Here is a 144179-nt window from a genome sequence, read left to right as displayed (position 1 = left end):
GGGAGTCAATGCCCACAAAAGTGAGAATGAAGAGGAATGAGCTGGCTCGTCCTAACTTGAGGTTCTCAGACTACCAAGAGTCCCCATCGCTCCTTAAACCCTAGACCAGTGCATCTCAAACATTAGTGTATACACAGATTACCTGGGGATCTTGTTAAAATACAGATTCCGATTCAGTGGACGTGGTGTGGGGCCTGAGATTCTGCGTGTCTAACGAGCTTCCGGGTGAAGCCCGTGCTGCTGGTCCGGGTCCACAAGGCCTTAGACTCCTAGGGAGCTTTCGTATCCATCCCTGAGTCTCTGCCCCTGAGGCAGCAGCTTGGAGCTGGGTAAGTCCCTGCTCGCACTTCACAGTAAATAGAAGCTAGGAGGAAACATGCTGATGCTGCAATATCTGTAGTTAGTAGAGTACTTCCTATCTACCGGGGGCAGAGCCCGAGACGCACATTCCCAAACATTTCTTTAAAGTTAGTAGTATTACCTCGCTCCCACTCTTTACGAAGAAGGAAATTGAAGATTGATGAGGTGAAGCGATCTGTCCCAGGTCACAGAACTAACGAGTGGTCAATATGGCTCTGAACCTGGCTTCCATGACTCCAACGCCTCTCTTCTTAATCAATTTACTACATTCCTTAGGGGTCAATGGAATTTTTTAAATGTATATGTATTTTCTCTTTCTCTTGTAAATTTCAGACCACTGTGAAATTTGGGGGGAAAGCCAGATATCATTGCCTCCATTCTGTATGTAAAAATAATGCTGGCCTGGAGAAAAATAATTATGACATGGTCAAGGTCACACTGTGAATATACGGTAAGCTAGGACTCGAATCCCGCTCACCAGATTTGCAGTCTAGTGCTATAACGGGGCTACTCAGCCTTGGTTTCACTTTAGAATCACTTGGGGAGCCTGTGAAAGCTTCAGTGCTCAGGCCGCTCCCTAAACAAAACAATCCAGAAGCTCTGGAGGTGGAGCCGGGCATCAGCGGTTTTTAAAGCTCCCAGGTGATTCCAAAGTGCCATCAAGACTGAGAATCTATACCATCCATTCTAAAATTGGAATCTGGGAACATTTTTCCAGAAAAACCCAGTCACAGATTTACCAGCACATAAGTTCATATGTCACAGGTACATTATGAGTAATGATAGGCTTGTGTGGGGTAGCCTAGGGATCTAACCACACAAGCCTTCTGAGTTCTAAACAATCATCCTCAAATAATCTTTTGAAATGCATATGTTGTATAAGGTACGACTGCCTGTGCATTGAGCCCATGTGCTCTTTCATGACTGCATGACTTCTAGGTCCTGTGGCCTCAAGCAGCCTTGGCTTCCTGGTGACTTGAGTTGGCCTCGATCATTCTGTATGCTCTACCCAGCCTTAGGATATAAAAGGAATATTCTCCAGGAGAACAACGGCTGTTTAACAGTGCACTCTGTGGGGGTGGGGGCGAATTAGTGAAGTGGAATGTAATCGTCCCAACTGAAGTTTGTCCAAAGCCCTGAGGAACTAGGAGAGGCAACCAGTGACACTCAAAACAACAGCCCATTGAACAAAAGAACAGCCCCTTGTTCTCTGATGCCAAGAGAGATACTCCGATGGGCACGGGCAGAGCTTCAAAATATGGCCTCTGAGATGCCAAGAAAAGGATCTCACATCCATACTGTTCAGCTGAGTGACATCTCAAAGTATACGCAAGTTACAAAAAACGGGTTTTCATTACCAGAAGAATTTCTAAATGGCTTATAACCTGGTTATAATTTGAGTTGAGGCTGATGGTTTATGGGGCCAGTTTCAAGGCAATGGCCTAAAACTAACTGCTTTAAAGAAACCAATTTTCAAAAGAAGAAAGAAAGAAAGAAAGAAAGAAAGAAAGAAAGAAAGAAAGAAAGAAAGAAAGAAAAGGAACCAATTTTCTTCTACAACTTTCTTTGCTTATATAACATATGTCAGGAAAAAAAGTTTCCTCCGATGATTCCATTAGGCTTTAGGATAACTCGTGGGGATTTTCACAGACCAGAGATTTTATACAGGACACCTCCATAGCCACTCCCCCCTCCACACGCAGTCACACACTTCTGTATTACAGAAATAAATTTAGGATGTTGAAAAGGCAGTATTACCGCCAATCTTGTTTACCTGAAACTCATCCTCCCGTCTTGGAAGGAAAAGCTCCTCTGGGCTGTCCTTGCGAAGACTTATTGGTCCAGTGACTCCTTCATCTCCATACACCCAGAGTGTGACATTGGCTTGAGTCCCTCTATTTCCCGTCAGCACTAACACCTTCCATTCATCTTCTGAGAGAAGAGACTTACTGCTTTGGGAAGGTCTGATTTCTTCTATGGGGGGAAGAAAGGCATTAGCGGCAGATCAGATGCAACATCAGGCTGACAGAATCCTTTGTCACCTGAAGCCCAAGGACATCAAAACCAGCGCAGGGGAGGGCAGGGCAGGGAGGCACTGAACTGCCACACCTCCAGGGAGTTGATTTGTGCTGGTCTGCTCACAGCAAGGTTCTGGTCAACTGCAACTGAACTACTGAAGGAGATTGAATTAGAACAATAAACATCAGACACACCCGGCCATTTTTCACCTGTCCTCAACGCTACAACCCGGGCGTGTGCCAGAATTTGCAGTTCTGTCTCCACAGATTTGTCATAAAGCTGCCCGCCTGGCTTACGGACTTTCAGACAGAACTACTACAATGTAAAGAAACCAAAAACAAAAAACAAAACAAAACAAAAAAGTGGAATTAACACCCGTTTTCAAGCCAGGTGTAAAAATGGCAAATGGAGGGGAGAGGAAATTCTTCCGAAATATTTCTAGGGGAAAAAAAAAATGCCCCACTAGAGAAAGCAATGAAAGGATTTAAAGCTAAAGGTGGAACTTGCACACGTGCTCAGCGCAGGTTAGTCTGTGAGGACAGGGACTTGGCAGCCCCCATCAGCCAGCACTTCCCAGACGGCCGCTCCGTGTTGGTAAGAGATGCTTAGGAATGGAGGCCCCAGCCGAAGCCACCGTCTCTTCTGCCTGTCGCCTCATCCAAGGAGATGCCGGGGCACGCAGAGCTGACAGCATCTCCCCGGCCACTCTGCCCTGGTGGCTGGACTGCCCCCAGCAGCACACGAATTCTTGACTGACACGTCCATGTAGAAATATCCCAGACTTAGGTAAGGGGATCAACTTTCTCACGATGAGCGGTTAAAGTTCCTTGAAGCCGTCACTTCCCTGACTCTTCCTCCCTTTAATCCTGTGGTTTGAAGTTACAGAAAACCCTCAGCAGCACCTCGGATCTCATCAACACAGCATCAACAGTGATGACCAAACCCGGCAAATAACGCCAGTAGTCCCCCATTATCTGTAGTTCTGTCCTCCCAGGTGTCAGTTACCTGCGGTCAGTTAAGGTCAGGAAGCAGATGTCTGGTCATGTGGTCAACAGTAGCCTAATGCTAGGTCAGTGTGTCGCGCACCTCACCTCATCACAAGAAGGGCGAGTACGGTACAAGAAGGTATCTTGAGAGAGATGACATTCGCACAACTTTATTCATTATACTAAATTTTCATAATTATTCTGTTTTATAATTATTGTTAATATCTTACCGTACCTCGTTTCTAAATTAAACTTCAGCATCATAGGTATTGTGGATAGAAAAAAATCACATGTATTAGGGTTGAGTACTACCTGGGGTTTCAGGCATTGCCGGGGGTCCTGAAACATATCCCCTGCAGATGACGAGGGGCTAATTATTTCCTTCTGTAACAAACAAATTTTAAAATAAAAACTATACCCCCAAAATTGTACACGCTAAGAAAGAACTGGCCTTCATTTTCTAAAGTTGCCGCCTCTTTACTCTCCTGGGTAATTTCCGTCATTGTAACGGCAGGCATTTCTCCTTCAATCGTAATAATAATTAGCATCTATTAAGCTCCTACAATAAGCTAGGCTCTGTGTTGGATGCTTCATATTCATTTCTCACTCCATGAGGCAAGTCAAATTATGATACTCATTTTAAGATGGGGAAAAGAGGCAGAGGCTTATATGCCCTAATCATACAGTAAGTAAAGGATGGAATGTCTACCTCCAAAGCCTCTGTACTCCAAGCTGGATGGGTGTATCTAAACACATTTCACCAAGACACGTTTTATTCTGTGCTAAGGACGGTCCTAAAAACTTAACGTTTATTACTATGTCAACCTTACTCAAACCTCACACTAGTTCTATGAGGTCCTGTCCCCTATCAAACAAGTGGACAAACTGGGACTCAGAGGTTAAGTATTTGGCCCAGATTGATACAGGCAGTAGCAAAACAGAACTGGCAAACTAGGTTTGAATCCCATGCCAGGCTGGATGCAATGTCAAAGGTAACTGACCCGGAAAAGAGCACAAAACTTGGTCCAACAAAATTTTATGACACAATCTAATTTTCAAAATGTAAATATTGTGTGTGAACACCTAACTGCCTTGCCTGCTGCTTCTGGTCAACCATGATCAGGAACCTCACACACACACTGGAATTTTCTCAGACGCTAGACGAAGGGGCAATCAGATCTCTACTGATGAAAACTCCATAGCACATCTATGAGTGCCAGAGAATAATCAGTGATCTAGGTTAGGAGGATAAACTCTTTAGGATGCTAATCCTTCACTCAGTATTTCATGAATGTCTGAGTCACCTAAAAAGAGCATTTTTACTCAATTCCAGAAAATTTTATTTAGTTCCTATTATTTGCTGGGCACTGTGTCAGATTCATTGCTCTCTAAAAATTAATCGCACAGATGAAGTGTTTGAAAGATAAATGAAATAAATGCGAGTCTCACCTCAAAGATACACACTACCTGGTAGGGAAGACAAACATATAAGTATTTGGATTTCAAACATGTAGACGCATTCTCAGACAACAAAAGAAGTACTACGAAGTTTAGATACAGCAGACTGAGGAGTGCTTAACTGTGGAGGGGTGGGCAGTAAAAGCCTCATGGAGAAAGATACGAGGTGAAGCAGAATTTTGTAGAAAGAGGAAGGGAAGGACTTCCCCAATACGTACATGCCCAATATGTACAAAGGCTTCAAATAGCAGGCATAAAGAAGAGCTGCACACGGTGATAAGTGGTTAAACATGACATCCCATGAGACATTATGGGAGAAAAGGAGAAACAGTGAGATCATGAAAGGCATTGAGCAACTTGGAAGGGAGCTGGCACACCTTTGTGCAGGCAATAGGGAACCGGTCAAGATTCTAAAGTGTGGTGATGATACGATCTGAGTGTTAGAAAGATCAATGTGGGGGCGCCTAGGTGACTCAGTTGGTTAAGCGACTGACCCTTGATTCTGCCTCAGGTCATGATCTCATGGTTCATGAGATCGAGCCCCACCTTGGGCTCTGGGCTGAGGGTGTGGAGCCTGCTTGGGATTCTCTGTCTCACTCTTTCTCTGCCCCCCCCATCTCTCAATTTCTCTCTAAAAATAAAAGAAAGATTAGCGTGAAATGCAGGGAGGCCAGTGAACAAACAATGAACACTGAATAGTGTGTAAACAGAGCCTGGAACAGGGCCAATAGACCACCTTTACTTGGTTTTAGTTTTTTTGGGTATTCATATGCAAGTACATACACATTCATGCCCATGTGTGCATGCTTGTAGTTTGTCTGCTTCCATCTGAAAAAAATTAATGTTCTCTAAAACCTCTTCTTCATTCTCTAACATTTTCACAAACATAACACATTTGCACGAACATGCATATCATTGGCATGCCCTTATGTCATAAAAGCTGATGACTTAATATGGTAGAATCTATCATACAGAATAATGTATCAAAGTTGTGCTATAAATTAAATATGAATTCCATCTAATGCCCTGATCTTCTGGAAATAAACCAAAGTCCATTAGTCTCAGACCATAAACGTATCCATTTGAGAACCATAAAAGCATTTGCTATTGTTGACTAGAGGTTTAAAATATTCTAAGCTGGGAGAATATTTGATGGTGACTCTGAATTAACTGACAGACTCTTTCAGGGCCTCCCTGAATAAAATCTACAGTGCCTAAAATGTACCCAAATGACTAAAAATGTACTTCATAGGGGTGACAGAACACTTTAATTAAGCACCACTCAGGCTGACTCGGCCCAAAGGAAAAACAAACAAACCCTAAGCTACCACTGCTGGTCTCTTAAAGCTCTAGAGAAAAGAAAAAAAAATACAGAAATAAAATAACAAATTAGCTGATTCTAATAGTTCATGGACTGAACAAAGTTAAGGTCCACTTGGAGCACCTGGGTGGCTCAGTCGGTTGAGCATCCGACTTCAGCTCAGGTCATGATCTCACAGTTCGTGGGTTTGAGCCCTGCATCAGATTCTGTGATGACAGCTCAGAGCCTGGTGCCTGCTTTCGATTCTGTGTCTCCATTGCTCTCGGCCCCTCCTGCAATCATGCTCTGTCTCTCAAAAAAATAAAATAAACATTTAAAAAAATTTTGTTTAAAGTTAAGTTTCACTAAAAGCACGAATCACCATCAGAGTGTAGGCATAAAAAAACAAATTGCATAAATTTTTGTGTACTTTTTCAAGACAGTGTTTGAAAAAAGTTGATTTATACTAAAATGTAGGGGTGCCTGGATGGCTGAGTCCTTTAATTGTCCAATTCTTGATTTTGGCTCAGGTCATGATCTCAGAGTTCATGGGATCAAGCCCCACCTTGAGCTCTATGCTGACAGCACAGAGCCTGCTTGGGATTCTTTGTCTCTCTCTCTCTCTGCCCCTCCCTCACATGTGCACACACACTCCCTCCCTTTCTCTCTCAAAATAAGTACATAAACATTGAAAAAATAATTATTTATATACTACAATGTAAAGCCCACTAATGCCCATTAATATCTGATACACAGTATCAGAAAAATGGCTATTTAACTGCAAAATCATCTGGAAAAAAAATAAGGTAAAGTCGTCTCTCCATAGGTATCTTACTATATAAAAATATCTATTTCTACAAACTTAACATGAACCGTATTATTTTATTCACACATTTATCAGTTTCTTGACTTAAGGCATTTATATAAAGCACAGAAAGCATAAAGCTGGTAGGGAGAGCTAACATCAAATAATCAAAACTATCTCAGCATGTTAGAATGTTGGACTGATATCAAAAAAAATAAAAATTAACTGGTATCAAGGTAAAGGTCCACATTTTGGTTCAAAACATCAGTTATATATTTTTCAGTGAAAGGATCTGAATACAATATCCTGAATGATCTTAATGAATACCAAAAGTCCAATAGCAATGCCCTACAACGTGTATTCCAAGCCAAGACCATACTAACAGACGTATGAGGTCCACATTAAAGGAACGCCATTATTCTAACAATTCAGATTATATGAAAAGACAGGCTCCTATATGGAGAAAAACACTTTAAAAGAAATATCCATAAAGGTAAATAATTAGAAACATATATTAGGAGGAACTATTAAAAATATGTATTTCAAATAGAAGAGAATATACTAAAAAGAAGCTAAAAATCCACTTTTTAGTGTGTGTGTGTGTGTGTGTGTGTGTGTATGAAAGATATACTAAGAAGAAATGAGAATATACTAAGTAAAAACATCAAGGTTTATTTTATAGGACAGGATGTTGACTTTTTATATGCCAAAACAATTTATAAGGAGTAGGTTTTCTGTTCAACATGAGAGGTACTTCCAACTGATTAGGATTGCTTAAAACTGTGTGCCTTATTTCTGCATTCTTCATGTGAACTTTTATGTTATTTTTGCCAGGTGAACAGTCCCTTCAAATCCTCATTCTTTTTTTTTTTTTTTAATCTTTATTTTTGAAACAGAGAGACAGAGAAGCAGGCTCCAGGCTCTGAGCTGTCAGCACAGAGCCCGATGTGCTTGAATTCACAAACTGTGAGAGTTGGACACTTAACCAACTGAGCCACCCAGGTTCCCCCTTCATATCTTCATTCTGTGATAAATGAAAACTTACACTACCTCTACACTGTAACTTACTACAATAGCATGAGCACAAAAGAATAAACTTATACTTCAGTCTGGATGTTGCTATTTTTTTAATATTAAAAAAAAAACCTCTAAGATCACAACAGGAAGAACAGTTAATATAAGCTATTACCTTGTCTATTTATGAGAATTATTCTAAAGAAATAACACAAAATACAGAGGAGCATCCGTTGCCAGCTATACTTGAAAAAAATTGAAAAACAATACCCAATAGTAAGGGAGTAGGTAAATATGGTATGGAATCTATACAATGGATTATTTGCAGCTATTAAATTATTTTATAAAATTATTTAATGTTATAAAAATACTCATAATGCTTACTATATTCTATTAGCTGAGAAGCAGATTACAAAACTGTGTACTCAACATAACCTATATATGTGTGCATGCATTTAGGACGGTAATAAGATGATATAATTTTAACTTTTTCCTTTATGCCTTATGTGTTCTACATTTTTTTCAGAATAAACTTAGTTTACTGTGACTGCTTTTAAGGAAGACTTAAGCTTGGTAACAGATTTCGCATTTTCTTTGCCCAAATATTACTTGTTTGTTTTTTAAAGTGTTGGCATCTAAAGAGGTTTAAAGAAAGTATATGCAGGGCGCCTGAGTGGCTCAGTTGGTTAAGCTTCTGACTTTGGCTCAGGTCATGATCTCTCTGCTTGTGAGTCTGAGCCCTGCATCTGGCTGTGCCGACAGCTCAGAGCCCTGGAGCCTGCTTCAGATTCTGTGTCTCCCTCTCTTTCTGCCCCTCCCCCATTCAGGCTCTCTCAAAAATAAATAAATATTAATTTCTTTTTTAATTTTAAAACAAGAAAGTAAATGCTATGGCTGAGACTTTGGCACAGATTAGGCCTTGCTCAGTAACAGCAGTGAGACGCCAGCGGCTGGCTAAGGACTGCTGTGGCTGCACATACTGCAATGCTCAAATTCTCATGGACAGAATGGGTGGGTTGCCCTCAATTTGGAGGGAAGACTTCAACCACATTTATCTTCCTGAGCCTCACTTTTCTCATTCATAAAAATAAGTCACATTGAAGATTTCTAAGGACAATTTCAGTTCAGAACATCCAACTGTAACGCTTCTCTTTTTGGTTCAAATGTTTTTAGATGCAATGTTTCCAAACTTATGTGGAAGCAATTTATACTCCCAAATATTTTAATAACTACTAAAATACAAATTTCCAAAGTGCTTATGGAAGAAATGATATGGTGCCTTAGATTTGCTATAATCCAAGGGGGGCAACATGGGACACAATGTCAAGGATCATAACTAAAACAAGACTGGTCATATGGTGGTAATTGTTGAATCTGGGCAGTGGGTACGTGGGAAGTCATCATTGCATTCTATTTTTGTGTATATTTGAAAGTTACCGTAACTTTTAAATTTCTTTTTAAAAAAAGTAAAATTCCTTCCTCAAAACGTCCCCCTTCCCTAACAAAACTAATATTAAAATTCAACTTAGCCCTAAAGGAAAATCTTGCAAATTTAATGGCCTTACACCTCTATTTACTACAAAAAAAGTACTATCTATTGAATATGTAGTTTTAGAAGTTCTAAATCTCTGTCTCTCTCTGATGTAGATGAGAAAAACATCCATTTTCTTTTTAATAAGCAAGCGTCTTGAATACAGAGGACAGGTTTATTTTATCTATAATACCTAATCCTCAAACTCTTTAAAACTTGCCCTATCCTGGAGTAGACTGACAACCATAATCTCATTCTTCAGGAGCGGATAGTTGCTTTTGATACCTTTAAAACATGAAATAACTTTGCTGAATTATTTTCCAACTAACATATATTTTAATATGAATGGCTAATGTAACCCAAATCCATCTAGCATGACAGCTAAATTGCAAAACCAAAAGGAAGGTATTTCTGGCAAGAAACACCTTTTAAGTACTACGGATGTTTGAGAGGTAGAAAGAAGACAGTTGTGATTTCATTACTCAGTAATGAATGGGAACCTTCTAGGTAATAGTCATACGTGAAGATATTTTTTCCTATTAAAGTCATCGACGTATAAAAGCCATTTCTACTACAATCCGCGAAGGCAGCATTCAAACAAATCACAGGGATTTTGCAAACGGCATTTGCATTAGGAGAGCTTTACTATCTGAATTTCCAGGATTTCATGTCCAGTGTCTGTGCCATGTCAATGACTTAAATAGTGCATTAACAAATGAAGTTCAGTCTCCCTTTTCTCAGTTTTTGGCCCACTCTCCATTTCTCCTATATCACCATTAACAACAAAGGACTTACACCTACCTAACCCATTCCCCCCACCTCCATTCTGGTAACCATAGTTTATTCTCTACAGTTAAGAGTCCTTTTCTTGTTTTCCCTCTCTCTCCTTTTTTCCCCTTTACTCATTTGTTTTGTTTCTAAAATTCCACACATGAGTGAAGTCATATGGTATTTGTCTTTCTCTGTCTTATTTTTCTTAGCATAATAGTCTCTAGCTCCATCCAGGTTGCTGCAAATGTCAAGATTTCATTCTTTTTGATGGCTGAGTAGTATTGTAATATTCCATTGTGTGTATGTGTGGATACACATATGCTCTTTATCCTCCTTTATGCACTCATCAGTTGATGGACAATAGGGCTGTTCCTATAATTTGGTTATTGTAGATAACGCTGCTATAAACATTGGGGTGCATGTATCCCTTTGAATTAGTATTTTTGTATTCTTTGGGTAAATACCTAGTAGTGCAATTGCTTTATCACAGGGTAGTTCTACTTTTAAGTTTTTGAGGAACCTCCATACGCTTTTCCAGAGTGGTCACACCAGTTTGCATTCCCACCAATAGTGCAAGAGGGTTCCCCTCTCTCCTTGCCAATACCTGCTTCTTGTGTTGTTGATTTTAGCCATTCTTTTTTTTTTTTTTTAATTTTTTTTTCAACGTTTTTTATTTATTTTTGGGACAGAGAGAGACAGAGCATGAACGGGGAAGGGGCAGAGAGAGAGGGAGACACAGAATCGGAAACAGGCTCCAGGCTCCGAGCCATCAGCCCAGAGCCTGACGCGGGGTTCAAACTCACGGACCGCGAGATCATGACCTGACTGAAGTCGGACGCTTAACCGACTGCGCCACCCAGGCGCCCCAATTTTAGCCATTCTGACAGGTGTAAGATGATACCTCATTGTAGTTTTGATTTGTATTTCCCTGATGATGAGTTACGTTGAGCATATTTTCGTGTGTGTGTTGGCCATCTGTATGTCTTCTTTGGAAAAACGTTCATGTATTCTGCCCACTCTTTCATTGTATAGTTCATGTTTGGAGTGTTGAGTTCTATAAATTCTTTATATATTTTGGATACTAACCCTTTATCAGAGGAGTGCACTTGTGATGAGTACCAGGTGGGGTATGGACATGTTGAATCAATATACTGTACACCTGAAACTAATATCGTACTGTATGTTAACTAACTGGAATTTAAATAAAAACTTCAAACAAACAAAAAAAGGACTTGCAAGTCTTTTTTTTTATAAATGAATTAATAACTGAAATTTTGTTTTGTGTCTAGCATGCCCTGAATGTTTCCCACATCTCATGTATCAGTTTTTAACTTTATATTTTTGTGTGATTGTTTAATATTTATCTGGCTCGATGAAGTGTAAACTCCAAGAAGTCAGAGACTGAGTCTGTTTTCTCTATCACTGTATTTCCTTACATCTGACATTTGGTAAGCACAAAATTCCCATTTGATAATTCATTACATGAAAGAATGACTTGAAAAAGTTTATATTTATCATGAGGTCTAATTTCATCATTTTTGAAAATTACTCAATCTTTCTAGCTTTATTCTAGAACTTATACCTCCCAATCCTTAAAAATTTAACAATGGTATCAAATAAGGGGTTAATATCCAAAATATACAAAGAACTGATACCACTCAAAAACAGAAAAACAATCTGATTACAAAATGGACAGAAGAATAAACAGACATTTTTCCAAAAAATATTCAAATGGCTAACACGTATATGAAAAGATGGTCAATATCACTAATCATCAGGAAAATTCAAATCAAGACCAATGAGATATCACCTCATACGAGTAAGAATGGCTATCACCAAGAAAACAAGAGATTACGTGTTGATGAGGATATGGAGAAGAGGGAGCCCTTGTGCACCACTGGTGTTTAAGCTGGTAGCACCACAATGGCAAACAGCATGGAGATTCCTCAAAAAATTAAAAATAGAACTACCATATGATCCAGCAACTCCACTTCTGAGTATGTATCCAAAGGAAATAAAAACAGGATACTGAAGAGATATATGCACTTCCATGTTTATTGCAGCATTATTCATAGTACCCAAGATATGGAAACAATCTAAGTGCCCAGCAGCATTTCAACGGGTAAGGAAGATGTGAAAGCCATAAGAAGGAAATCCTTCCGTTTGCAACAACATGGATAGACCTTGAGAAAATTATGCCAAGTGAGATAAGTCAGACAAAGATAAATACTTTCTGAGATCCTGTATATGTGGAAACTAAAAAAAGGCTAAAGTTATAAAAACAGAAAGTAAAATGGTAGTTACCAAGGGCTTGGAGTTCAGGGGTGGGAACAGAAGAGATGTTCAAGGATACAAATTTGCAACTAGTATGTAAATAAGACATGAAGATCTAAGGTATAGTGACTATAGGTGACAATATTGTGTTATAAACACTAAAATTATGAATACACTAGATCTCACTTATTCTCATTACAAAAAAGAAACATACAATTACACAATGTGATGGAGGTGCACTGTTGCATATTGCATGTATTATATATCTATTGCATAGTGCGATATATAAAAATATTAAATCAACATATGGTACACCTTAAATTTAAAAACATTTAACAACGGTAACATTTCAAAGATGTTTCTGCCAGAAGAGACAAATATTCATAAGATATAGAAGTTTTCCTCTTCAGCATTTTGTTACTCATAAAAAAAGTATCTATTTCTAGGGATTTCAGCTAGTATGTTATTTTCAACCAAGTCAAATTTTACTTGAGGTGGCCATCCCAGATTTAGGTGCCATTACTTCCTGACACAAGATTGAGTTTTCCTTCTGTGAAAAATTTTAACTAAGCACATGTTTCTCATGCAGTGTGAGATTTGTCACACTGTTCCAGGGATTCATGATACAACACGGAAATATAAAACTGGGCCTGTTCCAACAGCAAGAATCGAAAGGCTAATTTCTCTTCCCTCTGCTTGATGTGATAGCATCATAAGGTTGTCAGCAAGAGACATCTATTTTCTGTTACTCTCTGAAAGAAAAGAGAGCACACCCAATTACTAATTTTCAAAAAGCGCTTTTTAAAAGGTAACACTGCAATTTATCTGACTCTCAAGATGGGATTAAAAAAAAAAAAAAAAAGGCCAGAGACATCAGTCCAGTATTTCATTTTACCCAAAGATTACTAGCTTCTGATGCACAGAATTTGTCAGATATCATTCATTATACTTCCCAATCAGAGAGAAAGTAATACATTTAAGGGCAAGAAAGAAACTAAAAATTCAAAACTCTGAGACCTACAGTACTTTATTCATGCCTCAGTTTCTTTATCAGTGAAACAGAAGAGATTATTTTTATTGTTACTTAGACTTTGGTGAGCATTTGCCGTTATTCATAAAATATATGCATAAAATATTTGGTATGTGATAGCCCAGTACAATGTCATAATTTAATAATTTCTTCTTACCAAGTCATTGTTATGGATGAATATTAAATTCAAGATAAAGAAATGAACACATTTTCACATGTATGTATTCTTTGCAATATAAAACCAAAACATAAAAAAAGCAAGATAACAGCTCAAAAGCAAGTTCATGTGCAATAATGTAACCTATATTTTAAAAATAACATGATGCTCTTCCTGAGGTGGCCACAAAGAAGCAGTGCAGACAAACAACCCAAAAGAAGGGGGAAAAAGCTGTTGCTTACTTGCAGTTGAAGAAAGTAAGGAACACTTGGCCTCAAATGCTGCTGGTGTTTCTTGCCGATTTTTTGTCTCATGGATCTTTTCCTCCTCTTGGCTGGGTGTTGCTGACATACCCATTGGGTTTTCTCTGCCAACTGAAATTAAGATTTTAAAAGATGCCATCCTCTCAAAATCACTTGTTTTTTCTCAGAAAACTCACCATATGTTCAGCTATGCAAGTTTTAGTTTTGCTATTGTCTCCATTTCAATGCCTAGTCAAATCTTTTCACTCTGCATTACATACTTACCAGAAAATGACTTTTTATTCTTAGCAGCAGGCTGTGCATGAATGGTATTCCTATAAAATTTATTCACTGATTTGTAAATCCAAGCAATAATTTAACACCACAGTATGAATCAAATAACTTATTCAAGATGTTTTTGTTATGGATTCTAAACAGAAACTCCTTTGACAATTTGGTACTTTGCCTTCCTCAGAAGGGGAAACTGACTAAAACAGGATTCAAATAATACTTCCTGTTACCTTACTAAAATATGAAAATCATAGAAATATATCAAATAAATATATATGTATATATGTACATACATATATATAAATATATGCACACACACATATAAATGAAGAAAACATTAGCTATTTTTCTGCCTTTTATTTAGAAGCAAGTGTTCTGGTATTTTGTTCAGGAATAGGTATCTCTAGTCTACCTGAATAATAACTCCAATTTTATAGCATATGTTCCTAAGTGCTATTTGTGTTTAGAATTTCAAAGTTTGAGTTGTTTGTGTTTCATTTTTAGGCATCGGCCATAGATGAGACCTCATCAGCAACAAAAAATTATACAGATGTCTGATTCTACACATTAATAAATAATAGCAGCTACTTCTTAATACCACAATTACAGCCAACAATTTAAGATGACCCGTAAGACATATGCTAGCATGAGAAGGCGCAATGCTCTCATAAGTACGGTTAACAGAAATCAGCAACACTAAAACACATGGAGTCATGGCACTGACTACACAACACTGGTATCTGAAGAACTGCCCATGATTATATTGTCATAAATAACCTTATAATTATTTGATATCATATGATATAATTTCAGGCAATAATCATCTTTTAAACACCAAACTCTGGAAAACATAAGGTTTTCCATATGGTTTATTTACAATGCAATGCTTAGACACTGGAGATTGATGCTAACAAAGGAACTTTGAAATATTAAAAAGAAGATCAGAAATAACTAGAAATATGTCCACTGAGGGTAAATGGACACTTAGAGAAAAGAAATAAAAAAGATTCCTAAATATAATATACATAGCATCCATTTTCTTATGGTCCATTAAGGGACCCATAATTAAGGGACTACATTATTTACAAATAATGTAGAAATCCAAGATTTACAAAGAGAAAATAAACTCTCCCCCAGTCACTGCCATAAGGGTAAGAATAAATCAATGCATAACACGCGGCTTTGACATTGATGAGGTCACAGCCCAGGAGGAGAACACATGAACAATGACCTCTGCTATATATTGCCGAGTGCTGTAATGTACAACACATGCACAGGTGCCTCGCACAGAAAGGGCTGTACAACAGTGAGCCTAAGCAGACTCTGAAACAGGAATAAGCATTTCTTACCTCTATTCTCCCACACTGGCTTTTCAAGATTCTACCTCATCCTCAAAACGAATGTCAAATTTTTATAAACACAACAGTTGTCTTAATAGTAGGAAACCTAGGATCTAGACGACATTTTCCGGATACGTCATCTAGGATGGTCCTGTCCTTCTGTACAGAACACTGCCCATCTTGCCTTGGGGCCACGTGGGTCACAGCTGGAGGTCCAAAACCCAGGTACCAAACAGCCATCCAGCGGATTCACAGCCTACTCTGAATTGCGGTAACTCTTACCGGTGTGCTCTGTCTCACGTTCACAATTTCAACAGGAGTGTGGAAATTTATCAAACATAAAATCAAACCTGTGATAAAGGTGAAAGAAACAGGACTGTCTAGCTGGCAATCGTACCAGAAGGTATGTATTATTGATAGCTGGGATTGACTGATTAATTTGCTCACTTCAGATAGCATCTCAGTATACCCAACAGTTTGGTAGCATCAGGATCAACCAGACAGAAAGGCTCTAACTACAAAAAGTGAACTAGTAAAAACATTTTGGTTCACTGAATACCAGCTATTTAAAAAAGGCAAAATAGGGGTACCTGGGTGGCTCAGCCGGTTAAGTGTCCTACTTCAGCTCAGGTCACAATCTCGCGGTTCATGAGTTCCAGCCCCGCATCGGCCTCTGTGCTGACAGCTCAGAGTCCGGAGCTTGCTTTGGATTCCGTGTCTCCCTCTCTCTCTCTCTCTCTCTCTCTGCCTTTCCCCAGCTCATGGTCTGTCTCTCTCTTTCTCTCTCTCAAAAATAAATAAACCTTAAAATTTGTTTAAATAAATAAATAAAACAAAAAAAGGCAAAATACACTAAAACACAATAGCAATGTGTCATGCTGTTATGGCATATATATTTAAATCTATAAAATATATTTTATTATATGAAATATGTTTTTGCCATATTCTTCTACATAAGATCATAATGTACACATTCAGAATCTGATGATCAGGTATATGACAGTATTCACTTGTATTCTGAAACTTGAATGATCTTAGAAGATTAGTATGAAGTGAAAATGAATTTTCCAAACATACTCTAATAAAAACTTCTACAAGACTTGAAGGAGATTCCTCATATTATAATAAAAAATTAACATCTGAATCATATCTTCAGTCTTGAATTTTTTTTCAAGTTACTGATACCCAAGCCTCATGGTTTGAATACAGAAGGTGGCTAATACCATCAAACCAGACTGGAATTTGAGTAAGAAGTGGCAAACTTTAGGCATAATTTAAGTCTCAGTTATGATACTTATAAAACTGGAATATACCCAGTTCACTGTTACTTAAGTGCTCTAAAAAAGAAACAGTGTATTAAGGTTAATGGAGGGGTGCCTGGGTGCCCCAGTCGGCTGAGTATCTGAGTCTTGATTTCAGCACAGATCATGACCCCTGGGTTGTTGGATCAAGCTGATCCCACGCTGAGCATGGAGCCTGCTTAAGATTCTCTCTCTTTCTCCCTCTGTCCCTCTCCCCCACTGGCATGCTCAAGAAAGAAAGAAAGAAAGAAAGAAAGAAAGAAAGAAAGAAGGAAGGAAGGAAGGAAGGAAGGAAGGAAGGAAGGAAGGAAAGAAAGAAAGAAAGAAAGAAAGAAAGAAAGAAAGAAAGAAAGAAAGAAAGAAAAAGAAAGAAAAGGAAAGAAAATTAGCTAATAGAAAGTCACAAGTTATACTGATCCAACATTCCCTAAGAAACTCCAAGAACACTGTGTTGTTATTATATGGAATTATAAGCGTGGGATTTATTGTCTGGAACAATGGGATTGAACACACTTCCAAATAATCCATTGAGAACCTTCTCCATGGGCTCAGTGTAATAACTATGTAAGCATATGAAATCAAATCTCTTCACACTTTCTCCTATGTATAGAGTTCATAGTACTGTGAATGTAAATTCATGATCAAGAGAATAAATATGTTTTGCTGCACAAGCCAACTATTTCAACTAAATGGTAGTAGGAACAATGACTTTTTATTATAAATCCTCAAGACACCATTAATTAAACCAAATTCTAACCAAATTGTAGACAAAGAAACCAAGTTACAGAGAAGTTATATGATTTGTCCTAAGTGATTACACGAGGGAATGAGAAGATAACTCCCCAAGAATCCATCAACTCTAAGTTATAAAAAATACACCATGATGAATCAGATCAGAAATGATCAATAAAATTAGTAAGTCTCTTGTCAGACTAAGAAAAAAAAAGATGAAAGAACACAAATTACTAACATTAGAAATGAAACAGATGACATCACTACAGATCCTATGGACATTAAAAGGTTATAAAGGAATACTATCAACAATTCTATGATCTCAAGTTTGATAACCTAGATGAAATGGACTAATTCCTGGAAATCTAACAATTTGCCAAAACTCACACAAGAAGAAATAGAAAAAATGGATGGTCTTAAATCTATTAAAGAGACTAAATCAATATTTAATAATCTTCTAAAACAGAAAACATCTGGCTCAAACAAATTCACTAGTGAATTTTACACCAAAAATTTTAAAGGAGAAATTACACCAATTCTCTACAATCTCTTACAGTGGATAGAAAAAAAAGGAAATATTTCCTAACTCATTCTACGAGGTCAGGATTGCCCTAATACCAAAAACCAAACAAAGACATCACAAGACAAAACTACAGACCAATACTTCTGATGAACATAGATGAAAAAATCCTCAACAAAATATTAGCAAATTGAATCCAACAATTTATAAAATAAAGATTAATAGAACAAGTCCAAGTGGGATCTATCCCAGGTATGCAAGACTGGTTCAACATTCAAAAATCAACTAATGTGAAAGACAGATACCATATGTTTTTACTCTTATGTGGATCCTGAGAAACTTAACAGAAGACCATGGGGGAGGGGAAGGGAAAAAAAAGAAGTTAGAGAGGGAGACAGCTAAAGCATAAGAGACTCTTAAAAACTGAGAACAAACTGAGGGTTGATGGGGGGTAGGAGGGAGGTGAGGGTGGATGATGGGTATTAAGGAGGGCATCTTTTGGGATGAGCACTGGGTGTTGTATGGAAACCAATTTGACAATAAATTTCATATTTAAAAAAAAGCTCCATTAATACCTATAAAAGCTGCAACTACATTTTATGGAACTATATAAATAATTGTGGAAACCTTAAAAAAAAGAAACAAAAATCAACTAATGTAAGGATTTGTAAGTCATTGAAAATATTCTTTAGATATTATATTGATGGATATATGTCATTATACATTTGTCCAAACCCAGAGAATGTACAATACCAAGAGGGAACCAAAATGTTAACTATGAACTCTAAGTAATTATGATGTGTTAGTGTGGGTTCATCAATTGTAATAAACATACCATCTGGTGGAGAATGTTGATGGGGGAGGCTATGCACGTGGTAGGCAGGAAGTATATGGAAAATCTCTATACCTTACCCACAATTTTTCTGTAAACCTTAAACCGTTCTTAAAGAAAAACTGTTAAGAGAATATGGCTGAAAACAATTCACCATGAGAAGCTCTTCCTTTCTTTTTTTTTTTTTTAACGTTTATTTATTTTTGAGACAGAGAGAGACAGAGCGTGAACGGGGGAGGGTCAGAGAGAGGGAGACACAGAATCTGAAACAGGCTCCAGGCTCTGAGCGGTCAGCACAGAGCCCGACGCGGGGCTTGAACTCACGGACTGCGAGATCGTGACCTGAGCCGAAGTCGGACGCTTAACCGACTGAGCCACCCAGGCGCCCCACTTCCTTTCTTTATAATCGTAACCACAAGGGGGCCTCGGTGGCTCAGCCGGTTAAGCGCCAACTTCAGCTCAGATCATCATCTCACGGTTCATGGGTTTGAGCCCCACGTCGGGCTCTGTGCTGACAGCTCAGAGCCTAGAGCCTGCTTCGGATCCTGTGTCTCCCTCTTCTCTGTCCCTCCCCTGCGTGTGCTCTCTGTCTCTCTGTCTCTCCTTCAAAAATAAACATGAAAAAAAATAATCATCATCATAACCACAAAACTCGTATAGTGCTTACTGAGTACCAGGCACGATGATAAGCATCCTGCAGATGTTAACTCATGTAATCCACACACCAGCACTGTGAGGCACTCCTCGTCCCTATTTTACAGAGAATGCACGCTTGGTACAAGTGCTATGGGAGCGCACGGCTAGCAAGAGGCCTAACCGGGCTGTGAACAACTGGTAGTGCATCTCAGAGCCTGTGAGCCTCCCTACCCTGCTTTACTTTCAAACTTCTAGCTGTTTGGTAGGTGAACCCAGTCAACAAGAGTGTCATCGTAGGGCAGAGCAATGACCTCCGTGTGATTGTGAGCCCTGCCAGACCAACCAGTATATAAATACACGGGCTTCTAAGGAGGCCAGGGCCCGGCATTCAGGGGTACATGCTCGGGGACAACAGGTACCTTCCCCACGGGAGGGTCTTCACATAAGTCTCCTGAAATGTAACCTTACTATGATCTTCCCAAAATGATCTCTTCCCCTGTACAAGTCCCTGATTGCTAGGAGTACCTGAAAATTTCAACTCTACCTTCTATGAAGAAACGTTAATGTTTTTAAAAAACGGCATGGAGCTGGGCTTCTCTACATCTGTACTGAAATACAAACAAGACTCAACAGTTTTAAGGGGTATTTGTTGTTATGCTTGGTATACAGCAGGCTCAATCTATCATATATGTGATATATGAATCCCAGATTCTGTGAAATATATATATTCTAGTTAGAATATATTACTTTTAAGTGAACATTCTGCTGCTCACCACAAAACTCTAAGGAGCACCTGGGTGTCTCAGTCGGTAAAGCATCCAGACTTCAGGTCATCACCTCATGGTTTGTGAGTTTGAGCCTGGCCTCGGGCTCTGTGCTGATAGCTCAGATAGCTATCAGATCCTGAAGCCTGCTTCAGATTATGTGTCCATCTGTCTCTCTCTCTCTCTCTCTCTCTCTCTCTCTCTCTGCCCCCTCCCCACCCTCGCTTGTTTTCTCTCTCAAAAATAAATATTTAAAAATTTTAAAAAACTCTCTAAGAGAGTTGCTTAACACTTTTTGAGTCATGGTTCCCTCTGAAAACCTAAAGGTCATGAATGAGCTTGTTCCCACCTTAAATGCACACTTATGTGTATTTGTCTACAAATTATTTACTCGAAATATGTTTACTCAATTTCAAAAGGTTCACAGACTCACACTAAAAGTTCTTACTGTAACTCAATGTTTTTATTCTTATTTACATATGACAAAACAGAGGTTAAGCCAGATGAAAAGATATATAGGGCAATGTCTGGGAGGGCCCAGAGTGGAGGAGCTTCTGGCCCCACTGAGTGGGGTGCCTCACCCTCCCAGTACATATATGTGTTCATTAACCTGGAAGCTCCCCAAACCCCATACTATTGGGATTTTAGGGAGGCTTTCTCATATAGGCAGGATCAATTATTAACTCCATTTCTGGCTCCTCTCCTGTCTCTGAAGAATGAGGAAATGAAGTTAAAACCACCAAAGATTCTAATCCTGACAGGCTCTTTCTGGTGACCAGCTCCCACCCAGGAGCCATCCAGGGACCCACCCAGAGCTGCCTCATTAGAACAAAAGACACTGTTAGTGCTCTCAGGACTTCAGAATTTAGAAGGGTTCTAGGAGTTCTGTGCAGGAACCAGAGTTGGGGGAGGGGGGGAATGGCAGAGACCAATATATTTTCTATTATCTCACACTGTTCTCTAAATTTTTTGTTATACCTTTGTTTATCTGTTATGGCAGCAAATTCAGTACCACCCAGAAAAGTAAGGGAAAACGTGGGTAAAAGTAAAGACAAATAGCCCAGAAAACAGATTTTTCAATGGTACATACGAGTATAGCAAACATGAGCCTTTGTACAGCAGCCATTCTTTGTGCTTTCTTTTGTGAAAATGTGCATAGTCTAATGATTAATTAGAGTCCAAATCAATCCTGCAAAGGAACTGTTGCAATGAATTCTGCAGCTACATTTTTCATTATAGTCCTGGGTGGGGAAAATACAAACTTGAGGTGGAAGCCAAAAGGCAAGTGGTACACACATGGATTTCTTCAATGCTGTGGTTCTTGTCTTATGAAAACGAGGAAGTATTACTAGAAAGGCATTTTCAATAAATGTTAGTGCTTCCATACCTTTCCTCAGAATTCCTAGCATTCATGATGCTTCAATAAAATTTCCAAAGCAATATAACCAGCATTAACACAGGAAGTTGCTTCAGTATATTCAGAAATAATATTATGGTCGGCTTCTGGGAAGATGGTGGCGTAGGAAGACTCTGGGCTCACCGCGTCCTGCGGATCACTTAGATTCCACCCACACCTGCCTAAATAACCCAGAAAATCGCCAGGAGACTAGCAGAACGGATTCTCAGGAGCCAAGTGTAGACAAAAGGCCCACGGAAGAGGGGCCCCTCCCGAAGCGGATCTCCGAAGGAAAAGCGAGCTGAGCCTGCCCCTCCCGCCCCTGTGCACCTTGCCGATCCACCCCAGCTAATACACCAGATCCCCAGCACCACAAGCCTGGCAGTGTGCAAGTAGCCCAGACGGGCCACACCACCCCACAGTGAATCCCGCCCCTAGGAGAGGGGAAGGGAAGGTACACACCAGTCTGACTGTGGCCCCAGCGGTGGGGCCGGGGGCAGACATCAGGTCTGACTGCGCCCCGCCCACCAATGCAAGTTTTTCAAGACAGCACAGGGGAAGTGCCCCAGAGTCCCACACCACTCCAGGGACTATCCAAAATGACGAAACGGAAGAATTCCCCTCAAAAGAATCTCTAGGAAATAACTACAGCTAATGAACTGATCAAAAAGGATTTAAACAACATAACAGAAAGTGAATTTGAACAATAGTCATAAAATTAATCGCTGAGCTTGAAAACAGTATAAAGGATAGCAGAGAATCTCTTGCTACAGAGATCAAGAGACTAAGGAACAGCCAGGAGGAGCTAAAAAAAAAGGCTATTAGTGAGCTGCAAAATAAAATGGAGATGACCATGGCTCGGATTGAAGGGGCAGAGGAGAGAATAGGTGAACTAGAAGATAAAATTATGGAAAAAGAAGAAGCTGAGAATAAGAGAGATAAAAAAATCCAGGAGTATGAGGAGAAAATTAGAGAACTAAGTGATGCACTAAAGAGAAATAATCTACACATAATTGGTATTCCAGACGAGGAAGAGAGAGGGAAAGGTGCTGAAGGTGTACTTGAAGAAATAATAGCTGAGAACTTCCCTGATCTGGGGAAGGAAAAAGGCATTGAAATCCAAGAGGCACAGAGAACTCCCTTCAGACATAACTTGAATCGATCTTCTGCACGACATATCATAGTGAAACTGGCAAAATACAAGGATAAAGAGAAAATTCTGAAAGCAGTGAGGGATAAACGTGCTCTAACACATAAAGGGAGACCAATAAGACTAGTGATGGATCTCTCTACTGAAACTTGGCAGGCCAGAAAGGAATGGCAGGAAATCTTCAATGTGATGAATAGAAAAAATACACAGCCGAGAATCCTCTATCCAGCAAATCTGTCATTTAGAATAGAAGGAGAGATAAAGGTCTTCCCAAACAAACAAAAACTGAAGGAATTCATCACCACTAAACCAGCCCTACAAGAGATCCTAAGGGGGATCCTGTGAGACAAAGTACCAGAGACATCGCTACAAGCATGAAACCTACAGACATCACAATGTCTCTAAACCCATATCTTTCTATAATAACACTGAATGTAAATGGACTAAATGCACCAACCAAAAGACATAGGGTATCAGAATGGATAAAAAAACAAGACCCATCTATTTGCTGTCTACAAGAGACTCATTTTAGACCTGAGGACACTTTCAGTTTGAAAGTGAGGGGATAGAGAACTATTTATCATGCCACTGGAAGTCAAAAGAAAGCTGGAGTAGCCATACTTATATCAGACAAACTAGACTTTAAATTAAAGGCTGTAACAAGAGATGAAGAAGGGCATTATATAATAATTACAGGGTCTATCCATCAGGAAGAACTAACAATTATAAATGTCTATGCGCCGAATACGGGAGTCCCCCAAAATATAAAACAATTACTCACAAACATAAGCAACCCTATTGACAAGAATGTGGTAATTGCAGGTGACTTTAATACCCCACTTACAACAATGGATAGATCATCTAGACACATGGTCAATAAAGAAACAAGGGCCCTGAATGATACATTGGATCAGATGGATTTGACAGATATATTTAGAACTCTGCATCCCAAAGCAACAGAATATACTTTCTTCTCGAGTGCACATGGAACATTCTCCAAGATAGATCATATACTGGGTCACAAAACAGCCCTTCATAAGTAAACAAGAATTGAGATCATACCATGCATACTTTCAGACCACAATGCTATGAAGCTTGAAATCAACCACAGGAAAAAGTCTAGAAAACCTCCAAAAGCATGGAGGTTAAAGAACACCCTACCAAAGAATGAATGGGTCAACCAGGCAATTAGAGAAGAAATTTAAAAATATATAGAAACAAACAAAAATGAAAATACAACAATCCAAAAGCTTTGGGATGCAGCGAAGGCAGTCCTGAGAGGAAAATACATTGCAATCCAGGCCTACCTCAAGAAGCAAGAAAATTCCCAAATACAAAATCTAACAGCACACCTAAAGGAAATAGAAGCAGAGCAGAAAAGACACCCCAAACCCAGCAGAAGAGAAATAAGAAAGATCAGAGCAGAAATAAACAATATAGAATCTAAAAAAACTGTAGAGTAGATCAATGAAACCAAGAGTCGATTTTTTGAAAAAACAAACAAAATTGATAAACCTCTAGCCAGACTTCTCAAAAAGAAAAGGGAGATGACCCAAATAGATAAAATCATGAATGAAAATGGAATGATTACAACCAATCCCTCAGAGATACAAGCAACTATCAGGGAATACTATGAAAAATTATATGCCAACAATCTGGACAACCTGGAAGAAATGGACAAATTCCTAAGCACCCACACACTTCCAAAACTCAATAAGGAGGAAATAGAAGGCTTGAACAGACCCATAACCAGTGAAGAAATTGGATCAGTTACCAAAAATCTCCCAAGAAATAAGAGTCCAGGACCAGATGGCTTCCCTGGGGAATTGTACCAGACATTTAAAGAAGAGATAATACCTATCCTTCTCAAGCTATTCCAAAAAATAGAATGGGAAGGAAAACTTCCAGACTCATTCTACGAAGCCAGTATTACTTTGATTCCTAAACCAGAGACCCATTAAAAAAAGAGAACTACAGGCCAATATCCCTGATGAATATGGATGCCAAAATTCTCAATAAGATACTAGCAAATTGAATTCAACAGCTTATAAAAAAAAACTATTCACCATGATCAAGTGGGATTCATTCCTGGGCTGCAGGGCTGGTTCAACATTCGCAAATCAATCAACGTGATACATCACATTAATAAAAGAAAAGATAAGAACCATATGATCCTGTAAATCGATGCAGAAAAAGCATTTGACAAAATTCAGCATCCTTTTTTTTTTTTTTTTTTTTTTTTAAATTTTTTTTTTTCAACGTTTATTTATTTTTGGGACAGAGAGAGACAGAGCATGAACGGGGGAGGGGCAGAGAGAGAGGGAGACACAGAATCGGAAACAGGCTCCAGGCTCCGAGCCATCCGCCCAGAGCCCGACGCGGGGCTCGAACTCCCGGACCGCGAGATCGTGACCTGGCTGAAGTCGGACGCTTATCGACTGCGCCACCCAGGCGCCCCTCAGCATCCTTTCTTAATAAAAACCCTTGAGAAAGTCGGAATAGAAGGAACATACTTAAACATCATAAAAGCCATTTATGAAAAGCCTATAGCTAATATCATCCTCAATGGGGAAAAACTGAGAGCTTTCCCCCTGAGATCAGGAACACGACAGGGATGTCCACTCTCACCGCTGTTGTTTAACATAGTGTTGGAAGTGCTAGCATCTGCAATCAGACAACAAAAGGAAATCAAAGGCATCAAAATTGGCAAAGATGAAGTCAAGCTTTCACTTTTTGCAGATGACATGATATTATACATGGAAAAGCCGATAGACTCCACCAAAAGTCTGCTAGAACTGATACGTGAATTCAGCAAAGTTGCAGGATACAAAATCAACGTACAGAAATCAGTTGCATTCTTATACACTAATAACGAAGCAACAGAAAGACTAATAAAGAAACTAATCCCATTCACAGAAATAATATCATTAGGGTTAGCATTTCTGGGAATAGTCCACTTCTATACAAATGTTGACAATTTATGATACTGGTGATGAGATTCCCTGGATCAATGAGAATTTCTTGGTCAATCTGGGCATCTACAACAGTGGGGAGAGAGAACTACTTAGGCAAACTTTCAGTATCAACTTTTCCCAGATTCTGTGAATACTAACAGGTAACATACAGAATATAGAACACACTACCTCAAGATAATGTGAACCCTGAAGATTTTAGCCAAGGCCACAAAAGGTCAGCTAACTTGTAGTAATGTTCTAAGGATTCCTGCTTGAAGGCCGTATCAACACGCGTCTTCATACATATTAATACCACTTCCTACAAAATGGGTTCTCTGCCTTCAATTCTATAAATTGCTTCTTCCTACTGAATCTCTGAGAGAGAGAATCTTACCCCTCACTTGTCCATGTCTCTATCCTGGCTCTCGAATTCTCATACAATGACAAGATACATAATGTACTGGACTATAACATCACATCAATGCAAAGTGGTATTACAGTCACTTTTACAGGTTGAAAACAATCAGTGAGAAGGTATGAGGCTAAGAATTTTAAGTTTCCGGGGCTCCTGGGTGGCTCAGTCAGTTAAGGTCCGACTTCAGCTCAGGTCATGATCTCACAGTTCGTGGGTTCGAGCCTTGCGTCAGACTCTGTGCTGACAGCTCAGAGCCTGAAGCCTGCTTCCATTCTGTGTCTCCCTCTCTCTCTCTCTTCCCCTCCCCTGCTCACATTCTGTCTCCCTCTCTCTGTCAGAAATAAACATTAAAAAAAATTTAGAAAAAAAAAAGAATTTTAAGTTTCCTTTTAATTTGAAAATCCAGAATCCTTGGAACAAGCCCTTCAGGGGTAGCAATCTTGATAGAGCTGAAGTCGATAACTTTACACTATGTTTGAAAATCCTCCATTCATTGTTTTTAAGTGGAAGAGGTACTTGCAATAAAAGTCCAGCATTCACTTAGAACTTCCGTAATCTAGTCAACAGACAAAATTCCATGATTTTCTCCACGGGTTAATCCAGATAGGAACAGCTTGTTGATCACAGGAATTTGCATCTAGTAAGAATGACTTGTAAGATCTCAGGCTGCTAAGTGACAGCCCAAAGTAGGGCAAGAGGAACCCTTCGGTATAGCCAGGACAGACAGGAGCCCGTAGGCAATACCCCACAGGGTTAATGAGAGCCAAACAGGCTTCTCATTTCTGAGACTGCTAGAGTCACCATGGGGCATTCAGATTTAAAAGAAGTCTATTGTCACTGAAATTGAATGCACAATTCCACTTCTGGTAATTTATGCTAAGAAAAAATTTCAGATCAGTGCAAAAATAGGTATGTACATGAATGATCATCCCAACATTGTTCATAAGAATAAAAAATTAAACCACAAAATATCCAACATTAAAGGACTGGTTAAATAATTTGTAGTAAAGGCATTAATAAAAATCACTTGAAAATATGGTATAAATCTGAGTATTGATGACAACGATATCTTTAAGTAAAAAAGCAGAAAAAATTGTTATATATATATATATATACAGAAGCGTATATATATATAATACATATTATATATATATAATATATATATTGACAGAAGCCCTATATCTTGCTAAAAATATACTTTCAGTATAGAGAAAGTAAATATATCCAACACACACTTTCACAGAAAAAAATCATGAAAAAATATACATAAAAATGTAAATAGTTTTTATCTCAGATAGATTTCTACATGAGTATATTTTCAACATTTTCCACAATTACATGCATTATCCATATAATAAAAATAATAAAGGGGAAAAAGAAATTATATAAACAGATTACCGATGTCTATCAACCAGGTTAATCAGTGTAGCATCAGAAGAATTAGTGTCAGCCCTACTGGCTATAAGCTCTTAAAGTTCATTTACAATCAATGCGTTTTCAAACACATTATCAAATATAAAAGTGAAGTTTCAAAAGACCACAAGAAATAATATATCTATTTTCCAAAGTGAGACTAAACTATATAACCCATGTTTCTCAGTGTGTGGCATAAAATAACCGACTACAAATGTTAGGTACTATTACTGAAACAAGGACTTTGATGTGCATTTACTTGCTTGACCCCACCAGCTTCACTGGGGAGACAGGGAAGGTATCACTGTTGTCCCAGTTACACAGACACAGCTGCCTAAAGTTAGTCGGCTCACCTAAGAGCATACAGCTGGTAAACAGAGAGAAGAAATCATCCGTGCTCTAGTAAGAGAACTACGCTGTAACGCCTGCAAAAAGGAACGACTTCTTTTCTACCGGTACCAATATCTTAGGTTGAGAGACACGGCCTTTAATTCTCTCTCTCATGTGTTGCCACAAATTATTTGTGCTCGTGCTCATCTTTTTTCCAATTATTGCTACCTCTGCCCTCTCATCTCTTCCCCACTGTTCAGCCCTTTCTTCCTGCGCTCTTCCGGCACGGTCGGTGTCCCCTACTGGCTGTTTCACACTACTTTTTCTTCCACTCCAGCCTGTACGCTCCTGCTTTCCCTCAAGTCATCTGTTTCCCTGCAGAGGGCCAGAGACAGATGGCAAACCCATTTTGTTGAGTAGGAGTGCCACTCTGTGCCAGTCTGTGGAAAAACAGAGGGTGGAGGGAGTGGCGATGCGGATGACAGTAAGTTAAGGTGTACTAGTCCAACAATTTGCAAAACTTGAAATATGGCAACGAAAGGCTGAGAAGGAATTGACGCAGACAGCACAAAGAACAGGGCCAGATATATCATCATGTTAAGTCAAGCTCTTACTTAAACTATCTTCAACAGGATATTTTATATATATATATACATATATATATATATATATAAAGAAGATATATATAAAGAATATTATATATATATAATCATAACACATATATGACACATATATGGTAATGTATCTTATAGGGAGATACACATGTAGACTTTGAGAAGCAAAGAGAAGTTAAATAAGAGTCAGACTGACTAAGAAAATCATCTAGATTAAGCCAAAGTCCATGGGACTACATCAGGCAAAAATTAGACAGCAAACTAAATTTGCAGATAATTTAAGAACACAATGGAGTTACCTCACTGGCCTTTGTGTTCCAGCAAATACATTCTAAGCTTAAACTGTTTAAATAAAGTCCTCAGATCCCCACTTCAATTAGCTAGGGAATCTGAACTTAGATAGGAGAGAAACCAGTTTCAAAACATTCACATTTCTGTCCTATCCTTGTACTTTTCCCCCCAAATCCTATTTTTAATTCAAATCCCATTTGTAATGATCTTTTTTTCTATCTCATTTTATACAGTGAGCATTAAAAATTAATAGCAATGAAACTGAGAATATTTCTAACAGATCCATTTCCTCACAGTGCATATGGAGATACCATTAAATAACAAAATACACACACACACACACACACACACACACAAACACACACACGTGCAAATGTACAAACAAATTTTAAAACTACAAAGGAGCTTAATATAGCAAAAACTCTGTATCTAACATTAACTATCTGAAAATTTGGGTTAAGTGATCTTCATAATTTTTTTCACTGCTTCTAGAATAACAGCAACTTACAAAAAGGCTAATTAGCAGAGATCTGCTTAGTAAAAATGTGATGAAATTATCAGACACGAAACTATCACAAAGCAAACCAAAATGGAAACATTTCAAAGTAAACGTACATTTGACGACTTGTGGATAGAAGAAAACATTCCCATTCTTGGTATAAATAGCTGGTTTTGCCTGTCCGTCTGACTCAAGTCCAACAAATAACCCCGGGCTTTTCGTAGATTCCAGGCTTACAGATGCATTTTCCAAGTTCTTCTTAATTTTAAAATGACAGTCAGTATCTCCTGTACCCTGTGATCAATATAACATGATTTCATGAATGTAAGCAAATACCAAAGTGCAGAATTTAAAACCAGTCATTTGACAAGAATATAATTTTGCTTCATTTTCCAACCTCGGGATGAATACAGAACCTTTCGCATATCCTGCGCTACGCACCTCACCTTGTTCCATGGATCCAGAAATGAGACCGTGTGTTTGGCTGAGGCAAGGGCGTATGCCCTAGACAAAAGGCTCCGAGTAACCAAGGAGCTTCAATGAAGGAGAGTGCATTGTATGCTGCGTTTCATTTCAGACTAAACTATTGGTAAACAGAGAATACTAAGATATGAAACTTTCCTTCTGAAAAATACTCTAAGATAATGAAAAAAGGGGCTATTCTCACCGTAAGTCCGTTTACACCTAAACATAAACCAATTTCCCGTGCTATTCCACCTTTTCTGAATTGAGTTTTTACCAGTAAACAGAGTTCACATAAATTACTCAAAGACTGCATAGCAAAACATTCAAGAATTAGGTGCTTAGGCATAATCTACATACCCTTCAGATCATCAAAATCATCTCTCACCTTTTTAAAGGCACGTATCATGTCCTATTAGAAAATATTTCACCTTTTTCACCATTTAGTGCTTTAAAAAGTTTTCTTATAAGATTTAGGAGTTCTAGAAAATAAGTTTTGTGAAAATGAATCAAAACTTGTAATGCAACTATTTTATTTGTAAAAGATAACTGTATTCTGATCTCTGCCTTCAAATGTGAACTTCTTTTAGATGAGAAACAAGTTGCCTGTGGTCTATTTCTCTCTCACAATATAAATATGGCTTAAGCAACTTCTGTCTTCTGTTCTTGTTATGGGTACAATAAAATTCTGGCTTTGATTTGTTCATAGCCAAGTAGAGCACATGACCACACATACAAATAATAATAATAATAATAATAATAATAATAATAATAAATGTGTAAGGGCCAACAGGATAGAGATGGACTCCTTGGGTGTAGGGAGAAGAAAACGAACTAAACTGAGGAGAATCAGGAAGGGATTCCTAGAAAGGTGAAGCCAAGTTAAGTGTCAAATAAGAACTAAGCTAAGTGGAGGAAAGTGAGGGGTGGTAGGTAGTGGATTTCAGGTACAAGGCAACATGAACAAAGCTAAGAGGCCAAAAGCAGTATGGTGTGTAGATGAACAACTTCTTGATGTTCTCGAGCAAGAGAGAGGAAGGTGAATTCAGAAAGGTAGTATCAGTTTGTATGCAACATAGAAAGTCGAGCCTGATCTCAGACTGTGGCAGCCACTGAGGAGTGATACGGGCACATCTCAAATTATCCTCAGGAAATTTCTTTAATGCCCCTTTAATGACTCTCTAATACTCATTATCTACCCAATAAGTTACATCGTGCCCTGCAGTTTTCTAGCAATGATAAACAGAATCTCAATTCTCTCCTGCTCTTCAAGTACACACCCCTGGAGGTCCCTTTTATTATCTTTTAGAATAGCCTTTTTAAAAAATGTTTATCTATTTTGGGGAGAGAGTGAGTGGCGTAGGGGCAGAGAGAGAGAAGGGGACAGAGGATCTGAAGTGGCTCCACACTGAAAGCAGCAAGCCCAAAGCAGGACTTGAACTCATGAACCAAGAGATCATGACCTGAGCCAAGGTCTGATGTTTAACTGACTAAGCCACCCAGGCTCCCCTTTAGAATAGACTTTATATTTTATTTAAATTTTTTTTTCAACGTTTATTTATTTTTGGGACAGAGAGAGACAGAGCATGAACAGGGGAGGGGTAGAGAGAGAGGGAGACACAGAATCGGAAACAGGCTCCAGGCTCCGAGCCATCAGCCCAGAGCCTGATGCGGGGCTCGAACTCACGGACCGTGAGATCGTGACCTGGCTGAAGTCGGACGCTTAACCGACTGCGCCACCCAGGCGCCCCAAGACTTTATATTTTAAAACAGTTTTAGATTTACAGAAAAAATTGAGAGACAGTACAGAGCTCCCCATATATCTAAATCTACTTTTTCCTATTAACATATTGCATTACTAGGACACATTTCTTATAATTAATGAACCAATGCTGATACATTATTAAGTAACACTTCACTGATATTTCCTTAATTTTTAACTAATATCCTTTTTCTGTCCAGAATCCCCACCCAGGATACATTTATATTTGGTCACCATGTCTCTAGACTCCTTTTTTGCTGCGGGAGTTTCTTATATTTTCCTTGTTTTTGATGACTTTGACAGCTTTGAGGAATACTGTTCAGGTATTTTGTAGGATGCCTCACTATTGGAATATGTCTGATGTCTTCCTCATGTTTAGACTAGAGTTTTGAGATACTGGGAAGAAGACCACAGGAAAAGGTGCCATTTTCATCACATCAAATCAAGGGTGCAAATTTCCAACGTGAGTTATCTTCTGTTGAGGTTGACCTTGATCACATGGCTAGGTGTTGGTCAGGTTTTCTACTGCAAAGTCACTGTTTTTACACCTGCTCCCCACCCCCCCACCACCGCCCTTCCCATACTCTATTCTTTGGGAGGAAGTCACTATGTGCAGCCCATACTTAAGGGAAGGAATTGTGCTTCACCTCCTTGCAGGCAGAGTATTTTATGTAACTTATCTGGAATTCTACATAAGAGATTTGTCTCTTTCCCTCATTTATTTATTTATTAAATCATTTATGTATATTACTATGGGCTCATAATATTTATTTTATACTCTAGGATATAATCCCACACTACTTTGTTTCTCAAACTGTTCCAGCTTTGGCCATTGAGATCTTTCAGTTCTTCATAAGTGAAGTGTCTCTGAAAGTGTCTCTGAAAGTGTGTGTGTGTGTGTGTGTATGTACGTGTGTGCTTGTGTGTATGTGTGTTGGCTGATCTCAGGGTTCATGAGTTCGAGCCCCAATTCCAGTAAAAACATGAGCCCCGCTTCAGGTGAGCCCTGATTCTCTTTCCCCCTGCCCCTTGCTCACTTGCATTCTCTCTCCCTCTGTCTCTCACACACAATAAATAAATAAGTAAGTAAATAAATAAATAAATAAATAAATAAATAAATAATTCTGTTTAGACACATGAAAAGATGTTCAACATCACCCATCATCAGAGAAATACAAATCAAAACCACATTGAGATACCACCTCACACCTATCAGAATGGCTAAAATTAACAACTCAGGAAACAAAATACATTGATGAGGATGTGGAAAAAGGGCAAACACTTTTTCACAGTTGGTGGGAATGCAAACTGGTGCAGCCACTCTGGAAAACAGTATGGAGGTTCCTCAAAAAACTAAAAATAGAACTACCCTACGACCCAGCAAGTACACTACTAGGTATTTATTCAAAAGACACAAAAACGCTAATTCACAGGGGCACACAGGCCCCAATGTTTATAGCAGCACTAGTGACAATAGCCAAATTATGGAAAAAGCCCAAATGCCCATCAACTGACGAACAGATAAAGAAGATGTAGTATACGGAGTATTACTTGGAAATCAAAAAGAATGAAACCTTGCCATTTGCAACCATGTATGGAACTAGAGTGTGTTATGCTAAGCGAAATAAGTCAGAGAAAAACAGATATCATATAATTGCGCTCATATGTGGAATTTAAGAAACAAAACAGATGACCATACGAGAAGGGAAGGAAAAATAAGATTAAAAACAGATGGGGAGACAAACCATAAGAGACTCCTAAATACAGAGAACAAACTGAGGGTTGCTGGAGGGGAAGTGGGTGCAGGGGTGGCTAAATGGGTGACGGGCATTAAGAAGGACACTTGTTGCAATGAGCAGGGGGTGTTAAATGTAAGTGATGAATCACTAAATTCTATTCCTGAAAGCATTACTACACTATCTGTTAACTAATTTGGATTTAAATTTTAAAAATAAATAAATAAATAATCTCATTAGAGTGAGCAGGAAAAAAAAAAAAAATCTCTGTTTTATCCCTAACCCAAATACAAACGGATTAATGGAATGCAGATAGGAAATAAAAGAAACTATGTGGGTTCTGGATGCAAAAGGGTCCTGTTGTATTTTGTGTGTCTTCCTACATATCCACAACATATACCAATGGGACAAAGTCTTGTTAGAGTGTTGATGCTCTGACCGCCGCTGCAACAGCATGTGATGTGCCTTTGCCTCTATCTGGTTTCTTTCTAGAAGGACACTTCCTACTCATCACCCCCAAGTGATATTTTAACTTCTTATTCATTACTGAGCACCTACCAAATGTCAAACCTTGTTGAAGAGTTTGGGGTATTTTAATAAATGAAGCAAATAAGAATCTCTTCCTTATGGTGCCCACATTCTACAAATTAATATACATTCTATACATTGTACTATTATTAATGGTTCTCATCAGCTTTCTCTTTTCCAGGATGACTCACTCAACAATTTATTCTTGTCTTAAAGTCTGTTGCTTGTGAGGGGAAGAAAATCTTTGTTGCTGTCCTCAAGCCCCTCTGTGTATTCTTGAAATCTCTTTCATGCTATAAACATCAAAACTAATGCATAGACTATGGTCTATAATAAACAGCAAAATGTAAGATTGTTTTCTGGAAAATTCAAACAAAATAGCTAATCTTACAATTTTAATAAAATTCTTCAAAAATTTTTTGATTAAGTAAAAACATAACTTTAATTCCCAGTTTCCAGTTCTGCATGTAAGAAGCTTAGAAGTTACTACTCTGTCTTAACAAATAAAAAGCTAAACAGATTGAAAAATCACCAACTCCTTTTAGAACCGTCAGAGGAGTGAGGATACAGGTAATTGCTGCCCCCAAGAGTAGAGAGACAGACAGGCAAATAGAGGGAGTCACAGCTTACCAGAGCAAAGACTCAAAAGCAGGAACTAAAAGAGGAAACCATGCCTGGGTAGGAAAACTTGAACTATAATTGACGAATTGCTCAATTGAGCCTCAGTGAGGACAAGTCTCAGAGTTAAAACTCCAAGGAATTCCAGTCAGAAACAGGCCCCTGTACTTTGTGACTTTATCTCCAAGGTCTCAACCAGGGTCCTACAGTGAATATCAACGAATTCCCTTGTGCTTCTGGTAGGGGGAGGGAAAAACGAACCATTTTTAAATACACATACCACTGTGTTCTTCTTAACAAGAACTGCCCACAGGAAAAACCCACTTAATTATAGCCTCAACTTTTGGGGTGTTATCAGACCCTTAATGACCTGGGGAAAGGGAAATATCCAACTTCCGCCCACTCTACCTATCCCAGAACTGAGAAGCACTTGTTAAGTTCATATTCTAGGGGCATAGGCTCACTAAAATCATATGATCTATTATCATCGACATAAAACTAAGTCTTTTACTGAATTTTATACTTTTCAATCCACTGCTCTAGCATTGTATACCCAGCCCAGCCCATTTGTACATCTATACCACTTCTTAAAAATATGAATCATCTTTAACTTTGTAGTTATGTACATCTAAAGGAAAGAGGCAAAATTAAATAAATTTGCCATGAGAGAATCTGTCCCAGTTTCTGCAAACAAAATTCTTGCCCATGAACAAGGATCCTCCTAGTGTGGGTGTATCTATGTGTCTGTGTGTCTTTTGTTTGTATCCTGTTTAGTTTATTTTTCCTCCAACTCTTAACATCTCTTTTTCCTTTACACTGATTCTAGGTGATGAATTCCACCCATGTTTTGAGGCTTGTTTTCTTCTCTGTTTCTTTATTTTTTTTAATATTTACTTTTAAGAGAGAGAGAGACAGAGTGTGAGCGGGGGAGGGGCAGAGAGACAGGGAGACACAGAATTGGAAGCAGGCTCCAGGCTCCGGGCTGTCAGCACAGAGCCCGATGCGGGGCTCGAACTCACAAACCATGAGATCCTGACCTGAGCCGAGATAGGATGCTTAACCGACTGAGCCAGCCAGGCGCCCCTGAGGCATGTTTTCTTCTTTAAATTAATAGCATTACAAATGTCCCTAGTGAAAGGCATGTTTGTTGCTAACTTGAATCTTCACCACATCAGGTGATTTATTCCTACACCATAAAGATTTCATAGTAACAGAAACATTTATTATAGAATCAGCAGCATACTTGATGATAAGTATGTCTGCCTATGAGAAATGTTTTCAGGGGTGCCTGGGTGGCTCAGTCGGTTGAGCTTCCAACTCTGGATTTTGGCTCAGGTCCTGATCCCAGGATCGTGGGATCCACCCTTGTGTTAGGCTCTGCACTGAACATGCAGCCTGCTTAAGATTCTCTCTGACCCTCTATGCCCCCCCCCCACCTCTCTCTCTAAAATAAAAGAAAAAAAAGAAATGTTCTCAAATATACAATGGCAGATACATTGGAAACATTAGTGCTCTTATTCAATTCCATTTATACAATGAACATTTGTTGACTAGCTACTAGGACCGAGGCACTATTAGGGTTTTAAGGTATAATATGAGTATACGTTACCATTTACCTTTGAGTTCATTTTAAGCCCCTTTGGAGGCTGTAAGCATGCCTTACAACAGCCTCTAAATACATGCAAAGGAGAATAATTAAGATGATTATTACCATTCTGTTTTCAAGAGTAATGTCATTGCAGCCTAATGATTTCTGGTCAGATACAGTAAAAGTGAAAAATAATATGCCTGATTCTTATGCATTAATACAGTACCTTATGAGCAAAAAAGCTATCCATTTTGACTAAAAAGATCTATTTACCAAAATTTTAGATGAAGAATTTTAGTCAGACAACCACATCAATGAGTCACTAAATAAGTTACAAAGAGAACACTATGATGGGAACAGCAGAAAGTAAAATACAAATGCTGAAAGTTCTGGGGAGGCTCTTCTCCACAAAAGTTCCAAAGTAAAGTTTAAACATCAATGTTGTTTAAATGGTAAACACATAGGGGCGCCTGGGTGGCTCAGTCGGTTGGGCGTCCGACTTCGGCTCAGGTCACGATCTCGCGGTATGTGAGTTCGAGCCCCGCGTCGGGCTCTGGGCTGACAGCTCAGAGCCTGGAGCCTGTTTCCGATTCTGTGTCTCCCTCTCTCTCTGACCCTCCCCCGTTCATGCTCTGTCTCTCTCTGTCTCAAAAATAAATAAATGTTAAAAAAAATTTTTTTTAAATAAAAAATAAATGGTAAACACCATCACATAGTAACCTGAGTTCTCCAACCTTCAGTTGTTTACATGAGGCTGGTATACACAAAACAAATAGACACATGGGATCCACACAGGAGGAGCCCTCACTAACCTTGATGTCCCCTGACAGTGTTGGTGGGGGGAGACCATAGCCAAGGGGCCAATCCCAATGAAAAGCTAGAATAGGATTGATCTAGACTGTGCCTGATGGATAAAAGACTTAAATTTAGAATAGAAACTCTTCAATCCTGGCCAATCTTTTAGTAACTACCTAAAGGGAGTGATTCATTCATTTACATGGATCAGTTTGGGGTAAGACCTGCTATTGTTGTTTTCTTATCTTATTATTTGTCTTGCTATATGAGTTTAGGGGTAAAAGGATGTCATTACAAATATAAGAGAGTTAGTCCAGCCTCTGCTACACAAGAGGCACTCAAAAATATTAGTCTTTCTCCTTTCTGTTTTCCTTGCTGATCCTGTTACAATTATCAGGAAGTTCACCTCTGGCAAGAATAATGGCACATTTTTCTAGAATTTACATAGCATTCAGGAGCCTGTGGCTTCATGGAAAGTCTCTTTAAAATTTCAAATCTTTTGGGGCACTTGGGTGGCTCAGTCGGTTAAGCATCCAACTTCGGCTCAGGTCACGATCTTGCGGTCTGTGAGTTCAAGCCCTGCATCAGGCTCTGGGCTGACAGCTCGGAGCCTGGAACCTGCTTCAGATTCTGTGTCTCCCTCTCTCTCTGCCCCTCCCTCGCTCGTGCTCTGTCTCTCTTGCTCTCAAAAATAAATAAAACATTAAAAAAAAATTTTTTTAATTTCAAATCTTTTAACAATAACCTTCCAATGCAATAATTTTTCCAAGAATAAGCTTGAAATTTCTAACAGGAACACCAGGAAGGTAAAGACCTCTACCACATGTTTGAGCTTTGATTTTAGGAGGCAAGTGAACAAAAGTAACAGATCTATAAGTTTGTCATAGCTTAGGAAGACTCCAAAATCTTACCTTAACTGGAGATTTTTACCAACGTTTAAAAAAAAGAAAATAGTAACGAGATTTCCTCTGCAGCCTTCAAGGGTTACACACACCCCACCCTCTGTGTGCTAGTAGTGGTGGGGGAGCAGTGTTTGAGATTGAGCTGGTACACACTGGGAGAGCCATGCTCGTTTTTTAAACATTGAAATACTTCCATTTGAGATGGTAACTAGCTGTGGTCTGAGCCCCTAGTTCCTCCTGGTGCGCTGGCTGTTCCAGCAGGAGACAGTCTCTGGAGGTCCTGGCCCACTGCTGGGATTGGGGGCAGGGGGCAGGGACTAAGCCTAGCAGAAGGGACGGCACCCTGAGCAGGGACTAGATCCTAGCAGAAGGGACGGCACCCTGATAACACGGCCAGCAGTGCCTCACCCCCATCGTGGACCCCCAAGGCTGCTTTGCTCCCTGCTCTTCCTTCCAGACCCCCTCCCCCTTACTAGTCTCTTTTCCATCTACCTCCTGCTTCACAGGCATGTGTGGTCTCACAGGAACATGACCTAAGAGGAAGGCCCTTAAACCTCAGGTCAAATGACATGCAATCAAGGTATCATTCCCAAAACGCCTAGAGAATCTCTCTGTTATGCTCTATTATGGGCCAAATTTCTTCTTTTAATGTTCTAAATATCAAATTCCATGTAATCAGACCAATTATGTTCCTTCACCTTTGTCAATATATCTCACTGGGTTCCCCACTTTGGCTCTGTCCAAGCCAAACAAAACAAATGCCTCTGTTTTTTTCAAGTTAGGAAAGATCTTTAAGAAGAAGGGATACTTGGATTTGAAACCCGAACACATGATTGCCTGCCTCAGTTCTAAAGTACATAGGAAATTCTGAACTTAGCTTTTTATCTTGAGAAGTCTATCAGGAAGGGAAAAGAAAGCACAGGCTGAAAGGACACAATTTTAGATTCACTCACTCACCTAAGCTGTCAACAAGATGGGTTCTAGGACAATTGCTAAAGAAGGAAATTTTATTTTTGCATTGGGAACCACCTCCCCTCTTTGTATATGGACCCTGTTCTCCTCATGGGAGTCATTCCAGCTCTCCCATCTTGGTATCATGAATCCTCCCAAAAAAGGGGGAGGCTTAGAAGGTAACCTGACCTAGACTGATTCTTGGCTCTGACACCAGCTGCTGGGCTCTGGGAAAGTTGTGGAGCCAGGCTCACATTCAGCTTCTTCATCGGAAGAATGAGCATGCCAACAGTTTCTCTGTGACAGAATACTTCTACATATTAATCTGTAAGTTTCCGCCCGTCTGCCTGTGCTCACCAAATTCTTTCAACTGAATACCCAGGACGTCTTCCAGTTCCCTCAGCCTCATCACATAGAGATGAGTCACTCAGCACAAACAAGAAGAACAAGAAGAAAACAACAGTAAGTACTTAGTGTAGGGCAGAAAAATTCAAGATTCTGCTACACTCTTGCAGAGGAAATGTGCTCACGTGCAGGGACAAGAGAAGCAGCATACTGGGAAAGAGGGGGAAGAGACAGGGCTCACACAGACTGGAGAGGGAGGAATGGGAGAACCATGAAAAACACCATCCAACTTGAGTATGACACAACAGCTAAATGGAAGGTGACTGACAAATGAGCTATCCCCTCGGTTGATATCTAGAGAAGACACAAATTTCCAATGTTGGTTCATCTACTTTGAAGTGACATTTATCTTTGCCACCACAAACTCTCCCCAGAAATTCAAAAACACACATACCCCAAAATATGTGTCATGCAGTGATACATATCTGTCTCATGGTTCTGAACACTCCCATGAGCCCCCAAAGCAAAGACTCGTACACTTTGTGGACGCTGGTGATACGAAAGGAAAGCTACCTCCTGATGTTCCTCCAGTAGGATGACTGAGCATTAGATGGAATCATACTCTCAGTCTGGCCACAGTAGTAATGTTACCTGTTTCGGTTTCTTTTTTTTAAGTTTATTTATTTATTTTGAGAGAGAAACAGAGAGAGCGCACACATGCACAAGTGGAGGAGGGGCACAGAGAAAAGGAGAGAGAGAATCCCAAGAAGGCTCTGCATTGTCAATACAGAGCCCAACGTAGGGCTCAAACCCACGAACCATGAGGTCATGACCTGAGTCTAAATCAAGAGTCAGACACTCAACCAAATGAGCCACCCAGGTGCCCCAAAAGTAACGTTACCTGTTTTTAATCTTAATTGGTTCACTTACCAGTTTGCCATAGCATGGCACCATGGATTCTTCTGTGAAATTTCACAGTGTTCTTGTGAGTCAATCAAGGACACTAATTAAATATGGGCATGCATGTGCTTTGCTCTTTGCACTCTGAACACCAGTGCAGCTCACCAGACACAGACTTGCCAGTCTGCAGCAGACACAGGGGCCCACACAATGATGAATAGTCTAAGCCTTCCTCCTTTTCACCCCCAGAAGCTCATGCAAACACTACCATATAACTGATGCCATACTGGTAAGGAGAAAAGGGAGAGGAAGCACCCCTGGGTTTATCTTAAAGATACAATTTAAACTAAATTGTTTCAAAAAAGAACAGAGGAACAAAGCATTAGCAGTCAAGTTAAATGTGTAATCTTACATGACCCTCAACCCATAGAAGAATTATGATATATGAAAGGTGTTATGTTAGTTGCCTTCTATGTCCCCTCCTAAATCAGGATGTTAAAAAAGATCCCCTAATATTTAGACTTTAAAATTCCTTCCTTACTCAAAGTGCAGGGTTTCCATTGGTGGAAATTCAGGCACCAAAAGAAGCAGTAGGGAAATATTGTTGAGCTGGGACTTTCTGGAGCCTTGGTTCTCAATGTATGGTTTATAGACCAACATCATCAACAACAGCTGAGAGCTTATTAGAACCAGAGACACACAGGTCCCACCACAGTTGATCTGAATTAGAATGTGCTTTACGATACAATTCCCAGGTGATTTGTGTGCACATTACATTTCAGAAGCAATGTCTAAAGGGTCAGACAGAATCCCTCTCTAATCATATAAAGCATGTGGCTGCCCTCCCAACTTTTCAATAAGTCAAGAGGACCACCATATATAACATCCTATTTCTAAAACGTTTATGGGTTAAAGCTAAAAAAACAAAATACTCAGAAAGAGCCATTCTCATATCTATCATTGGCAAACGTATTAAACATTCGCTGAGAAAAATACAAGCATATGCTTACTGTTCCATCACACTGGCCATCCTTAATCCTCAGATACATCCCTGCATTTTTCACACTTTCAAACATGCAAATACCAGAGCTGATTTTATGCACTTTCCAGTAGGATTTCTCAGACTGGCTTCCCACTCCAGTGCAGCTCCCATCAGGCTGGAGACACAGGGCTTGGCACAGACTCGTAGCAAGTAGGACCACAGCACTGTTCAGGAACACGCCCTTCAGGATGACATACAGAACAGAAGGCAGTAAATAACAAGCTCATGTTTTGCTAAAAGAAGATGGCAAGAGAGCCCATTCTTTTACAGAAGTTATAGTGATCAGAATCTTACCAGAAACTTGTTGGCTAAAAATGAGCAAAATAAGGAATAATTTAACTACTATGCAAAACTATACAAAATTAAGGGAGGTTCTCTGGCTCATTATAATATACAACAATTATTATTCATTGAGAATAAAGGATCAGTATTTAATGCTACAGAGATTTAAAAAAGATAAAAAACCACAAGTACTTCTCTTGAGAAATTTATAATCAATATAAACAAATAATTATAATATTAATACAAAGCAGAATAAAAACAGTGTACTACAAGTGTACCTGAATTATAGGATGCACCTTATTAGGTGCATATTAGGTCAATGTACATATGTAGGAATGAATGAATAAAAAGAGATATCAAATACAACTAAAGTATTTTTAAGTAAATCCTAGGCAACCAATAACTTAAGAAGATGTAAAAAAAATCTTGAAAGTTTATTAGAATACACTAATACTGTGCAGAAATAGATAAAATACATAAACACACAAGTCACTGAGGACAAAATACAAATGGCAAATAAACATTAAAAAAAAAGGCAGTTCACCCTAGCTTATTACTCTAAAAATTGTCAAAAGTTTTTTTAAAGACCATACTCAACACCAAGTTCAACAAGATGGATCCTCTCCTACACTGCAAAAGGAATTGGGTAGTAAAGAAATTAAGGAAAAAAAGAAACAAACAAAAACAGACTCTTAAATACAGAGAACAAACCAGTGGTTGCCAGAGGAGTGGGGGATGGGAGAATGGGTGAAATAGATAAAGGGAATTAAAAGCACACTTTCTCTGATGAGCACTGAGAAATGTATAGAATTGTTGAATCATTATATTGCACACCTGAAACTCATGTAACACTGTATGTTAATTATATTTCAATTAAAAAAGAGAAAGAAATTAACTTTGCTCACACAGGTCTGGCCTTTGCCTTTGGATTCTGAAAGGTAATTTCTAAACCTTTGGATTGCTATGCTTGATAGGAGTTTTTTTGTTTGCTTGATGGTCTTGAACCAGTCACATAGTAAAAATCTGAATTAGGGTGGCAGTTTTGAGTCACAAGATGTCAGCTGACCTCCTCTGAGGCTGGAGACTGAGATCAGCAACATGGACTCTTTGTATGATTGAACCCCAATCAAGACTGCACACCAAGGCTCATGGGAGCTTTCTGAATGGCAATACTCCACGCATATTGTCACATATCAATGCTGAGAAACAAATGCTGTCCTCACTCTATAGGGAGAGGACAACTAGAAGTTGCACCATTTGGTACTTTCTATGTGTCTCTTCCCTTAGATGATTTTAACCTGTATCCTTTTTCTGTAATAAACCATAACCACAAGTATGACAACTTCCAGTAAGTTCTGAGCTATTTTACTAAATTATCAAAACTTGATAGTGGTCTCAAGGACCCTGGAACTCTGAAGTGTGTGTCAGATGTGAGGGTAGTCATATGAGCTGTCCCCTTTTAACTTCACAGTTGGTTTAATGTTCACAGGATTTAAAATTAGTACATTTCTGGAAAGAAAGTTGGCAGTATGTTCCCATAGTCTTAAAGGCTTCATATTCTGACCCTTGAATTCAATTTCAAATCATTTAAGCTAAGCAAATAGCCAAATAGGTCAAAGTATGTCAAAGTATATTTTGCAGTAACATATGCAGAGGTGGTAAAATGGAGAGATTAAGATTAAACACCCAGGGGCATGTGGATGGCTCAGACAGTTAAGTGCCCAACTCTTGGTTTCGGTCAGGTCATGATCTTACCATTCAAGGGTTTGAGCCCCACATCAAACTCTGCACTGAGAGTGGGAGCTGCATGGGATTCTCTCTCTCTCTGCCCTTTTCCTGTTTTCTCACTCTCTCTCTCTCTCTCTCTCTCAAAAATAAATAAACTTAAAAAAATTAAAAATCCAATGATAGAGAGAGATTGATACATAAACAAACATATACATATACCTTATGTTTGGGTATAAAAATCATGTTGTTTTGGGAAAAATAATATTGTCATGAAGTGTTTATTATATAGTAAGCATAAAAAGTTTTGAAGACAAATTGACTTTGATTTGAATCACGATCCACCATTTATCCACTAGTTATGCTACACTAGTCAGATTTTAGCTTCTCGGAAAATCTTTTCTTCTATTTAAAATACAAATAATAGTATCTGTCACTATTTTTAGGATGATTAAATATAAGTTTGTATGTGGTAAAGCTCTCAGTAAAGTGCTTGGCACAAAATAGGCAAAATGGTAGGCATTGTTTTATTATGATAACAATAATATTTTTAAGATAAACTCAGAAGCACATACTATAAAGAAAGAAGCATAAAATGATCACACATATACAACACTCAAAGAGTGTAAATATTCTAATTGTTAGAAAAGTTAAATATATACATTTGATTCCCAAATGTAAGAGTCTCTAAATTTGTACTAAGAATTCCCACATTTATGGTTTTCACCTACAAATTCAATTGAATAAAGGATGTCACTCCTATCAGTTCCAGTGCTGCTAAAGCTATGATCCCTATTGCCTTCCACAGTCTGGGTAAACAGAATGGCAATAGGCATCAATGCCACCTAGTGGGAAAGAGATCTGATTACTCCATTCTGACTCCAGAGCTTTCCTCAATAGAGCGAAATAAAGTAGGTATTTAGCAATATAAACTTTAATGACTTTCCACCATTTTACCTTGACAAAAACCACAAATTCTTTTGAAAGGTCTGCGTAGCCTGCTGATGATTCAGCAGCTATTTTGCCATGACGATCAAAAATAACCGTTTGACCAGGAACCAATGCTGACTCAAGAAGTGCACAACGGTTGGGCTGATAAAGCACTCGCAGCTCAGTGCAGGCTCCACCACTAGCCTAAAAGAAAAAGAAACAAACAAGCAAGCAAACTCTGAATTAGCAATAGAAAATAATTAAATTTGAAATGTTTGCACATTCTATGTATGTACAGGTCTATTCCCCTCTATAGACTCCTCATATTATCTATCACATGCTTTTGTCATTTAATTGTTTTGATTTTCCAGCCTGATTTCCAGGGTCTTATTCCAAGAACTTTCTGTTGATTTCTCAGAACTCATGGAAGAGCACCAGGTAACAACAAAAAAACTTCAGCAGCAGGAGAATTTAATGAGTTACTGTATTCTGTTGTTTATTTTTCATTTCTTCATTTGTGTTCTCCTAACTCAAGACTCTTTTGGACCAAAAGCTGAAATTAACAGGCACGCATTATTAGGTTTTGTTTACAAAAAAATTAAGCAAATCGAGGAGGTTATGCTACAGGGAAACATTCCTGGCTCAAACTACTATTTGAGATTTTACCCCATTTCCCCTCAGTGCCTTGGGGAGGCATTGGGCCTGAAAAGGAAGGACACATGGGTGTCCTTGAAAGGCTTGGCCCATGGCACTCACTAAAGCTACCAAACTCAGCAAAGTGCTCTTGTGTAAGTATGGTAGGTAAGCAACAGGGCTATTCATCTCCAAGAAGCCATGTGATGTTTGATGAGTATATCAGCAGTTACTGGTGTGGACTGAAGCCAAAAGGGCTGTTACTGGATATTCCCAGACCCCCATACCAGGAAAAGTCTTGTGTGTAACAAGATGAGTCTCATCGTAACTAAGATGGAAACTCTCACCAACCTAATGGGTTAGGGGCTTGGAAGTAAATTTAATTTGAGTTTAGAAAAATAAATTTCTCAAACTCTTGATCTAATTAAGTAGATTTCATACTTACTACATTCTTATTTATAAGCACTTACTATGACCAGGATCTGTGCTGAGCAGAACGTGCTACAAAGTACAGCACAGGGTGACGTGCTAAGTCCAGAGCAGAGGAGAAAACACTTTGTAAAGAAAATTTGACGGATTATCATTTAGCCTGAATTTCAAGCCTACAAATTATATACATTTTTTTCAATAATTATGATTTTCCCTTAAGTTAAATAACACGCTACGAGTCAAAAATCATGTAATATTATATAGCATTACATGAAAAGCTGTAGCATGAGTGCTAGAATCAGAATACCAGTGTTCAATTCCTGCTTCCACATTTACTGCCTATGTGACCTTGAGCCACTCACTTCATCCTCCTACACATCAGGTTCCTCTTCTGTTAAACAGGGATAATAACGGATTCTCTCACAGGGCAGATATAAAGATTAAGCGTTATAACACATATTAAACATTTTACAACAGTGCATGACAGCTATCCTATGCGGTCTCATTTTTCAAAATAAATAACATGCATATATTTTTTAAAACAGCTTTATATATTAAAAGCTACTTTTCAAACCTAAACTAAGCAATACAAAGCATCCTTAGGTGACGTTATTAGTATTTCTTCCCTAATAATATGCTCCTTGAAGGGACCTTTGAGAAATCAGATCGTCCCCTTTTGGAGGCTTATTAATACTTTGAATGTTATCAGAAAAGTGGTCTAGTTTTCTTGTCTAAATTTTAATTGCTGAAATTAGGACCATTTATGCAACAGAATATCAAAAGTTAGTTAGACAAAACAGAATAATGAAAAGGGTGAAAGGGAAAGCCAAAGGAAATACAATTTGATAATCTTATAAAAATAAATTATATATGGATACAACACTATTGATAAACAGCAAATAAACAAAATCACTACGCACCATTCCGGTGACAGTGCTGTTGTCAACAGCAAGAGAAAGATGCCTGATTACATGGCTCTGGAAAATGCACATATTTCCTTTGTTGAAAATAACATCAAAGAGACCTGGAAAACATTTTAGGTATTAGCAAGTAGTAATTCATGCTTTTAAAGTATTTTTTCTTGTTCAATTATACACTGAAACCTCCTGATAAGACATTTTATGATACCTCTCAGTTGAATATTTTTAATTAGTCAAAAGACAGAATGCCACTAACCTTTGATTGTCTACAAGTTGCTTGGCAATTTGGTGGAATTTCCATGGAAAATCCCTAATGCCTTTCCATGTTAATCAGTAAGCCCTGATACAACCCCAAAGAATAACACCTGACAGAACTGATTCCAGGAAGATAAATTATCCTGGTGCAAAAAAAAAAATCCATTCCATAAATCTCAGGGACTTGAGGTAAAATAACACATTATAATATAATAATGCATTACAAATACATATGACTTGAGCATTAGTGACTGCTTTGTAGGATTACGATGATTAAGATAATGGCATCATATATCTGGTTATTTTCAGTTTTCAATATACTGTTTTTTTAAGTAGGCTTCACACCCAGTACAGAGCCCAATGTGGGGCTTGAACTCATGACCCCAAGATCAAGACCTGAGCTGAGATCAAGAGTCAGATGCTCAACTGACTGAGCCACCCAGGCACCCCAGGTTCTCAATATACTTTTATATACCTTTTTATCTTAAAATGTATGCTTCTTCAAGGCATGAATTTTTGTCTACTCTGCATACATCCATATAACTGCACTTAGAACAGTGTGTAGAACATAGTAATTTCTCAATAAATATTCTTTAGTCAATTAAATCATATATATATATATACACACACATATGCATATATATGTATGTGTGTGTGTGTGTATAAGTATATATTAACAGATCCAGAGAGAAACTGACAGACTACAATAATGTAAGGAACTTTAACACCTGACTTATAACAACGAATATATCTAAACAAAGAAATCAATAAGGAAACATTGCCTTTAAACAATATGTTAAACTAGATGGACTTAAAAGACATACACAGAACATTCTATTCAAGATCAGCAGAATACATATTCTTCTCAAGTGTACATGAAACATCCTCTAGGGCAGATCATATGTTAGGCCAAAAATAAGTCTCAGTAAATTCAAGAATATCAAAATCATATCAAGAATCTTCTCTGACTACAATGATGTAAAACTAAGAAACCAAGTACAAGAAGAAAACAGAAATCCACAAAAATGTGATGATTAAAGAACATGTGGGTCACCTGGTGGCTCAGTCAGTTAAGCGACTGACTCTTGATTTCAGCTCATGTCATTCATGATCTCATGGTTCTCATGATCTCATACACTGTATGCTAACTAACTGGAATTTAAATAATTTTTTTTAAAAAAGAGGGAAGATCATAGCAGTGCAGGCCTAAATCAAAAAATAAGAAATATCTCCAACAATCTAACTTCATGTTAGAATCTAGATGTAAGACTCTAGTTCTGGTTCTGGCAATAAAGAGTTCAATAATTCATTCAACCACTATTTACTGACCACTTACTATGTGCATGCAATATTTTAAGTTGTAACCTAGATAAAGATTCTCAATGTTCTTACCTGTCCAACATTCTTATCTTTACAAACAAGAGGTGGGGCTCCTGAGTGGCTCAGTCAGTTAAGGAGAGAACTTTTGATTTCAGCCCAGGTCACGCTCTCCACTTCATGAGATTGAGCCCCATAGGGGGCTCCACACTGACAGTGCACAGAGCTTGTTTCTGATTCTCTCTCTCCCTCTCCCCCTGCCCTTCCTCGACTTGCACTTGCTCTCCCTCAAGTAAAGAAACTTTAAAAAATAAAAACAAGAAGTAAGTCTATATAATCTTAAGTTCCTGGCTAATTCTAACATCCACTGGATCTAGTCATACTAATGTCACCAAAACGAACTCTAATTGCCAAAATCCAACAGAAGCGTTTCAGTCCTTATTTGGCTTTGCCTCTCTATTCCATCTGAACCTGCGGGCACCTTTTGAAACTTCACAATCGCCCTCCTCACTAACTTCCTTCTCAATTGCCCTTTTCATGAACAGGGTTCTGTCCTCAGCTGATTAACCTTCTCACTTTTCACTGGCTCCCTGGAAAGTTTCTTTTGATAATCCATAAAGTGATAAATGCCAAGTAAAATCTAAACCACCCCCTCAACATCAGCTCATATATATTACTTCTGTTAAACATAAACAACTGGGTATGTCACAGACACTTCAAACTCAATATATACAAACGAGAGCTCACAATTTCCCCTACATTCCTACTTTCCCAATGTACTCCTCCTAAATCTTCTGTATCTCCACTTTAGTTGGCGATCCCATCAACAATTTAATCACCCAACTCAGAAACCTGAGAGTAACCTTTGCCCTTAATACTCCTTTACCAATAAATGATGAAAGCCTGCCAATCTTATCTCCTAGAAATTATTCAAAGCATCCCCTCTACTCTACCAATATTCCCACTAAAGTATTTTAGGTCCTCATCATCTTCTGCTTGACATGTTACAAGAGGCTTCTAACTGGTCACTCCTTCTCTAATCTCCCTGCACATCCTGAAATCTTACCTCCACTTAGCTATCAAAGTATTTCTATTCTACTTCAAATCCATTAACAGCTATGTCCCACACATAGGAGGGAATAAAAGAAGTTGCCTTCAGACATACACTGGCCCTTCTCTCTCAGATATTTGTATAGGGGCCACAGACTAGTCATGGAAGGGGATGGTTTGACTTACACATTGCAGTAGACACCTTTTGATGACCAGCAGACTACTTTTAACACAATATTCTTGTGGTATTGGAATAAAGGGTTTAAAACATGCTTTACGGTCTCTAGAGTAAAACATCAGATTTAGCACTCTCTATTGCAACACTCAAAAAGATACAGGAGTGACGGGGCGCCTGGGTGGTGCAGTCGGTTAAGCGTCCGACTTCAGCCAGGTCACGATCTCGCGGTCCGTGAGTTCGAGCCCCGCGTCGGGCTCTGGGCTGATGGCTCGGAGCCTGGAGCCTGTTTCCGATTCTGTGTCTCCCTCTCTCTCTGCCCCTCCCCCGTTCATGCTCTGTCTCTCTCTGTCCCAAAAATAAATAAACGTTGAAAAAAAAAAAATTAAAAAAAAAAAAAAAAAAAAGATACAGGAGTGCTGATTCATAGGGGCATGAACCCCAAAGTTTATAGCAGCACTTTCAACAATAGCCAAATTAAGGAAAGAGCCCGAATGTCCATTGACTGATGAATGAATAAAGAAGATTTGGTTTGTATATTCAAAGGAATACTACTTGGCTATGAGAAAGAATGATCCTACCATTTGCAACAACGTGGACGGAACTGGAGGGTATTATGCTAAGTGAAGTAAGTCAGTCAGAGAAAGACAGATACCATATGTTTTCACTCTTATGTGGATCCTGAGAAACTTAACAGAAGACCATGGGGGAAGGGAAGGGAAGAAAATAGTTGCAAACAGAGACGGAGGCAAGCCATAAGATACTCTTAAATACAGAGAACAAACAGAGGGTTGATGGGGGAGAAGGGAAAATGGGTGATGGGCACTGAGGAGGGCACTTGTTGGGATGAGCACTGGGTGTTGTATGTAAGCAATGAATCATGGGAATCTACCCCCAAAACCAAGAACACACTGTATACACTCTATGTTAGCTAACTTGACAATAAATTATATTTTAAAAAATTCATCTTGGATCTACAATTGGATTCTGAGTTAAGAAATTCAGCAATTTACAAAACAAAATAGCCCTGATTTGCTGAAGACTGGTATAAGTGTTAGTCTCACCTCTATGTGTCAACTCAGAGAGAGTTACACGAGGTCAGAGAGCAAAGTGAGCAGCCATATCCAAACCATGAACACGTACTTCTGACATCCAGAGTTCTCTTCTTCCTTTATATCTCCTTTCCCTAATCTTTCTGAATTCAGGGACTTAGGTTCACTTTAAAGGAGACTGAATAAGACAACATCCATCCTAGAGCACATTCTTTTTCAATTTAAAGCCAAGGAAGTCCTTCCAAGTCCTCTCCCTAAAATAGAAGAGCAAAACCAATGGCTTTTTGATCTCAGAGAAATGCACCTAGGATATGGTAAGAGCTGGAGCAGAAGACAAAGTGGCCAACGTGTATCCACTGCTACACTCTTGAAATTATAAGTATTTTTTCATTTGCTTTATTAGTACCTAGTAGCAGACAACCAGACAAACAAAAAAATTACAGCTAATCACTACCTAGTGAATCACCCATTCACTAGAAATAGGGCTTAAAAATGAGTAGATCAACTGCTAACAATAATCTAAGAGAAGAATTCTAGTAGTACCTACACAAAATCCTACCTACACAGACAGAATACGAAAGATAATACAAAGAAGGAGTAAGTTCTAGAAAAGGCTGTATTTTTTGTTATTCAAAAAAAAAGTAGAGAATAAACAGCACAAGAACTTTCGTTTAAGGGGAAGAGGAAAATTAGCCTCCTTGGTATACCATGTAAACTATTTGATAAAGAAACAATGAAAAACTACAGAAAATCTTCTCTTCAAAGTCCTGAGAAGATTCAATCTATCTCTCCTATGAAACAATACTCCTTAAATTCCTACATCCCAATTAATTGTAACTGAAACTGGAAATTATCAAGCATGCATTACAGGTATAGTTACCATACAATTGTCCAACCAGGATACTTTTGAGAGTAAAATGGGATGCCAATCAGACAGAATACAGATTCAAACAAGAACATGCAAACGAGAGTGTGTGGTCCTTTTAACTTATGCAATGCTTTACACAAGAAAAAGACCTTAGCCTTACATTTTAAAATTGGATAATAAGTGTGTGTTTGTAAGTTTCAAGCGTATATTAAAGTTAAAGCATCCATTTTTTATTATTAATTCTGCCTTAATGACAAAGTGTAATGAGTCTAAGACCCTCATGCACCACTAATGAGAGTATATACAACTGATATAACTGATATATTTAAAGGGCTGATATAACTCTTCTGAAAAGAGATGGGGCAATCTATAAAAAGAGGCTTAAAAATCTTGGGTGAAAGGAGAAACCAAAGGAAAATCAAAATAAATCCTGAAACAAATGAACATGGAAACACAGCACACCAAAACTTATGGGACGCAGCAAAAGCTGTTCTAAGAGGGTTAGGTGTAGCAATATGTGCCCACATTTTAGAAAAGAAAGATCTTAGGGCACCTTGATGGCTCAGTTGATTAAGCGACCAACTCTTGATTTTAGCTCTGGTCATGATCTCCAGGTTTGTGAGATAAAGCCTCGAGTCAGACTCTGCACTGACATCATGGAACCTGTCAACCTTCCAGGCTTCTGGAAGCCTAGAGCCAGAAGAAGGTAGATCAAATTAAAGACTGGAGAAGAAATAAATGGTATAGAAACAAACAAACAAACAACAGTATAACACATCAATGAACCTAAGGGTTATTTCTTCAAAATAATTATAAAATTAATAAACTCCTAGCCAGGCTTATCAAAAAGAAAAGAGAAGGAACCCAAATAGATAAAATCATGAATGAAAGGGGAAAGACCACAGCCAATACCACAGAAATACAAACAATTATAAGAAAATATTATGAAAAATTAAATGCCAACAAACTGGGCAACCTGGAAGAAATGGATGAACTCCTAGAAATATACAAACTACCAAAAGTGAAAACAGAAACTTTGAATAGACCCACAATAAGAAAAGAAATTGAAACAGTAATCAAAAATCTCCCAAGAAACAAAATTTGAGGGCCAGAGGCTTCTCAGGGGAATTCTACCAGACATTTAAAAAGTGTTAATACCTATTCTTCTTAATCTGTTCTAAAAAACAGAAACATAAGGAAAACTTTCAAACTCATTTTATGAAGCAAGCATTACCATGTCTCCAAAACCAAAGACCCCACTAAAAAGAAGAATTACAGGGCAATATCCCTGAGGAACATGGAGGCAAAAATTCTCAAAAAGATACTATCAAATCAAATTTGACAGTACATTAAAAGAATTATTCACCATGATCAAGTGGGATTTATTTCTGGGCTGCCAGGCTAGTTCAGTATTTACAAATCAGTGTGATACACCACATTAATAAAAGAAAGGATAAGAACCATATGATCCTCTCAATAGATGCAGAAAAAGCATTTGACAAAATACAGCATCCATTCTTGATAAAAACCCTCCACAAAGTAGGGACAGGGAGAACATACCACAACATCACAAAGGCCATATACGAAAAACAGACAATATCATCCTCAAAAGGGAAAAACTGAGAGCCTTTCCCCTACAGTCAGGAACAAAACAACGATGTCCATTCTCACCATTACTATTTAACATAGTACTGGAAGTCTTAGCTTCAGCAATCAGACAACAAAAAGAAATAAGACACATCCAAATTGGCAAGGAAGAAGTTAAACTTTCACTATTTGCAGACAACATGATACTCTATGTAGGAAACCCAAAAGACCCAAATAATTGATGGAACTAATTTAGCAAAGTTGCAGGATATAAAATCAATGTGCAAAAATCTGTTGCATTTCTATACACCAATAACAAAGCATTAGAAAAAGAAATCAAGCAATCAATCCCATGTGCAACTGCACCAAAACAATTAGATACCCAGGAATGAACCTAACCAAAGAGATAAAGGATCAGTACTCTGAAAACTACGGAAGACTTATGAAAGAAATTGAAAAGAACACAATGAAATGGAAAAGCACTCATGCTCATGGATTAAAAGAACAAACATTGTTAAAATGTCTATACTACTCAAAGCAATCTACACATTTAATGCAATCCTTATCAAAATAACACCAGCATTTTTCACAGAGCTAGAATGAACAATCCTACAATTTGTATGGAACCACAAAAGGTTCCACAAAAGGCTACCTGGGAGTAGCCAAAGCAATCCTGAAAAAGAAAACCACAACTGGAGACATCACAATTCCAGACTTCAAGCTACATTATAAAGCTCTAGTCATCAAGACACCATGGTACTGGCACAAAAACAGACACACAGATCAATGGAACAGAAGAGAAAACACAGAAATGGACCCACAACTATATGGTCAACTAACCTTTGACAAAGCAGGGAAGAATATCCAATGAAAAACGACAGTCTGTTCAACAAATGGTATTAGGAAAACTGGACAGCAATATGCAAAAGAATAAAACTGGACCACTTTATTACACTATACACAAAAATAAATTCAAAATGGATGAGAAACCCAATGTGAGACAGGAAACTATCAAATCCTAGAGAAGAACACAGGCAGCAACCTCTTTGACCTCGGCTGGAGCCACTTCTTACCAGACACATCACCAGAAGCAAGGGAAACAAAAGCAAAAATGAACTAATGGGACTTCATCAAGATAAAAAGCTTCTGCACTGTGGAGGAAACAACAAAACAAAAAGTCAGCCTACAGAATGGGAGAAGATATTTCCAAATAACATATCTGATAAAGGTTTAATACCCAAAATCTATAAAGAACTTATCAAACCCAACACCTGAAAAACAAATTATCCAGTGAAGAAATGGGCAGAAGACATGAATAGACACTTTTCCAAAGAAGACACCCAGGTGGCTAACAGACACATGAAATGACATTCAATATCACTAGTCATCAGGGAAATACAAATCAAAAGCATAATGAGAGGGGCAGCTGGGGGCTCAGTAGGTTAAGTATCTGACTCTTATTTCATCTCAGGTCATAATCTCACAGTCATGAGACTGAGCCCAGCATCAGGCTTTGTGATGTGCATGGAGCCTGCTTGGGATTGTCTCTTTTCTCTTCTCTCTCTCTCTCTCTCTCTCTCTCTCTCTCTCTCTCTCTGTCCTTCCCCTGCTTGCTTTCTCTCTCTCTCTCTCAAAATAAATAAATAATCATTAAAAAAAAAACACCATGAGATACTGCTTCACACCTGTTAGAATGGCTAAAATTAACAACACAGGAAGCAAGATGTGTTGGCAAGGTTGTAGAGAAAGGAGAATCCTCTTGCACTGTTGGTGGGAACGCTGACTGGTGTAGCCACTCTGGAGAACAGTATGGAGGCTCCTCAAAAAGTTAAAAAGAGAACTACCCTATGATCCAGGAATTAACTGCACTACTAGGTATGTACCCAAAGTTACAAAACTACAGTTTCAAAGGGGTATATGCACCCCCAATGTTTACAGCCGCATCAACAACAGCCAAACTATGGAGAGAGACCAAATGTCCACCAACTGATGAATGGATAAAGAACATGAGGTATATGTATACAGTGGAATATTACTCAACCATCAAAAATAATTGCAACAACTAGATGTATTAGGCCAAGTGAAATAAGTCAGTCAGAGAAAGCCAAATACCATATGATTTCACTCATATGGAATTTAAGAAAGCAAGCAGATGAACATATGGGGGTGGGGGTAAAGAAAGAGGGAAACAAACCATGAGGGACTCTGAAAGACAGAACGAACTGAGGGGTGATGGAGGGAGGTGGGTGGGAGATGGGCTAGATGGGTGATGGGTATTAAGGAGGGCACTTGTTATGATGACCACTGGGTGTTGTATGTAAGTAAATAATCACTGAATTCTACTCCTGAAACTAATATTGCACTGTATGTTAACTAACTAGAATTTAAATAACAATTTGAAAAAGAAAGAATAAATGAAATAGGAAACAAAAACAATAGGAAAGATTAAGATCTTGAAATAAGGAGTTGGGTTTTTTGAAAAGATAAACAAATTGTCAAATCTTTGGCTGGATTAACCAAGAAAAAAAAAAAGGAGACTCAAATAGGTAAAATTATAAATGAAAAAGAAGACATTACAACTGAAACCACTGAAATACAAAGTGTCATAAAACAATTTTATACCCACAAATTGGAAAACTTAGAAAAAAATGGATAAGGTCTTAAAAACATACACTCTAAGAATGAGTCATGAAAAAAAAAGAAAATTTGAAGAAACCAATAACAAATAAGGAGTTGAATCAGTAATCAAGAATCTCCCAACAAAGAAATGCCCAGGATCTAATGGTTTCACAGGTAAAATTACCAAATATTTAAAGAACAATTAACACCAATATTTCTCAAACATTTCAAAAAAAAATTTGAAGAAGAGGGAACACTCCCAAACTCATTTTACTAGGCCAGCATTACCCTGTTACCAAGGCCAGATAAGGACACAACAACAACAACAACCACAACAACAACATAAAAGAAAACTACAGGCCAATATTACAGATAAATACAGATGCAAAAATTCTCAACAGAAGAGTAGGAAACTCAATCGGAAGTCACATTAAGAGCATTATACACCATGATCAAGTGGGATTTATCCCTGGGATGCAAACTGTTTCAAAATACTCAAATCAAGAGAGTGACACACTACATTAATTGAATGAAAGACAAAAATCATACAATCATCTATAGACGCAGAAAAAACATTTGAGAAAATTCAGTATCATTTCATGAAAAAAATCTCTCAAAAAGTGGGGATGGGAGAACCTTACCTCTACATAATAAAGACCATGTATGACAAGCCCACAGCTAACATCATAGTCAGTGGTGAAAAACTAAAACAAGTGTAAGATCAGGAAGAAGGCAAGGGTGCCCACTGTCACCAGTACGTATCAGCAGAGTACTGGAAGCCTAGCCTGAGCAAACAGGCAACAAAAAGAAATAAAAAGAATCCAAATTCAGAAGGAAGAAGTAAAATTGTTTCTACTTGCAGGTGATATGAGAGTCTCCACCAAAAATTGTTAGAACTAATAAAACAAATTCAGTAAAGTTGCAGGATACAAAATCAAGGCACAAAAATCAGCTGAGTTTCTATACACTCACAGCAAACTGTCTGAAAAAGAAATGAAGAAAACATTTAAAATAGCATCAAAAACAAGAAAATTCTTAGGAATAAATTTAACTTAGAAAGTGAAAGATCTATACACCAAAACTGTAAGGCAGTGATTAAAAAAATTAAAAAGACATGAATATAAATATATCCCATATTCATGAATCATAAACTGTTAAAATGTCCATACTACCTGAAGCCATTTATTGTTTCAATACAATCCCTATTAAAATTCCAATGGCATTTTCATAGAAATAGAAAAAAGAATCTTAAAATTTATAAGGAACTGCAAAGACTGTAAATAGCCAAAATAATCTTGAGAAAGAACAAAGTAATCTTGAGAAAAAAAAATCATACATCCTAATATTAAACTACATTAGGGCTATAGTAATCAAAGCAGTTTGGTACTGGCATTAAAACAGACACCTAAACCCATGGAACAGAATAGAGAACCAAGAAATAAGCCCACACGTACACCGTCAACTAATACTTGACAAGAGAGTCAAGGAAACTCAATGCAGAAAGGATAGTCTCTTCAATAAGTGGTTCTGGAAAACTGGATGTCCACATACTTTGAAGAACAGTATAAATAGCTCCTTAATGTTGGTCTTGGCAATGATTTTTTGGATATGACAACAAAAGTACAAGCCACAAAATAAAAAGCAACAAGTGGTATTACATCAAACTAAAAGACTTCCACACAGCAAAGGAAACAATCAACAAAATAAAAAGGCAACCTACAGAGAACGGGAGAAAATATTCGCAAACCGTACCTCGGATGAGGGATTTATTTCCAAAATATATAAGGAACTCAACGCAATGGCAAAAAACCCCCAAAAAACAAACAACACACACACACACACACACACACACACACACACGATTAACAACAAAAAACACTTCCATTTAAAAATGGATAGGGGCACCTGGGTGGCTCAGTCGGTTGAGCGGCCGACTTTGGCTCAGGTCATGAGCTCACAGTCCGTGCGTTCGAGCCCCGCGTCGGGCTCTGTGCTGACAGCTCAGAGCCTGGAGCCTGTTTCAGATTCTGTGTCTCCCTCTCTCTCTGACCCTCCCCCGTTCACGCTCTGTCTCTCTCTGTCTCAAAAATAAATAAACGTTAAAAAAAAATTTTAAATGGATAGAACATTGGAACAGATATTCTTCCAAAGAAGACATACAAATGGCAGAAAGTACAAGAAAAGGTACTCAACACCAACCATCTGGGAAATGTAAATCAGAACCACAATGAGATACCACTTTACACCAAATTAGGATGGCTATTATCAGAAGGACAAGAGATAACAAATGCCTGCAAGGACCTGGAGGAAAGGTTGGTAGGAAGGTGAATTGGTGCAGCTACTGTGGCAAACACTATGGAGTTTCCTCAGGATATTAAAAATAGAATTACTATATGATCCAGCAATATACTTTTTTACAATAAACAAGTATTTTGTTGGGGCAGAGGCTGAAAACTCGCAACTCCTACAGGACAGCTCCTGCCTGTGGACATTTTTTTTTTAATGATTTATTGTCAAGTTAGCTAACATACAGTGTAGTCTTGGCTTCAGGAGTAGATTCCCATGATTCATCACTTACATGAGCACCCAGTGCTCATCTCAACAAGTGCCCATCACCCATTTTTCCCACCCCCTCAAACCCCCAGGCCCATCAACCCTCAGTTTGTTCTCTGTATTTAAGAGTCTCTTATGGTTTGCCTCCCTCTCTGTTTATAACTTGTTTTTCCTTCCCTTCCCCTGTGGTCTTATGTTTCTCAAATTCCACATATGCGTGAAAACATATCTGTCTTTCTCTGACTTATTTCACTCAGCACAATACCCTCCAGTTCCATTCACATTGTTGCAAATGGCAACATTTCATTCTTCCTCATTGCCAAATAGTATTACATTGTATATACATACCAAATCTTTATTCATTCATCAGTTGATGGAGATTTGGGTTCTTTCCATAATTTGGCTATTGTTGATAGAACAGCTATAAACATTGGCATATACGTGTGCCTACAAATCAGCACTCCTGTATCCTTTGGATAAACTCCTAGTAGTGCTATTGCTGGGTCATAGGGTAATTCTATTTTTAACTTTTTGAGGAATCTCCACACTGTTTTCCAGAGTGGATGCACCAGTTTGCATTCCCACCAACAGTGCAAGAGGGTTCCCCTTTCTCCACATCCTTGTCAACATCTGTTGTTTCCTGAATTGTTAATTTTAGCCATTCTGACAGATGTGAGGTATGTCATTGTGGTTTTGATTTGTATTTCCCTGATGATGAGCGATGTTGAGCATCTTATCGTGTGTCTGTTGGCCATCTGGAGATCTTCTTTGGGAAAGTGTCTATTCATGTCTTCTGCCAATTTCTTCACTACATTATTTGTTTTTCGGTTGTTGAGTTTGGTTTAGTTCTTTATAGATTTTGGATACTAACCCATTATCTGATATGTCATTTGCAAATATCTTCTCCCATTCTGTCAGTTGCCTTTTACTTTTGTTGATTATTTCCTTTGCTGTGCAGAATCTTTTTATCTTGATGACGTCCCAATATTTCATTTTCCAGCAATATACTTTTGCGTATATATCCAAAGAATATTAAATCATTATCTTAAAGAGGTATCTGTACTCTTATGTTCATTCACAGTAGCCAGGAAATGGAAAAAATCTAAGTGTCATTCAACAGATGAATGGATAAGAAAATATATATAGATGTAGATGAATATTTTTCAGCCACAAAAAAGAATGAAATCCTGACATTTGTAACAACATGGATGGACCTTGAGGGTATTATGCTAAGTAAAGGAAGTCATACAGAGAAAATCAGATACCATATGGTTTCACTTATATTGAGAACCAAATTTTTTTTTTTTTTAAATCTGACACTGAACTGTGGAGAACAAACTGAGGGCTGCTGGAGGGGAGGTGGTTGGGGCATGGATTAAATGGGTGATGGGTATGAAGGAAGGCATTTGTGATGAGCACTGGGTATTGTATGAAAGTGACGAATCACTAAACTGTACACCTGAAACTAATATTACAATGTATGTTAACTGGAATTTAAATAAAGACTTGAAACTACAAAAAAAAAAAAAGCTGAACTGAGAGAAACGGAGAGCAGACTGGAGGTTGCTAGGCCGAGAGGTGGCGGAAATGAGGAGCCAGTGTACAAATTTCCAGTTATAAGATGAATGAGTTCTGAGGGTGTAATATGCAGCATAGTGACTATTACCAACAATACTGTATCAAATACCTGAAAGTTGCTCAGAGATTGGATCTTGACTGTTCTCACAACAACAAAAACAATTGTAATTATAGGCCATTAACACAAATGTGCAAACTAACCCTAGTGCGGTAATCATTTTGCAATACATACATTTATAAAATCATCATGTTGTGTATCTAAACTTACATATTGCTCTACGTAAATTATGTCTCAATAACTCTGAAGAGTAAAAAGAATTAGTAAAATCAAAACTTGAAAAGACCCCTCACTCCTCCCCAAGTAGATACACCAATCTCATTGGAATGTAAACTCTAAGCAGGCACAGGTTTTGTTTGTTTGATTCCTGTAATGTTTCCAACACCCAGACCAGTACTTAAGTGTGTGTCTATGTATGTATATATGTGTTTACATTTAATAAGTCTCTCCTGTGAACAGAATTTATAATTTCTAAAAAAGAAAAAAAAAACTAGAAATCTCACTTAAATTATAGTTAGAGTTATCTGCCATGAGTAAGCAAAGTTTAATATAAGAATAGAAATACTTAGTTTTAAGAAAATATATTTATTCAAGTAACCTTTATTAACTCTAAATCTAATATGAAAAACTGTATCATGAATCCAGAAGACGCCAGAGAAATGTAGTAATATTTAATTTTTAAATCATTTTTAATAGGGTTCTTAGTAAAATTAGAAGTATGTGACTTTTTCTATCACTCTAAAGGACAAGTATTTAAAAATCAATAGCCACATTATACATAAGGGGGAATCTACTTTCCCCATGCTAACTCTCACACTCCCCTACACTCCATACCATGGAATAGAGCGCCTTTGGTGCTTTGAAAGAAGCTAGTATTACAGTCTAGGCCCTTTCTGTTCCCAAAGGAGCCACCCTCAGGGAAGGTCCTTTCTGCTGTGCTCTTTGTCACTTGTAAGGGGCAGCTCTTTGTCACTTGTAAGAGTTAATACCCTCATTTGATTCCATCAGCAGTAAGTAAGGCTGAGATCTCAATTTCCATGTGTCTGCGTTCTGTATCTTATTCTGTAATTGATTCTGTACACAGGAAGGGAAAAAGGTGGTATTATTTATCAACTCCTCTTCAAATACCCAATTCTTAACAAACAATAAAGACATTCCATTAATATTAGTTACAAAATGAGAACGTCAGTATTACCAACATTATTTTGCCTTCTTAAGGATGTTCTTGCCAGCTGAAAAGTGCTTGAAATCAAAACAGATCTAACTATTGGGAAGTAGATAAGTTTATTATATTTGTAGTAACTGAAAAAACTCTTTAAAGTAGTAAAATTCAAAAGAAATACCTGACAAATAGGCACCTATTAAATACTGAATAAAACATAAAAGCTGTAGATTTCTTTATTTTTATGTATATGTTATTTATAATAGAAAGGGGGTTATTTATAATAGAAACCAAAACCTTCATAATAACACTAACAAGGCAATGCAGTAACTACGTGAAGAGAGAAAATAGTTTAAAAATATATATGAAGTTCTGAAAAACTAAGTGTAGGACAAATTCCTAAAGGAAAAGTCTGAACACTGAAGATTTGAATTCCTTCAAGTTAATATATAGTTTTAATGTAATTTTAACAAATCTTCCTTCAGGATTTCTTTTGGAATGATGAAAAAATTTAATGTTAATTTGAAAGAAAAACCATATAGATCAACTCTGATAACTATGATAACTCTGATAACAACTATGCTGTAGTTTGAGTATTTTTTAAGAGCATGTGCAAATCAGGGAGGGGTAGAGAGGTTCCAACGCAGGCTGCATGGTAACAGCAGAGAGCCCCATACAGGGCTCAAACTCATGAGATCACAACCTACCCCTGTAGTTTGAGTATTAAAATGTCAAGTCATGGAGCATCTGGGTGGCTCAGTTGGTTAAGCATCCGACTTAGACTCAGGTCATGATCTCACAATTTGTGGGTTTGAGCCCACATGGGACTCCCTCCTGATAGCTCAGAGCCTGGAGCCTGCTTTGAATTCTGTGTGTGCGTGTCTCTCTCTGCCCCTCCCTCCACTCATGCTTTGCGTCTGTCAAAAATAAACATTAAAAATAAATAAATAAATAAGTAAATAAGTAAATAAATAAATAAATAAATAAAACTCAAGTCTTTGAAATTTCAAAGTACCTCTCGCTTTCAGCTCAGGTGTGGTTGCTAGAAGCTACTCGGAAGGGAAAGGAGCATTACCTGGTTTCTCCCGGTCTCCCTCGTCACCTTCACTCACCAGGTGAAGTTAGTATGTGATTTGTCGCTCATGTGAACTACTGTGGATGCAGAACTGCAGGCCCAGCTTGTTGGTCATTGCCATTTCTCCACCAAACAATGCAGGAATCAAAATAATGACTCTAGTGTCTGTCACGCTAGATTAGCATTCGCGTACCACCATCAACAGCTTCCCGATATTGAAGAATCCTATCAAGGCGAGGCCTTTTTGCACTGGGCAGCCATCTGGGGCAGCTAGATGGCACCTGCTTACGTGTTCTATCTGTGCCTCGTCTAAAATCCCTGGAACCCCAGGAATCCATTCCTCAGATTCAAGAGAGATTAGGGACTGAAGTCAGCCTCTGACCTTCCTATGGTCCTTCCCTATGATCTAGTGCTTCTAGTCCACTCTCTCGCCATCAGACAGACAGCCTGCAGGAAGACACCTGTGTATCACATAGACAAGTAGTCCCTACGCAGCAGGACAGCTGTTAGCCAGCCAGCCACACTTCCATGAATTCAGCCGGTGAGGACACAGCAAGCCTCGCTGAATTTAAGTAGTTTATTGGACCCAGCACAGCAGGCAGCACAAAGTGCAGGTCCATACCGATTCCCCTGACCCCCGAGCCCCATCGGGGCAATGCAGAGTAGGGCGAGGTAACTGCCACTGCACACTGTGACGCGGGATCACACCCGAGGAACTTCAAGCTGGGCAAAGCCCCATGCTTATTAGGAGCTGCTTGCAAACCCTCCCAATCTTTGACCACAGAGAGGGATTATCTTAACTAGAAAACAAATGTTCTCTGAGGAAAGCCGGAAGACCTTACTGTCCCCGAAGGTCTTCAGGAAAGGAGATGTTCTTTGTCTTGCAGTATCTCTTTACACAGATATTCTTAAAGTGGCCACGGATAGCTTTGCACAGGAGACCCAGATCACACAGAAATGTGAGAGACACAGGGAGAAACTGTCCCCTGACAACACGTTGTCTTCATGTACAGACCTCCAAAACTTCCCGGAGAATGCTGGATCTTCCACTCCAGTAGGGAACAGCAAAAAGACCAAGTGCTAGAAGAAGGTGCTAGAGCCACTCCCTCCAACCCACTGCAGTCCTGAGGCCCTTTACAGAAAGCCAGTTCAAGTCATGATATGAAGTGTGCATTCCTGGCTCAGTTTGCCACTCTGCTTCTTCCTGTTATACCTGTTTGTTTGTAATGCGCTCCCATCAACCAGACTGGCAAGTGAAATAATGCCTTTGTGAGAACTGGAGAGAGCTGTCCTTTTACCAAAACACATTATTGCCTTTTTTGTTAGAAATTGTTAATAAACGTACAAATCCGTAACAACTACAAATGTAAATTTTACCTCTGCTCTCGTGCAGTGCACAGGGGCTCATGATGTTATTTTGTCAACCACAGTAAAATAACATAACATAAAACGCACCATTTTAACCATTTTGAAGTGTACAATTCAGTGGTACATTCACAGTGTTGTGCAAATAATCACCCCAAAAGAAACCTGTAGCCATTAAGCTGTCAATCTCTCTTCCCCTCACTTCCAGCAGCCTTTGATCCACTTTTTGTCTCTACAAATTTCCCTATTCTGGTATTTCATATAAATGGAATCATTCAATATTTGATCTTTTATGTCTGGCTTTTCACTCAGCATGTTTTCACAGTCCACTCATGTTGTAGCATAAATCAGTACTTCATTCCTTGTACAGCTGAATAATGTTCCATTGTATGGATATCACACTTGTTCACTCATCAGGTGATGGATATTTGGGTTGTTTCCGTCTTTTGGCTATTGCGAATACTGCTGTAAACATTCGTGTACACATTTTTATTTTCAGTTCTCTTAGAGTGGAAACGCTAGGTCACATGGTAATTCTATGTTTAACTTGCTAATTGCCAAATCATTTTCCAAAGCAGTTGAATCATTCTGCATTCCCACTGGCAACGTATGAAGGTTCGGATTTCTCCATATCCTCACAAGCACTTATGTTCTGTTGTTTGTTTGGAATTTCCAGATGAGAATTTTGTAATTACAACTACAGTTTTTCATTTTTTATTCAAGTATAATTAATATACAGTGTTATATTAGTTTCAGGTGTATACTATTCAACAATCCTATACATTTCTCAGTGTTCAAGGTAAGTGTACTCTTGATCCCCTTTATCTATCACACCATCCCCCATCCACCTCCCCTCTGGCAATCACCGATTTGTTCTCTATATCTAAGACTGTGTGTGTGTGTGTGTGTGTGTGTGTGTGTGTGTGTGTATTACCTCTTCTTTATGCATTCATCATAAATAATGCTGCAATAAATATAGGGGTGAATATACCTTTTCAAATTAGTGTTTTCATTTTCTCTGAGTAAACACCCAGTAGTAAAATTACTTGATTATATGGTAATTCTATTTTTAATTTTTTAAGAAATCTTTTTACTGTTTTCCACAGTGGCTGTCACAATTTGCATTCCCACCAACAGTGCACAAGTGTTCCTTTTTCTCCACATACTCACCAACAGTTGTTATTTCTCATGTTTTTTATTTTTTCCTGTTGACAGGTGTAAACTGACACCTTATTGTGGTTTTAATTTGCATTTCCCTGGTGATTAGTGATGTTGAGCATCTTTTCATATGCATATGAAAAGCCACCTGTATATCTTTCATAGCCATCTGTATATCTTCTGTGGCAAAATATCTATTCAGGTCCTTTGCCCATTTTTAATCAAATTATTTGAGGTTTTGGTTTTGAAGTTGTGTAAGTTCTTTATATATTTTGGATATTAATCCCTTATCAGATATATCATTTGCAAGTATCTTTCCCCATTCAGTAGGCTGCCTTTTTGTTTTGTTGATGGTTTTTTTCTGTGCAAAAGCTTTTTATTTTGGTGTAGTCCCAGTAGTTTAAATTTGCTTTTGTTTCCCTTGCGAAAGGAGACATAACTAGAAAAATGTTTCTATGGCTGATGTCAAAGAAATTACTGCCTATATTTTCTTCTAGCAATTTTGTGGTTTCAAGTCTCATATTTAGCTCTTTTTTTTCTGTTATTTTTATTATAGCCATCCTAGTGGGTATGAAGTACTATCTCACTGTAGTTTTGATTTGCACTTTTCTAATACTAATGACAGTGGACATCTTTTTATGCATTTTTTGGCCATTTGTAGATCTTCTTTGATTAAATGTCTATTCAGTTTCTGTGCTCATTTTTAGTTTTTTTTTTATCATGTTGTTGATTTTTAAGAACTTTTTATATATTCTGGGCACTAGAGCATGATCAGATATATGATTTGCAAATATCTTCCCCCATTTTGGGGGTCACCTTTCCATCTCCTAATAGTATCCTGTGATGCATAAGAGTTTTTAATTTGATGATGTCCAACTTACCTATTTTCTCTTTGTTGCTTGTGCTTCTGATGTCATATCCAAGAAACCACTGACTATTCCAACAATATGCAGACATACACATATATTTCCTTCAAAGAGTTTTATAGTCTTAGATTATGTCTTTGGTCCATTTGACTTAAATTTTGTATATGGTGTGAGGTAAAGGTCCAACTCCATTCTTTTGTATTTGGTTATCCAGTTGTCCCAGCACTATTTGTTGAACAGACTATTATTTCCCCAATTGAAGGTCTTGGCACTCTTGTCAAAAATCAATGACCATACATGTACAGGTTTATTTCTAGGCTCCCAATTCTACTTGCATTGTGTATAATTTAAGTTTTCTGTATATTATGACGGTTTGACATCTTAAAATTTTTTTCTGGCTGGGAGAGACTGCCTCACTCTGGGCTAAATTCTTAGAGATAGTAAAAGACCCAGACTACAGCAGACCTGTACTATTCAAACTAACCAATCCAGAGTCATACTTCCTCTTTCTGGCCCACGTACCCCAGGAGGCAACGTTCCTCTGTCTTAATCATCCCAGAGCCAAGTACCAGGCAAGCAGAGACCACCTCTATAGTCTAAAACTCAGTGAAACTATTCAAATTAGCCAATCCTAAACTGTTTACCCTGCCCTTCCTTGCCTTTCCCGTGGAAATCCGAGTAAAGGTCATGGCCTAAGTGCTCCCTCTCTCCTATCTTCTGTCTTCTGAATTCCCTGGTGTTTTTCTGTGGTCCTGCATGATATATTATGCCTCCTGTCTTTAGGATCTGTTGAGTATAATGAAACTTGTTTTTCTGAGCCTCTCCTGTGTCTTTTGCACCTGACTGATCATCCCATAAAATATACAAAACACCATTCCATTGTTCTATATGTCAATATTTATGCCAGTACCATACCATTTTGATTACTGTAGCTTTATAGTAATTTGTCAGATCAGGAAATGTGAGTCTTCCAATTTTGTTCTTTTTCAGTACTGTTTTGGCTATTCAGGGTTCCTTGAATTCCATATAAATTTTGGATTAGTTTTTCTGTATAAAAGGCATTTTGACAGGGATTGAATCGAATCTGTAGATAATTTGGGGAAGTACGGTCATCTTCACAATATTAAGTCTTCCAATCCATGAACATAGGATATTGTTCTACTTATTTAGGTCTTCCTTAATTTCTTTCAAAAATGTTTTATAGTTTTCAGTATAGAAAAAAACTGAATATACAGGACTTCCTAATCCACCAGTAAAAAATGTAGAAATGAATCAGCAATGCAAGAAAGATGATGAGAATTCAGATTAGAGAGAGGAGAGATGCTGCCATAACTTAGGGTGAGGGGAAGGCGGAATCCATCATAGTGTCCAGGGTGAGAATATACTGACACATCTTTCTTACAGGTGGGTAACTCTGGGTCAGGGTCTCTCATGAGATTACACTCAAGTTGTTGATTGGGGCTGTTGTCATTTGAAGGCTTGACTGGAGCTGGAGGATACTCTCATGAGATGGATCACTCAACATGGCTGTTGGTAAGAAGCTTCTGTTCCTTTCCAAGTTGGAAACCCTCTCCATAGGGTTGCTTGGATGTCCTGAAGACATGGCAGTTGGCTTCCTCCAGAGTGAGTGATCCAAAAAGAATACCAGGAAAATTCTATAATGCCTTTTATGACCTTGCTTCAAAAGTCACACATAATCACTTCTAACATATTTTTTTGGTTTATTTATTTTGAAAGAGAAAGCATGGGAGAGGCAAAGACAGAGGGAGAGAGAGAATCCCAAGCAGGCTCAATGCTGTCAGCACAGAGCCCAACATAAGGCTCGATCCTATGAACCATGAGATCATGACTTGAACTGAAATCAAAAGTTGGACACTCTACTGACTGAGCCGCCCAGGCCATATTCTATTTGTTAGAAGAAAGTCCCTTAGTCCATCCCATATTCAAGGGGCGAAGAGTGGGCCCACATCTTGAAGAAGTCCATGTCAAGTAATTTGTGGACATATTTTTAAAACTCCTACACTGAAGAATGTAGTCACCTCTTCCATATGCACTAGTCTAACACAGAACCAAATAACCACTCCAAAAACAAAAATCAAAAATCCATCATCAAAACCTGGTACAGTAGTTCCTCCTTATCCATAGAGGATACATTGCAAAACCTCCAGTGGATGCCTAAACCTGCAGATGGTACCAAACCCTATATATTCCATGGTTTTTCCTTTGCATAAATGCCTATAATAAAGCTTAATTTATGAATTAGGAACAGTAAGAGATTAACAATAGCTAATAATAAAGTAGGACAATTATAATAATATAATAAAAGTTATTTGAATGTGGTCTCTTTCTCTCTCTCAAAATATCTTGTTGTATTGTACTCGCCTCTCTTCAGGTGATGATGTGAGATGATAAAATGCCTACATGATGAAATGAAGTGTGGTAAATGACGTAGGCATTGTGACATAGTGTCATGCTACTACTGACCTTCTGACGACATGTCAGAAGAAGGATCATCTGCTTTCGCATCACAGTTGACTGCAAGTAACTGAAACTGTGAAAAGCGAAACCAGGGATAAGGGGAGACTACTGAACAACTATTGACCTCGATTCTTAGAGACAATGCAGAAGACAATAATGACAATTAGAAACTTCCAGTGGAACGATATATTTTACATTTTTAAAATTCATGCTTACTCCTGTTAGACTATAAGTCAAATCTCATTTTAGATTATGAATTTTTTTCTTCAAAACTATAAAGTGAGAAAACTATGGAAAGCTGTATTTTATAGTAAATCTTTTGAAATTTGGGGGTAGGGGAAGTTTGTGAAAGTGGCCCTGACATAAAGTAACTATCAAGGGTTTGGAATTAAAAACTGAATTGCTTTGGTTGTCTGGCCCTTCTTTTTGGTTCTAAGACATCACACTAAAGACAAGAAGACTTGTTTATGATTGTCATTCTCAATGTTGGCATAGTATTGTTTTTAATACCTATTTCAAAGATCTTCCCACGCTGTGTCATGCTTTTAGGTCCAGTATTGCCAATAAATGGTTTAGCAGCTCTCAGAGAAATGAGCATCTAACTCTCTGCGTATGGAAGTAGCTAAATTTACAATCAGCTTGATGACTAAACAAAAGTTATTGTTTCATGGTGATAAAAACAACATTGTTTTGTAGAGTGAAAAGTATAAGCAAACTTATCTCAGAGACAAGTTCTTAAAATATTTTCCTGAAAAGATGTCCATGGGTCAGCACTGTTCATCACAACACTTTCCAGGCATGTGCAAACTGATTCATGAGTGTGAATTTATAGGATACTGAGCCTAACATCAGGAAATAGTGCTGCAAGTAATTATCACACATAAAAGACCTCCTGTTGCAAAAATGTCAGTTATGCCAAGGAAAATTACTCATACTATCCTGTACCTCCCATGTTGAGGACTGCTCATTCTACTTTATATATTAAAGGACGAGCATATTAAGATGCTAGAAATGCTTCGGGGTAAAAAGTTTCTCTTTTTCATATCTACCAGTTAGTGTGGTCTACACAGGAACCCACATATTTGACTATCAGGCAAGAACTCAGTTGGAGCTGTTGGAGCATCAATTCTTTCTGTATGGCTGTCTGGGCTTTCTTGTAGCAGGAGGACTGGCTTCCAAGAGGAATTAATCCAAGAGATAAAGGTAGAAGATACAGATTTTGCAAGTTACAGTATTGCCCCATCTGCACTGTATTAGTCAAAATGTGTAGAAAGGCTTGATCCAGTAAAGGGTAAGTAAGGAAATGAATTCCACTTCTTGATGTGGAAGTGGCAAGGTCCCTTTACAGATTAGGTTGTATGATGAGTGTGAGAAGACAATCCTCCCTACATCTGTCGTTCTCCTGCAGAGGCCGGCCCTCTGAATAAAGACACTTACACAATGTTTATATAAGGAAACAATCTGTCATAATAAAGCTTCGAGATCTCTCCCCCTCCACTTCCTTTCCCTTACCTCTCTTCTCCTCTTCTCTCATCTCTCTCCCTCCCTCTCTTCTTTCTCTCTCTCTCTCTCTCTCTCTCTCTCTCTCTCTACCCCAGGTAAAGACCTTTCCTTCCCTTCCCTGGAGAAGATTTGTTTATATTCCAGAATAAAAAAAGGTGTTGTCTGTCTCCTTTCTCTCTGTCTCTCTCTTGCTCTTTTTCTGAAAGGAAGGATGGGCAACCCTATATAAGACCAGAGTTTCCTGACTTGGGGATTTCTCCCCTTTAATGCACCCACCCACATATGCAGGTTCCGTCAAGCCTTCACCTCAAATGCTGTGGGATTCAGACTTGGGGAACCAACCAAGATGTTGCTCTGGCTGCTGCACTTGCTGTGGGAAATGAATGGTCTTGGTCTTTGACTGTGCTCTCATGTTTTCTGAAAATAGGGCAAAACTTAGATCCTTCACAGTTTCTGATTTAACAACAGCAGATACTTTTGCGACCACATTTGGAAATACAATATACTATATTCAATAAGGAAAAACCACCAGCCCCAGGGACCTGGATATAAAGGGCCACTTTGAATGATCTAAGTAGGTAAATCATTCCAAATGGGAACCAACAGGTAGAGAAAATGTCTAAGGGATAGATTAATTTTGGAAAGAGAAGCTACTAGGAAGTATTCTTAGCCTTCCACGTATTTTCATAGAGGAGAAAACTGGATGATTCCTTGGGATCTCTAATATAAGGTAGAGGAGGTTACATTTTGAGGAAAAATCTCCAGCACATCTCAGAGGCTATTAAACAACATGGTTTCTAACAAAGTACAGCAAAGTCGTATTCATAGACGCAGCTGGAAATTTTGCTTAAATACTAAATTTGTTTCAAAAAGAGTTAGAGTTTGGATTTATAGTCAAAGATCTATCATTATCAGTTTGCCCCTTCTTCATTAGTTCTTATGGTCATGGCATCACTAAACGTCAAATCTAGACTTTCTTTGCCTAGTTTTTCCTCTGTATCTTTATGATGGCACTAGCTACCAAGAAAAAAGAAAAACCAAATCATTATTAGAATTGTATGTGTTTGTCCTCGTTTTTAGGTTGTGACCCTCTGGAATTCAGAATACTGTCTTAGTTATTTCTGTGGCCCTCAAATTATTTAACATAGTGTTTTGAACAGAACAATCACTCAATATTTAGTAGAACCAACCTAATTCCTTAATGGCCATACCATTCAAGAGCTTAATTTTGTGAACAATTAATGTTAATTGCCTGCATTTTATCCTTCAATTAATAGCAAATATAAGTTTTTTCATGATGTACTGTTTTGCAAAATGACATCATCTGCCCGGATTTAAAGCGTGTCACTAGTGATTATCTGTATTAGTGTAAGTCGTGAATTGTTTAAATGGCCTAATACTGGTGTAAAGCCATGTAAAAAGAAGCAAAACCATAAATTAAACTGCCTTCCTCTAGTTCCCAAAACTGCCACAGCACCAGCTGCTTTGCCAAATGACTTTACCGCATTTGTCTGTCTTCTCTCCAAGTGCATCAACTGTGCCATCTGGATGCAGACGGACAAACCCTCCAGTGAGCTTGTTGTAGAATTGAAGAGTATTTCCTTTCATAAACTTCCATCTTTCTGCAGCCCACTTAATATGAAAACAAAACAAAACAAAAACACCAACATGAGAAGACAAAGAGAACATTATATACTGTTTTTTTTTAACACATCAAATAGCAATTTGGACACTATTGATACCAAATAATTTAAGGCCAAAAGTAAAATCTTACTGTTTCTTTTCTACTAAGTTCTAACTTCTGCCCTGAAGGTATAAAGGAAAGAGAAAATCATTAATTTCAGCAGAGTCATGCTTTCCTCAATCATCGTAAGAGAACCTTCCCAGAAATGTGCATATAAGACACTCACGCCCAAAAATGATACTGTTATCCCTGGCATACAGTTCTCTGGCAATTTTACCATCATCTTCCCCTTGATCCAGCCATCTATGGAAAGAAAAATAGATCAGGAATATTGTGACTTTACACTTACACTGAGCACTGGCAATTATGGAACCAAGTCAGAAATAACGGGTAACAGGAACCGGAAAAAGTCATAGGTATCTTGTTGGCACATGCAGAGCAGAAAATGGAAAAGGAAATGCATGAAGTGACTAAGAAAGTTCAAGGGAGGGAGGAGAGGCTGCCATCAGATTATGGGAGAGGTACCTGCTTTCCCTAACCCACAGGTCAGTCGGTCAGTTAGCTGGTCAAGGTCACAGATCTTACACCCCCTGCACCAGTTATTAAATTCCTGGTTTTAAGCCATCAACTACATTTCAAACAACAGTCAGTTATTTCATAAACGCCTATTATTGGTTCCATAGGGAAAGAGGCAGGAGAGTGCTGAAAGAAAGAGCAAATCTATCACCACTTTGGAAGAATAACCCAAAAATCAAGGCCTAGTGACAGTAAGTCAGCAAAGCCATCACTGTATAAAAAGCCACGTGCAACATTTATTTTGTACATTTATTATAACCGAGCTTAATTTGTGACCTAGTCCACAGGGGATCAATTTTCTTGCCAGGGACTTTCATTCTCATATGAGAAATCATATTTTTTTAAATCTTTCCAGGTAAACCAAGGAAGATTTAATCATATTTTTTAAATCTACCTTAATTTACGGAGAAAGATTTAAACTTACATCAAGAATGATGATAAACATATTGTATATCTTTATAAATAGAAGCAGATGCCCCTAAAATTAATCTTCAAAAAAGTTACCCAGCAAAGCATTAGTGACCAGGAATAAGTGGATAAGCTATCCATTGCTCCAAAATACATGAACTTGGAACTAATATGAAATGAATCTGATGAATGTAAAAGCAAACCTACACACCTGTGACAGAAGAAGGCATATTCGCGGTCTGTTGTGGGATCCTTGATTACAACATCATCAAGAAACCAGCCATTTCCTAAACACAGATTAAAAGAAAGAAAAGTGTAAATATGTATGGCCTAGGTATTACTTGAAGTTTTGGAAAGATGTCCTGGCTTCCAAATATATGTGAAGGCTTTATGTACTGTAAAGCTTTAATACTTCAAATAAAGCAAAATATAAGAAAAGCTATAAGAAGCATTTAAAAATATGTCTTATACATGTAACAAAAGCACAACATGTTTTTAGGTTTCATGTTTTATGATATCTACCTCAATACTATTTTCCAAGAAGTTTGAAAACAGACCAATTCAACAATTTCTCTTGATTTCATAAACTGTATTTATATCCCTGGACCTAAGATCTTCTAAAAAATATATACCTAATGAGCTAGCAATACTTTGTATTTCTAAAACATACACATAAAGTTAATTAAAGTTCAAATTTGAATCAAGTATATATTTTGCTAATCCAGAAAATGAACTTTTAGATACTCTGTTGAAGCACACAGACTGAGCCGGTATACATGAAGACAGTCATTTCCTTTTAAATATTTGATTTTATATTAATTTGAAAACTGGAGTTAGTTAAGATATAATTTAATTTTACTTATAGATAAAATGGAATATTTTAACCAGTCACACTAGTTTCCTCTATACAAAAGAGTCAGCTCAAAATCTATACTCTTCTAATCAAATATCCTTGAGTTTATGAGTTAATTACTAATAACTAGAGGATGAAACTTTTTTTTAGTGTGTTTATTTTTGAGAAAGACAGAGACAGAGACAGAGCGTGAGCAGGGGAGGGGCAGAGTGAGAGGGAGACACAGAATCCGAAGCAGGCTCCAGGCTCCGAGCTGTCAGCACAGAGCCTGATGTGGGGCTCAAACTCACAGAGTTGTGGGATCACGACTGGAGTCAAAGTCGGATGCCTAACCAAGTTGAGCCACCAGATGCCCCTAGGATGAAACTCTTTTAACAAAGCATTCAAGGGCCTTCATTGCCTGGCTTCTGCTTACTCTTTAACTTCATCCCATAGTATATACTCCCATCATGGAACCATGCCAAATTGCTCATAGTTCCCAGATCAGCATGCATCAAAACCACCAGAAGGGATTAGAAAAGCACAGATTGCTGGGCCTCACACCGAGTTTCTGATGCAGTAGCCCTGCGATTAGCAACCTAAGGGGACTAACTGTCCCAGTCTGCCCTGGAAAGAGGGGTTTCCCAGGATGTTCCTATACTGGGAAAGTGTTTCCACTAAACACTAAACAGTGTTTAGTTTCAGTGCTAAAACCAGGAGAGTCCCAGGCAAACCAGAATTATTGGTCATCACATAAAAGAAACCAAGAATGGAATTTTTAATGAGATCCCAGGCAATGCTGATGATCCAGGAACCACTTTGAAAACCACTGCCATAGATAATGGATATTCATAATTTACACATGGTGCTCCATCACCCATGCCATTGCGTATGCCTAAAATGCCATCCCCAAAATGCTTTATTTCATTTTTTTATTTAAAAAAATAGAATTACTTGTCTCCTTTAAGGAAAATTAAAATGTTACCAGAATTCTGAAATGGGTTTTAAGAGCTACTGAGGAGTCTCTAAAGAAAACTCTTGGAGATGACAAGGTACTGATTTTTAAAATACTTTGTAAGTTAATAGGTTTAATTAATAATCAGTATAAATATATTTTTTAATGTTGGTTTATTTTTGAGAGAATAAGAGAGAGCATGAGTTGAGGACAGACAGAGAGAGAGAGGGAGACACAGAATTGGAAGCAGGCTCCAGGCTCCGAGCTGTCAGCACACAGCCCAACGCAAGGCTTGAACCCACAAACTATGAGATCATGACCTGAGCCAAAGTCAGACACTTAACCGACTAAGCCACCCAGATACCCCAATTAGTAATTAGTTTAAAAGTACCTATATAAAAACATATTATCTCCAAGAACAGTCAAGTGGAGGCAAGATCAGCTGAAAGACAATGTGAACGTGAAATAAATATCACTGTAATTCACTGAAATTTAGGAGTGGTTTTCTATACACCATACACTAGACTTGTGGGTTAATTAAAATTTTACAAAACTAGATAAGAAAAAAGGTTAAACTTCAAATATTATATTTCTTTGTATAACACTAAAGATTTACTTTTTGGCCATTTTTTCCAAGTTCTTTATATGATGAGTGGTTTTTAGTGTATCCTTTTGGAAATAATGTTATGAGACTCCGAGTGCTATTTAATCTTCTTTTTAGCAGGCTGCACCCTCCACCCCCATTGATGTGCAGCATAAGCTATACGTGTGTGCACACATTCAACTTCTGACACAACAGGTCTAAGTGGGCAGTGACTCACTGCAGACACCTAGGTAAACGCTGACTTCCTCCTCCTGCCCGCTGATACCTTCCCCATGAAAGTAAGGCATTTGCTGTGTCACTGACTCTGAGGACAGTAATATCCCTGGTGTGACCCTCTGTTTCCGTAGAGAGGGGACGCATGAGGCTCAGTCACACCCTTTGCTGCTGCAGAGTAAGGACAGAAGCTCGCAAAAAGGAAGGAGAGGCTGAAGAGCACCAACCAGGCCCAACTCCACCACCCTGCTCTGCCTTGTTGGTGTGGACAGGAGTATAAGCTTAGGTCACTGGGCCTCACTGATGACTAGGGCACAGGGGGAGCAGAATGTCATCCACCCCATATTGTCCTACCTCATTCCACCTCCTGATGCTAGGTAGGGGTGGACACTCAGACACGACGAGAATTCACTGACACCAGGGGTGGGAGACAGCGGAGTGCTGACTAGCCCCAGCTTGCACTGCTTTCTCCTATTTGCAAACGACAGGGCTGTCTACGGATAAAATTCCAAACAATCTACAAATAATAATAAATAATAATAATAATGAATGATAATAATAATAATAAATCCCAGAAGTAAAATGTGAGTTGAGTGACATCTTGGATACAAGACAAATCACCACACAAAAATACATCGCATTTCTGTATACTAACAATGAACAAATGGAAACTGAAATTCAGACACGATGCCACTTAAAATCACTGTAGAGATTAAATATTTAGGATAAACTTAACAAAACATGTACAGAATTTGTATGCTGAAAATCTTTAGATGCTGAGGAAAGAAATCAAAGAATGCTTAAACAAATGAAGAGATATGCCCATACTACATTCATGGATTGGAAGTCCCAATATAGTGAAAGCATCAATTCTTGCCAAATTAATTTCTAGGTTTGATATAATTCCCTTCAAAACCCAAGCAAGTTTTCTTGTAGATATGGATAAACTTTTCTAAAACTTATATAGAAAAGGAAAGGTCTTAAAATAGCTAAAACAATCTTTAAAATATTAAAATAGGAGGGGCGCCTGGGTGGCTCAGTCGGTTAAGCGTCCGACTTCAGCTCAGGTCACAATCTCGCAGTCCGTGAGTTCGAGCCCCGCGTCGGGCTCTGGGCTGATGGCTCAGAGCCTGGACCCTGTTTCAGATTCTGTGTCTCCCTCTCTCTGCCCCCCCCCCCCCGCACCCCGTTCATGCTCTGTCTCTCTCTGTCTCAAAAATAAATAAAAAAACGTTAAAAAAATAAAATAAAATAAAATAGGAGAAATTACTGTAACTGATGTTAAGGCCTATTAAATAGCTGTCAAGACAGTATGGTATTGGCAGGACAGACATACATATCAACAGAACAGAGCAGAGAATCCAGAAATAATCCCACATAAACATGCCCAAATGCTTTATGACAAAGGTATAAAAACAATTCAGTGGAGGCAGGATAGGCTTTTAAACAAATTGTGTTGGAGTAACTGGACTTTCATAACTAAAATAAATTAACTTCAACCTACATCTTACACTTTATACAAAATCGCAAAATAAATCATAGAATTAAAAATGAAATGTAAAACTATAAAGCTAGAAATAAATAAGGAAAAAAAAGTTTGTGTATAGGACTATTCAAAGAGTTCTTCCACTTAACCCCCAAATTAGAATCCATAAAAAAAAGAATAAACTGGGCCTTATCAAGACTAAAAATTTGCTCTGCAAATGACCTTATAAGAAGGTGGAGTGACAAGCTACAAACTGAGAAAAAATATTTGCAAACCATAAATCCAAAGGACCAGTATCTACAATATATATACAAAAAAAAAAAAACTTTTAAATTTTAACACTAAAAAAAATCCATTACAAAACAGACAAACAACATAAAGACATTTCACCAAAGAGGATATAAGCACATAAAAATATGCTCAACATTATCTTTATAAAAATACAAATTAAAATGAAACTGGTAAGTCACTACATACCCATCAGAATGGCACAGGGGGAAAAAAAGGCAGCAAAAACACCCAATACCAACACGGATGCTGAGAAAATGGATCACACATATACTGCTGGTGTGAATACAGAATGGTATTGCCACTATGGAAGTTTGCCAATTTATTACTAAACTAAACATGCAATTCCATATGACCCAATCAACTGCATTCTTGGGCACTGATCGCAGAGAAATGAAAAGTCATGTTCACGTAAAAATCTGTACACATACAGTCACGGCAATTTTATTCATCACAGCTCCAAACTGCAAGCAACCTAGATGTTCTTCAATGGGCGAATGGTTAAACTGAGGGAAAGCCGTTCCATGGAACACTACTCAGCAATAAAAAGGAACAAACTGCTGACACATAACATACACCTCGAATGAATCTTTAGGAAACTATACAGAGTAAAAGAGCCAATCCCAACAGAATGCATAACATATGATTTCATTACTATAACTGTCTTGAAATGAGAAATTATAGGTGTGTGGCACAGATTAGTGGTTGCTGAGGGTTAAGAATGGGAAATGTAAGGAAGAAACTGAGGAAGACAAGTGGATGTGGCTACAAAAATGAGACATGACAGGTCATTGTAGTGATAGCACTCTTCTTTGTCTTGACTGTATAAATATCAATATGCTGATAACGATGGTGTAGTATACCTTTGCAAGATGTTACCACTGAGGAGAACCGGGTAAAGGACACAGAGAAGCTCTCTGTATTATTTTGTATAACTACATGTCAATCTATAATTATCTCAAAATAAAAACTTTAAATCATCCCCATCTCTCCCCAACTCTCTTATTTCTTCACTTGTGATGCTCCACTTGGTTTTGGAGTAAACAATGATGTATCCCCTTACACCAGTTAGAATGGTTAAAATCAAAATGACAAGAAAAAACAAGAGTTGCCAAGGATGTGGAGAAAAACGAACCCTCGCGCACTGTTGGTGAGAATGTAAACTGGCGCAGCCACTATGGAAAACAGTGCAGAAGTTCCTCAAAAAGTTAAAAATAGAAATACCATACAATGTAATAATTCCACTACTAGATATTTGCACAAAGAATATTAAAACATCAATTTGAAAAGATATATGCACCCCTATTGTTCACAGCACTACTTGCAATAGCCAAGATATGGAACTAACCTAAGTGTATATCAATAGACAAATAGATAAGGAAAATGTGGTATGTATATGTACACACACACACACACACACACACACACACACACACACAGGAATATTATACAGCCATAAAAAAGGACAAGATTGTGCCATTTGAGACAACATGAATGGACCTAGAGAGTATTATGCTAAGTGAAATAAGTCAGACTGAGAAAGACAAATACTGTATTATTCTATTCATAAGTGGAATTCAAAAAATGAATAAAACAAAAAGCAGAATCAGACCTATACATACAGAAAACAAACTGGTCATTACCAGAAGGAGTGTATTGGGCTAAATGGGTGAAGAAGAGAGGAGGTAACAGGCTTCCAGTTATGGAACGAATATGTCACAGGAATAAAAGACCCAGTATAAGGAATATAGTCAATGATAGTGATATAATGGGATAGATATGGTAGTTTTGCTTGTGGTGAACATAGTATAATCTATAACTTGTCAAATCACCATGTTGTATACCTGAAACTAATATAACATTGTGTCAATTATACTAAAAAAAGTTTTAATTAAAAATGTACTTTATAATTAACCTTTTTAACTTTGTTTTCTGAGTAATAAAAATTTATTTTGAGTCATTTTGAATTGCTTTTTTAATATCCATTGATCAGTTTTCTAGTGACATTCACGAAACTGCCTAGTAACACTCACTGAAGTATATTTAAAAATTATCCTCATGCATTTTAATGTGAGAGTCTTCCTTGTTAATCTATTTCAAAATGCTACAGTCTATTAAATCCTTTAAATTTTTTTGTGGCGCCTGGGTGGCGCAGTCGGTTAAGCGTCCGACTTCAGCCAGGTCACGATCTCGCTGTCTGGGAGTTCGAGCCCCGCGTCGGGCTCTGGGCTGATGGCTCAGAGCCTGGAGCCTGTTTCCGATTCTGTGTCTCCCTCTCTCTCTGCCCCTCCCCCGTTCATGCTCTGTCTCTCTCTGTCCCAAAAATAAATAAACGTTGAAAAAAAATTTTTTTTTTAATTTTTCCAAGTTAGTAACATAGTAATTTTAACAGATTTATTGAGAAATAATTTACATACATAACGTTCACCTGTTTAAATGAGTTCTGAGGTTGTGTGGTTGGTAATATATCTATAGTTGTCATATCATAACCCAAATTCAGTACCATTTCATCAACCCCAAAGGAAAGTCTGTACCTATTCACTACCACTACCAACCATCCATCCCCTCCCCTCTGCTAGACTTAGGCAACCACTAATCTACTTCCTCATTTTGAGAAGATCTGCCCATTGTGGAGATTTCACACAAACGGAATCATGTAATATGTGGCCTTTTGTGACTAGCTTATTTCAGATAGAAATAGAAAAAGGAAGTCAGCTATCTAATGATTTACTTTAGGTTAATTGTACTACCTGAGTCTGTGATGGCTCTTAATCAAAATCAGTAGGTGTATCTGTATTATTATCCCCATCTCTCCCCAACTCACTTATTTCCTCATTTGATTTTGGAGTAAACCATAGTCTTTCTATAAGACACCATTGCAGCAGATTCTCTCCATTGTAGTCTTAGATCTTATGTAAAATGAATCTCACAGCAGATTGTTTTTGCTAACCAAATGGACAGACCTGGTGCACTTTGGCTCATCAAACAAAATTCTCAACTCCTTCTACAGCCAACGCACCAGAGACACAGCTAGGACCTAAACTAAATATATGGAAGCACGAAACCTTCACCTCCCTCACCAAAAAATAAATAAATAAATAAATAAATAAATAAATAAATAAATAAATATAAACTTCTAAAACAAAACAAAAACAAAAACACCCGACACATAATGCTACTGCAGTATCAACACCAAGAAATGGATTACAAAACTAGCTGAGATCAATCACTGGTAACTAATCTGTAAAGAACAAATAGGTTCACTTAATCTGAAACAGGACCTATAAATCACACTTCCTTGGCTAGAACTTCTATTACCTCTCTATATGGTTTTCAGACAAGGCAAGTCTAATAAGTCAGATGGGAATATACTGTTTATTGTTGATGCTAATTATTACATATAAATATTACATATGTATTAAAGATACATTTTTTGCTGCCACTCTAAGATCTTTTATATCTTGTATTTTCTATTTAAGAAAACAAGACTCAAGTTATCATATATTGATTTAATTCCTAGTCACTTTATAAATTCTATTTATTTTTTTTTATTTTCAGTTGATACTCCTCGCATTTTAATGGACATGTCTATCACCTGTAGGCAATAATTTTGCCTTCTCCTTTCTGAAATTATAATTGTTTTAGAAAACATATTATAATGCTTTCCAAGAATGCCTATATTCATAATGAGGACATCTTTGTTGTTCCACTTCATTGAATTCCATTGTTTATTAAGTAATTGTCTTGAGTTACATTATTTTAAAATATTTTTTCTGCTCCAAATTTTCAAAGAACTTTTAATAATAGTATTATTGGGCTGTTAACAATTTTTCTACTTTACCCTTCTGAAGTGATGTTATTTAATAGATTTTCTAATGAACTATCTTTCAAATTTTGGGCATGAACCCTATTTAGTTGTTATGTATTATTCCTTTATTATACTTCTTGATTCATTTTGTACACATTTAACTTAGGATATCCTCACATACATTTATCAGTAAGGCTGAACTACAACTGTTCTTCTGGAGAATAAACACATGAGACACAGGACATGGTGTAACTACGAAAATCCTCAGGAGCAACATGTCACTTTTATTAGAATATGTAGAGGAAAGGGAAATGAGAAATTTCACTGTCTAATTAAAATACTGTCTTAGTCTGCTTGGACTGCTATAGCAAAATACCACAACTTGGCTAGCTTATAAACAACAGAAATTAATTTCTCATAGTTCTGGAGGCTGGGTAGTCCAAGATCAAGGCACCAGCATAGCCACCTGATGAGGGCTCTCTTCGTGGTTTATAGCTAGCGCCTTCTTGCTGTGTCCTCACAAGGTGAAAGGCACTAGGGTTCTCTCTCTAGAGCCACTTTTATAAGAGCATTCCTAAAGGCTCCACCTCCCCCAGGCTCCACCTACTAATATCATTGTGTAAGGCCTTAAGATTTCAACATTTTAACAGGGAGGGGGTCACAAACATTCAAACCACAGCAAATATTTTTAAACAAATGTGGAAAAATTATGAAATAAAAATATTTGCTTACATTTACATTATAAAACATGAATATGGTAAACAAAAAGAGAATTCTTTTAGAATAGATCCTCTGAGGTCTGCAGGCATTCTTGCCCATACTGGGAACGTAACAGAGGATAATGCAAGAAGCATTAAATCATAGTTCTATATTCTGTACATTTTCAGGTTTCAGTATCATTAAGTCTGCGCACAAGTTTCCAATTCCATAATCTGGAACATTTTATATAGCACTGAAAATGTCTGCTTCATGGACATTTCAGAGAAAGTGCTGATAAATCCAAATAGAAACACAGGTGTTAGAAAGAGATTAGCCTTCTAAAAAAATTTATTATTATTGATTACCATTATTTTCTACTTTTTCTTTGGTCAATATTGAGTCAAATCTGCTTCTTGGGTAATTCATAATTTCTTAGGCTATATTTCTTGAGTCAATTTGTCTTAAATAATCATCCAGTTCATGCAGAGCTTCAAATTTATTTATCCAAAACTACATAATAGTCTCAAAACTTTTATCCAATATGTGTTTGTATTGTATTCACTATATCTTATTTTGACATGTATTTTCTTCACATTTTCATTGCACTTCTCAGTGTCATCTTCCTATGTGAGTGCTCATATTTTTTTCCCCATAGAAATCCATTCATATACATGACATCAATTCTGTTTTACTATTTTCAGTCTTTGATTTCTATTTTTGTCTTCATATTTTCTTTCTCTCATTTTTCTCGATTTTTCTTTCTTGCATACCTTATTTTTCCCTGACTTGATTATCGAGATATAATTGACTTGGAATATTGTGCAAATTTAAGGTAAACAGCCTATTGACTTAAAACATATGTGTATATATATATATATGTGTGTGTGTGTGTGTGTGTATTGCTAAATAATTACCAACATAAAGTTGGTTAACACATCCTTCACATCACACACATACATTTTTTGTTATTGTTATGGTGAGAATATTTAAAATCTAGTCTCAGAGAAACTTCCAATTACATAACACAGTATTATTAACTAGAGTTACCATATTAGATCCCCAGGACTTATTCCTCTTATAACTGGAAGTTTGTGCCCTTTGATCAACATCTCTTTTTCCCCACCACCCAGCCCCTAGGAACTACCAATCTACTGTTTCTATGACTTCAGCTTTTTTATATTCCACATATAAGTGAGATCATACAGTATTTGTCTTTCTCTGACATTTTTCACTCAGCATAATGTCCTCAAAGTTTGTTCACATTGTCACAAATGGCAGGATTTTCTTTTTAGGGCAGAATAATATTCACTGTATATATTGACCACAACTCTTTACCTATTTATTCATCTGCTGATGGACACATAGGTGGTATCCATGTATTTATTGGCTATTGTCAATAAAGCCGCAATAAAGATAAGAGTATATCTACGTTTATGAGATCATAAATTCATTTCCTTTGGATATATACTCAGAAGTGGGATTGCTGGATCATATGGTAGTTCTATTTTCATTTTGTGAGGAACTTCTACACTGCTTTCCATAATACCTATACCGATTAACATTTTCGTAACAGTGCATAAAGGTCCCCTATACATCCTTTCCAGCCTTCTAACAGATGTAAGGTAGTATCTCAGCATGGTGTTGATTTGCATTTCCCTGATGATTACTGATGCTGAGCACCTTTTCATGTACTTGTTGCCCATCTGTGTGACTTCTCTGGAAAAGTGGCTTTTCAGATCTTCTGCCCATTCTTTAACTGCATTCTTTGGGTTGGGGGATGGGGTTTTGGATGTTTGTGTTTTTGTTTTCTTGCTATTAAGTTGTACAAGTTCTCTGTATATTTTAGATATTAACCACTTAGCAAATATATGATTTACAAATATTTTCTTCCATTCTGTAGGTTGTCTTTTTTCTTTCTTTTTTTTTTTTTGATGATTTCCGTAACTGTGCAGAAGCTTATTTTGATGTTGTCTACTTGTTTATTTTTGCACTGGATGCCTTTGCTTTTGGTGTCAAATCTAAAAACTCTTTGCCAAGAATGATGTCAAGGAGCTTAAGACCTATATTTTCTTCTAGAAGTTTTATAGTCTCAGGTCTTACATTCAGGTATTTAATCCATTTTGAGTTAATTTTTGGTGGGGGGTGTAACATAGTGCTGCAGTTTTATTCTTCTGCATGTGGCAGTCCGATTTTCCCAAAACCATTTATTGAAGAAACTATCCTTTCCACGTTGTACATTCTTGCCTCCTTTGTTGTAAATTAGTTAAACATATAAGTGTGGGTTTATTGCTGGGCTCTCTATTCTGTTTCATGTATGTCAACACCATAATTTTTTGATTACTAGAGTTTTGTATTATAGTTTAAAATCAGGAAGTGTGATGTTCTTTCTCAGGATTACTTGGTTCTTTATTCTTTCTTAAGATTACTTTGGCTATTCAGAGTCTTTCATGGTTCCAAACAAGCTTTAGGATTCCTAGTTCTACTCTGTAAAGAATGCCATTGTAATTTTCATAGAGATTGCACTGAATCTGCAGACTGTTTTGAATAGTGTGAACATTTTAACATTAACAGTATGGACAATTAATTCTTCCAATCCATGAACATAGACTATCTTTCCATTTATTTGTGTCCTCTTCAATTTCCTTCAATGTCTTATGATTTTCAGCACACAGGTCTTTCACCTCATTGATCAAATTAATTCCTAGATATTTTATTCTTTTTTTTTGATGCAAATGTAAGTGAGATTTTTTTTTTAATTTCCCTTTCTGAAAGCTTCTTTTTTAATGTTTATTTGAGAGAGACAGAATGTGAGCAGGGACGGGGGAGGGGCAGAGAGAGAGGGAGACCTAGAACTCAAAGCGAGCTGCAAGTTCCACACTGTCAGCACACAGCCCGACTGAGGGCTCAAATTCACATACTGTGAGATCATGACCTGAGCCGAAGTCGGACACTTAACCGACTGAGCCACCCAGGTGTGCCAGAAAGTTTCTTATTAGTTGTAGAGAAATGCAACAGAATTTCATATATGGATTTCATATCCTGCAACTTTACTGAATTTATCAGTTAACAAATTTTTGGTGGAGTGTTTTGTGGTTTCTATATATAGCATTATGTTACCTGCAGATAATGACATTTTATTTCTTCCTTTCCAATTTAGATGCCTTTTATTTATTTTCCTGCCTAGTTGATCTGGCTAGGACTTTTAATATTTGTTGAATAAAAGTGGTGAAAGCAGATTTTTTTCAGGTATCTCCATTAATTTAATAAGTATTAATTAGTACATCTCCACATTAACTGCACATAGTTTCTGTGGGTGCCTGAGTGGCTCAGTTAGTTGAATGTCCCACTCTTGATTTCAGCGTGGGTCATGATCCCAGGGTCATGGGATCAAGCCCCACGTCAGGCTACATGCTAAGCATGGAGCCTGCTTAAGGTTCTCTCTTTCTCTGTCTCTCTTCCTCTGCCCCTCTTCCTTGCTCACACTCTCACTCTCTCTAAAATAAAAAATTAAAAATTAATAAAAAATAAAGAAGAAAACACTGTCTATATTAAGCATTATACACATACATCATTTTACCATGCTTCACTTTTTATTATGTTTCACAGATACTACGCTTTTTATAAATTAAAGGTTTGTGGCAACCCCACATTGGGCAAGACTCCTGGCACCATTTTTCCAACAGTTTTTGCACATTTTTTGTCTCTGTGTAACACTTTGATAATTCTCACAATATTTCAAATTTGTATTATTACTGTATTTGTTATGGTGATATCTTATCAGTGATTTTTTACGTTTACTGTAATTATTTTGGAGTACTATTAACCATGCCCATATCACATGACACATTTGATAAAGGTGTGTGTTCTGTTCCACCAACTGACCATTCCTCTATCTCTCTCCCTCTCCTTGGGCAGCCTCCCTATTCCCTGGGATACACAACACTGAAATTAGGCCAATGAATAACTCTACAACAGCCTCTAAGTGTTTGAGTAAAAGGAAAAGTCAGCATCTTTCACTTTAAATCAAAAGCTAGAAATGACTAACCTTAGTGAGGAAGGTATGTCCAAAGCCAAGACAGGCCCAAAGCTAGGCCTCTTGCAGCCAAACAGCCAAGTTGTGAAGGCAAAGGAAAAGTTCTTGAAGGACATTACAAGTGTTACTCCAGTGAACACATAAATGACACATAAGAGAGCAAAGAGCCTTGTGGCTTACATGAAGAAAGTTTTAGTAGTTTAGATAAGAAGATCAAACCAGCTGCAAGATCCCTTAAAGCAGAGCCTAATCCAGAGCAATCCTAATCCTAACTCTCTTCAATTCTGTGAAGCCGAGAGAGGTGAGGAAGCTGCAGAAGCAGAGTCTGAAGCATGAGGTTTAAGGAAAGAAGCTGTCGGCATGACACAGAAGTGCGAGGTGAAGCAGCAAGCAGTAATGCGAAAGCTGCACCAAGTTATACAGAGGACCAGGCTAAGACCATTAACGAAGATGGCTACACCAGAGATTGCGGTGCAGATCAAACAGCCTTATATGGAAAGAAGATGCCATTTAGGACTTTCACAGCTAGAGAGGAGGTGCCAATGCCAGGCTCAGAGCTCCAAAGGGCAGGCTGACTTTCCACTTAGGGGCTAATATGGCTGGTGACTTTAAGCTGAAGCAAATGCTCATTTACTATTCTGAAAATTCTAGCGCCCTTCACAATTGTGTTCAATCTATTCCACCTGTGCTCTAGAAATGGCACAACAAAGCCTGGATGACAGCACATTTGTATGTCACAGGGTTTACGGAATTTTTTTTTAACCCCACTGTTGAGACCTACTGCTCAGAAAAAGATTCCCTCGAAAACATTACTGCCCCTTGGCAATGTCCCTGGTCACCCAAGAGCCCTGATGGAGATGTACAATGAGATTAATGTTGTTTTCGTGCCAGCTAAAACAACATTCATTCTGCAGCCATGAACCAAGGGGCAATTTCAACTTGTAAGTCTTATTACTTTATTTTATTTTTTTTACATGTTTTGCATATATTTTAATCACATTTGCATGTTATTTTAATCAAAATAAGAGTATTTCATTTTACTTACAGTTTTCTAACAATTCTTTTTGTTTCTGAGATGTTGACTTTTATCATTTTTAATGCATTTATTGATATGATCATAACTTTTTTCCTTTAAACACATTTTTTAATTTGAAAAAATTGCTTTACAGTATTAAGGAATTATTCATTTTTATTTTTATTATTTTAAAAATACATGTCATAAGGCTCTAGCTGCCATAGATAGTGATTCCTCTGAAAATCTGGGCAAAGTAAATGGGAAACTTTCTGGAAAGGATTCACCATTCTAGATGCCATTAAGAGCACTTGTAATTCATGGGAAGAGGTCAAAATATCAGCATTAATAGGAGTTTGGAAGAAACTGATTCCAATCCTCGTGGATGACTTTGAAGGAGGGGTTCAAGACTTGGTGGAGGGAGTAAATGCAGATGTGGTGGGAAGAGCAAGAGAACTAGAACTAGAAGTAGAGCCTGAAGGCAAGACTGAACTGTTGCAATATCACGACAAAACTTTTACAGATGAGGAGATGCTTTTTGTGGATGAGCAAAGCAAGTGGTTTCTTGAGATGGAATCTACTCCTGGTGAGGATGCTGTCAAGACTGGTGAAATGACTACACAGGATTTAGAATATTACATAAAGTTAGTTGATAAAGCAGCAACAGGGTTTGAAAGAACTGGCTTCCATTTTGAAAGAAGTTCTACTGGGGGTAAAATGCTATCTCACAGCATTGCATCCTATAGAGAAATCATTTGTATCAGAGTCAACTGATGTGGCAAACTTCCTTGTCTTACTTTTTTTAATTGTCATAGCTGCCCCAGCCTTCAGCAGCCATCAACAGCAGCCTCATCAGCAGCCTGATTAGTCAGCGGCCATCAACACTGAGACAAGACCCTATACCAGCACAAAATATTACAACTCACTGAAAGCTCAGATAACACCAAGCATTTTTTCACAATAAAGTATTGCTTAATTAAGGTACACATATTTTTTAGACATACTGCTGCTGTACACTTAAAAGACCACATACTTTTTATAGGCACTAGGAACCCAAAACATTCGTTTGATTCACGTTACTGTGATAGTCACGTGATTGCAGCAGTCTGAAGATTGCACTGTCTCCAACTCACACCTGTACTTCCTCAAAAAGAATTCGCCGATCCATTTTAGATAATTTATTAAGCAACTTCCTCAAAAACATTGTGTGGCTTCCACTACACAGAGATTAGGAAGTTACAAAAGCAAACCCACGGGGCACCTGGGTGGCTCAGTCAGTTAAGCATCTGACTTCGCCTCAGGTCACGATCTCACAGTTTGTGGGTCCCAGCCCCGCGTCCGGCTCTGTGCTGACAGCTCACAGCCTGGAGTCTGCTTCGGATTCTGTGTCTCCCTCTCTCTCTGCCACCCCCCCCCCACTCGCACTCTGTGTCTCTCTCAAAAACTAAATAATAAACATTAAAAAAAAAAAAACCTACTGCCGCACACCCAAAAGAGCATAATACAATTTCAACACGCTTTGTGATAACTTAAGTCTCACATATAAAGAAGCATAGCAGTTTGTAAACATGCAATACACATATTCATACAGTGTAGTTTACAGTCTTAACAGAAGGAAGAATTATATTCACATAATGTAGGGTACTTAAACAAATATGTCTTTGTTTTGGTGCGTTACCCTTCCAACATTTCTTCCTGTGGTTAAACTTCTCCCTGCTACAAAATGCTACCACATTTTTGAAAAATTTTATCATTTTTAATCAAATAATATCTTTTTATTCTACAGAGGCTCCCTCTGAGATGTTATTCAAAGGACTGGAAGTTAAGAAAATTATGAGACCATTTGATTACTAGTAAATTTTAACCACTGAGATCTTCACCCTTGATTATGACAAGAAACAGTATTTTATCAAGTTACTCAACAAGTGTTGCCAAATTTCACTGCAACATAAGTCTACTAGAATTTATTAAGTAACTTCAGTGTTCTTCACCTCTTAAAAACAAAGGACTCTAGGGGTATCTGGGTGGCTCAGTCAGGTAAGCACCAGACTTTGGCTCAGGTCATGATCTCATGGTTCGTGGGTTTGAGCCCTGCGTCAGGCTCTGTGCTGACGGCTCAGAGCCTAGAGTCTGCTTTGGATTCTGTGTCTCCCTCCCTTTCTGCCCCTCCCCTGCTCACACTCGGTCTCTCCCTCTTAAAAATAAACATTAAAAAAATTTCTTTAAAACAAATCACTCTCTGAAGGAGATTCTAATTAAGACTTTCTGAGAGACAAAATTTGTAATAGCAATAGTGAAATAGTAGTTTGAGACTATTTCAGAAAGTATCCTTAGCATGCTATTACTTCTTGAATTATAAAATGGATGTAAGTTAAAAATAACAGTATTTTTAAGCTGTAGTCAAGACAGTATGGTATTGGCACACAGACACCTAGATCAATGGAACAGAATAAAAAATCCAGAAATGGACCCACAACTATATGGTCTAGTCATCTTCAACAAAGCAGGAAATATCCAATAGAAAAAAGACAGTCTCTTCAACAAACGGTGTTAGTAAAAGTGGATGGTGACAGGCAGAAGAATGAAACTGGACCACTTTCTTACATCAGATACAAAAATATATTCAAAATGGATGAAAGACATAAACTGAAACAGGAAACCATCAAAATCCTAAAGGAGCATCAAAATCCTAGTCCTTGGCACAGAAATTTCTTACTAGACATGTCACAAACGTGATTACTGGGACCTCATTAAGATAAAAATCTTCACGGGGCACCTGGGTGGCGCAGTCGGTTAAGCGTCCGACTTCAGCCAGGTCACGATCTCGCGGTCCGGGAGTTCGAGCCCCGCGTCGGGCTCTGGGCTGATGGCTCAGAGCCTGGAGCCTGTTTCCGATTCTGTGTCTCCCTCTCTCTCTGCCCCTCCCCCGTTCGTGCTCTGTCTCTCTCTGTCCCAAAAATAAATAAACATTGAAAAAAAAATTAAAAATCTTCTGCACAGTGAAGGAAACAATCAACAAAACCAAATGGCAGCCTATGGAATGGGAGAAGATATCTGCAAATGACGTATCTGATCTGATCATACAGATCCAAAATCTATAAAGAATTTATCGACTCAACACCCAAAAAACAAACAACCCAGTTAAGAAATGGGCAGAAGACATGAATAGACACTTTTCTTTTTTTATTAATTTATTTTTTTTCTTTCAATATATGAAATTTATTGTCAAATTGGTTTCCATACAACACCCAGTGCTCATCCCAAAAGGTGCCCTCCTCAATGCCCATCACCCACCCACCCCTCCTTCCCACGCCCCATCAACCAGTTTTTAAGTCTCTTATGCTTTGGCTCTCTCCCACTCTAACCTCTTTTTTTTTTTTCCTTCCCCTCCTCCATGGGTTTCTGTTAAGTTTCTCAGGATCCACATAAGAGTCACTTTTCTTTTTTTAAATATTCATGTTTATTTTTGAGAGAGAGAACATGAGCAGGGGAGGGGCAGAAAGAGGGAGACACAGGATCCAAAGTGGGCTCTGCGCACTGAGTAGCAAGCCCAACGTGGGACTCAAATTCACGAACCGCAAGATCAAGACCTGAGACGAAATCAGGAACTCAACCAACTGAGCTACCCAGGTGCCCCAAAAGACACTTTTCCAAAGAAGACATCCAGATGGCTAACAGACACAGGAAAATATGCTCCACATATTCATATCATCAGGGAAAGACAAACCAAAACCACAATGAGATACCATCTCACACCTGTCAGAATGGCTAAAATTAACAACACAGGAAACAACAGATGTTGGCGAGGAGGCAGAGAAAGGGGAACCTTCCTGCACTGCTGGTGGGAATGTAAACTGATGCAGCCACTCTGGAGAACAGTATGGACGTGTCTCAAAAAACTAAAAATAGGGGAATACCCTACAACCTGACAATTGCACTATTAGGTATTTACCCAAAGGGTACAAAAATATAGATTTGAAGGGGTACATGCATCCCAATGTTTACAGCAGCATTATCAACAATAGCCAAACTATGGAGAGAGCCTAAATGTCCACTCACTAACGAATAGATAAAGAATATGTGGGGTGTGTGTGTGTGCACATATAAATGCAATGGAGTATTACTCATCCATCAAAAAGAATGAAATCTTGCCATTTGTAATGACGTGGATGGAGCCAAAATATTTTATTTAGCATAAATAAATAATAACAGTTAAATCAATCGGAGAAAGATAAATACCATATGACTTCACTCATATGTGGAATTTAAGAAACAAAACAGATGAACATATGGGAAGGGTCGGGGGAAGAGAAGAAAGGGAAACAAACCCTAAGAGACTCTTAACCATAGAGAACACAATGAGGGTCGCTGGAGGGGAGACGCGTGAAGGGATGGGTTAGATGGGCGCTGGGTATTAAGGAGGGCACCTGTGATGAGCACTGGGTGTTGAATCAGTGAATTCCACTCCTGAAACCAATATAGCACTGTACAATAACGAACTAAAATTTAAATAAAAACAAATACAGTAACAACTACACCTTAACCACCTGCGGTCAGGACTTGGTAGATACTGAAGTTCTATTTTCCTACAGAATTAGCACCACACTATCAGCCAAATATCCAAGGTGGTAGAATGGAGATGAACATGTGGAGGAGACACTTTTCCATTCCTAAAACAAGGACAGCAATTTGCATGTACCAAAGACTCGAGAAAGGTTGGCTGAATGAATCCAAGGGAAGTAGCCAAATGTAGTAAAGAGGTAAATGCTGGCTACTTCTAATCCTTTTTAGCCTAGCAATTTCCATCACCACCAACTCCCACAAGTGCTCTTAGATAAATACCGCTGACCGTAAAAATAAAGAGGTGGAGAGGAGTGAAAGGAGCAAGATTATAAGAGGAGTTTTTACAATATACATACAGAAAATGCAGAAATGAAAGAAAATGGACTAATCTTACAAAACAACATACTGAATTGGTATTTAAAATGTGATTCAAATCAAAATATGGGACCAGAAACTACCTCTGTAGACTATCCATCCCAAGATCGGGGTGGTGCTCCTGGGACCTTTAACTTTTAAATCATACAGCTGAAGCATAAAGTTGTTTGTTGTACACAACAAATATTTGGAGTAAGTCTGTCAGTGTTTCTCTACGAAGAAATCTTTGTAAACTTGTTTTGTTATTTAGTGTGGAACCCCTACTTGAACAATTCTGAACTGTACAAACTCATGGAGCTTCTGCTCTTAGTGGGTTTCTTACTTTTGTGTGGAATCTCATATACTGCACTGTCCTGTAAGTAAAGATTAAATCCCACACTTTTCTTTAAAAAATAAAAATAAAATTAAGAAATAAAATGTAATTTAAGAAATTCTAGTGGCTATCTATTGACAATTCACTGTCAAATGTATACTGCTTTGCCATTCATAAACAACCTCACAGAATCCTCACAATAACCATATGAGGTATTCATCTCGTTTTACAGAGGATGAACGGAAACTCAGAGAGGCCAAGTGATTCGCTCAAGATCAAAAAATCAACAAATGACAGGGCCCGAATTCAAATCTACGTTGCTGGCTAACATTCTTATATTCTCTTCATTATGTCACAGCAACGGTATCATCGGTTACTTAGATTCCATTTAGATAAACTAAGAAAATCAGAATTTGGAGGAAAAAAAGACAGGACTTTCAACTAGAATTAGGAAGCAAAGTGTTGTCCCAAACTTGTTAGGATTTAAAATCATCTTGCTAGCTCTTGGCAGACTAAAGAGCAGGCATTCCACGTTGGTCACCCTTGTATTTACTACAGAAAGTATTCAGCACAGTACTCTGCACATAGCAGATCCACCAAAAATGTTTACAAAATTGGATCAGCTGACACGTAAGTGTTAGCTTGGGCACACGAACACGTCCTATTCACGTCGTACTAGAGCACAGTCTAACAAATCGGCCTTAGAGCCATCTGACTCCTGGCAGAAGTGTAATGCTACAACATAGTGTTGACTACGGACTGGGCCCAGATTATAAAATTAGCCATCAACTGAAAGAAAATAAACTGCAAAAGATTTGAGTCTTGTCAAAATATAAACAAATTACATCCAGGAGAGAAGACAACACTACAGGTATGTTTTTACTGTCTGAGAACAGTAGCCGCATTTTTAATTTATCAATCTTATTCACCGTTCTTTTTGTTTTCACAGACTATATGAATGCAACCTCCTTTGAACCAGCTTTTTCACCTTGCTGATTCTCTCACTAATTATTTAAACACACTTTCAGCATATTCGTAAGAAAACTTTGTCTAGACACTTTGAAAATCACGCATTGCTACCTTTTAGTAAAAGAGTTTACCCTCTTATTTGATGCTTTTTAATTTTTGATCCTTTTTGTGGTATGTACACTTTAGTACTCCTATCTTTTGGTAAAGACTCCGTTTGTCTTATGGTTCTCTTTTTTCACAGCAACAGAAAATGTGCTTATTGGGAAGATGTAGGTCATCTCACAGAACTGACGGGAAGATGGAGGAAGAAGCAGCATAAGCAAAGTGGCAGTGGAAAACACAGCTGAGAACCTGCTACCGACACAGCCTCCTTAACATGTGACATGCGCCTGCTGGCACTAATGCTGGCACCCCATGGACCGTCACTGCCGGCAGGCACCGCTGCTCGGCCCACAAGTACCATCCCAGAGCTAGAATGCGGCCACGTGCCACAGTACGTGACTCCCACATTCTGCCAACATTCATGCATCACTCCTTCCAGCATTCTAGGCAGAGCATCCACTTGGACAAGCCTATGGCATTAAAAAAAAAGGCACACCTACTTAAAATTTAAAGAACATTTGGGTTCAATACTTTAATTTCAGATAGCCAATACTTAAAGATGAATTTATTGTAAGTTTCCTACAATTATTATCCAAATTTGCACAGAGTTGTGACTAGAAAGGAATCAAACCTTACATATCTACTAATGTCAGCTCTTACCCGGGCCAAGTCCATCATGGCCTATGACAATCTTATATAGATCCCCAAGGTGCACAGCTTCTAGGGAGAAGGTGTCAGTCTGTAACAAATCAAAAAAGGATAACTATATCTGGACTATGAGTCTGATTTGTTACAAGATTATAAATTAAGATACACTAAAAATTGTGAAAAGAATCAGGTGCAGTTAGTAAACACACAAATCTAATTTAACTATTTAAAGATAAAACAATATTAACTTGTAGAACCTATCCCCCACACGTCTTTTTGTTGCCAATATTTCATTAGGAAAACACAAATTTGGGGACTCTCTACAAATACAGGTTTCAAATAATAATAATATAAAAGTAATAATTATAAAATATACTAAAAGTTGTCATTCCTTTGAATACAACCAACTCTTACCTGTCCCAGGATGGAATTTTTTAAGCAATGTTTATGGACCATTGACAAATATAATGTTTCTACAGTGATTTTAGGATATTGATACAAATATTATTGGAAATCTATAACATGTATCTGAAGTCCCAATGGGCTGCTACAATAAAAATTATTCATGTTTGTGCTCTAAAGGTTTACATATTCAGAACATGGATACAAGTAAGGAGTACAGAGTTCTTTTGATAAAATCTAAGATAATTATATATAGGTTAAAATGCAAGAAAAATATATGATGCAGCATATCAGTTGAAAATAACCCAGAAACAAAAAAATAACGTTTTCATTAGATAGTAAGTTATACATACTGAAATATTTTCACACTAAAATTTTACTTTATCCTTAGAAGTCATTCTCTGAGAAAGTTGTTATCTAACAATAAACCTCATTTAACATCATAAAAGTAGATTTAAAAATCAGACAATAGGAAATGACTTCACCAAGATGAGGGACTAGAGAAAACCAAGCCCTCCCTCCCCAATGGAGATACCATTTTAACAATAACATATGGGCTAGAATACTTCTGTGCAAATTCTGGACACCAGATGGGAAGCTTCAGTACCCACTCCAATGCATAATAAAAAAGGGACTCTATCAAAAGAGGTAGGGAAGTTTGTGACTTCTTGCATGCTCATAGCCTTCCCCTTACTTGGCATAGTGCATTATAACAGGGCAGAAACCTTCATACCCTGTATCCTGTTGGGACAGAAACAAAAGAGTAGACAAAGCATACAAAACCCTGGCTTCCCTGAGGGCTGCCCAAAGAACCGATTCTCTCTCACTTAACTCAAGTACTAATGGCAGCAGACTTTGGAAGTCAATGAAAACAGAGAAGAGTACTGTGGCGTGTCAGAGCTACAAAGGTTGTGAAGTATAGCAGGATGGAGTGCAAGAGAACATGAGCACAGGAGGAGAAAAAGGAGCAAGCAGCCTAGGAAAATTAAGAGTTAAAAACATGTAAACAAGCCCAAAAAAGATACAGCCCCAAAAAGCATGAGAGTCCCTGGAAATTCAGCCAGGCTCATGGGTGAGGGTCTTCCCTTCACAATGCAGTCCATTAAGACTAGGTAAGATAGTTTTTCAAATGCCAAATCTCAAGAAAAGGTCACAGGGCATGTAAAGAGGGAAACATAGCCCAGTCAAAAGAACAAAACAAATTCCAGAAACCAAACAAAGAAATAAAGATCTCTGAAACTTTTTTTATTTCAAGTTTTTATTTAAATTCTAGTTAGTTAACAAATTTTACATACGAGTAAAATCATATGATATTTGTCTTTCTCTGAAAGACTTGTTTCACTTAGCATAATATATTGACAACTCCATCCACGTCATTACAAATGGCAAGATTTCATTCTTTTTGATGGCTGAATAATACTCCATCATATACACATGTCCATCAGTTGATGGATATTTGGTCTCTCTCCATAGTCTGGCTATTGTTGATAATGCTTCCATAGACATTGGGGTGTATATACCCCTTCAGATAAGTACTTTTGTATCCTTTTGGTAAATACCTAATAGTACAATTGCGGAGTCTCAGGGTACTCCCATTTTTAAAATTTTCAGAAACCTCCATACTGTTTTCCAGAGTGGCTGCATCAGGTTGCATTCCTACCAACAGTGCAAGACGGTTCCCCTTTCACCACATTCTTGCCAACATCTGTTGCTTTCTGTGTTGTTAACTGTAGTCACTCTGACAAGTGTGAGGTGGTACCTCATTGTGGTTTTGATTTGTATTTCCCTGATGACGAGCAATGTTGAGCATCTTTGCATGTGTCTATTACCATCTGGATGTCTTCTTTGGAAAAGCATCTGTTTATGTCTTCTGCCTATTTCTTACCTGTATTATTTGTTTTCTGGGTGTCGAGTTTGGTAACTTGTTTACAGATGATGTATACTAACCCTTTATCAGATATGTATTTTGCAAATACCTTCTCCCATTCCGTAGGCTGCCTTTTAGTTTTACTGATTGTTCCCTTCACTGTGTAGAAGCTTTTTACCTTGATGAAGTTCCAATAGTTTGCGTTTGCTTTTGTTTCCCTTGCCTTCGACGGCATGTCTAGTAAGAAGTTGCTCTGGCCGAGGTCAACTGCTGCCTGGATTTTGACAGTTTCCTGTCTCACATTTACATCTTTGATCAATTTTGAATATATTTTTGTGTATGGTGTAAGAAAGTGGTCCAGTTTCATTCTTCTGCATGTTGCTTTCCAGTTCTCCCGACACCATTGGTTGAAGAGACTGTCTTTCTTCCATCGGATATTCCTTTCTGGTTTGTCGAAGATTAGTTGACCATATAGTTGTGGATCCATTTCTGGGATTTCTATTCTTGCTATTTGCAAATCTTGCCATTTGCAGCAACGTGGATGGAGGTACAGTATATTATACCAAGCAAAACGAGTCAGTCAAAGAAAGACAAACATCATATGATCTCACTCATACACAGAATTAAGAAACAAAACAGGTGACTATAGGGGAAGAAAAATGAGAGAGAGGAAGGCAAACCATAAGAGACTCTTAACTATAGAGAACAAACAGTGTTGAGGGGAGATTGGTGGGGGAAATTGGCTAAATGGAGGATGAGAATTAAGGAGGGCACTTGCTGTGATGAGCACCAATGAATCACTACATTCTACTCCTAAAACTAAAAAGAAAAAAAAATTACTTTATGATTCCAATTATTTGAGATATCTATAGTAGTCAAATTTATAGAAACAGAAATTAGAATGGTGGTTTCCAAGGGCTGAGGGGAAGGATAAATATGGAATTGTTTAATGAGTACAGAGTTTCAGTTCTACAGGATGAAAACTTTCTGGAGACCTATTGTGCAACAATGTGAATACATTTACTACTAGTGAACTGTGAACTTAAAAACAGTTAAGATGGTAACTTTTATTTATTTTTTACCACATGTAAAAAAAAATCAAAGGACTTTATCACTTACTTGTCCTCTTAAAAAACTGAAGGAGCTCTTCGATCGAAACAGTTGTCTGGATCCTGAATCTCCCTTTTCCCCATAGACAGAAATGTAGACATTTGCTACCGTTCCAGCGTTCCAAAGCTCACCTGTTGCCACGTGCACTTCGTATACTGTCACTGGCAACAAAAGAAAAATAAACTTTATATGCCAAGAATTATTCATATGATAGAAAACTTGGGGCGCCTGGGTGGCGCAGTCGGTTAAGCGGCCGACTTCAGCCAGGTCACGATCTCGTGGTCCGTGAGTTCGAGCCCCGCGTCCGTCGGGCTCTGGGCTGATGGCTCGGAGCCTGGAGCCTGTTTCCGATTCTGTGTCTCCCTCTCTCTCTGCCCCTCCCCCCGTTCATGCTCTGTCTCTCTCTGTCCCAAAAATAAATAAACGTTGCAAAAAAAAAAATTAAAAAAAAAAAAAAAAAAAAAGAAAACTTACTTCCACCTAATGTAGAGTTCAGTTCCAGTTAAAATGCAGTAACACGCCGTATGCAGTCCTTCCCACTGAAAACAGCTATAAACTCTTGGCAAATGCAAGAAGCAGCCATATGAAGATGCTGAAGAGTAAAACGTAGCAGGAGGATTCAGGAAGAAAACCAGAATTTGATATACCAAGTGGCAGTATGTTTGTCATTTTTTGCCCGCTGGCATCTCCCATCCTGGACTCAGTTCACCAAAAACCTGGAAATAAGCACCAGAGTCCAGACGAAGAAACCCAGGAGAGCCCTCGTGCTCAGGCTTAACACACAGGAAAGAAAGTTCCTAAGACACACAGACAGTAGAGATTTTGCACTATTTGATTTTCTCTTTCTTTTTTTTTAATTTTTTTTTCAACATTTTTTTTATTTATTTTTGGGACAGAGAGAGATAGAGCATGAACAGGGGAGGGGCAGAGAGAGAGGGAGACACAGAATCGGAAACAGGCTCCAGGCTCCGAGCCATCAGCCCAGAGCCTGACGCGGGGCTCGAACTCACGGGCCGCGAGATCGTGACCTGGCTGAAGTCGGACGCTTAACCGACTGCGCCACCCAGGCGCCCCTTGATTTTCTCTTTCATTCCCTCATTCTCTCACATGCACAGCAGCACACAGGAAGCAACACTCTGAGGGAGAACTTTTGCCTGTTCAGAAGATCTGGGCTTCAGCAGAGGGAGGCCAAATTCCACTGCTTTCTTTGCTCTCTGTCCTACCAGTGCATGGCCCTGGACATAGGAAGAGTGCATAAATGCACATCCAAACACGAAAACTAAAATACCAGCTAACCAACCAAAACCAGAAGCCAGGGAACTCGAAAGTACCAAAGAGCGTCATGGAAGAAAAGCAAACCCCGAAAGCTCTTTATTAACTCTCGGGCTCACACCTAAGCTAAAGATGCATGATCCTATCCTCTTCAGCGTCCCAGAGACCTTGAGATCTAAACTAACAGAAAAACCTCCACCTAGGACCCAGATTCACCAGTGAATAGCATACATATAGGGCAGATATGAATAGCACTACAAAGGCTTTTAAAACTAAACTGAAATTGGAACCACAGCCCACAGATGACAGGTGGAAACTAACCAGGGGGTCAACGGCCTGTCAAGGCAAAAATATAAACATTCTCCATAGGATTTAAACGGCACCCAGGAGGGGCCAAGATGGCAGAGCTGCATGGAAGGTGTTTTTGCCTCTCTCGTCCCTGAAACGCAGCTAGATCAACACCAACCAATCTTGCACACCTAGAAAACCGATTTGAGGATTAACACAACAATCAGCACAACTTGAACCACAGAACTCAGCAGGTACGCAGCATGGAGAAGTGAACTGGGGGAGAGAAAAGCCACAGAGGGCAGGGAAGTGTTTTTGCTTGCAGAGAGAGGACGGAGACAGGGGGGAGAGTACAGGAAAAGCATTCCCCCCTTGAAAACAGCTGCAGAGAAAGAGAAAGACTGGAAAGAGCCTCAAGGGACTGAGGAAAAAAGGGAGAAAGGAAAAGGGAGGGGGCTTAAATTCTTAACAGTAAGATGCTACAAACAGGGGAATGCAGAGTCTGAAACTCTGCAGCTCGACACCTGCCAGAGCTCCGGTGGGAAGGGGAAATCCCCAGAGCAGATAGAAAGATCTGAGGGGCCCACAGGCCACATGGGGAGAGGCAGTTCCCCTGCTGGAAGGACATTTGGTAGAGGCCGTGTGGCCTCCCCCCAGGCAAAAGGGCCCAGCAGACCCCAGAGAACAGCCACGTTCACTGGTGCTGGAACAAGGATGTTAAGGGTGAAGCCTGGTGCCAGAAGTGTGTTGTGATTCACCATAACCCCTGGAATGCCGCTGCCATACAACTGCACGAAATTGTTCTGGGGCGGCTGGCACCCGGCCACGATCTCTGGACATCTGCAGCACAGTCACCCAAACATTCCTGGAGGTGGGCCGCACCCAGCCATTGCTCAGCAAGACCCTCCCTCAGGGGGTCTGAGTGGGTCAAAGCTTCAGGGCCCTCAGAAGTGAGGGGTCTGGAAACACAGCCCCACTGAGACATAACTCGGGAGAGAGGTGCCACCTGGCAGGCCGTGTAGATCACAGACTGTGTAGAAGCAGGGAGTGGACCCAAGCTAGAGACAAAGGAGGGATGCTTGACTGCCTGTCGGCAAAAGCACAGAGTTTTGATACTGGAGGCTGGGTAGCTGGGTAATGGCCATTTTCACCCCTTCTACCCATGTGCATACACGCCTACACAAGCCATAACAATCCATCAGGAAACTAAGCAGCACCTTTTAGGGGAGAACGGAGCTATTACACCAAGCCCCGCCCAACAGGGCCAAGCATGTTCTGGAAGAACACCACAAGTTACTCTGCCTGCATAGTTTACAGACTATAAAGAGCTTCATTCTTTGACTTATAAGGGAAGTTTGATGTAATTTCATTCATATTTCATTCTGTTCGCTGGTTCATCTATTCAGTTTTTCTTTTTCATTTGTTTTTTTATTCTTAAATACAGAAAGAAAGAATTTATTTCTATTTTCCGTTTTTACAAAGATTTTCTTTAATTTTTTTTACTACATTTTTTAACTTCTTAATTTTTTATTTATTTATTTTTAACGTTTATTTATGAGATGGGGCGCCTGGGTGGCTCAGTCAGTTAAGCGTCCAACTTCAGCTCAGGTCATGATCTCGCCATCCGTGGGTTTGGGCCCCACGTCGGGCTCTGTGCTGACAGCTCAGAGCCCCGGAGCCTGCTTCGGATTCTGTGTTTCCCTCTCTCTCTGCCCCTCCCCCACTCACACTCTGTCTGTCTCTGAAAAATGAATAAACCTTAAAAAAAAATTATGAGAGACAGAGCACAAGCAGGGAAGGGGCAGAGAGAGGGAGACAAAGAATTTGAAGCAGGCTCCAGGCTCTGAGCTGTCAGCACAGCCCGATGAAGGGCTCAAACTCAGGAACTACGAGATCATGACCTGACCCGAAGTCAGATGCTTAACCAACTGAGTCACCCAGGCGCCCCTTTATTTGTTAAATTTTTCAAATTCTATTTTATTTTTATCATTTCATTTTATTCTATTTTCCTATATTCATTTCTTTAAATTTTCAAACTATTTTTTCTTTTCTTTCCCTTTTCTCTCTATTCTATCAAACTTCTTTCAACAACCAGACCAAAACCCACCTAAGATCTTGCGTCCTTTATTTGATTTTTTGTTTTTAATTTTTTAATTTTTATATTTTTATTGTATTAATTTTCTCTTCCTCCAAACTGATGAAATGAAGGAATTCACCCTAAAAGAAAAAACAGCCAGCGACTTAACACAGATACAAGCAAGATATCTTAACCAGAATTTAGAATCATGATAATAAAAATAATAGCTGGGGCTTGAAAAAAATCATAGAATCCCTTTCTGAGGAGATAAAAGAAGTAAAATCTAGTCAGGATGAAGTTAAAAAGCACTACAAATGAGATGCAATCTCGAATGGCTGCCACGGCAGCAAGGATGGCTGACACAGAGTAGCAAGTCAGCAACATAGAGAACAAATTTATGGAAAATAATGAAGCAGAAAAAAAGAGGGAGACTAAGGCAAAAGAGCATGATATAAGAATTAGAGAACTCAGTGACTCATTAAAAATGAGTAACATCCAAGTCATAGGGTCCCAGAAGATGAAGAGAGAGAAAAGGGAATAGAAGGTTTATGTGAGCAAATCATAGCAGAAAACTTTTCTAACCCGGGGAAAGGCACAGACATCAAAATCCAGGATGCACAGAGAACTCCCATTAGATTCAACAAAAACAACCATCAACAAAGCATATCACAGTCAAATTCATAAAATACCCAGGCAAGGAAAGAATCATGAAAGCAGCAAGGAAAAAACAGTCCTTAACCTACAATGGAAGACAGATAAGGTTTGCAACAGACATATCCATAGAAACTTGGCCAGCCAGAAAGGAGTGGCAGGATATATTCAATGTGCTGAATCGGAAAAATATGCAGCCAAGAATTCTTTATCCAGGAAGGCTGTCATTCAAAATAGAAGGAGAGATTCAAACTTTCCCAGACAAAAACTAAAGGAGTTCATGACCACTTACCAGCCCTGCAAGAAATTTTAAGGGGGACTCTCTGAGGGAAGAAAACACAAAAAAAACCAAAACAAAACAGACCAAAAGCAAGACTAGAAAGGACCAGGGAACACCACAAGAAACCAACCCTACAAGCAATATAATGGTAATAAATTCACATCTTTCAGTACTCACTCTAAATGTCAATGGACTAAACATTCCAATCAAAAGACACAGGGTAACCGAATGGATAAGAAAACAAGATCCATCTATATGCTGTTTATAAGAGACATAAAGACACCTTGAGATTGAAAGTAAGGGGATGGAGAACCATCTATCATGCTAATGGTCGCCAAAAGAAAGCTGGAGTAGCCATACTTATATCAGACAATCTAGATTTTATACTAAAGACAGTAACAGGAGATGAAGAAGGGCATTAGATCATAATTAAGGGGTCTACCCACCAAGAAGATCTAACAATTATTAGTACATTAAAAGAATTATTCACAATGATCAAGTGGGATTTATACCTGGGATGCAGGGCTGGTTCAATATTCACAAAACAATCAATGTAATACATCATATCGATAAAGGAAAGGACAAGAACCATGTGATCCTCTCCATAGACACAGAGAAAGCATTTGACAAAATACAGCATCCTTTCTTAATAAAAACCTTCAAGAAAGTAGGGACAGAAGGATCATACCTCAAGATCATAAAAGCCATATTTGAAAGACCCACCACTAATACCATCCTCAATGGAGAAAAACTGAGAGCTTTCCCACTAAAGTCAGGAACACGACAGGGATGTCCACTTTCACCACTGTTATTCAACATAGTACTGGAAGTCCTAGCCTCAGCAATCAGACAACACAAAGAAATAAAAGGCATCCAAATTGGCAAGGAGGAAGTCAAACTCACTCTTCGTAGATGACATGATACACTCTATGGAAAACCCAAAAGATTCCACCAAAAACTTCCTAGAACAGATCCATGAATTCAGCAAAGTTGCAGGATATAAAATCAATGCACAGAAATCAGTTGCATTCCTATACACCAATAATGAAACAACAGAAAGAGAAATCAAGGAATTGATCCCATTTACAATTACACCAAAAACCATAAAACACCTAGGAATAAACCTAACCAAAGAGGTGAAATACCTATACACTGAAAACTATAGAAAGCTTACAAAAGAAATTGAAGAACACACACACACACACACACACACACACACACGGAAAGGGGTGCTTGGGTGGCTCAGTTGGTTAAGCATCCAACTTCAGCTCAGGTCATGATATCATGGTTTGTGGATTGGAGCCCCCTGTCAGGCTCTGTGTTGACAGCCTGCTTTGTATTCTTTATCTCCCTCTCTCTCTGTCCCTCCCCTGCTCTCACTGTATCTTGCTCTCTCTCAAAAATAAATAAAAATACTTTTTAAAATTTTTAAATAAAATAAAGTAACTATGATTAATATGCTAAAGACTATATGCTTAATGCTAATATGCTTAAAAGATTATATACATAACATGCAAGGACAAATGGGCAGTGCAAGTAGAAAGATAGGATTCCAAAGAATGAACCAGAAAAAAAAAATGCTATCAATAAAAAAAAATTATAACAGAAGCAAAGAATGCCTTTGATGGACATGTTAGTAAATGTTACACTGATGAGGAAAGAAACTCTGAGCTTCAGAGATAAATCAATAGAACCCTCCCAAACTGAAAGGCAGAGGGAACAAGAACTGAAAAACAAGGATTCTGGGACAACTACAAGAGGTAATATATATATATTTATATATACATACCAGTATTATCAGGAGAATATATACATACCAGTAATATATACATACCAGTATTATCAGGAGAAAAAAGAAAGGAACAAAAGAAATATTTGAAATAATAATGACTGAAAATTCCCTCAAATTAGTATCAGATATCAAGCCAAAGATCCAGGAAGCTCAGAGAGCATGAAGTAGGATAAATACCAAAATAAAAATGTTTTTACCTACTTTAGGTATATCACTTTCAAACTACAAAAAAACAAAGATAAAATAAAATATCCTGAAGAAATACAAAGAAAAAAAAACCTTACTTACAAAGGAACAAAGACAAGAATTACATCCGACTTTTCAGCAACCATGCGAGCAAGAGTAGAATGAAATATTAAGGGTTGAAAAAACACCACTAAGTTAGAATTCTGTACCCTGTGAAATTATCTACCAAAATGGAAGAAAAAATACAAACCTCAAAGAAAAATTGAGAAAATCTGTTGCCAGAGACCTGCCTTGCAGGAAATGTTAAAAGAAGTTGTTTTTTTTTTTTTATTAAAAATTTTTTTTTCAACGTTTATTTATTTTTGGGACAGAGAGAGACAGAGCATGAACAGGGGAGGGGCAGAGAGAGAGGGAGACACAGAATCGGAAACAGGCTCCAGGCTCTGAGCCGTCAGCCCAGAGCCTGACGCGGGGCTCGAACTCACGGACCGCGAGATCGTGACCTGGCTGAAGTCGGACGCTTAACCGACTGCGCCACCCAGGCGCCCCAAAAGAAGTTTTTAAAAGAGAAGGAAAACAATATAGCTCGGAAGTTCAGATCTATATAAAGGAAGAGCATCGAAGCAGCAGTAAGTAAAGATAAAACAAAAACTCTTATGTTTCTTAATCATAATTCATTTAACAGGTAAGTTCATTTAAAATAATAATAGCACCAGAGTGCCTGGGTAGCTCAGCCAATTAAGTATCTGACTCTTGATTTCAACTCAGGTCCAGATCTAACAGTCATGAGATCAGGCCCCACATTTGGCTCCACACTGGGCGTGTAGCCTGCTTAAGACTATCTATCTCCCTCATCCCCTGCCCCTCCCCCTCTCAAAAACATAATAATAATGGCATCAATGCATTTAATTATGTATGTTTATGAATGAATAGGTAATATATGCTTCTGAGTGCTTATATATAAAAAATAATACGAGATAGAAGAATTCAATTATTTTGTTATTATAAGGTACACTATCCATGAAGAGGTATTGTGTTATTTGAAAATGGACTTGTATTAGTTTTAAATGTACATTTGAAACTGTAGAGCAACCACTAAATAAAGTTTTTTTTAAAAGTGTAACTGATATGCTGAGAAAGGAGAAAAAATGGAATAATTTTCTCAACCGAGTGTTCCATTAAAATCACAAATGGCAAAATGAGTGAAAGACAAAAACAAGAACAAAGAATAAAAGAAACAAATAGAAAACAGTAGCAAATGTTATATATTAATCCAATTATATCAACAATCTCTTTGAACATCAATGGTCTAAATGAACCAATTAAAAGACATTGTCAGAGTAGGTTAAAAAATAAGACCCAACTATATTTTTTCAATAAGAAACCTACTTTTGATATAAAGATATACATAGATTAAAAGTAAATGGATGGATGGGGTGCCTGGGTGGCTCAGTTGGTTAAGCGTCCAACTTGAGCTCAAGTCATGATCTCACAGTTCGTGAGTTCGAGCCCCGCGTCAGGCTCTGTGCTGACAGCTTGGAGCCTGGAGCCTGCTTCCGATTCTGTGTCTCCCTCTCTCTCTCTGCCCCTCCCCACTCATGCTCTGTCTCTCTGTCTTAAAAATAAATAAAACATTAAAAAAAAAAGTAAGTGGATGGAGGGGGCGGTTAAGATGGTGAAGGAGTAGGGAGACCCTAGCTCGTCTCACCCCTCATACACAGCAAGATAGTTGTCAAATCATTCTGAACACCCAAGAAATCAATCAGAGGTCTAAGAGAACAAAAACTGCAAGTTTACAAGTAAAAAAGTTACAACCTTCTGGTATGTAGGAGATGCCAGCAAAAGCCCAGGAGACCCTCCCCCAGAGGAACAGAGTGGGTCTTCTCCATGGGAGTCCCTAAAATTTAGAGATTTTTTAAAAAAATTTCTTAAATGTGTATCTATTTTTGAGAGACAGAGAGAGAAAAAAAAGCATGAGTGGGAGAGGAGCAGAGAGTGAGGGATGCCAAACTCAGTTGCATGCCTGGGATAAAAAAGCCTGGATACCTGCAGGGTGAATGCAGGGTTCTAACAGAAACTGGGGACACAAGAGGGGTGACTGATTGCTCTTCCATGAGGGTCTGTGAAGACTGGGGGGTGTGATCTTTCAGCAGTGGGGCTGGGGGAGTGTTGCCATATTCATCCAGCCCATCAGCACTGAAAGACTTCAGGGAGCAAAACAGCACCACCTAGTGAAACCCGAACCAATTACTTGTAGCAAGCCCCGCCCTCTACCCCCTGGAGATGCATTTCCACTGAAACAAGTCAGCCTGAGTCAGTGCAGCAAGCCCTTCCCCCAGAAAAGAAGCACAAACCCCTTGCTAGCATCAAGTCTGCTGACCAAAGAGTGCCACAAAATTTCAGCTCTAGGGGAAATAGGATCTAACTTTCTGATTACTTTTATTCTTTATTTTTTTATTATTTGCATTTATTTTCTTATTTTTTTTTTAATTTTTTTTTCAACGTTTATTTATTTTTGGGACAGAGAGAGACAGAGCATGAACGGGGGAGGGGCAGAGAGAGAGGGAGACACAGAATCGGAAACAGGCTCCAGGCTCCGAGCCATCAGCCCAGAGCCTGACACGGGGCTCGAACTCCCGGACCGCGAGATCGTGACCTGGCTGAAGTCGGACGCTTAACCGACTGCGCCACCCAGGCGCCCCGATTTTCTTATTTTTTTAATTCCTTTTTCAGTTACTTTTATTTATACATATATGTTTACATTTTTTGTTTGCTTATTTTATTTTATTTTATTTTATTTTATTTTAGGGTCTAGATTCTTTTAACAAGCAGACCAAAATATACCCAGGATCTAGATTTTTGAGTTTTGTTCTGTTTTGTTCTTTTGGTTTTTGTTGTTTATTGTTTTTTCTTTCTTCTTTTCTTTTCTGGACAAAATTACAAGATGGGGAAATTCACCCCAAAAGAACAGGAGGTAGAACTCACAGCCAGAGATTTAATCAATACAGATATAAGTAAGATGTCTAAGCAAGAACTTAGAACAATGATTACAAGGATACTAGCTGGGCTTGAAAAAAGCATAAAAGATACCAGAGAATCCCACTCTGCAGAGATAAAAGAACTAAAATCTAGTCAGGTAGTCAGATGGAAATGAAAAAATACTACAACCAAGATGCAAACCCCAATAGATGCCATGAAAATGAGGATGGATGAAGCAGAGGAGCAAACTAGTGATATAGAAGATAAAATTACTGAAAATAATGAAGCTGAAAAGAAGAGGGAAATAAAAATCATGGATCGTGAAGACAGATGTTAGGGAATTCAGCGACTTATTAAAATGTAATAACATTTTTATCATAGGAGTCCCAGAAGATAAAAAGAGTGAAAAGGGAGCAGAAAGTTTACTCAAACAATTTATAGCTGAAAACATTCCTAATCTGGGGAAGACACAGACATCAAAAACCAAAAAGCACACAGAACTTCTATTAAAGTCAACCAAAGCTGACCATTGCTAAAGTATATCATAGTCAAATGCACAAAATACATGGACAAGGATAGAATCTTGAAAGCAGCAAGAGAAAAAAAATGTCCTTAAGCTACAAGGGAAAGACAGATGAGGTTCACAGAAGATCTGTCCACAGAAACTTGGGAGGGCAGAAGGAAGCAGCAGGATATATTCAACATGCTGAATGAGGGAAATATGCAGCCAAGAATTCTTTATCCAGCAAGGCTGTCATTCAGAATAGAAAGTAAAGAGTTTCCCAGACAACCAAAAACTAAAGGAGTTTGTGACCACTAAACAAGCCCTGCAAGAAATTTTAAGGGGGACTCCTTAAGTAGAGAGGAGAAAAAAAAAGACTAGAAAGGATCAGAGAGCATCACCAGATACACCAACTCTACAGGCAACACAATAGCACTTAATTCATATCTTACAATAATCACTCTGAATGTAAATGGACTAAATGCTCCAATCAAAAGACACAGACTATCAGAATTGATTAAAACAAAAACAAACAAAAACAAAACAAAACAACAACAACAAAACAAGATCCATCTATATACTGCCTACAAGAGACTCATTTGAGACTGAAAAAAACCTCCAGATGGAAAGTGAGTGGATGGAGAACCATCTATCATGCTACTGGAGGAGCCAGAGTAGCCACACTACTACCAGACAAACTAGATTTTAAACCAAAGACTGTAACAAAAGATAAAGAAAGGAATTATATCCTAACTATGGGCTCTCTCCATCAAGATGACCTAACAATTATAAATATTCATGCCCCCTACTTGGAAGAAACTATATAAATCAATTCATCACAAGCATAAAGAAACTCATTAACAATACAATAATACTAACAGATGATAACACCCTATTTACAGCAATGGACAGATCATCTAAGCAGAAAATCAACAATGAAACGATGCCTTTGAATGACACATTGGACCAGGACTTAACAGATACTTTCAGAACGCCTCATCCTAAAGCAGCAGAATATATATGCTTTTCGAGAACACATGAAACATGCTCCAGAACAGACCACAAACTGGGTCACAAATCAGTCCTCAACAAGTACAAAAAGATGTAAGGTCATACCATGCATGTTTTCAGATCACAAAGCAATGAAACTTGAAGTCAACCACTACAAAAAATTTGGAAAGCCCTCAAATACATGGAAGTTAAAGAATATTCTACTAATGAATGAATGTTAACCAGGCAATTAAAGAAGAAATTTAAAAAATACATGGAAGCAAATGAAAATGAATAAACAACAGTACAAACCCTTTGGGATGCAGCAAAGGCAGTCCTAAAAGGAAAATATATTAAAATTCAGGCCTATCTCAAAAAGCATTTCAGAAAGATCCCAAATACACAACCTAACCTTACACCTAAAGGAGACAAAAAAGGAACTGCAAATAAAACCTAAAGACAGCAGAAGAGAGATAATAAAGATTAAAGGAGAAATAAAAATATAGAAAAAAAACCACAACAGAATAAGATCAATGAAACACTGTTTTAAATTCTTGAAATAATAAATAAAATTAATTGATAAACCCTTAGCCAGACTTATCAAAAAGAAACGAGAAAGGACTCAATTAAATAAAATTATGAATGAAAAAGGAGAGATCATAACCAACACTACAAAAATACAAAAAGTATAACAGAATATTATGAAAAATTATATTCCAACACACTGGGCAATCTGGAAGAAATGGGTAACTTCCTAGAAACATTCAAACTACCAAAACTGAAACAGAAAGAAATAGAAAATTTGAACAACCCATAACCAGCAAAGAAATTGAAACAGTAATCAAAAATCTCCCAACAGGGGCGCCTAGGTAGTTCAATCGGTAAGCGTCAGATTTCAGCTCAGGTCATGATCTCATGGTTCATGAGTTCAAGCCCTGCGTCAGGCTCTGTGCTGACAGCTCAGAGCCTAGAGCCTGCTTTGGATTCTGCATATCTCTCTCTCCCTCTCTCTCTCTCTCTCTCTCTCTCTCTCTCTCTCTCTCTCTCAAAAACAAATAAAACATTAAAAAAAAATTTTTTTTAAATCTCCCAACAAACAAAAGTTGAGAGCCAGATAACTTCCCAGGGGAATTCTATCAAACATTTAAAGAAGAGTTAATACCTATTCTTCTCAAAGTGTCCCAAAAAATAACAATGGAAGGAAAACTTCCAAACTCATTCTATGAGGCTGACATTACCTTGATTCCGAAACCAAAGATCTAATTAAAAGGAGAATTACAGGCCAATATCCCTGATGAACATGGAGGCAAAAATTCTCAATGAAGTACTAGCAAACTGAATTCAATAGTATATTAATAGAATTATTCACCATGATCAAGTGGGATTTATTCCTAGGCTTACCAGGCTGGTTCAATATTTGCTAATCAATCAACATGATACACTACTTTAATAAAAGAAAGGATAAGAACCATAAGTTCTTGTCAATAGATGCAGAAAAAGCATTTAACAAAATACAGCATCCATTCTTCATAAAAATCTTCAACAAAGTAGGAACAGAGAGAACATTCCTCAACATCATAAAGGCCATATACAAAAGACTCACAGCTAGTATCATCCTCAGTGGGGAGTATGAGTCTTTACCCTACAGTTAAGAACGAGACAAGGATGTTGATTCTCACCATTACTACTTAACATAGTACTGTAAGTCTTAGCTCAGCCATCAGACAACAAAAAGAAGTAAGAGACATCCAAATCAGCAAGGAGGGGTCAAACTTTCACTGTTTGCAGACAACATGATACTCTACGTAGAAAACCCGAAAGACTTCACCAAAAAATTGCCAGAAGTAATACATGAATTCAGCAAAGCTGCAAGATATAAAATCAATGTGCAGAAATCCGTTGCATTTCTATACACCAATAATGAAGCAGCAGAAAAAGAAATCAAGCAATCAATCCCATTTGCAATTGCACCAAAATAATTAGACACCCAGGAATGAACCTAACCAAAGAGGTAAAAGTTCTATACTCTGAAAACTACAGAAAACTTATTAAAGAAATAGAAAAGAACACAAAGAAATGGAAAAGCATTCCATGCTCATGGATTAAAAGAACAAACATTGTTAAAGTGTCTATACTACCCAAACAATCGACACATTTAATGCAATCCCTATCAACATAACACCAGCATTTTTCACAGAGCTAGAACAAACAACCCTAAAATCTGTACGGACTCACAAAAGACCCCGAGTAGCCAAAGAAATCCTGAAAAGAAAAACAAAGGCATCACAATTCTGGATTTCAAGCTATATTACAAAACTGTAGTCATCAATACAATATAGTACTGGCACAAAAATAGACACATAGATCAATGGAACAAAATACAAAATCCAGAAATGGACCCACGACTATATGGCCAATTAATTTTCAACAAAGAAGGAAAGAATATCCAATGGAAAAAAAGACAGTCTCTTCAACAAATGGTGCTGGGAAAACTAGATGACAACATGCAGAAGAATGAAACTGGAACCACTCTCTTACATCATACACAAAAATAAATTCAAAATGGATGAAAGATGTAAATGTGACACAGGAAACTATCAAAATCCTAGAGAAGAACACAGGCAGCAATCTCTTTCTCCTTAGCCAGAGCAACTTCTTACTAGACATGGCACTGAAGGCACAGGAAACAAAAGCAAACATGAACTATTAGGACTTCATCAAGATAAAAAGCTTCTACACAGTGAAGGAAACAATCAACAAAACTAAAAGGCAGCCTACATAACGAGAGAACAGACTTGCAAATGACATCTGATCTGATCATACAGATCGAAAATCTATAAAGAACTTAGCAAACTCAACACCCAAAAAACAAACAACCCAATTAAGAAATGGGCAGAAGACATGAATAGACACTTTTCCAAAGAAGACATCCAGATGCCTAATTGACACATGAAAAGATGTTCAACATCACTTGTCATCAGGGAAATATAAATCAAAATCACAAAGAGATAACGACCTCACATTTGTCAGAATGGCTAAAATTAACAACACGGGAAACAACAGATGTTGGCAAGGATGCAGAGAAAGAGGAAACCTCTTGCACCAATGATGGGAATGTAAACTTATGCAGCCACACTGTAAAATAGTATGAATGTGTCTCAAAAAAGCCACAAACAGGAGACTACCCTACAACCCAGCAACTGCACTATTAGGTATTTACCCAAAGGATACAAAAATATAGATTTGAAGGCCACCCCAATGTTTATAGCAGCATTATCAACAACAGCCAAACTATGGAGAGAGCCCAAATGTCCATCAACTGATGAATGGATAAAGAAGATGTGGTGTGTGTGTGTGTGTGTGTGTGTGTGTGTGTGTGTGTCTGTGTGTAATGAAATATTACTCAGCCACCAAAAAGAATGAAACCTTGCCATTTGCAACAATGTAGATGGAGATAGAATGTATTATGCCAAGCAAAATAAGCCAATCAGAGAAAGACAAATACCACATAATTTCACTCATATGTGGAATTTAAGAAACAAAACAGATGAACATATTGGGGAGGGGGGAGGAGAGAGGGAAAGAAACCACAAGAGACTCTTTACAATAGAGAACAAACTAAGGGTTGATGGAGGAAGGCAGGTGGGAGATGGGTAGATGAGTGATGGGTATTAAGGAGGGCACTTTTGTAATGAGCACTGGGTGTTGTATGTAAGTGGTGAATCAGTGAATTGTACTCCTGAAACCAATACTGTACTGTGTTAACTAAAATTTAAATTAAAAAATATATGGCTTGGGTCATGATCTCACGGCTCATGAGTTTGAGCCCCGTGTCAGGCTCTGCGCTGACAGCTCAGAGCGTGGAGCCTGCTTCAGATTCTGTGTCTCCCTCTCTCTCTGCCCCTCCCCTGCTCACGCTCAGCCTCTCTCTCTCTCTGTCTCTCTCTCTCTCTCTCTCTCTCTCTCAAAAATAAATTAAAAAGAAAGGAAGGAAGGAAGGAAGGAAGGAAGGAAGGAAGGAAGGAAGGAAGGAAGAAAGAAAGAAAGAAAGAAAGAAAGAAAGAAAGAAAGAAAGAAAGAAAGAAAGAAAGAAAGAAAGAAAGAAAGAAAGAAAGAAAGAAAGAAAGAAAAGAAAGAAAGAAAGAAAGACAGAAAGAGAAAAAGAAAGAAAGAAAAGAAAAGAAAAAGAAAGAAAGAATAAATAAAGTAAATGGGTAGGGAAAATGTATCATGTTAAATTACTCAAAAGAAAGCAGGGTAACTATATTAATTTCAGTCAGAGCAGGTATCAAAGCCAGGAAATAAGAAGGGTATTACATAATGATAAAAAGGTCAGTTCTCCAAGAAGATATGATAATCCTTTATATGTATGTGCCTAACAACAGAGCATCGAAACACGTGAGGCAAAAACTGATAAAAGTGCAAAGAAAAATAGATAAATCTGCTATCACAGTTGGAGATTTCAACACCCCTCTCTCAGAAATGGACAGAATAAGCAGGCAGAAAATCAATAAGGACATAAGTGAATTCAATAACACTGTTATCGACTGTTTATAATTCACATCTGTAGATTACTTCATCCAAAAACAGCAGAACACATATTCTCGCCACACTTACATGGGATATTCACCCAGATAGGCCACAGTCTGAGCAATAAAACAAACCTGTTATGAACAGATTTAAAAGAACAGAAATCATACACTGTCTTCTCTCAGACTATAGTGGAATTAAACCAGTAATTAGTAACAAATAGATAACTGAAAAATTCCATAATACGTGGAGATGAAATAATACACTTCTAAATAACACATGGGTCAAAGAAGTAATCCGAAGCTAAATTTTAAAATATTTTGAACCTGAGGTGCCTGGGTGGCTCAGCTGGCTAAGTGACCAACTCTTGGTTTCAGCTCAGGTCACGATCTCACGGTTCCTGAATTCGAGCCCCATGTCCCGCTCTATGTCAGCAGCGCATAAGCTACTTGAAATTCTCTCTCTCCCTCTTTCTGCCCCTGCCCTGTTTGCACTCTCTCTCTCTCAAAAGAAATAAATAAACATTAATTTTAAAAAAACTTGACTTTAAAAAAATAAAAAAGTAAAGATAAATAAAATATGTTGAACGTAATTAAAATAAAAACATACTTATCAAAAACTGTGGGATGGAGCAAATGCAATGCTGAGGGATTCAGAGCATTAAATGTATACATTAGAAAAGAAGAAAAGTCTAAAGTCAATCACTATGTGTCCACCCTAGGAAACTAGAAAAAAGAAGGGCGAATTAAATCCAAAGTAGACAAGAAGAAATAAGGCTTAGAGCAGAAATCAATGAAATTGAAAATAAGAAATCAAGAAAGAAACTCAATGAAACGAAAAGTTGGTTCTTTGAAAAGACTGATAAAATGAGAAGCCTCCTTCCAGGCTAACTGAGAAAAAAAAAAGAAAGACAGGACACAAATTACTATTATCAGAAATTAAAGAGGGACTGTCACTACAGTTCCCATGGAAAATTAAAATGATTCTAAAGGAATGCTATGAACAACTCTACGTTCACACATTTGACAATGTAGGTAAAGTAGACCAATTTGCTGAAACACACCATGTGCCAAAATTCACCCAAGAAGAAATAAAATTTCAGTTTTGTAAGATGAAAAAAGTCCTAGAGATCTGCACAATGTGAATATACTTCACATTCCTGAAATGTACACCTAAAAATGTTAAGAAAATAAGTTTTATTATGTTTTTGTTATCATAACTGAAAATCAGAATAAAAAATAAATATCTCACACAGCCTGGGGAAGTCCACTTTTACTCTGATTATCTTAGCAACCCTTATCCACTAATAATTCCAAAACTATAAAACGTATTTTTTCAGGTGCATATGATAGTATACTGGTTAACCAGGCCAACAGTTTTAGATGCCTTTTCACCTTCAATGATAAATATTGCCCTAACTATGGACTCAAAGATACTGAACATAGCAAAAAAGACACTAATCCAGCCTTTCCTTATTTATACCACCTAGAACTGATGTATCTGTCTCTAGAGAAAGCTGCTACTTGTCTGTAATGACAGCATTTCATACACAGCACCAATCTTTGCTGGAGTATTAAACAAAAATATGGCTAAGATCAGCTATCATTTGTTATATCTACCAATGAGATTTAGATAATTAAAGGCTCACCAAGTTTATTAATAGCACATGAGAGGGTACAGATAGCCCAGAGATAACATATAAGAGATTTTTCCAAGCCATGTGAAGAAACTTGGGGGAGGAGGGGATATTTATTAACAAACCATAAGTATCAAGTACTACAAACAAAGCAAGGGAAGTCAGTATGTATTTGAAGAATATGCCTCCTAGGAACACAATTTTATAATTAAAATAAGAGACAAAAAAGCAAAAAATGACCCCTGCATCATGACTAGCATGGGTAGGAACAGGGCACCTGACCAATGTCTCCTCCTTGGTGAAGCAAAAAGGTTGATGAGGAAGAATGTGGAGAATACTTACAAACAGTGATAAAAATGCTTATGAACAGTGAGAATAATGCTCATACAAGCCTTCACTTTTCAGCAAATGGAATTATTCATATATTTTCAAAAATACCTTAACTTCAAAAACTTAAACTAAGAGTTTATTACACCTTAGTTAAAAACCACAAAGGAATGAGGGTGCCTGGGTGGTTCAGTCAGTTAAGTGTCTGACTTCCGTTCAGGTCATGATCTCACAGTTTGTGGGTTGGAACCCCACATTGGGCTCTGTCTGTGCTGACACTCAGAGCCTGGAGCCTGCTTTGGATTCTGTGTCTCCCTGTCTCCGCCCCTTCCCCAGCTCGCTCCCTCTCTCTCTCTCTCTCTCTCAAAAATAAGTAAACATTAAAAAATATTAAAAAAGGAATCAACAGCCTCTGCAAATGTTTTACTCACCTACATTTCCTAAAAATGTTACCCAAGTTATTATGTGCCTAAGCCTAATGATAGATTATATGACATTATGGAAGCCTCACATGCTCTCTCTCTTTCTGTCTCTCTCTGTCTCTCAAAAATAAGTAAACATTTAAAATCATTAAAAAATTGGGGTGCCTGGGTGGCTCAGTCAGTTGAGTATCTGACTTCGGCTCAGGTCATGATCTCACAGTTCGTGAGTTCGAGGCCTGTATCGGGCTCTGTGCTGACAGCTCAGAGCCTGGAGCCTGCTTCGGATTCAGTGTCTCCCTCGCTCTCTGCCCCTTCCTTGTTCACACTCACTCTCTCTCTCTCTCTCTCTCTCTCTCTCTCTAAGAATAAACAATTAAAAAAAATTTTTTAATAAAAACATTAAAAAATATTTAAAAAAGAATCAACAGCTTCTGCAAATATTTTACTTACCTACGTTTCCTAAAAACGTTACCCAAGTTATTATGTGCCTAAGCCTAATGATAGATATGACATTATGGAACTCTTCTTAATCTTCACATAGTATTTGTTACCATTTATTGCTTTAGAAAACTAAGATACCACATTTTGGACAGAAAATATTCTGGATTGGAAAAAAACTTATTTTTATAAATTACCCATTTAATAATTTTTACTTACTATTTTCCTATTCTCTTCCCAAACAAGGGCCAGCAGCCACAAGAGCAAAAAGCTCTTAGAGCCAGAGTCACCTTCAATCATGCAGCGACTCTCTAACCCTGAGCAGAGCCTATTTTTCAGCCATGGTTACACAAGGCTTGAACACACCTCTGCTCTTGGTCAAATGCTTAAAAGGTCATTGAGTAGTTCTGTTTTCATTCCTTCATTAGCAGCAAATTTTTCAAAAGTAAGGTAGGATTGTTGGGGAAACTATACATTGACTTGCATTTCTTAGCCCTGGAATAACTATTGGGCTCTCAGCTTTCTCATGACCTCCTAAAAATTAATTTCTTGCTTTGATTAAGAGGCATTTCATTTGACCCCCCTCCAGGGTTAACTGTTGACAAAAACATATTCCTGAATGCCAGTACACGAAGCAACTAAACGATATTTAGATGCATTTATATCACACCATCAGTGATAACTGGTATGAAATGAGCAGCTGTTTAATCACTCATTTGTCCATTGATTCATTTATGCAACATGTATTTATCAAGTTCCCTGTCCTTCAGCATTTAGGCAAACAAGTTTTATCTGTGCTGCCTGCAGTTGGATAGTTGGATCTTCCCTACCTGGAAGCATGGGTCGTCCTTTGTTTAAAACAGGAAATTCTCGACAGATTTCCCCATCCTCTTGATCTCGTGCTAACCATCGTTGAACAGGTATATAAAACTTTTTTCCAGAATTCATGTTCCACAATTGTATCTACAGTAGAAACAATATTTCTTGTGAAAAATGTAAGAATACTTTATCAAAGAGTCAAATAAAAGTTTTCATCCAAGCCTGACACTTAGCTCATAGAAGACCGTTATTTTTTTTAATAAAAGAAGTTGTTAAATAACTGACAAGAAAAGTGCTAATTTCTTCTTTTATTGCCAAATCAAGTAAAATGGCATTTCTTTTCTTTACTTTGAAATTTTTCTGTTTTTAATTTCTCTACATTGAAATTCTAAACATGCCAATTTCCTCCCAAATTTTCTAAGTGTCATCAATATTTTCCTATTTAGAAAGAGATATTTATAATTTTTAAAAACCTATTACTTTCCTATACCAATCTCTTAGTAATACATTTTTTATTTCAAAATGGTATTATAAAATGTTAGCATGAGCTTAGATTTTATGTACTACAGATTCAAACTAATATAGTTTCCTCTGTGGGTCCTCAGCAATGAATGAAATTTAGGCAATAATTATTAATTTGGGAACCTATTATGCCATATTATATCTATTCCACTTATCCTGGAGTTAAACAAAGATGTTAATAAATTCTGTTAGGATCAGATGAATACCAAAAATCATCAAAATGTAGAAATTATGAACCTTGATTCTAGAATCTAGCCTTTCATGAGTAGGTCTTATATTATTCTTTTAAACGTTTCAGTGACTGTTATTTTATCTCTTAAATTAAACTTATAGTCTTTAAAATGCCTTAATCAGAGATTTTCTATTTTAATGTGTTTAAGAAATCAGGTTCTTATAAAATTAGATTTTTGATTCCTAAATTTACTAATTCTGTGGATCTTGGTACGGCCCAAAAATTTGCATTCATAAATTCACACCACGTGTGAACTTGGTACAATCATACTTTTAAAAAGGCTTCCCGAGAATCACACAGAATTACCATTGGTTTGCAAGGCTGCTGACATCATGATTTAATTTGGTTAGTTTAAGTAAAGCCCAAGGCAAATCACTTCAGAAATACAAAATGACCACCATTTGAAACTTTTTATTCTGTAATCTTCTTAACTAAACTTGAAAGAACAAAGATTAAAGTCCTAAAAGCTAATGTGACTATTTTACAGGCTGTGGAAATAGTGTATCATTATTGCTATAATGGAGTAGATGTTTTAATTCAAATCCCTTTGAGTTATAGGTACAAGTTGGCCTACTTTAAATTTTAAACTTTAAACTTCTAAACTATAAGAATTGAACACAAAATTCCCAGCCCGTTTTCTAGCAACTTAATTTGGCAAAATTAGTATAAAGGTTTTATCTACCTAGAATAAAACTTTAAATCAAGAACATCTCTCTTCCTTGCCAGTACTCAAAGACAGGTGATATAAACCTCAGGCAAACAAGTTGCCTTGCAATGAGAGTAACTGCCATAGAAAGACAACAGGAACGTTCAGCCTGACTTTTTGTCTTTCCTATGCAATACTATAAAATCTTTTCAAATCACTTAATCATTGTTTCAACATCCAAGCTCTCTCTCTCTCTATATATATATACACACACACACACACATACACACATACACACACACACACACACATATGTGGGTGTATATAAGCAATATATGAACACATATATATAATGAATATAATATTGCTTGTTGGTTATCAATCAGATGAGATGGCAGGAGGATTAATGTTAATTTTCGTAAATTAGCTTAGCTTACTAGGAGACAAAAAAATAAAAGATATTATCATATATGATCACTGAAGTGTCAATTTGAATATCATACTTCAAACACTCTAAAATATAAAAGAGAATAATTTCATATAGGAGCAAGGCATTAATTTTGAACTTTGAAATCTAACTTCTATATTCATATTTTCATTAAGTGAGTTTTCTTTTTTCAATTTCCTTCATGGTCTCTGATGGCTTTAATGTAAAAGATTCCATTATTAACAACCATATATATCTGCTAACAGAATAAAAGTATTTTTAAGGGATTCCTCATCTTCTACAAATTTTTCATTAATTTTCTAACATATTATAAAACTGTAGAACAAATTTGCCAAGAATATCAGGAGTTTGACTAGGTGCTCTTTGCATTTTGAAAACTTGCTTACCTAAGTTCATTTATTTTGAAATGGCAAATTTTTCCATACCCCAAAATGGAAAACAAGCAAGATTTTTAATGGCCACTGTTAAAGATGTCCACTTTTTGGTAATTATGGCAATAAGTAAAATGTTTAATTCTGAGCAATGTAGAAAATTTATGCCCATTTTTGCTAACGAAATGTATTCAGGTGGCATTATTTGTTTAGCATGAAAAGACCTAATTCGAGAACTGGCATTCAAGTCTAGCAGATTATTACTTCACCAACACAAATGGTCTATTTTTACAACATTCACTTAGTCACCTTTTTATCACTAGTGCAACTACATCAAGGAGCAATATAATTCCCAAAACACCATGTTGTACACCTGAAACTAATGTAACATTGTATTTCAACAGTACTCAATAAAAAATAATAAAATAATAGCTGATGCTAAAAAAGAGAAGCAGCAGCAGCAAGTCCCAAGCATCCAGAGTCCCAAGTACTTTCTTTTCTTTGCAAAAAGGTAAAGGGATTATTTAGTTGAGGGACTTCCCTCAAGAAATTAGGAGTTAAATTATTCATCAGGGTATATGATACTACTGTTTTAAGAAATATACTGACTAAAAAAGATTCGAGGTTTGACTCAATCAACTCATAACAGGTGTGAAATAAATGCCTCTTTGAGGTTGAATTCCTGAACAGAATTTGCAGAGGAGTTTTGCAAAGGATGTGAGTCTTGATATGCCTTTACCTCTTTACAGTGCCAGGAAGGGGACAGTCCAGAGTTAGTATGACCAATACGAATCTTAAAGAGTGTTCCAATATCTCCAACCATGATCTAGAAAAGAACCAATAAAATGTCTTTCAATGTAATTCAACAAAACCCATTTAAAAATTGCTCATATTAGGACATTATATGTCAATAAAGGGGTCAATCCATCAAGAAATAATTATAAACATGTATACACTTCATGACAAAGTGCCAAAACATGAAACAAAAACTGACAGAACTGAATAGAGAAATAATCTACAATAATAGTTGATGACTTCAATATCTCATTTCAAATCATGCATAGAATAACAAGACAGAAGATCAATAAGGAAATTAAGTCCTTGGACAACATTATACACCAACTAGATCTAACAGATATTTATAGAATATTCCACTCAGTAACAGCAGAATATAGTTCTCTCAAGTGCACATGGAATATTCATTCTCCAGAACAGACTATATGTTATACGACAAAATTTTTGCAAATTAAATAAGACTGAAGTCATAGAGGGAAGAGTTTCTAACTACAATGGAATGAAATTATAAATCACTAGAAGAAGGAAAAATGAACAAGCCATAATTATATGTAAATTAAAAACCACACTCTTAAGTACCCGGTGAGTCAAAGAAACTGCAAGGGAAATTAAAAAAATAACTTGAGATGAATGAAAAACAATAATAACACAAAAAAATGTATGGAATAAAGTGAAAGCAGAGCTCAGAGGGAAATTTAGGCCGCAATTCCTTAAAATTTGAATGTACTTAAAGAAGGAAATCATTTCAGATGGGTGCCCACCAGCTAAATTGGCAAGCTTACTGTGAAAAAAAATTCTTTGGAGATTCTGACCTAATAAATCCAGAGACTCTAAGCAAAAAGAAGAAGGGAAAGCGGAAGAGGGGAAGGAGAAGGAGGGAGGACAAAGGGGAGAGAGGAAAGGGAAAAAGAGGTGGGAGGAGAAAACAGGGAAAAGAGGAAGAGGAAGAAGGAAGATCTCAATCTAGCTTTACAATGTAAGAGAACTAGAAAAAGAAAATTAAATGCACAACTAGCAAAAGAAATGAAGTAAATATTAGAATGAAGATAAAACAGGGGCATCTGGGTGGCTCAGTCGGTTGAGCGTCTAACTTCGGCTCAGGTCATGATCTCACAGTTCGTGAGTTCGAGCCCCATGTCAGGCTCTGTGCTGACAGCTTGGAGCCTGGAGCCTGCTTCGGATTCTGTGTCTCCCTCTCTCTCTACCCCAACCCACTCGCATTCTGTCTCTTGTCTCTCTCAAAAATAAATAAACATTAAAAAAAATTAGAATGAAGATAAAACAGAAAATAAAATCAATAAAACCAAAAGCTCATTCTTTAAGAACACCAAAATTGACAAATATTTTTTCTTTAGAAAAAAGAAAGAATACTCAAATTGCTAAAATTAGAAACGAATAGAGACATTACTACTAACCTTACAGAAAGAAAAAGGATTACTGAGAGGCACCTGGGTGGCTCAGTCGGTTAAGCATCCAGCTTTGGCTCAGGTCATGGTCTCATGGTTCGGTTCATGAATTCAAGCCCCACGTTGGGCTCCATGCCGACAGCTCAGAGCCTGGAGCCTGCTTCAGATTCTGTGTCCCCCTCTCTCTAACCCTCCCCCACTCATGCTCTCTCTTTCTCTCCCAAAAATAAACAAACATTAAAAAAATTTTTTTTTTAAGAAAAAGGATTACTGAACAAAAGAACATCTTGGGCACCTGGGTGGCTTGGTAGGTTGAGCATCCTACTTCAGCTCAGGTCATGATCTCACAGTTCTTAAGTTCGAGACCCACATCAGGCTCACTGCTGTCTGTGCAGAGCCTGCTTTGGATCCTCTGTCCCGCTCTCTCTGCCCCTCCCCTGCTTGCCCTCTCTCTCAAAACTAAATAGACTTCAAAAAAATTTTTAAAAGAAGAACATCATGAATAATTGTATGCCAAAAAATTAGATAACCTGTATGAAATGGACAAATCTTAGAAACACACAAACTATCAAAACTGACCCAGGGAAAAACAGATACTCAATAGGCCTATAAAAAGTAAAGAGACTGGGATGTCTGGGTGGCTCAGTCAGTCAAGCATCTGACTTCAGCTCAGACCATGATCTCATGGTTCATGAGTTTGAGCCCCGCGTTGGGCTCTCTGCTGTCAGTGCAGAGCCCACTTCAGATCCTCTGTCCCCCTCTCTCTAGGCCCCTCCCCAACTCATGCATGAGCTCACTCTCTCTCTCAAAAATAAACATATTTTTTAAAAAGTAAAGAGATTAAATCAGTTATCAAAAACCTCCCAATAAAAACAGGCCCAGAATAGATGGCTTCACTGGTAAATTCTACCAAATACTTTTTTTATCATTAATATGTAATGTTCTTTTTGACTGAGGTATAACTGTCATATGACATTATATTACATTCAGGTACACAACGCAATGATGTGTTATTTGTATAATCTATGAAATGGTCACCCCAATAAGTCTAGTTACCATCTGTCACCATGCAAAGTTTTGTGATTTTTTTCCTGTGATGAGAAATTTTAAGATTTACTTAGCAACTTTCAAATGTGCAATCCAACATTACTGACTATAGTCACTGCTATAACATTACATCCCCCTTACTTATTTTATGGCTGGAAGTTGTACCTCTTGACACTCTTCACCCATTTTACCCAACCCTCAACTCCCTTCCCCTCTGGAAACTACCAATCTCTTCTGGGTATCTATTTGTTTTGTTTTGTTTTGTTTTCTTGTTTTTTTTTTAAGATTCTGCATATAAGTGAAATCATATGGTATTTGTCTTTTTCTGATTTATTTCACTTAGTATAATACTCTCAAGGTATACTTATATTGTCTCAAATGGCAAGATCTCATTCTTTTTTATGACTGAGTGTATTCCATTGTGTATTTACACTACACCTTTATCCATTCATCCATCCATCTATCCAACCAAACACTTGGTTGTTTCCATATCTTGGATATTGTAAATAATGCTGCAATGAACAGAGGAGTACATTTATTTTTTTGAATTAGTATTTTCATTTTCTTTGGATAAATACTCAGAAGTGGAATTGCTGGATTGTATGGTATTTCTATATTTAATTTTTTGAGAAATCTCCACAGTATTCTCCACAGTGATTGCACCAATTTACATGACCACCAACAGTGCAAAAGGGCTCTCTTTTCTCCACTTCGCTGTCAATACATTATTTCTTGTCTTTTTGATGGTAGCCATTCTAAATGTAGGAGGTGATATCTCATGGGTTTGATTTGCATTTTCCTCACAATTAATTGGTTACATTGAGCATCTTTTCATGTGCCTCTTGGACATCTATGTATGTTCTTTGGGAATATGTCTATTCAGATCTTCTCCCATTTTTTTTAATCAGATTGTTTCTATTCTGTTATTGAGCTACAGGAGTTCATTATATATTTTGGATATTAACCCCTTATTAGATGTATGACTTGGAAATACCTTCTATTCAGTAGGTTGCCTTTTCATTTTGTTGATGATTTCTTTCACTATACAGAAGAGTTCGGTTTGATATACTCCTACTGGTTTATTTCTGCTTAGTTGCCCTTGTCTTTGGAATCCAAAAAAGTCATCACCAAGACTGGTGTCAAAAAGCTTACTACATATGTTTTCTTCAGTTTTACAGTTTCAGATCTTACATTCAAGAGTTTAATTGATTTTGCTAATTTCTGTATATGGTGTAATACAGTGGTCCAGTTTCATTCTTTTGCATGTGGCTGTCCAGTTTCCCCAGCACATTTGTTACATATTTTTGTCCCCTATACCAAGATTGACTATATATGCGTGGCTTTATTGCTGAGCTCTCTATTCTGATCTGTTTTTATGTCGACGGCATACTGTTTTGATTACTACAGGTTTGTAGTATATTCAAATCTGGGATTGTGATACCTCCAGCTTTCTTCTTCTTCCTCAAGACTGTTTTGGTTACTTGGGATCTTTTGGGGTTTCATACAAACAATAGGATTATTTGATCTATTTCTGTGAAAAATGCCATAAACTTTCAGAGGGATAGCATTTAATATGTAAATTGCTTTGGCTAATATGAACATTTTAATAATATTGTCTTCTAATCCATGAGCATGAAATATTTATTTGTGTCTTCTTCAATATCTTTAATCAATGTCTTCTAGTTTTTGGGGTACAGAAATTTCACCTCCTTGGTTAAATTTATTTCTAGGTATTTTATTCTTGTTGATGCAAATGTAACTGGGATTTTTTTCTTGGGGTTCTCCTTCTTATACTATATTGTTAGTAAATAAAAACAAAATAGATTTTTGTATACTGGTTTTGTGCCCTGAAACTACTGAATATGCTTATTAGTTCTCACAACTTTTGGTAGATTCTTTGGGATTTCCTATATATATAAACATGCAATCCACAAATAGAGTAGCCTTGGCTAATATGGACATTTTAATTATATTAAGTCTTTTAATCCATGAGCATGAAATATTTGTGTCTTCTTCAATATCTTTCATCAATGTCTATAGTTTTTGGTGTACAGAAATTTCACCTCCTTGGTTAAATTTATTTCTAGGTATTTTATTCTTGTTTATGTAAATTTAACTGGGATTGTTTTCTTAGGGTCTCCTTCTTATACTTTATTGTTAGTATACAAAAACAAAATAGATTTTTGTATACTGGTTTTGTGCCCTGAAACTACTGAATACGCTTATTAGTTCTCACAATTTTTGGTAGATTATTTGGGGTTTCCTATATATAAAAACATGTAATCCACACATAGCAAGAGTTTTCTTTTTCCTTTCCAGTATTCTATTTCTTCATGATTCAGTCTTAGAAGGCTGTATATTCTAGGAATTTATTCATTTCTTATATATTGTCCAATTTGTTGGCGTATAATTGTTCACAGTAACCTCTGATGAGCCTTTGTTTCTCTTTGGTATTAGTTGTAACTTTTGCTCTTTCATTTCCGATTTTATTTGAGCCCTCTCTCTTTTTCTCAGAACGTCTCACCAATGTTTGTCAATTTTATCTTGTCAAAGAACAAGCTCTTTGTTTCACTGATCTTTTGTATTGTCATTTTCAGTCTCTATTTCATATATTTGGCCTCTGATCTTTATTATCTCCTTCCTCTTACTGAGTTTGGGCTTTGTTTATTCTTCTTTCTAGATTCTTTAGGTGCAAAGTTAAATTGTTTATGTGAGATTTTTCTTGTGTCCTAAGATAGGCCTGCCTGGCTAGAAACTTACCCATTAGAACTACTATTGCTACATGTCATAGATTTGAGTATGTTGTATGTCCATTTTCATTTGTTTCAAGGTATTTTTTTATTTTTCCTTTCACTGACCCGCTGCTTATTCAGTAATTTGTTTTTCAATCTCCACATATTTGTGATTTTCCCAGACTTTTGTCTTCTAGTTGATTTCTCATTTCATATCATCGTGGTAAGTGAAGATCTTGATATGATTTCAATCTTTTTAGATTTATTGAGACTTTTTTGGTGGCCCGACATGTTATCTATCCTACAGAATGTTCCATATGCACTCGAGGAGAATGTGTTATCTTGCTGCATTAGGATGAAATGTTCTGTACTTATCTATTAAGTCCATCTGGGCTCATGTATCATTTAAGGCCAGTATTTCCTTATTGATCTTCTGTCTGAAAAATCTAAACATTGATATAAGTGGGGAACTAAAGTCATCTATCTACTATTATTATACTGCTGTCAATTTCTCCCTTCAGGTGTTAGTATTTGCTTTACATATTTAGGTGCTCTTATATTGGGTGTGTGAATCTTTACCAATGTATCTTCCCCTTGGATTGATCCCTGTATCGTTACATAATGCTCATCTTCATCTTTTATTAGAGTCTTTGTTCAAAGTCTATTTTGCCTGATATCATATTTACCTCAGCTTTCTTTTGGTTTCCATTTGCAGGAAATATCTTTTTCTATCCCTTCACTTTTAGTCTGTGTGTGTTTAGAACTGAAGTGAGTCTCTTGTAGGCAGCATATAGATAGGTCTTTTTTTTTTTTTTACCCATTCAGCCACCCTATGTTTTCTGATTAGAGCATTTAGTCCATTTCCATTTAAAGTAATTATTGATAGATATGCCATTTTGTTCACTGTCTTCCGGCTATTTCCATAATTCTTCTCTGTCCCTTTCTTCTCCAGATCTTCCCTTGTGGTATGATGACTCTCTTAATTTCTTTTCTCATTATCTTTTGTGTATTTATAATAGACTTTTTTTTTGCTTTGTGGTTACCATAGGGCTCACATAACAGCCTACATATATAAACGTCTATTTTAAGTTGACAGCAATTTAAATCTAAATGCGTTCTAAAACTACATTTTTACTCCCCTTCCCATGTTTTGTTTTTGATGTCACATTCTACATCCATTTTGTGTCCCTTATCTAATTATTGTATAGTTATTTTTATTGCTTTTGTCTTTTAATCTTTATACTAGTTTTATAAGTAATTAATCCGTTACATATACTACCTGTACCTGTGAGGTTTTTACTTTCATATGTTTTCTTGTTAGTAACGACCACCCTTTCTTTTCAGTTTAAAGAAGCCCCTTTAACATCTCCTGTAAGGCCAGTTTAGTGGAGATGAACTCCTTTAGCTTTGCTTATCTGAAAAACTCATGATCTCTCCTCAATTCTAAATGATAATTTTCCGGTTCACATTCTCGGTTATAAGTTTTTTCCCTTCGGCACTTTAAATAATCATGCCACTCCCTTCTGGACAGCAAAATTTTTGCTGACAAATCTGCTGAAGAACTTATGAGGGTTCCCTTGTATGGGGAAAGTTGTTTTGTTCTTTCTTTTGAAATATATTCCTCTGTTTCTTCATTTTGCTTGATTCTCAGTGTTTATCTCTGCATATGAGGTAAAATGGCTACCTCTCTCAATCTTGAGGGAGCGCCCTTATATAGGAGTTGAACTGATCATTCAACCTTACCCTAGTACTTGGTTATCTCTTGGACCTTTGTGATTGTCTAAGCAACTTGATTTATTCCTTATAGGTCTCAGTTATTGAGGTTGTCCTAAGACCTGTCAGTGCTCCAAGAAGAGGGATCTCAGTCAACTCATACTTGTAGGCTGATTAAAAACCAGACCTTCAGGCAACAACCTTTAAAGCCTGTAAAACAGAGATAACATCAAGACAGCAAAGTAGGAAGATCCTCAGCTCACTTCCTCCTGTGGTCACAACAAAACAACTCTCTCTCTAAAAATGAGCTAAAGACTATCAGAACAGCTAGAAATTCATAAAGAAAAAGCCACGTCAAGATGAATAGAAATGGCAGAGACACAGTCTGGTCAACCCACACCCCCACTGGGAGACCGAGATATAGGAGGAATATCACAAATATGGAAGTGCTCCCTGAGGAGTGAGAGGATCAAGCCCCACATCGGGCACCACTGCCCTGGGGACCTGTACTAGGAAAACAAGCTGCCCCTATAATGTCTAGCTTTGAAAATCAATGGGGGATAACTCTGGGGAAGCTGGAAGGTTATAGAAAACCAAGACTGTGCTCTTAAAATACTGATGCACAATCTCACTTGCTCCAAGACTCAGCACAAAGGCAGCAGTGTGAAAGCACCTAGGCCATAGGTGAAAGATATTTACTGACTAATTTTAGGGCATGTGCCACAGAGGTAGGAATCTGTAGGAACTTTCTCCAGGAAGAGCGGCACTGATTGGTGATATTTTTCTTATGCTTCTTCGACCTAGGCAATCCAGACCTTATGGGCACTGTTTCTGACACTTTCCATCTACCTTGCTAGCACCACTTGCGTCCCTTGCATTCCCCTGCAGACTCACTCCACCCACACTCTAACCCCTGGCAGACGCCCCTCCCAAGTAGCTTCTGCCCCACCACACCTGACAGGCAGCCTCAGCTGGCACCGGAACCCTTACAAAGATGCTCCCACTTACCAGCATGCCCAAAGCAGCTGTGGTCGGGCCTCTCAGTCACCCAAGCCAAAGGCCAGCCCAATCGACCAGTGTGCCCACAGCAGTCATGCCCCAGCCATGCAGGAGGGCACACAGCCCATACAGGAGACACCCCTGGAGCACCTCCTTCTGGTGACTAGGAAGGACTGAACTTCTCAGCCCCACAGGACACCTTCCACATAAGGCTGCTCCTTCACAACCAGGAAACATAGTAGCTCATCTACATAATATATAGAAACACAGAGGCAAGATGAGGAGACAGAGGAATATGTCCCAAGTAAAATAACAAGATAAAACCTCATAAAAAGAGCTAAACAAAATAGAGATAAGCAATCTACCTGATAAAGAGTTCCAAGTAATGGTCATAAAGATGCTCATTAAACTCAGGAGAAAAATGGATGAACACAGAACTTCAATAGTAATATAGAAAACATAGAAAGGAACGAATCAGAGCTAAAGAATACAATAACTAAAAGGAAAAATACACTAGAGGGAATCAAAAGCAAATTAGATGATACAGAAGATCAAATAAGTGTTCTGAAAGACAGCGTAGTAGAAATCACCCAACTTGAACAGCAAAAAGAAAAAGAGAATTTTTAAAAGATGAAGCTATTTTAAGGGACCTCTGGGAAAACATCAAGTGTACTAACATTTGCACTATAGATGTCTCAGAAAGAGAGAGAGAGAGGCAGAAGACTTGCTTGAAGAAATAATAGTTGAAAATTTCCTTAATCTGAGGAAGGAAACAGACACCCAGGTCCAAGAAACACAGGGAGCCCCAAGCAAGATGAACCCAAAGAGGTCCACACCAAGATACGTAATACTTAAAATGTCAAAAAATTAAAGATGAAGAGAGAATCTTAAGAGCAGCAAGAGAAAAGAAACTGTCAGCTGAACGCTTAACAGAAACTTGGCAGGTCAGAAGGGAGTGGATTGATACATTGAACGTGCTGAAAGGAAAAAGCCTACAATCAAGAATACTCTACTTGGCAAAATTATCATTCAGAATGGAAGGAGAGATAAGATTTTCCCAGATAAACAAAAGGTAAAAAAAATTCATCACAACTAAACCAGCCTTATAAAAAGAGTTAAAGGGATTTCTTTAAGCAGAAAAGCAAAGCAAACGTATAATAAAAGTACTTGGTCAACCACTTATAAAGCCAGTATAAAGGTTAAAAGAAAACAGTAGTGAAAATCAACTATGTGTGTGTGTGAGTGTGTATATGCACACACAACTATATATCTACTATATATATATATATATATATATATATATATATATAAAAATCAACTATACATATATACATATATACATATATATATATATAAATCAACTATACATTTATAATAACTGGTGGTGAGGGTTGGGGGAACGTAACACTTTAAGAAAGTGTTTGAACCTAGGTGAGCATAAACTTAAAATAGACTGCTATATGTTTAGGGTGTTACATATAAACTTCATGGTAATTACAAACCAAAAACCCATAAGAGATACATAAAAAATAAATAGAAAGGAATCCAAATATAGCACTAAAGAAAGTCATCAAATCACAAGGAAAGAAAGCAAGAAAAGAAGAAAGGAACAGAGAAGAACTACAAACACAACCAGGAAACAATGGGCAAAATGTCAATAAGTACATTCCTATCCATAATTACTTTAAATGTAAGTGGACTAAATACTCCAATCAACAGACCCTGTTGTTGGGTAACCAACATTTTTCACAAAACTAGAATAATACTAAAATTTGTACTGAACCACTAAAGACCCTGAATATCCAAAGCAATCTTGGGAAAGAAAACCAAAGCTAGAGGTATCTTAATCCAATATTTCAAGATATACTATAAACCTGTAATAATCAAAACAGTGTGGTACTGGCACAAAAAACAGACGTACAGATCATTAGAACAAGAGAGAGCACAGAAATAAATCCACACTTATTTGTCAATTAATCTACAACAAAGGAGGCAAGAATATAAAAGCAAAAGACAGTCTTTTCAACAAATAGTGGGAAAACTGGACAGCTACATGCAAAAAAATGAAATTAGACCACTTTCTTACACCATACACAAAAATAAACTCAAAATGGATTAGGGACTTAAATGTGAGACCTGAATCCGCAAAACTCCTAAGAAGAAAATATAGGCAGTAATTTCTCTGACATCAGCCATAGGAAAATTTTTTCTAGGTATGTGTCCTCACACAAGAAAGACAAAGGCAAAAATAAACTATTGGAATTACACCAAAATAAAATATGTTTGCACAGCAAAGGAAGCTATCAATAAAACAAAAAGAAAACCTACTGAATGGGAGAAGATATTTACAAGTGATATATCTGATAAGGCATTAATATTCAAAATATATAAAGAATTCACACAACTCAACACCAAAACAAAAAAAAAGCAAATAATCTGATTTAATAAAAAATGGTCAGAAAACCTAAATAGACATTTTTCCAAAGACATCTACTGATGGCCAACAGTATACATGAAAAAAAATGTTCAACATCACTAGTCATCAGAAAAATGCAAATTAAAACCACAATGAAATATCACTTTACAACTGTCAGAATGACTAAAATCAAAAACACAGGGGCGCCTGGGTAGCTCAGTCAGCTGAGCATCCAACTCTTGATTTCAGCTCAGGTCATGATTCCAGGGTTGTGGGATAGAGAAGTGTGGAGCCTAACTGGGATTCATATTCTCTGTCTCTCTCTCTCTCTCCCTCTCTCTCCCTCTCTCTCTTTTCTCTCTCTCTCTCACACACCCTCTGCATCTCTCTCCTGCTCACAAACACTCTCTCTAAAAATAAAAAGATAAAATTAAAAAAATAAAAACAGAAATAACAAGTGTTAGCAAGGATAAGGGGAAAAAAAAAAACCTCGTGCACTAATGACAGGAACGTAAATTGGGGCAGCTACTGTGGAAAACAGTATGGAGGTCTGTCAAAAATAAAAAATAGAATTACTATACAATCCAGTAATTCCACTACTAGGTATTTATCCAATTACATCAAAACACTAATCTGAAAAGATATACGCACCCCTACATTTACTGTAGCATTATTTACAACAGCCAAGATATGGAAGCAGCCCAGTGTCCATCAGTAGATGAATGGATAAAGTAGAGGTGGTATATATATATATATACCGTGGAATATTACTCAGCCATAAACAGGAATGAGATCTTACTATTTGCAAAAACATGGATGGACCTAAAGGGAATAATGATAAGTGAAATAAGGGTCTTGTTGAAACAAGACAACGAAACAAATGAAACAAAGAAAAAAAGAGACAAACAGAAAAAGAGACTCTTAAATACAGAGAACAAACTAGTTGCCAGTGGGGAGGTGGGCAGGGGAGGAATGAAACAGATACAGGATATCAAGAGTACGGTTATTTGATGAGCACTGAGTAATTGTTAAACTGTTGTCATTATACTGTACACCTAAAACTAATATAATACTGTATGTTAATTATACTTCAGTTAAAAAATTAAAAATAAAATAAACTTTAAAAAGACATAGGTAGCTAAATGGATTTTTAAAAAAAAAGATCCATCTATATGCTGCCTACAAAGGACTCACATACAAAGTGAAGGGATGAAAAAAGCTATCCCATGCAAATGGAAACAATGAGAAAGCTAGACTAGCAATACTTAGACAAAACAGGCTTTAAAAGAAAGACTAACAAGAGATAAAGAAGGGCATTACATAAAGATAAAGGGATCAATCCAGCAAGAGGATGTAGAAAACAAATGAACAAACAGAACAGAATCGTAAGTATGGAGAACAAACTGGTGGTTGCTGGAGGGGTGGGGTGCGGGGAGTGGGTGAAACAGGTGAAGGGGATTAAGAGCCACAAACTTCCAGTTAGAAAATAAATAAGTCACAGGGATGTAAAGTGCAACCTAGGGAATACAGTCAACAATACTGCAATAATTTTGTGTGGTGATGGGTGGTAATTAGACTGTCGTGGTGATCCTCTCATAATGTACATAAATGTTGAATCACTTGTTGTACCCCTGAAATGAATATAATGTTATATGTCAAGTATATTTCAATGAAAAATGTCTTACATACGAAAATGATACATGAATAAATAAGCATAATGCAAAAATACCCAGTCTTACGGGACAACAATCGTTAGCCCCTTTGGCCTCTAGACCAGGCCATCCAGAGGTATCTCCTTGGCAAGAGGTGCAAAGACCAAGGTCCATGGAGTGTGTAAGCTCCTTCCTGGGAGGTATAGGTGAGCTGTAATGAGGCCAAGGAAAAGCACAGAGATGACAGCTCCAGACCTGCATTCCCTGGGAGCAACTGCACAGCACCTACATGTGTGGTAAAGCGGAAGCCTGCCCCTCAGGCTGAAGCTCTGTGACCCGTAAATCAGCTTTTTTCACAGGAAGACTGTTTCAGTCTGCTGTCTGTCTCATGCCCTGAGGGTACAGAATTAACTCTCTGATCGTTTCACCCAGGGAGCCCAGAAATGCATACCCTCCTGGCCACCAGAGCCTGCAACCTCTGGCTTTAGTGGGGCTGCAGAAAAACTGTGGGGCCAGGGATGCCTACTGGTGCGAGTGTGGGGGCAAGGCATGCCTGTTGGCTCTAGCAAAATAAAGTGAGTGAAAAAATGCACCCGCCAGGGCCTCTACCCCGGGAGAGAGTCCCAACAGGCCCCTGTAACTCTGGCAGGTGCTCTAAGATTAGCAAATGAATCTCCTTCACACAGGGTGTAGGTGCTTTTCAAACTGCTGCTTTTGCACTGGGTTATGGGGTGAATGAATCTGTACACAAGCCCCAGACCACAGAACCTCAGTTCCCCACAGCCCTTTGGGTCTCCCAGATGTAGGTTCCGTTGGTCTTCAGAGCCAGACATTTTGGGGACTTGTCTCTCTTGTGCAGGTCCCAAGGGTTGGGGGGCCTGATGTGGGGCACAAACCCCTCACTTTTCAGGAAGAAGCTCCACATTTGTGAGATCCCTCCCGATGTGGGTCACCGCACCAGGGATGGGGTTTTTGGCAAGACTGCATGTCTGCCTCTCTTACCCATCTCGGTGTTGCCCTTTTATCCGTTGTTGCGGAGGAGCTGTTGGGCTAGTTTTCAGGTCTTTTCAGAGGCAACTGTTCTATATGTAGCTGTGGATTTGGTGTATTTGTGAGAGGAGGTGAGGTCAGTGTCTTCCTACACCGCCATCTTAAGCCACTACTTCTTTTGTTGTTGTTGTTGTTGTTTATTTATTCTGAGAGCGAGAGAGAGGATGAGAGTGTGTGAGCATGCAGGGGAGGGGCAGAGAGACAGGGAGAGAGAATCCCAAGCAGGCTCTGCATTGTCAGCACCAGAGGTGGATGCAGGGCTCAATCTCAGAAACCCGTGAGATCGTGACCTGAGCTAAAAGTGAGAGTCGGACACTTAACCGACTGAGCCACCACGGTGTCCCAACCCCTGCTGCTATTTTAAGAAGAATGAACACTAATTCATCTCAAAGTCTTCCCAAAAAATATAAGAGGTGGGAACACTTTGTAACTCATTCTACAAGGTCAGCATCACCCTAATACCAAAGTCAGACAAATCCATGACAAGAAAACTACAAATACATTCCCTTGTAAATCTAGAGGAAAAAATCTTCAACAAATACTATCCAATTGAATCTAAGAGCATATTAAAAAGTTTACACATCATAACCAACTAGGACTTATCCCAGGAATTCAGAGTGATTCAACATACAAATATTAATACATCACATAAATAGAATGAAGTAGAAAAGTTATCTCAATTGATGCAAAAAAAATTGTCAGAATCCAACACACTTTCATGATAAAAATACTCAACAAAATAGGAATAGAAGAAAACTTCCTGAACATAATAAACGACATTTATGAAAAACCTACAGAAAATATTAGACTCAATGGTGAAAGACAAATCAGGAACAAGATAAGGATGCCAGTTTTTGTGACTTCTATTCAACCTTATACTGGAAGTTCTAGCTAGAGCAGTTAGTCAAGAAAATGTCAAGAAAATATTTATATAGCATCAAAATGAATAACATTCTTAGGAATAACCTTAACCAAGGGGGGTGCAAGACTTACCCAAGAAAAACTACAAAATGTTGCTGAAAGAAATTAAAGAAGACCCAAATAAATGTAAAGATATCATGTTCATGGATTGAAAGGCTTAATGTTGATAAGATGTAAATATTACCCAAAGTGATCTACAGATTCAATGTAATTCCTACCAAAACCCCAATGGCTTACTTTGTAGAAACTGAAAAGCTCATCCTAAAATTCCTATGGAATTTGTGGCAAGGGGCCACAAATTGTCAAAGCAATCTTGAAAAATAAGAACGGATTGAAGGACTCATACTTTCTGATTTCAAAACTTACTACCAAGCTACAGTAATGAAAACTGTGTGGTACAGGCATAAAGATAGACACATAGATCAATGGAATAGAATTTAAAGTCCGGAAATAAACCCTCTACATCTATGATCAGTTGATTTTCAATAGGGGTATAAGACTAGTCAATGAGGAAAGAACAAATAGTGCTAGGACGGCAAGATATAGACGTGCAAAAGAATGGAACCAGATTTTACCTCACACCTTATACAAAATTTAATTCAAAATTAATCAAAGAATATAGAAAAAAACATACGGATACATCTTCATGACCTTGATTTTGTCGATGGTTTCTTAAATATGACACCAAAAACATAAGCAACAAAAGAAAAAATACATAAATTAGACATCATCAAAATTTAAAATTCTTATGCATTAAAAAATACTACCAAAAGAGTGAAGACAACCTATAAAATAAGGGAAAGTATTTGCAAATCCTATTTCTGATGAGGGTCTAGTATTCAGAATATATAAAGAACTCTTACAAGTCAACAACAAAAAGAAAAACAACCCAATTAAAGATGCACTAAGGATATAAATAGGTATTTTTCCAAAGAAGACATACAACTAGCATACAAGTACATAAAGTGATATTCAATATCACTTAGTACGAAAATGTAAATCAAAATGACAATGAGATCCTACTTCACACCCACCCAAAATGTTTAGCTAGAATTGTTTTAATCAACAACAACAAACACTAGTGAAAATGTAGAGAGTGAAACCACCTTTGGTGGTGAAAATGTAAGATAATAGAGTCATTGTGGAAAACAGTTTGGCTGTTCCTCAAAACATTAAACACAAAATTACCGTAAGACCCAGAAGTTCCACTTTTAAATATATACTCAAATGAAAACAAGTGTTCAATAAAAAAATTACTTACACATGAATGTTCACAGCAGCACTATTCACAATAGCCAAAGGGTACAAATAACCCAAATATCCACCAACAGATGAATGGATAAACACAATGTGGTATTTCCATACAATTAAATATTATTCAGCCATAAAAAGAAAAGAAGTACTAATACATGCAAGGATGAACCTTGAAAACATTATGCTAAGTGAAAGAGGCCAGACACAAAGGCCATACATGATTCCATTTACATGAAATATCCAGAACTGGCAAATCCTTAAAGACAGAGAGTATATTAGAGGTTGCTGGGGTTGGGGGGAAAGGGACTGGAGACTGCATAGTGAGGTTTCCTTGGGGGTGACTAAAATGTTCTGGAACTAGATAGTAGTGATGGTGGAACAACACTGTGAATATACATGCCACTGAATGACATGCTTTTAAATGGTTAAAACGGTGGATTTTATTTTGTGGATTTTACCACAATAAAAAATATCTATGCAAGAAAACAATAGGAAATAAGGGAAAACACAATTTACCTAAGAACACTTACAAGAAACCAATTTATCAGAATGAATGAAAACTATGATCAAAATCAACAACAAGATCCTAAAATTAATGAAGACGTTACCTCTACTAACGAGATATACATCTATCAATCCTAGGGCCCATGGAAGAAGAACACAGGGTGCCTAGCTGGCTCAGTCGGTTAAGCATCCAACTTTTGAGTTTGGCTCAGGCTATGATCTCATGGTTCATGACATTAAGCCCCTCATCAGGCTCTGCACTGACAGCATGGAGCCTGCTTGGGATTCTCTCTCCCCCCTCTCTCTGCCCCTCCCCAACTCATTCTCTCTCTCTGTCTCTTTCTCTTTCAAAATAATAAACAAAAACAAACACACAAAAAAAGAGCAAGACAACAGAAAAGACCTGAAATGTAGGTAGCAGTGCTCAGAAAATAAGAAGCATCAAACTATGAAAATGATCTTCTGTGGGAGAAGAAAATGGGAATGAAGAGTTATAGGTGCACCTTTGTTAGTACAGAATTCTGAATGACTTAACCCTATACACCATGCGAAGGTATACCTTGATTAAAGGTACACATGAACTAACAGCAAAACAAACAAACAAAAAAAACAACTTAGACTCTTTTGTATATCTTTAGTCACTTCTAAAACTATTTCTTACAGATGCAAAATAATGTCAGTGTTCATTTTTTACTTACAGTGCCCATCAACACAAGAAAGAGTTTCAATACTGATTCATATAGCAAATATGGAAAGGATAGTTCAAACTAAACTATTAGTTTGGTTCCAGATGATTCAGCCTCTCCTATGACATATGTCGGCTGAGTACACTGATTGTAGTAAACCAAACACCTAGGATCACATGGAGGTGAGTATACTACAAAGATTTAAGATACGTAAGGATACCCTTTTCTGATTGTGGTTTTATTCTCTATTTCTACATGATTCAAAACAATCCCTCTATGCATCCAATCATTCATTCAACAGATACTATTAAATACCTATAAAGTGCAAGGTACTTGACTCATTTCGAGTCTTTCCTTTGGTTGCTAATCTTTCTGACTTTAGTTTAACAACTGGTCTGATACTGGTCTCCCCTGCTACCTCTATTTCTCCCTAATCTTGATCTCAATGTGTCTTGCCATGACCTAATAATTTGATTACAACATCTTTGCTCTCCTTTATTTGATGATTGTATTTTTTCCTTCATGACTCTGACTTTGAGCCTTATCTCTTAGAGCCTCAGCCAGAAAGGGATAAGCCCTTGCCCCTGACAGCCGCAAGTAGAGAAACAATAAAGGTTGACCATCTAGTATCTCTCTCCAGCTACTCTCTCTTACTGTATTGCAGTTTTACTTGTGTCTAATCTGCTTAAACAAAACTGCCATGAATTACCTTTGATTGGTCTTCTACAGGACCCATGGTGTTATAACAGAAAGCACCAGTTTGATAGACTGCATTCATTCCAAAGTACCAACTTGCTGTATCATTTGCATTAATAGATTTTACTCAATTTTATTACTTACAGTAAATATGTCTTCATGGCCATCCTGAAATTGAGCTCCATCTGTTCCACAAAGATATATAGGCGCTGAACTTCTATGTTGTCCATACAGTATAATATAAATCTGTGAGCTGGTCCCTGAATTTGGCAAGTCACTGGTGATTATGGAAACTTTCCAGTTACTACCTGTAGAAGCACAAATAACACACAACACTAAGGCAACTTATAAAAAGAGCAGATAATCATAAAGCCAGGAAAGTTCTGAACAGACATAACTTACTCTACTCCATCTCCTTTGGAAAAGTACTATAACACAAGATTTAGATTTGGTTTTTAAAATATTCAATAAAACTATCATGTCCTACACCGTAACTGTGAGGATATTTCCTAGAAGATCTTTAATGATAAAATTAGAGAGATACAATTATCCTGCCATACTTGGTCATGCCTGGACTCCAAGAGAATTACTACATAGCTTCTCTTAAGTCCCCTGCATTTTGAAAAAATATTTCTAATACTGTCAGCTCTGACATGTAATATGTGCATTCAGAATTACATCTTTTAAGATCTTTTGAGTTTAGGTATTTTCCAAAGTAAAAAAAATGTAATACTTTATATAAGCATAAAATAATATAATCATATTTAGACAATCATAAAGTCATAAATGTATATATCATAAAATCATATATAATCATAAATGATAAAATTTATAAAATCATAAAAGGTTTAAATTAGAAGGAATTTAAGAAGTCATCTGGTAATTTCTTCAATTATTGTGTTAAGTATCCTTAATTAATAGACGAAGTAACTGAGTTCCACAAATGTTAAATAAATTTTATATCCCAGCAACAAATAAGCACAGTGCTAGAAAATATATGGCTATGATGAATATAACTAAGATTAACGAAACACTATAGTTACATTGATAGTGGTGTGATATTACTAACTAGAATTTTAATTTAACTAGGTTTCTTTGGAATAAACATCAAGTGTTAATCAATAAGAAAATTGAAATAATGAGAAATTAGGGAATACACTCAAGATTATATAAAAGAAGTAAGAATGTGAGGCAATAAACTTCAGAACCCTGGATTTAAATAACAATTACTCTTCAGACTATGATTTTCTCTCTCCCATATTTAAATTAAAGTTTATTTCCCATCTTATTCAAATAGTAATCAAATTCCAAATTTAAGTTTTACTTACATAGTACAATAAATGTATGCTAAGTTAATGCATGTGTTTAAAAATCTATTTTGAAACAGGAAATTCTACTTTATTTCTCCAACACATGACAAAAATCCAAGTTAGGCTACCAACTCATCTTGGCGGACAATCAGTAAATAACCTCATTTTTAAAAATTGAAAGAGGATAACAGGCTATCTTTAACAATGGCAAAAGCAGTTAAAATGCAATTACAAACTACATAACTGGGAAAATTCTAGCTATTTCCTACAGAATAACTAGTATATTAGTGCTTGTTTGAATAAAATGAAATAAAGCTCTTCAGCTTCTGCTCTCTTAGAAATGCACCGAAAGAGTTCAGGGAAGAATCAATACTTGCTAAATGTACAAGGACCAAATCAATAGGGAAAGAAATTGCATTTTCCAACAACTAAGATGGAAAAGGATAAAAAGTATAGGAATAGAAATAAAAAAGAATATAATGAAATATGATGTCAGGTTACCATAGGTCCTTGCACCTCTTTAAATCATTAAAACCTTAACCTTGGAAGGGAATGTTGTAAAAACTGGAGTAGAATGTAAGGATCATGAACCAAGACTCATCTTTACTTTTATAAATTATACTCCGATCAATCAATAGCCAACAGGTCACTGAGTCACGACTAGGTGTCCGGTGTCATGGGGAGGAGTAGATGGAAAACATAAAATGATGTCTTTGTCCTCTGTCATTCTGTAACCTATATGAGGTACTAAGGCCAACATGCTAAAAGGGAAAAAAAATCAGAACTTTTTTTAATGTATTTTCTTTTTTAGTTTATTTTTAGAGAGACAGAGAACACACAAGCAGGGGAAAGGGGCAGAGGGGGAGAGATGGACAATCTTAAGCAGCCTCCACATTCAGTGAGGAACTCGATCCCAGGACCCTGGGATCATGACCTGAGCCAGAATTAAGAGTCGGAGACATCCAGTGTCCCAGAACTTTCTTAATATAAGATTTTGGATAAGAGAGGCCAGATCATAGAAAAGCTAACAAAATAAATATGAAAAATAATTTTTGAAACTGTTCCAAAAAACAGAAATGGAAGGAAAACTTCCAAACTCATTCTGTGAGGCCAGCATTACCCTGATTCCAAAACCAAAGACCTCACTAAAAAGGAGAATTATGGACTAATTTCCCTGAGGAACATGGAGGCAAAAATTCTCAACAAGATACTAGCAAACTGAATCCAACAATACATTAAAAGAATTATTCACCACAATCAAGTGGGATTCATTCCTGGGCTCTAGGGCTGGTTCAGTATCTGCAAATCATCACATTAATAAAAGAAAGGATAAGAACCACACGATCCTCTCAAATAGATGTAGAAAAAGCATTTGACAAAATGCAGCATCCTTTATTGATAAAAACCCTCAAGAAAGTAGGGATAGAAGGAACATACCTCAACTTCATAAAGGCCATATATGAAAGACCCACAGTTAGTATCATCCTCAATGGGGGAAAACTGAGACTCTCCCCCTTAGATCAGGAACACAAAAGGGATGTCCCCTCTCACCACTGCTGTTCAACATAATACTGGAAGTCCTAGCCTCAGCAATCAGACAACAAAAAGAAATAAGAAGCATCCAAATCGGCAAGGAAGAAGTCAAACTTTCATTCTTCACAGATGACATGATACTTCGGGAAAACCCGAAGACTCCACCAAAAAACTGCTGGAACTGATACATGAATTCAGCAAAGTCACAGGATACAAAATCAACCCACAGAAATCTGCTGCATACACCACTAATGAAGCAGCAGAAAGAGAAATCAAGAACCAATCCCATTTACAACTGCACCAAAAACCATAATTTTAAAAAGAACTGGCAAGAAAAAATAGTTCAAATTAAACAAAGAAGGTGCAAAACCTCATGCTGTAATCTCTGTTAAGTAGAAGCCAAGAGAAGAGTGAAACAGAAGATTTTAGGAATTTGTAGGACACCTAACCCATCTTGCCCAGCAACATTATGGGAGAAAGAAGGTGAGGAGATAAAATTCTAAAAAAACCTTCTTAATCTTCATATCCCATTAGACCCTAATTTGAAACAGAGTAGGTTGAAGGGGTGAGTAAATGGACTGGAGAAAAACAGGATGCAGGGAATTGACAGATAGCTTGATCAAAGACTCAAACACCATATCAAATATAGAACAACTCTACAATGTGAATAGTCCTATATATTCAAGAAAATAATAAACTTGTAGTTAATTTCTTTTCACAAAGAACTGCAGGCCCAGATGGTGAATTATATACCAAACCTTTAAGAAAAAAAATACCAATCCTACACAAACCCCTTGAAACAGTTCCCAACTCATCACATGAGATAAGCATTACTTCGATACCAAAGACAAAGGCATAATAAGAAAACTACAGAGCAATAACCCTCATAATTATAAATGAAAATATTCTCAACAAAATACTAGGAAATCAAGTTAACCACCATCTGCAGGTTGATCCCAGGAACTGAAAGCTTTTAAACATTTGGAAATCAATCAATGTAATTCATCACATTAACAGAATAGGAGAACATGTACCTGATCACCTCAACAGACCCAAAAACAAGCATCTGGCAAAATTAAGCTCCCATTCATGATAGAAACTTGTTATTGAAAACGAAAGAAATGAGAAACATGTTATTGAAAACTGGAGTAAAGGGTAGTCTTGTTAGCCATGAAAGTGGCAGAGAACATGGCTGAATTGTGCTCTATTATTCAGGAGTGCAAACAGAACTTGTAATGATGAACTTGGGAGATTTAGGTGAGATTTCCAATCAACATGCAGAAACCGGTATAGCCTGGTTTCTCCTTGCTGCTTATGGTAAAATTCAAGAGGAAAGAGATGAATTAAGGCAGGAATTGTTAAGGAAAAGGGAACATGCGCTTAATAATTTAGAAAATTCTCAATGAATCTAAATATATGTTCTGAAAACAGAGCCAAGGACATGGCAGGAAAACTGTTTGCTAAAGAGATCAGGCATGCAATTTATGGATTCAATCAACTCTCTCATCAGAAGCCAGGAGAAAAACTTAGTTATCCAGGAAGACTCTATAGAGTACTCTTGCACCTAATGATGGGGATTCCCATGACATCCATGGAAGACCAACAAGATTTTCAAGAATTTTATTCCAGCAGATTAAAAGGACAGAGATGTAATGACATAAAAGAAGAATGACTCTGAGGGCCAAAGTGAGTAGAGTAACTGCTCTGGGGCAAGGCTGCCATCCTGCTGGCCAAGAAGATGGGGCTGTTCCCCTAGTAAGACTGAGGGAACAAAGCAGTACACCATAGGGGTTATTCTCAGGACTTCCAAATGAATGAAATTTGCCCTTCTGGGTTAGACTTCTTGGGACATATGACCCCTCTCTTCCTTCTAATTTCTCCCTTCGGGATTGGGAGTGTCGTTTTTATCTATGCCTGTCCCGCCATTGTATTTTATTATTTTTTAATGTGTATTTATTTTTGAGAGAGCAGGAGTGCAAGTGGGTGACAGAAAGAAAGAGAGGGGGACAGAGAATCAGAAGCAGACTCTGTGCTGACAGCAGAGAGCCCCACATGGGGCTCGAACTCAGGAACCGTGAGACCATGACCTGAGCTGAAGTCAGACACCTAACCGACTAAGACACCTCCCATCACTGTATTTTAGAAGCAGATAACTTGTTTTCTAGTTTCACAGATCTCTGGATGGAGAGTAATTTTGGCTGAGAATGGATTATACCCAGTGTCTCACCCATACCTGATCCAGATGAAATAAAAGATGAAATTTTCAACTTTTTGAGATGATTATATTTAGATGAGTATTTTATACTTAAAGTTGATTCTGGAATCGTTAAGACTTTAAGGACTGTTAGAGTATGGTAAATGTATTACCCACATGAGAAGGACATAAATTTTCCAGTGCCAGAGGAGAACTGTTGTAGGTTGAACTGCGTCCCCAAAAAGATATGTTCAAGTCCTTACATCTGGTATCTATGAATGTGATCTTACTTGGAAACAGTCATTACAGATACAACCAAGATGAAGTCACACTTGAGTAGGGTAGACTTCGTTAATTATAACTGGTGCTTTTATAAAAAGAGGAAAAGAGACAAAGAGACACAGGGAAGAATACCAGGCAAAGACTGGAAATACCCAGTTGCAAATGAAAGAATGCCAAGGACTGCCGGCAGCCACCAAAAACTAAGAACAGGCAAGGAGGACTTTTTCCCCCAAAGCTCTCAGCGACACCATGACACCACCAACATCCTGATTTCAGACTTCTCACATCCAGAACTGTGAAAGAATAAACTCACGTTTTCAAGCCACACTGTCTCCTATAATTTGTTATGCTAGCCCTCAGAAACTAATACAAAAAGTGACAACATAAGCGAATTCTGTTATATAAATAAATATAATTCTGCAATTAAAAGGCACAAAATACGGATACAAAAAGCTGGGTGAATATCAAGCTTTATGCTGATCAGAATCTTGGTCACAAAAGAATATACACTATCTGATTCCACACAAAAGCTTCTAAGACAAACTTAGGTGCAGTAACAAAAAGCAAATGAATTCTCTTGTGGGGCCAGGAGTGGTGCAATCACCTGCAAAGAGCACGAAGCAACTATTTGGAATGATGTAATTATCCCAGACCTTGAGTGAAGTGGCAGTTACACAAGTAAGTTCAACTGTCAAAACAAATTACACTGGAGACTTAAAATGTGTGCCTTTTGTTTATGTAAATTATACCTCAATACAATTGATTGTGTTAAATGTCAAATAAACAAAAACTTGTAAAAGCCATACTGAAATTGGTAACGTTGGGAAAACAGCCACACAGATGAAAAAGAACTAATTTCTTCCACTTGCAAAGATCTCATACAATCAACAAAACTAAGCTAAATGTGAATTTCACAATAGGAAAATGGACAATATGAATGAGTAATTCATTAAAACACACACACACACACAAAGCAGCAAAGACAGAAAATATGCTTACCCTCCCTTACAATTAAAGATAGGCAAATCAAAACAAGACATTGTTTTTCACCTATCAGATTGGCATAAATCTTAAGTTTTAGAATATCTAGTGGCGTAAGAGTGGGCCTTCTCATACTGTTTGGCATCAGTGTACTTCCCTGAACCCTTTTTGAAGGGCAATTTGGCAACATGTATGAAAATTTACAACACATGCCCTGTCACTTAAGAGTTTTACTGCTATAATTTACTGTACAAATATACTCACAAAGATGACAAACTATGTGTACTAAGGATATTCTTCAAGATTCCTTGGAATAGTTAATATTTGGACAAACCACGTAGCTTATAATACACAGGACAAATCACAAAAAAAGCTGCAATGAAATGCTACACAGTACAATGATTTTAAAAGAATGACTAAAGCAATACATGGCACAATTTTACACGGAATCTCAATTTTACAAATAAAAAGGATATCATAGATATATAGATACAGATGGTGACATATGCGTTTAAAATTAGGGGGAAAATTGAAGACCTCTTTGAGTAGCTTTTAGAAGTTGGACCTGGGGAAAGGTTAACTTTTCACTTTATATTTGCCTACACAATTAGATTTCTATCATACTATTTTCACCCTTTTAAATGAGCAAATATGAAAAGGGAAAAAATAGAACTTTAAATGATGAATTGCATACTATACATGAAGAGCTCTTTAGAAACATCAGAATACAGGGAAATTGTGTCTAAATTCTTCAGAGACAAAATAAGGTTTTCTGTGGTTACAAAAATCCTCTCTAGAATTATTCTTTTATGCTTCCAGAATTTCTTACAATCAACTTGCCAACTGTTCTGGCCAGTAAACTATAAGCGACTCACAGACCAAAAATTCTTTCATGACCTACCAGCAATGTCAAACAGGAAGGACAGAACCATTCCTAGAAGTCAGTATGTTGGAACTTCAAATGCCACAGTAAATTATGTGTCTGTGGCCACAAAATAGCATGATTTTTCAATTAATTTGAATAATATCATTGTGAGGGGTGGAAAATAAGAGGAGGAGACTTTTGAGGTCACAGAAGTATACTGAGATCTACACTCTGAAACTCAGTTTTATTTTTTATTTTTTTTTAAAAGAACATCCCCATTTGTTCTTTTTTTTTTTTAATTTTTTTTTCAACGTTTATTTATTTTTGGGACAGAGAGAGACAGAGCATGAACGGGGGAGGGGCAGAGAGAGAGGGAGACACAGAATCGGAAACAGGCTCCAGGCTCTGAGCCATCAGCCCAGAGCCTGACGCGGGGCTCGAACTCACGGACCGCGAGATCGTGACCTGGCTGAAGTCGGACGCTTAACCGACTGCGCCACCCAGGCGCCCCTGAAACTCAGTTTTAGATAAGGTAACAACTCCTCTGTCTCAGTTTCTTTATTCAAAAAATGGAAATTATACACTCATTTGATTTTTATGAGAACTATATCAGATAAATGTGTACAGCACATGGTACAGTGTCTGATACATAAGAGTCACTTAATAAAGGAAAGTTATTACCATTGTAATTGTCACTGAATTACCTTTTCTATCAACTAGACCGTGCATTCTCAATGGGGGCAATATCACTCTCAAAGGAGGGAAACTGGTTCTTAAAGGACAAAAAGCTTAACTATTACAATAGTTGGTGGCTCTTCTAAAACTCAACTTTTTCCAACAAAATATTATTCCTTCATATTTAATTTCTTTCTTAAAAATAATGAGGGGTTCCTGGCTGGCTCGGTTGGTAGAGCATGTGACTCTTGATCTCAGGGCTGTGAGTTCAGGCCCCATGTTGGGTGTAGACATTACTTAGAAATAAAATCTTTTTTTCAAAAGGCAATAATGAAAGGAAAGTTGGGAAAGAATGAATTAGGCTAATGACTTGCTTAAGAATTACATACAAATACTGTTATCAGCTTTGTAAATTTCAAAGAATCAAATGTTTATACAAATTAAAATTAATATCCTGAGGTATAAAACTACAGAAATAGTGCCTGTTCCCATCTACAAGCCTGAATGATTACAAGTCATATATGCAGCAATAAAAAGAAACATAAAAGAAAGGGGATCGGCCTTCAGGACACAGTTATGTAGACAGCAGGGTCTATAAGGAAATTTACATTGGTGGGTGTTAGCCAAATATAAATCACAAATACTTGGAATTAAACCACTGGAAATCTTATTCCAAGCAAAGCAACAAGCGAAGAGTGTTTAATCTCAGCTACTATTGTTTGAAGAAGATTGATTGTATGAAATCAGAAGTAGCCATAAAATAAATAACTTCTGAGTAGTAAGAGATATAGAACTAATAGAAAAGAACTGTTTCTTCAATCATGCCACAAAAGGCTTTCTTTTTGCTTTCTCCCTCCTAAAGTAGCAAAATACCAATTTGAAAGCCAAAGACAAAAATGGACTGCTTTAAAAATGGACAGGATCATTGTGTACGGTCCTCTGTTGCACTCTTTTGCACACTAAGTTGACCTGACTGCTGAGTTCTTCGATGGTCTGTATTTTCAAGGACTACAAGGACCAAGACCTACTTCAATGGCTCTGTAGTCAGCAGTGAGGGAAAGTTCCAAGCTAGGTACTCTGGGCTTTGGTTTCTAGCTATGGTTTGAACAGAGTATGACGAGGGGAGAAATAAAAGAACATAGAGTAACCAAAGCCATTTTAAAAGAGAACAAAGTTGGAAAAACTCACACTATCTGGTTCCAAAACTTACTATGAAGCTATAGTAATCAAGGCAGTATATTTGGGCATACAAATAGGAACAAAGATCAGTGAAATAAAACAGGGAATACAGAAAATACTCCCACATATATATGGCTGACTGATTTTCAACAAAAGACTATCCTTTCCAATTCAAAGTATTTCAATGGGAAAAGTATTCCCTTTTAAACAAAAGGTGATGGAATAATTGGGTATCCATATGA

General features: G+C 37.7%; 1 protein-coding gene and 1 pseudogene across 1 annotated transcript; one reads left to right on the top strand and one right to left on the bottom strand.

The window, feature by feature from the left end:
- Positions 1-45969: 45969 nt before the first annotated feature.
- On the bottom strand, positions 45970-95846 carry LOC122496132 (lipoxygenase homology domain-containing protein 1-like). Its single transcript, XM_043602260.1, has 6 exons — positions 95649-95846; positions 92273-92351; positions 71572-71647; positions 70603-70679; positions 70195-70498; positions 45970-46077 (listed from the first exon to the last, which is right to left on the bottom strand). The coding sequence occupies exons 1-5, from the start codon at positions 95844-95846 to the stop codon at positions 70443-70445; spliced, it is 486 nt and encodes a 161-aa protein (XP_043458195.1). The 3' UTR covers positions 45970-46077; positions 70195-70442.
- On the top strand, positions 84202-91857 carry LOC122496115 (annotated as a pseudogene).
- Positions 95847-144179: the final 48333 nt, after the last annotated feature.

The sequence above is a fragment of the Prionailurus bengalensis genome, chromosome F2 (genome assembly GCF_016509475.1).
Source record: "Prionailurus bengalensis isolate Pbe53 chromosome F2, Fcat_Pben_1.1_paternal_pri, whole genome shotgun sequence".
In the NCBI taxonomy this organism is placed as follows: Eukaryota; Metazoa; Chordata; class Mammalia; order Carnivora; family Felidae; genus Prionailurus; species Prionailurus bengalensis.
Note: the sequence above shows the minus strand (reverse complement) of the source record. Positions and strands in the feature narration are given on the sequence as shown.

Coding starts and splice junctions, on each gene's coding strand:
- LOC122496132 (XM_043602260.1), bottom strand. CDS start 95,846: ATGAATAATTCTTGGCATATAAAGTTTATTTTTCTTTTGTTGCCAGTG. Junction 92,352..95,648: donor TCAGTTTTTTAAGAGGACAA/GTAAGTGATAAA, acceptor GATTTGTTACAG/ACTGACACCTTCTCCCTAGA. Junction 70,680..71,571: donor TATGCCTTCTTCTGTCACAG/GTGTGTAGGTTT, acceptor TTCTTTCCATAG/ATGGCTGGATCAAGGGGAAG.